General features: G+C 45.8%; 5 protein-coding genes and 4 pseudogenes across 16 annotated transcripts in view; 5 read left to right on the plus strand and 4 right to left on the minus strand.

The window, feature by feature from the left end:
• LOC118663091 (zinc finger protein 253-like) overlaps nucleotides 1–9,246 on the plus strand; it is a 17,778-nt gene extending 8,532 nt beyond the window's left edge. Inside the window, exons 3-6 of the mRNA XM_036322442.1 lie at nucleotides 3,029–3,155; nucleotides 3,536–3,631; nucleotides 6,353–6,426; nucleotides 7,672–9,246. Coding sequence (XP_036178335.1) covers nucleotides 3,029–3,155; nucleotides 3,536–3,631; nucleotides 6,353–6,426; nucleotides 7,672–8,286 — 912 coding nt within the window. The 3' untranslated portion in view covers nucleotides 8,287–9,246. The remainder of the gene's footprint in view (nucleotides 1–3,028; nucleotides 3,156–3,535; nucleotides 3,632–6,352; nucleotides 6,427–7,671) is intronic.
• Nucleotides 9,247–22,508: 13,262 nt separating this feature from the next.
• Nucleotides 22,509–67,600, plus strand: LOC118663085 (zinc finger protein 420-like). 7 transcript variants are annotated; one of them, XM_036322425.1, is made up of 7 exons: nucleotides 22,519–23,484; nucleotides 32,883–33,046; nucleotides 37,528–37,654; nucleotides 39,062–39,151; nucleotides 41,752–41,825; nucleotides 46,079–46,120; nucleotides 47,490–47,695. In XM_036322425.1, the coding sequence occupies exons 2-7, from the start codon at nucleotides 33,032–33,034 to the stop codon at nucleotides 47,625–47,627; spliced, it is 486 nt and encodes a 161-aa protein (XP_036178318.1). In that variant the 5' UTR covers nucleotides 22,519–23,484; nucleotides 32,883–33,031; the 3' UTR covers nucleotides 47,628–47,695. The 7 variants fall into 7 exon arrangements, with proteins under 7 accessions (XP_036178317.1, XP_036178318.1, XP_036178320.1 ...); XM_036322428.1 differs by having other exon boundaries at nucleotides 22,523–23,484; nucleotides 41,766–41,825; nucleotides 47,490–47,582; XM_036322424.1 differs by lacking the exons at nucleotides 46,079–46,120; nucleotides 47,490–47,695 and adding an exon at nucleotides 42,662–45,446 and having other exon boundaries at nucleotides 22,509–23,484.
• Nucleotides 46,801–61,589, minus strand: LOC118663090 (signal-regulatory protein beta-1-like). 4 transcript variants are annotated; one of them, XM_036322439.1, is made up of 5 exons: nucleotides 61,449–61,587; nucleotides 57,754–58,107; nucleotides 54,223–54,543; nucleotides 53,296–53,616; nucleotides 46,801–46,931 (listed from the first exon to the last, which is right to left on the minus strand). In XM_036322439.1, the coding sequence occupies exons 1-5, from the start codon at nucleotides 61,516–61,518 to the stop codon at nucleotides 46,870–46,872; spliced, it is 1,128 nt and encodes a 375-aa protein (XP_036178332.1). In that variant the 5' UTR covers nucleotides 61,519–61,587; the 3' UTR covers nucleotides 46,801–46,869. The 4 variants fall into 4 exon arrangements, with proteins under 4 accessions (XP_036178332.1, XP_036178333.1, XP_036178331.1 ...); XM_036322440.1 differs by lacking the exon at nucleotides 46,801–46,931 and adding an exon at nucleotides 48,598–48,623 and having other exon boundaries at nucleotides 61,449–61,586; XM_036322438.1 differs by lacking the exon at nucleotides 46,801–46,931 and adding an exon at nucleotides 49,949–50,057 and having other exon boundaries at nucleotides 61,449–61,588.
• LOC118663093 lies at nucleotides 58,104–59,391 on the plus strand (annotated as a pseudogene).
• Nucleotides 63,070–93,251, minus strand: LOC118663089 (signal-regulatory protein beta-1-like). 3 transcript variants are annotated; one of them, XM_036322437.1, is made up of 6 exons: nucleotides 93,175–93,251; nucleotides 79,706–80,059; nucleotides 75,912–76,232; nucleotides 75,047–75,370; nucleotides 67,594–67,711; nucleotides 63,070–64,997 (listed from the first exon to the last, which is right to left on the minus strand). In XM_036322437.1, the coding sequence occupies exons 2-6, from the start codon at nucleotides 79,836–79,838 to the stop codon at nucleotides 64,910–64,912; spliced, it is 984 nt and encodes a 327-aa protein (XP_036178330.1). In that variant the 5' UTR covers nucleotides 79,839–80,059; nucleotides 93,175–93,251; the 3' UTR covers nucleotides 63,070–64,909. The 3 variants fall into 3 exon arrangements, with proteins under 3 accessions (XP_036178330.1, XP_036178328.1, XP_036178329.1); XM_036322435.1 differs by lacking the exon at nucleotides 93,175–93,251 and adding an exon at nucleotides 83,474–83,626; XM_036322436.1 differs by lacking the exons at nucleotides 67,594–67,711; nucleotides 93,175–93,251 and adding an exon at nucleotides 83,474–83,626.
• Nucleotides 80,325–81,164, plus strand: LOC118663094 (annotated as a pseudogene).
• On the minus strand, nucleotides 91,848–107,843 carry LOC118663095 (annotated as a pseudogene).
• Nucleotides 99,997–101,335, plus strand: LOC118663172 (annotated as a pseudogene).
• Nucleotides 107,844–110,742: 2,899 nt separating the features above from the next.
• LOC118662442 (tyrosine-protein phosphatase non-receptor type substrate 1-like) lies at nucleotides 110,743–125,003 on the minus strand. Its single transcript, XM_036320951.1, has 7 exons — nucleotides 124,873–125,003; nucleotides 122,580–122,891; nucleotides 121,423–121,743; nucleotides 118,081–118,389; nucleotides 114,154–114,480; nucleotides 112,993–113,102; nucleotides 110,743–112,186 (listed from the first exon to the last, which is right to left on the minus strand). Exons 1-6 carry the CDS (start codon nucleotides 124,934–124,936, stop codon nucleotides 112,996–112,998), a joined length of 1,440 nt encoding a protein of 479 aa, XP_036176844.1. The 5' UTR covers nucleotides 124,937–125,003; the 3' UTR covers nucleotides 110,743–112,186; nucleotides 112,993–112,995.
• Nucleotides 125,004–142,241: the final 17,238 nt, after the last annotated feature.

Genomic DNA, 142,241 nt, shown 5'->3' on the forward strand with positions numbered 1-142,241 from the left:
ATCTCTCATGCAGGATAGTTTCAAACACTGTTTCTGACTAATTAGGTCAGGCAAAGACTCAAAGCCTCCAGAGAATGCCTCTGCCTGCAGACTGATAGGATTCCTCTTGTCTTGTCCTCAGGTGTGGTGAGAGATTTTTTTCAGCAGGGTGGGGCAGTTGCTTCTGCCTGGAGGCTCTTTGTTATTTTTAATATCTTAGGTGGCCCCAAGACAAAGTGTTTTCCAATAGGGTGGGTCAACTGTCTTCCCCCCAGGTAAAGCAAATGTCTGTGTGGGAAAGATGTCCTCCACTGCATGAGGGAATAACTCCACACAGGAAACTCCGGTTTCCTGTCTGCATTCTGAGCTCTAACCTCCAAGTCCCCAATCCTGGCTTCTGCTCACACAGCTCTAGTCCACTCTGTCCTCCCTCTGCCAAAGTACAAGGTGGGTGGCTGCACAGGGAATTTGAGTGTTGGCCCTTTAAGAGGGTGCCTGATTTTCCAGCCATCTCTCCCTGGCAGACAGCAACCCTCCTGCTTTTCACAGCCAGATGTTATTTGGGTAGGTACCCTTCTCAGTTCTGGTGCTCTCTTCTGGGGGGCCCAGCTTGGGGATTAGTTCCCAGAGTCCTCAGTGGCAACCCCCCCATAGCTGAGATATATCTCTTTGGGACTTCAGCTGCTTTCAGTGGGCCCCTCATCAGCCCCTTCACACCTTAGCCCCTCCTACCTATCTATGCAGTCTCCACTTTCCATCCTTGGGGATCAGGTTTCTCTCCTGCTAGTCTTCTGTTAACTATTCAGGGTGTTTTTTTTTTGTGTTTCAGTTGTAATTCCAGTTTGCTCCTGGGAGCATGTCCATGCAGCATCCACTCACTCTGCTGCCATTTTTAACCTCAGTATTCTCCATTTTAGTTGTATTTCCAGTCTTGCCCTGGGACGAGATGCACCACAGGTTTGCCTAATTGGCTGCCATTTTCTTGTAAGCCTTACTCTTTAAATGCACTGTTAGATTTACAGAATGTGGGAGGTATATGTGGACACTAAAGTTATCGATAATCTGTTCTTCTATGTGCTTCAGTCACCTGATGTCACTTCCTTTGAACTTTATTTTCATTTGGTGCAGGTGTTCTCTGCCAGGTTCCTGAACTATAGATTTAATATTTTTTCTTTATCTTTAATAAGGGTCTTGGACAAATTATTTTTAAATATATTTTTATTGATTTTGGAGAGGAAGGGAGAGGGAGGGAGAGATAGAAACATCAATGATGAAAGAGAATCACTGCCTCCTGCACATCCCACACTGGGGATCAAGCCCACAACTCAAGCATATGCCTTGACCTGGAATTGAACCGTGACTTCCTGGTGTATAGATCAACACTCAACCTCTGAGCCATACCAGCGGGCTGGAAAAATTTTTGAGAGTTACACATAAGCAATCACATTTCATCTGGAACCTTTTTCTCTTTTCAGTTTCTCTTTATTTGTAGGTTGCTTTGAGAAATAAAGGCCTTTTTGTTGTTATTGTTCACTGGCAATACTACCTTTGCAAATAGAGGCTTTTATCAGTGAGGCCTCAAACCTGTAAATGTTTATTGTATTCAACAAACATCACAAACATACTCTTCTTTAATGCTACATTGTATTTTTATAAAAGTTTATAAGAATCAAATGGATGTTCAAGAGTATTAAATTTATAAAATACAAATCAGCACAAGAGATAAAAATTATCCAAGAAATAAAAGGTGCCCCGGCCAGTGTACACCAGGGGGTTGGAGTGTCCTGCCATGCACAGGTATGACCCAGGTTTGATTCCCAACCCATGTAAGGGTGTGTGCCGGAAGCAACCAATCAGTGTTTCTCTCTCTCTCTGTCTCTCTCTCTCTCTTCCTCTCTCCCTCCCTTCCACTCTCTCTAAAGTCATTGGAAAATTATCCTCAGGTGAAGATTAAAACAAAAATAGTAATTAAAGAATAGCTCTACCTTATTTTACATCATTGTGTGTTTACCTCTCTTTTGTGTTTATAAAATGCAAAGACTCATCCATGAAGAGATTTGTGAGATTAACACAAGTGGAATTAATCTTGATTTTATTTCAGGCTAATTTTCTTGACATGAAAATGTATCATTTGTGTCACATTTAATATGTATATTATTTCCATTATTATGTCTTGTCTTTTTGCAGAAAATGTTAACATTATTTGAGCTCTTTTTTACCTTCTTGTTTCTATTCTCTAGTAACAACACTGCACGTTATGATGGCTGCATTTGTATATTGTTTTCATCCAAGCTCCACCATTTGCTGGATGGTTTACAAAATATTTTGTTACAAAAAGAAGAATATTTTCATTGTTCTCTGATTTGTCATGAGATTTATTAATTTATATATATAAAATGGTTAGAATAATATCTAGTACATAGTTATCATTAAAGAAGGATTGTGATTGCTAGGCTTACTAATGTATGAGCTCTGTAAATTCAGTAAAATACTTCACTCAAAGTCCTGCATACGCATTTCTTTCCTTGTTTTCTTTCTCTGTGCTGTCTAAAGGTGTGGCACATGCAGCAGACTCATTGGTGTCCATAGTTTTAAGTGAGCTGGAAACTCAGGACCCACCCCGCACTCCTGAATCAGGGTCTGAATTCTGTGGATCTCCAGTCCCTTGTTTTGCAATTTGATATTTTAGAAGTACTTTGGTGTGCTCACTCAGAATGACTTCTCTACCTAAGAACTATATACACTTGATCCTCTATGATTCAAATATAGCACTCAAAAATGGATATGCCTGTGTTGATGCCTTTATGTTTAAAATTTCTCTTCCAGAAAAGTAAAGCCTCTACAGTGGTTTTGTAAATGATATGTCATCCTCCTTTCTCAAAATACACTGGAGAAGGTCAAAATGATCTTATTGGATAATTCAGGGTACTCTTAGGTCAAAACCAGTTCTGTTCACTCTGTGTTCTTATTGGGTCACATTGTGACCCCTGTCCATGTTTACTTGAGTAATGTTTTAATTTTTGTTTTGCTTTGTATCTTTCAATTTCAGGGTCAGTTGACCTTCAGTGATGTGGCCATAGAATTCTCTCAGGAGGAGTGGGCGTGCCTGGACCCAGCTCAGCGGGAACTGTACAGGGACGTGATGTTGCAGAACTACAGGAACCTGGTGTTCCTGGGTGAGGACCACGTCCTTCCAGAATTTCTCCTCCACCCGCAGGGTGTTGTTGTCTTCATTAGTACAGTGTCAGTGGTGAGCTTCTGCTTTGTATGAGAGTTTCAGATCTGTGCTCCCAAGGAAAGCAATTGGGGTTTTGCTGGTGCAGAACAGAAAGGCTTCCTGATGTATATGGAAGTGGAACTCAGGATTTGGAAACTTTAAATGTCTCTGGTATAATAAAGGTGCTGTCAGAAAATAAAATTTTGGGAAATAATTTTCTAAAATATTCTGATATTCTGCAATGTCCTATCTTCTTACTTGAACCCAGGGCTGGATGGGAAATTGGAAAATCTCCATTAAAATCTCACGTTCCTTTTTTTTTTTTTTTTTAATAAACAGGTCTTGTTATGTCTAAGCCAGACCTGGTCACCTTTTTGGAGCACATGATGGAGCCCTGGGAGTTGAAGAGAAAAGAAACAATATCCAGCCAGCCAGGTAGGGGGGAATGAAGGTAGCAGACAACCCAGGTGAGAGGTCAAAAGTCACAGAGGAAGGCAAGCTTTAAAATATGTTTTGGGAAGATTGGCTTCAATGGGAAATGATTTTTGGAGAGGGTCAGGTTTACTTCTATTTCTGTCTTCAAGGGACAGAGCCTCTTCAACATTTACTCTCTGGCATCATGTAAGGGTTCTCCTTGTGCTCCTTTGATCTGCCATCACATTTGCAGTGAGAGCCAAAGACCTGCCCTGGTAGTGTGAGGGTGGCATGACCTGGCTACTCTTGCATTTCTTGCGGACGCTGGGAAACTGCACATTGGTGAGGAATGTTATGTTAAACCAATTCTCTTTTCTGCTTCATGTAAGTAGCTTGTAAAGAAGTGGTTGAGATGCTGGAATTTGGTTCCCACCTCCCAGGAGCGCTGGGGATAGGTGGCCAAGCTCTCCTCTTATTCCTTCTGCTTGACCAAGTCTGTTGCTGATGTTTCTATTGTATATTTAAATTCAGGTACTGAGTACTTCAACTTCCAATATTTGTTTGGTTCTTTCTTACACTTTCTGCCTTTGTATTTTTTTTCATGCATAGTTTTAATGGTAATTTAGTTTTTTGTCATGCATAGTTTTGATGGTAATTTAGTTTTCTGTGTTTTTCCTCTATGATCAGATTGATCCCCTTTAAGATGGTTATTTTGAATTCTTTGTCACGTAATTAACAGATTGCCGTTAAGTTAGGACCAACACATGGAGACTTACTTTGTGCCTCTGGTTGGACTGTTTGTCTGTTTTTTCATAAGCCTTGTGATTTTTTGTTACTATGTAAGCCCATTAGAAGCAGGCGTCATCCCTTTCTTTATGAGCTTCCTTTGTACAAGAGAACACAAATAACAATCAGCTATGGTAGGTTTTTAATGGCCTGTCAAACCTATTCTGGAAAGTGTAATTGGTGTGTGTGTGTGTGTGTGTTTCTATCATTTTTTAATATTTTATTTACACTTGACATCAATATTACATGTGTCTTAGGTGTAAACCCCAGTAATTAAACATTATTTTGGGGCTGGGGCCACTTAGCAAGAGGTACAAGACACACTGAGGCCAGATGCTGATTCTTTGAGACATTGTAGTAAAGACTGAAGCATAAGCTTATTCAGGCCGTTTTCATGGAAAACCACTTGAAACAGATTGGGCGGGCCTGCAAGTTCATGGGGCAGGGTCTGAGGAAATCTTCAGGGTGGGTGAAAAGTCTGAGCCAGGTTGATACTCAGCTATGGAGCCTGTCTGCCCGCTCTGTGCGTGAAGGGTTTTAGAAAAGGAAGAATGACTTCTCCCAAGACTTATGTCTGGGAAAAAGCTCCTTCTCCAGGCCTCGTCCTTAGGCCAGATATTGTTGTTCTTCCCTGTGTGTCCCGGTGCCTTTCAAGCTGCTGCCCAGTTCTGGAGCTCAGAGGGCATGAGTCTGAGTAAGTCAGAGCATGAGCCCATTAAAGGGAACTGCCGCAGTGGTCGGCAAACTGTGGCTCGCGAGCCACATGTGGCTCTTCGGCCCCTTGAGTGTGGCTCTTCCACAAAATACCGACTTTGCACATGGGCCACGAAATTTCAAGTCACACTGTACGTGTGCGCCTGAACGTGGTATTTTGTGATGCACGTGGTATTTTGTGGAAGAGCCACAATTAAGGGGCCAAAGAGCCGCATGTGGCTTGCGAGCCGCAGTTTGCCGACCATGGGCCTGAGACTCCATCAGCTCTCCATCTCACTCAGCACAAGCCTCCCTAGTTTTTACAGCCATAGTAATGGGGACATCTCTTCTTGGGATTGGAACCCTGGGCTGGCGGGCCTTCTGTGGGGCTGGGACCCTTCACTCTTCACTTCTGCAGCTGAAATACTTCTTGTGATTTTCATCCATCATGTGGTCCCAGCCCGTTCTGTGACTTTGCACCTGATACCAGTCTGTCTGAGGCTTCTTCTTTATGTTTTTAGTTGTAGAACTTCATTCAGCTAGGTTTCTGGACATTCTGAACAATGGTTTTCCTGTAGTTTAGTTGTTTTATTTAGTGTGGCTGTGGGACGTTGCCAGTGCTGCAATTACCTACACCACCATCTTGACCAGAAGCCTGCGTGGGTGTGTTTCATGTAACTTCCCAGTTTAAAACATATTTTGCTTTTATTTAGAACACATGATATTCCCAATCCTGATGTCTTTCTTCAGCACAACAGTCTCTTTGGTGCTTGAATAATTACTCTCTTTCTTAGCAGCCACCACAGTGTGTTCATGGTAAATTACCATTTCCTTAGCAATCTGTGTCATTTAAAACAGAAGCAAGTTCCACAGGTAGTTGCAAAAAATCCAGACCATTCTGAATTGGACACACAGTGCACGAAGAAACTGAGGATGGGGAGGTATCCCACAGCCATTGTGTAGTGTACCAGAAAGGGGACCAGGTACTGGGAGCAAATACAAGCAACTTTTCTTCCCTCTTTGACATGACCCTTTTCTGTTTTTTCCCTCTGGGGTGTGCTGTGATCTTTGACCTCTTAAGTACTCTGAAAGGTAATTGGGTCAGTCATTGTTATTAAGTTTCCATCTTCATGGAGAAAAAATGTAGGTGAATCCTCTTCTGCCACCTCACTGAAGTCATTTGACAGGTATTAATTCTGTACATTACATTTGAACAATACTTATCTGCATGTAGTGTGTTGTAATTCATTTGTTATATTTCAGTTATGTCTTCTCAAGTCACCCAGGGCTTGTTACCAAAACCAGGCATCGAAAATTCATATTGGAATATGCTACAGGTAAGGTGTACAATGTGTGGCATTGAGAATTTACACTTAGTCAAAGTTTTGGAATGTCTGGGGCAATATGAAGAGAAAAAAGATGTTATGATGCATATAACCAAACTGGAACAATCACCCATACAATATCCTTGCTGCCAAAAGAGGTTAAGGATATAAAAGATTTTGGAAATTTTTACTTGGAGTTACCTTGGAAGAACAATGTGATTCTGAATGCAAACACCAAAGGAAACCTTTTAAAAATACATATTTTCTGAAATGAAATTGAGAGTATCAGAGAAGTCACCTAGTCCATTGTGTAAATAAGTCTTTGGATGATTTAATGTAGAATTTAAGTTAAATGTTTGTAAAAATAAATAATTTAAAACACAATGATGGAAATTGTGACTGAATTTGTAAATCCCTTAACCAAGTTTGAATTATTCCTTCACAGAAAAATATTCTTTCTTGTTCCAGATGCTATAATTTTCATAAATGTGTTTGGTTTTATATTCAACCATTATGGCTTTATAGGTATCAGAATAGGTGATTGGACACAACTTTACATGTGCAATGATATTAGAACTTGAACTAAAGGCTTTTCTATCTTCATTGATTACTAGAGTGCATATAATGAATAGAGAAGTCAGTGCAGTAAATCTAGGAATTTAAGAAAGGGTTAAATTCTAATAACCATTAGAGAACTTAGTTTTCATAGATAATGTATAAATTTCAGAAAGTCTTTGATGAAAGCTCAAATATTGTTATACCTCAGAAAATTCATGCTGTAGACAAGACAGATAAATGTAGTGAATGTGACACATCTTTCAAACTGTTATTAAATCTTACTGAACATGAAAATACTCATATTGGGGGAGGAGCCTTTAGGTGTAATCAGAGTATGAGAGTCTTTAGTCAATTATCCAATGTCTATATACATAAGAAAATCATTATTAAAGAGAAGCCTTAAAAATGTAAAGAATGTGATAATGGCCCTGGCTGGTTTGGGTCAGTGGTTAGAGCTTCAGCCTGCAGACTGAAGGGTCCTGGGTTTGATTCTGGTCAAGGGCACATGCCTGGGTTGCAAGCCTGATCCCCAGTAAGGGGCTTGCAGGAAGCAGCCAATCAATGATTTTCTCTCATCATTGATATTTCTATCTCTCTCCCTCTCCCTTCCTCTCTGAACTCAATAAAAATATAGTAAAAAAAAAAAAAAAGGAATGTGATAATGTTTCTAAATTGCATTTCCATGTTATTCTACAACAGGCATTTGATACCGAAGAGAAGCCTTATAAATGTGGAGAATGTGGCAAAGCCTATAAATGGTATTCAAGCCTTACCAGTCATCAGAGACTACATTCTGGAGAGAAGCCTTATAAATGTAGGGAATGTGGCAAAGCCTTTAGCAAATCTTCGAGCCTTACCAGTCATCGGAGAATTCATTCTGGAGAGAAGCCTTATAAATGTAAAGAATGTGGCAAAACTTTTACCCAGAGCTCAAATCTTGCTCAACATCAGAAAATTCATTCTGGAGAGAAGCCTTATAAATGTGGAGAATGTGGCAAAGCCTTTATCTCAAGCTCACATCTGACTCGACATCAGATGATTCATTCTGGAGAGAAGCCTTATAAATGTAGAGAATGTGGCTTTGCCTTTAACCGGTGTTCAACCCTTACTCGACATCAGAGGATTCATTCTGGAGAGAAGCCTTATAAGTGTAGAGAATGTGGTAAAGCCTTTATTCGGAGCTCAAATCTTACTCAACACCAGAGAATTCATTCTGGAGAGAAGCCTTATAAATGTAGAGAATGTGGCAAAGCCTTTATCTGGCCCTCACAACTTATGCAACATCAGAGAATTCATACTGGAGAGAAGCCTTAAAATGTAGAGAATGTGACTAAGCCTTTAACAATTCTTCAAGTCTCATGGACCATTAGAAAATTCATACTTGGGAGAAGCCTTATAAATGTAGAGAATGTGGCAAAGCCTTTACCCACCACTCAAATCTTACCAAACATGAGACTGCATACCTGAGAGAAGCTTTACAAATGTGAAGAGTGTGACAAAGCCTTTAACCTCTGCTCTTCAATATTGGGGAATTCATACTGGATAGGAGCAATACAAATATAAAGAATATGGAAAAACCTTTAACCATTGCCCAAACCTCACTAAATATCAAGTAATTCATACCAGAGAGAACCATTACAAGTGTAGAGAATTTGGCAACACCTTTTCCCAGTGTTGGAACCATAGTCAATATCACATGATTCATGCCCGACTGAAATGATACAAATTTAAAGAATTTGGCAAAACTTTTAACTATTTATCAAGCCTCACTGAACTTTAGTGAATTCATACTGAATAGAAACCATGCAAATATAAAGTCAATAACACTTTTCAAATATGCCTTTTAAATCAGAATACTTATTTTAGAGAATCCAGTAAGAAAGTTATATGATTTTCTAGTATGAATGAAAATACCAAGGGCATGGATGTTTGAAAAAATGTAATTTCCTACACTGTATCCTTTTTATTATGACAGTATTTGTGATTTTTTGAAACACAAATAGTAATGTGATTTAAATCTAAATTCATTTGATGCTTCTGTGAATGCTTGTAATGTGTATTTTGACCAGTGGGTCTGTAATGCGAATTGTCTTCTGTGCATTCTATTGAATTTCTTTCTCCCTAATCTGATGACTTTGGGTTTGACAATCTCTCATGGCAATTCCATTGTGTTTACATTCGTGTCTCATGTAAAACCTACCATATGTTTTCCTTGTTCCATAGAATATGTGTGGACTTTATATATTCTCATTCATAAAACGTTTTATTTATTTATTTATTTTTAAAAATATTTTTTATTGACTTCAGAGAAGAAGGGAGAGGAAGAGAATAGATAGAAACATCAGTGATGAGAGAGAATCATTGATCAACTGCCTCCTGCATGCCCACACTGGAGGATTGAGCCTACAATCTGGACATGTGCCCTGACCAGGTATCAAACTATGACTCCTGGTTCATAGGTCAACACTCAACCAACTGGGCAATAAAGTGTTTTAATTTAAATATGTTATCAGTGATGTGTAATGAATAAGGTATTAATATGCGATCAAAGTTAACGTTTCCCACCTCATTCAAGGTTTCAGGTAAAAATGCAATGGAATGACATCATTAGCAATCCTTTACCCAGAGACCTTAAACCTTAAATAAATATGTAAAGAGTTTACCCATAATTTATATATTTCCTTCCTTTTATCATACCTGCTGGGGACATTATGATGGTTACAAAAACATATCTAGGAGTATTTTTGAAAGTTTAAGTAAAAAGTGTATGATGTTTCAGCATTGGCATTTATTTTGTGTAGCTAAAAAGTTTTGTACTGAACTCCCATGAAACCCTAGTGCACACAGACACCAGCTTACAGTGTTCCAAGTGAATGTAAGTTTTTTATATGGCATCTCCAGCAGTCCTTGTGAACAGTAGTCTGTTTGTTTCTTGTTTGTTTGTTTTGCACTGCAGGGTCTTCATTTTGTATGCCCCTTATGTAAGATTTCTGAAGACCTAGCCAAACCTTGCTGATTTTGTTTAAGCTGAACAATCTGGACCTAGCTCGAGAACCCCAAGGCACTCCACTTAGTGATCCTAAATCAGACCTACACTCTGTGTACTGCCACTCTCTTCCTGCATCCTGTATTGTCCTGCCTGTGTTCACCCCTGCAGGTATACTGTGTACTTTGTCCAGCCTCGTCAATTCTATACTTTTTCCCCCCAGATTTACCGGTGGTCTTTGTGTGATTGCTAGGCACTGCCCAGTACCGTGGGCTTTTCTTAACAAATGCCAATTTAACAAAATGCTTGAAAGTCTTATTAGAAGCCCTGTATTTGGAATTCTGCTTCCTGATAACATTTTAATATATATATATACCAGGTGTACCAGTTAATGCGGATTTTTTTCAATAGATGGAGTTACACATAGGTTGATATATATGCGATTTGATATTTATGCTATTTTGTTGTATTGACAACAAGCTTCAAAACTTCATGTCAAATTTGCTGAAGGTGTTAACATCATAGAGATTTTTTACGCTTAAAAATGTCGAATTTTGTGCCAAAAAAAAGAGCATTTGCGGGAAGTTTGAATTCATTATTTTGAAGAAAAGAGCTTCTGGATGTTATTGTATACTTTGGGAAGCTTATGGTGAACATGCTCAATCTCAAGATAGTTGTGAACACTGGTTAATGCTTTAAAAGTGATGATTTCGATGTGAAAGACAAAGAACATTCAGGTCAACCGAAAAAATTTGAAGACCAACAATTACAAGCATTATTGAATGAAGGTGCGTGTCAAACTCAAAAACAACTTGCAGAAAGATTAAACGTTGTTCAGCAAACAATTTGTGATCATTTACAAGCAATGGGAAAGATTTTAAAGGAAGGAAAATGGGTGCCACATCAACTGAACAAAAGACAAATGGAAAACCGAAAAGTCATCAGTAAAATATTGCTTCAACGGCATGAAAGAAAGTCTTTTTTGCATCGAATTGTGACTGGTGATGAAAAGCGGATTTATTTTGAGAATCCCAAATGCACAAAACAATGGGTTGATCCAGATCAACCATCAACATCCACTGCAAGGCCAAATCGCTTTGGAAAGAAGACAATGCTCTGGGTTTGGTGGGATCAGGAAGGTGTGGTGTATTATGAGTTTCTAAAACCAGGTGAAACCATTAATACTGATCACTACTGACAACAAATACTCAATTTGAACCACGCTTTGATCGTGAAATGACCAGAATGTGCCAGAACACATGGCAAAGTAATTTTGCTTCATGATAACGCAACATCACACACTTCAAAACCAGTTAAAGACACGTTAAAAGATCTTGCCTGGGAAGTATTAACCCACCTGCTATATTCACCAGACCTTGCTCCTTCAGATTACCACTTGTTCCAATAGATGGCACATGCACTTTCTGAGCAGCACTTCAAAACATACGAAGTGGAAAATTGGGTCTCTGAATGGTTTGCCTCAAAACAAAAAAAGTTCTATTGGGACAGTATCCACAAATTACCTGAAAGATGGGGGAAATGTGTAGCTAGCGATGGACATTACTTTGAATGAAGCACTTTTGATGCTTCTCTTGAAATTATCATGTTTTCTTTGATTACAGAATCCGCATTATTAACCAGTACACCTGAATATGTATATATTCTTTTTCTGAGCCTACATAACAAAGAGATTTACATAGTTTTGACATGCACTGCATGCAATATGTAAAAATAGTAATATAAAGATGTGATTTAGGCATAAGATGACTATCAAGAGGGAAGTGGGTGTGAATGTGTGTACACATATCTTCAGATGAAAAGGTTAATGGACCAAAATTGGTAATTTGAAAATATTTCTTGATGTACTAACAAAGTCAAACCTTACAGATTTATAGTGTGAATTGTCTTCTGTGCACTCCATTGCATTTCTTCCTTATCTGATGACTCTGGGTTTCACAGTCTCAAGGCAATTCCATTTTGTTTACGTCTCTCTCACGTAAGATCTACCATATGTTTTCCTTGTTCCATAGTTTATAAACTATTGCTTATATGTTGTTCTTGAGATTTCAAGAGTGGCTTTCAATGAATTCTAGGATGTACTGAAATATCCTGAAAATTGAAGTCATTTTACAATGAGCGTATTAGGTTGTAGTTTGTTTAGTACACTTTGTTTCTTCTATTATAGAAAAACTAGTGGCCCAGTGCATGAAATTCATGCACCGGTGGGGTCCCTAGCAGCTGCCAGCTGCCGTCCGGGGCCTTCCTTTGTTCCGCGCTGCCCCATGGTGGTCAGCACAGTGATAGCGAGTGATCGAACTCCCAGTCAGTGGAACTCCAGAGGGGACACTTTGCATATTAGGCTTTTATATATACAGATTATTTACGTCAACGTTTTCTTGGTTATTGTTTTCACTGCTTATTATTGATATCGCCAAAGATCTTCAGTCCTGTCTTCCAATTTGTTTAGGTGGAAACTTGGTGATATAATAAATTATGGTGTTGTTTTGACAGTTATATGAAGTGAAAAAACACACAGGACAGTGCTGGTTGTGTAATAAATACTCCATTATTAGGAGAAAAATATTTCAATAGTTGTGATATTGCAGTCCTAAGTACAAGATGGAATATATCCAGGATGAAAAATGGATATGAACGTAGCATGTGAAAAGAGATGGTACATTTTTAGGCTGTAATATTGATTCTGAAATTAAGATACATTATACTTTTTCATTTCCTACCTATCTCCAGTTCCTTTATTTCTTTTCATTCCCAACTACGTAGCCCTTAAGAAAAGAGGTGAAGAAAATGTGTACTCAACAACATGTAAGTTAACTGACTTGGCCCTCACAACTTTGTAGGTCAATTAGTATTTGTTTTGGGAGGGCCACAGATTAGTGGGATTCAAACCTAGAAAAAAAATTACTGTTTCCCATGGGATGACCCTAAGACCTTGTCTTTTGTGTGAAGACAAGTCTATCCTCTTATAATGGACTATCAGGGAAACTAAAAAACTATCCCATTTAAAATTGTATTAAAAAAAACATACTGAGGAATAAAAGTAAATGAGATAAAAGACCTGTATTCAGAAATTTATAAGATACTAAGAATAAAATTAAAGAAGTACAAATAAATGGAAACATACCATGTTCATAAATAGAAAGAATTAGCATTGTTAAAATGTCCATACTACCCAAAGCATTCTATTGATTCGATGCAATTTCTATCAAATACCAATGGTGTATTTCACAGAAATTGAACAAGTAATCCCAAAGTTATATGGAATTACAAAATATCATGAATAGCCCCAGCAAACTTGAGAAGAACAAAATTGTTGGAACCACGCTACATGCTATCAAACTATACTACAAGGACTTAGTAATAAAATCAGCATGGTATTGGCATAAAAACAGATATGTAGATCAACAGAATAGTATAGAAAGCCCAGAAATAAACCCACACTTATATGACAATATTTAATAAAGGAGGCAAGAACATACAATGGAGTAAAGACAGTGTATTCAACAAATGATGTTGATAAAATAGGACAAATATGTGCAAAAATCTCGACCAGCTCCTTATAGCACATACAAGAATAAACTACAAATGGATTAAATCCTAAAGGGAAACATGGGCAGTAAAATCTCAAACATTTCTGCCCTGGCCACAGTGGCTCAGTTGGTTGGGCATTGTTCCCTGCACCAGGAGATTGCCTGTCTGATTCCAGGTCAAGGGGATATGCCTAAGTTTCAGGCTTGGTCCCCCGTAGGGGGCGTGTGGGAGGCCACTGATCTATGTTGCCACTGTCACATTGATGTTTTTTTTTGTCTCTCCCTTTCCCTTCCTTTCTCTCTAAAAGTCAATAAACTATTCTTTTTTTAAATATTTCAAGAAAATCTATTTTAAATATAATAATGTTACATGCAATAAACATTAATATTTCAAGAATAAACTATTTTAGCAAAAGTCTCACATATATTTCTCAGATCACTTTGATTAGTTTAGCCCAATCACCTAGTATGATGACAAGAAGTCTTTCCACACCCCTTCTGTAAAACTTCAAACTCACAGGATGGTTGTCAGGAAAGGAGATGACGGAGGAAGTGAAATGTGATGTAGAAAATGTTCAGTGATGGCTGTGATTATTGCTGGTTCCCTGCCATAAATAGGGGACAAAGAAGGCCCATGCGGTGACCACTCAGAATCAGCTGGATGCCTGGTCCAGATGGGAAAGCCCAGATGGGATGGAAACCAGGAGGAGGTTAGCAAGAGCAAGGAGAAGGGAGGTGACTGTCATGGAACTCGGTGACTGTTGGGTGAAGTCAAGAGGCAGGACACGGTGAACAGGATGGTCCCCCTCCTTCCCTCTTTCTTTAATGTACATTGTTGTCAAGAGATCTATAAAAGTAGGTACCAAACTCTTACCAGTGTGGGAGTTGGGAGTTGGGAGCACACTTCAAATTGCTAATTTATATCTATAGATTTCCAGATTATTCTATAATAAGCACAAATGACTACTCTTAACATTATAAATGAGACCATTTAAAAAGGGGTTCAGTTGGAGTAGAGGCCTCTCCAGAGGGCTCACCTGTGTTCTGGGGCTCCTGGTGAGCAGAGGCCTTTGGGGGAAGTTGTTTGGTGACTTCTAGTTGCTCATTGTGCTGCTCCAGACAGCCGAGCATCGCATTCTCCCTGTGGACAGATAAATTCACCAGCAGCCAGCTCCTCCAGTGGAAGGTGCCATCCTTGTTCTCTGAGGGTCGAGGCCATTTCTGTATGAGACATGTTTCTGTCCTCTAACTAAGTCAGCAGTAGGAGCTGGAAGTGTAAGTGCTTCACTTGGCAGGTGAGGCTCCCTGTGCTCTCTGACAGAACACAGTGTGTTGGGAACCTCCCAAATGGCAGAACTGTACCAGTGCAGGGCAGAAGATCGCACCTCATGGAAGATACAGACCACAGAAGAGGGCTCTCCCATTACAGCAAGGTGGGAACTGACAGTGCTAGGTATGCCCGAGGAGCTCAGAACTCAGGGTTCTCTTTGCATCTAAATGAAATCACTAAGCACAGTCCCAGCATGCAGGAGGAACATAATAAATGTACCAAGTAAATGAAATCACGAGCACGGATGAGCTTGGCCTATGGTAGCCACTCATTTATTGAGTGAAGATATACAGGAACCTCTTTCCTCACGTTCATAGAGGACCTGCTTTGTACTCCCATTACTCTATGGACATGTTTTGAATTAACTTTTATATATGGTGTCAAGTTTATTCTTTCCATGTAGGCATTCAGTTGTCCCATCTATTCAATATTTTTAAGCATGATATTTAAAAATATAATCAAAATCACACTTTGAGGTGAAATATGGAGAACCAATGGACCATGGAACTAACACAGACATGCTGATTGAGATTTCTAAATTTTGAAATACAGAAATAATACTGTGAGGGATTGTAAGAATCTATATTTTGTCAGGAAAATGTACATGCAATTATTTGAGCAGTGAATTGTATGGAAGACTGGGAACCTACATGCTAATGCCAAAGGTGGGTGAAGAAGCCAAAGATCATGGATATGACTGAGAGAGTTATTGCTTCTGGCTACCTTAAATGTATTGGAACTAATGGGGAGGTTTGCAAAGTCTTTATCTGGTCATGGGGTTCTCCTGAAAATGACATTTCAGCTTCCGTTTGGCCTTTTGAATTCAATGCAAGTTTTTCTCATTGGCAAATTTCAGTGAAAATCATCCAGAATTTAAAAGCAAATATACTGGCCACAGTGGACTAGGATAAGGGGTAATGGGATAAATGATAGAATGATCAAAAGCCTGCTCCCAGCCAGTGTCCACCTATGAACAAGGAGGTCACAATTCAATTCCTGGTCAGGGCACATGCCTGGTTTGTGGACTCCCCAGTGTGGGGTGTGCAGGAGGCAGCTGATTAATGATTCTCTCTCATTATTGATGTTTCTCTCTTTCCCTCTCCATTCCTCTCTGAAATCAATAAAAATATAGTTTTAAAAAGATCAAAAGCATGGGGTGAAATACAGTTCACACACATGGACTAGGGCCTTACAAACAGCACCCATATACTGGGGAATAGAAGTACCCAGGTAAAGACATTAGCTATCTCCTCTTGCTCTGCACAAACAGAAAGTGAAGGTGAAGACAGTGTGGCAGATGGCATGGCTGAATGTTTGATCAACTGTCAGAACTCAGAGCCAATCTGCAAATACTGGGAGAGCAACTTACTTTCTTTTCCTCTTTCCTTTCTGTCTTGGCTCCAGTCACTCAGTGAAATCTCTGTGAAACACAAAATGACTACTAAGCTAATGGAAGAGAGACTACACTGACCACACAATGTAATGAAGACAGTCCTTACAAAATCACTGTGAAAAAGCACTAAACTAAATACAATCCACAACACGTAGCAGCAACAAACCTGAACAAAAGAGGAGATTCTGATTTCTAGATTTCCACATTCCATTATTTAAAGTGTCAGTTCTCAACAAAAGCTAGAAGGAATGAAAAACACAGAAAAGTGTGGCTAAGTCACAAGGAAAAGGAAATTTAGAGACTTTTTTAAAAAACATTTTTTTTATTGATAATCAGAGAGGAAGAGAGAGAGAGAAACATCAATGATGAGAGAGAATCAGTTATTAGCTGCCTCCTGCACACCCTACAATGGGGACCGAGCCCACAACTCAGGCATGTGCCCTTGACTGGAATCGAACCTGAGACTCTTCAGTCCGCAGGCTGATGCTCTGTCCACTGAGCCAAACCAGCTAGGGCAAGAGACTGTTTTGAGGATGCCTGGACACTTAACTTCAGCTGAAATGGAAAAATGTTAGTAACATCTGTATACCAGTATATAAAAGGCTCAGTGACTGTCTGACTGTCCGGTACATATGACATGCACTGACCACCAGGGGGCAGATGCTCAACACAGGAGCTGCTGAGCTGTGGTGACTTGGCAGCGGTGCTTCTTGGGTGATGCACCTCAGAACCAGAGAGGAGGGAGCCTGATTCCTCGTGGGCCACACGATTCCACCTTTGGCTGTGGGTTATGTTGTTGCTGGGGCACGGTCTGCCCGAATCTGGTTTACTGCTGAGCTGCGGTGACTAGAGAGTGATGAAGCCAGTGAACAAAACCCTGTAATAGAAACCATGCAATGAGGAAGAGGAAGGGAGGATGAGGGGTGGAGAGAACTTTCTGACCTTAGTGTCTTCAACAATGCTCAGCTGGTGGAAGAGAGGGTGCCACAATAATTTAAAGTGTTGAATGTTACAAGAATCTGACATTTTATTTATTTTTTAGATATATTTTTATTGATTTCAGAGAGGAAGGGAGTGGGAGAGAGAGATAGAAACATCAATGATGAGAGAGAATCATTGATGGGCTGCCTCCTGCATGCCCCACACTGGGGTTCAAGCCCCACAACCTGGGTATATGCCCTGAACTGGAATCAAACAGTGACCTGCTGGTTCATAGGTCCATGATTAATTGCTGAGCCACATCAGCCGGGCAGAGTCTGACATTTTAATTACATCTCTTATTGTCTAATCAGAGCTATAAAAATTCATGTGTTGTCTGTTGATTTATTTCATTAACCCCAGGGGGAAAATGATTTTTTTTCTTCTAACATAACCTCTGCATTTTCCTTGTTCAACAGAACAGTAACACAGAATCTGACTCTGGTATTTTAAATATATTTTTTATTGATTTCACAGAGAAGGGAGAGGGAGAGATAGAAACATCAATGATGAGAGAGAATCCTTGATTGAGTGCCTCCTGTGCACCCCACACTGGGGATCAACCCTGCAACCCAGGCACGTGCCCTGCCATGACCTCCAGGTTCATAGGTCGACGCTCAACCACTGAACCGCACCTTTGGGCTACACATACATTTTTTTTTCCCACATACATTTTTTGACAGATTTAACCCACCTAAGAGTCATAATGAAGATGCGGGTTCTTCAATACCATTCAAAGTCATATATATCAGAATCCTTGAGCATGTTTATCCTTAATCTAGGATTTGAGTGTGTTTTTTATATTATAATATAATATTTTGGTATTTATTATTTTTTAACTTTTTGGTGTCATAATCGGAAGTGACAACACTGAACTCTACCTGAGCCCTCTCATCCTGACACCCAGCAGCTGTTAAAGAAGTTCCCTCAAGGCTTTGTGTTGGTGAAAATAGAAACGCCCTTTCTTATATTATTACTTAGATAGGATTGTGGGCAACACCATTGCTTACCTGGAACAAAGCCAGGCACAAATCTTACCAATGCCATTTTTTTTTAAAATATATTTTATTGATTTTTTACAGAGAGGAAGGGAGAGAGATAGAGAGTTAGAAACATCGATGAGAGAGAAACATCGATCAGCTGCCTCCTGCACATCTCCTACCGGGGATATGCCCGCAACCCAGGTACATGCCCTTGACCGGAATCGAACCTGGGACCTTTCAGTCCGCAGGCTGACACTCTATCCACTGAGCCAAACCGGTTTCAGCCCAATGCCATTTTTCATCTTATAATTAGCTGAACTGTTTGTCCCCAATGATCAGTTGGAACAAACTGCTGTGACATGACTAAATCACACCTAATCAATCGCCTCTCCATCTCCCCAGATCCCTGAACTGTGGCTCATCCTTGAACAGTATAATTAGGAACAACCCCTCCTTCTAGACCAGGCAAACTCAGGGTAAAAGGTGTTCACAAGGGTGGGTTGGGCTCCCTGCTCATCCACTCCCCCACCCCCTTTCCTTTCTAGCCTTGTCGACCACTCTATAAAAAGAAAAGCCCTTTCTGTCTGGTCTTTGAGACCCTTTTAAATCTCATGGTCAGAGCATTCTCCCTACTGAAATCATCTTTTGTGTAATCTCTCTCTCTCTTGTCTCTCTCTCTCTCTCTCTCTCTCTCTCTCTCTCTCTCTCTCTCTCTTTCTCTCTCTCTCTCTTAAACTGATTTCAGAGAGGAAGGGAGAGGGAGAGAGACGGAACCACCAATGATGAGAGAGAATCATTGATTGGCTGCCTCCTGCATGCCCCCTACTGGGGATTGAGGCCGAAACCCAGGGCATGTGCCCTTGGCTGGAATCGAACTGGGGACCCTTCAGTCTGCAGGCCAACGCTCTAAAGTCTCTCTTTAAATAAACCCAGATTTTTTTTAGTTGACAGTGTTAAATATGTGTTCCACGTGTGCTTAAAAAACATAGTCTCACCGGGCTAGTGTGGTTCAGTGACTGAGAGTTGACCCATGCGCCAGAAGGTCAGCAGTCTGATTCATGGTCAGGGCACATGCCCAGATTTCAATCTCATTCCCCAGCAGAGGGTGTGCAGGAGGCCGATGATTGATGTTGGTGTTTCTCATGGATGTTTCCATTCTCTCTCCCTTCCTTTATCTCATTCACTAAAAAAAATAATTAAAAAATTTATATATATGGTCTGTGACTTTGTGATACAGAGTTTAATTCACAAGGTCAAACTAACTTTTACATTTTTCAGTTTTTTGAAGTCTTCAATCATTTTGAAGTTTTTATTTTTATTTATTTATTTATTTATTTATTTTTTAAAAATATATTTTATTGATTTTTTACAGAGAGGAAGGGAGAGAGATAGAGAGTTAGAAACATCGATGAGAGAGAAACATCCATCAGCTGCCTCCTGCACATCTCCCACTGGGGATGTGCCCGCAACCCAGGTATATGCCCTTGACCGGAATCGAACCTGGGACCTTTCAGTCCGCAAGCGGACGCTCTATCCACTGAGCCAAACCGGTTTCGGCCATTTTGAAGTTTTTAATAACCTAATTATTTGTGTCTCTTTTATAATGATTCTAGAGGCCTGGTGCACGAAGTCCTGCATTGGTGGGGTCCCTTGGCTTGGCTGGAGATCAGGGTCGATCAGGGACATCTGGCCCAGTCCCGATCAGCACCGGACCGATTGGGGCTGGGCCAATGGAGTCCTGCCAGCAGGGGGACAGATGGGAGTAGGGACCACGGGAAGTTGGCGGGTGGGGGGGTGGGACAGTGGGAGGTTGGCCAGCCATGGGACGTTGGCTGTGGGAGCGCACTGAACATCAGGGGCAGCTCCTGCATTGAGCATCTTCCCCCTGGTGGTCAGTGCGTGTCATAGTGACTGGTCAACCTATTGTTCTGGTCTTTCGGTTGTAACTGTCGCTTAGGCTTTTATATATGTAGATTACAGGGAGATATATGTCAAAACTTCTAGTAAATAAGGAAATACTGCTTTTATTCGTGTGCATATGTTCATTTCACTCCCTTGTAAATTTTATAAGCAGCAAAATTCCCTGTGAACAAAATGGATGCTTGACTTTGATCTGTAATTGGGTTTTCCCAAATAGTTCTGAGTTAGATAAAAAGTTCATATCCATTTGCATGTGAAAATGGGAGCCTGTGTTGAAAGCTCTTTTGTGGCAACATGGCTGGTTGGCGATATTACTACATACAGTAAATCTACATAATCTACCTTGTCAAGATTGTCAAATCTAAGTCAAACATTGTATTAAAAACACATATATATTCAGGAAGCCAATGCTTAGAATGTTTTGATAAAAAGATGGGTTAAAGCTTTCAGTTAAACAACAAGAAAGCCCACTGCATGGGAGAACGTATTTGCCAATGTTATCACCGATGAGGGTTTAATATCCAATATTTACAGGGAACTCATATAAGTTAACAAAAGAAAGATAAAGAATCCAATCAAAAAATGGGCAATGGACCTAAATAGAGACTTTTCAATAGAGGATATAAGGAAGGCCAAGAGACATATGAAAACATGCTCAAAGTCACTAATCATCCAAGAGATGCAAATCAAAACAACAATGAGATACCATCGCACACCTGTCAGAATGGCTATCATCAACAAACGACAAGTGCTGGCGAGGATGTGGAGAAAAAGGAATCCTCATGCATTGCTGGTGGGAATGCAGACTGGTGCAGCCACTGTGAACAGTATGGAGTTTCCTCATAAAACTAAAAATGGAACTCCCATTTGACCCAGTCATCCCACTTCTAGGAATATATCCCAAGAAACTAGAAACACCAATCAGAAAGGATATATGCACCCCTATGTTGATAGCACAATTTACCATAGCTAAGATTTGGAAACAGCCTAAGTGCCCATCAGCAGATGAATGGATTAGAAAACTGTGGTACATCTACACAATGGAATACTACACTGTGGTAAACAAGAAGGAATTCTTACCATTTGCAACAGCATGGATGGAACTAAGCGAAATAAGCCAGTCAGAGAAAGATAAATATCACATGATGTCACTCATTTGTGGAATATAATGAACAACATAAACTGATGAACAAAAACAGATCCAGAGACAGAGAAGCATTGATCAGATCATCAATCCTCAGAGGGAAGATAAAGGAGAGAAGGGTAAGTGGGAGAGATCAACCAAAGGACTTGTATGCATGCATATAAGCCTAACCAATGGACACAGACACCAGGGGGGTAAGGGCAGGAGTAAGTATGAGAATCTCCTACTTATGGAAGGTGTCTTAAAATATAAAGCATTGGACAATGTATTTTACCACGAGTCAAACTTTAACAAACTTTAGTAAATATACATGTAAAAGAAATCTTAAAAATACATTGTGTTGCAAAGTTCTTATCCAAATGTCAATAGTTGGGGGATAATCATGATATTGAGTTTATAATGAAATTTTACACATTTTATGAGTAATGATCTTCAAATCTTACAAAATATTAGGTATGTCAAATGTAATGAATGTCAAAAAAGTGTAACAAAGGCATAACCTGGGGAAACATCACATATGAATATGGCAGTGACAACTTATCAATTTATTATATGTTAAAGGACAGTTTATCCAAAATGCCTTTATCTCATTAAAAATTCTTACTGGACAGAAATGTTGCACATGTAGGGATTTGAGAGAAAAATGTAATTCATGATGGATATGATGTCATAGATATTGCTTTAAAGTTTCTTGAAGGCTTGAATGGGGCCTCTGGAAATTGACCAGATTGCTTTACTTTCTTTAAGATTCATCTGAAAGAGGATAGATATCTCTACTGAATGTCTTTAGGAATATTGTAAAAGTTTTCTATAGGTAAAAGCAAATTCTATTGTCTTCTGAAGGGTACATTTATTCTACAGAGTTTATTGTCCACACCCGAGAGAACCTCACAAGTAGAAAACAAGTAAAACAGCTAAAATGTAAAAAAAAAAATAAAAAAAAATTCATAGGTAAAAATATTCTTTCCTGAATAAACATTAAGTAAACATTTGGAATTGAATTGTATAGAGAAGTCAATAACAAATGAATTACCATGTCACAAACATTTATCTCAATAAAGGTGTTTGAATTTATCATTCCCCTCGTAACATATAAACAATACAATTTATATCTATTTTGTAAAAGTTATTGCTGCATATTTTTTAAAAAGCCTGGATGGTGACCTAAATTATGACATGCTTCATCCCTCCAGGTTTTGTCCTTATACAATTCTCTGCAACTGACCCAGGACATCACAGGGTGAGTGGGGAATGGGAATGGAAATGGTGTTCTGATAGATGTTGGTCTGCGATGGCCTGTTTCCCAAAGGTAGAATTTAGAATTTCACATATACAATTTTGAATTTTACATTCAAGTTTGCATCTCCTGCACAGACAACTGCACTCCTTGCTTCATTAAATTACTTATTTGGTTCGTTGCTCGATTCAGTCATTGCTCCACCACAACTGAATGTCCAGGTTCCCAGAACCCAGAGCTGGAGTTCAGCTGGCATCTCTGCCAATACCCACCGGCGAGTCCACCACTTCCCAATAGAAGTTTTGAGCAAATCCGTTCTCAGCCTGTTAAAGACATTGTAGCTTTCAACGTAAGTGGCCCACTGATCTCGAAATTTTATATTAAACTGTTTGAAACATCAACTTAAAATGGGCAGGGAGTAGTCCTGCTTTACAGGGCACAAAAGAAATTGCACAGGTTCAGAATTCAGAAAATACAAACTGTGAGGCACGCGGACAGGAGTCAGGACCCAGTTAGCATCCCCGGCGATGCTGATCCTGGTCATCATCCTGGGGGCTGGGCTCCACCTTCGAACCGGCAACCCGACTGTGGGCCGCAGCCCGACCACCTGTTCCGCCTGCACGCAACGCCTACCCTTAGCCACAGCGCATTCCAGCGCCTCCCCAGTTCCTGGGGCTCAGCGCAAACGAAGCGCCCCAGGTGCAGCCTCCACGCCAAACCCCTTTTGCACGCCCCGCGCTTCGGCCCCGCCCCGCGCTCCCATTGTCCCCGGAGCCCCGGCCGCCCCGAGCCCCGCTAAGCCCCCTTTGCCGCCCCGCGCACGCGCAGTTACTCCCGAACCCGGAAGCGGCTGGTGCGGAGGGAAGGTAACCGTGGCATCTGAGGCCTCTGGTCTTTCTCCTTTAAACCTCCGCATCTCAGCCCACAGCCCTGCACGTGTGAAGTCCGGGCGCCGAGGAGACCTTGAAACCCCGAACCCGCCTCCCATCGGCGGTAAGTCTCGCGTCCCGGTGAGACCTCTGACCCCGAGCGCTTCCCTGCGGGTTTGAGACCCGCTTTACCTTTGGCTGAAACTGTGGAGCCCTCTCTGCCTGCGGTCTGCCTTCCCGGGGCCCCTGCGCCGGCCCGCGCGTGGTTTTCCTGCTAAAACCGTTCACGGGCCAGGCCTCCCCCCTCCCCCTCCCCCAGGCCATTAAAGTGTTGGGAGATGGAGTCAAACCCTCCCTCCCTCCGCAGCCTCGCAGTTCCCGGCCTGTAGAGCCGGATTCCTCCCTGGCCTGGGAGTATAGACACCCCCCTTTCCAGATGCTCCCCTCCCCCCCACGCCCCACTTAGTAGGTAGGAGGCCGGATCAGTGAGGGGGCCCATAAGGAGTCCGCAAAGTTGAGGACGTGGAAGGTCCTTGCAAATCGACTGTAAGTATGAAAGAGGAACTCGGGAAAGTGGTAAATGGAGAACAAATAGAGACCATGGAGGAAAGGGGGAGCTCTAGAGACGTGAAGGGGAGCAAAAGGGTGAGGAGCCCTTGGTTAGCAGAGGTGGGGCCCCGAAGGGCGAGGCACCTGAGATGGAGAGAGTCAGGAGAAAAAGGCGGATGAGGCCAGTGCAGGGGCTGGAAGGGATGACCGAGTCCAGCAAGAGTCAGTACTGTGGCCCTGGCCGGTTTGGCTCAGTGGCTAGAGCGTCGACCTGCAGACTGAAGGGTCCCAGATTCGATTCCGGTCAAGGGCCTGTACCTTGGTTGCGGGCACATCCCCAGTAGTGGGTGTGCAGGAGGCAGCTGATTGATGTATCTCTCTCATCGATGTTTCTTTATTCCTCTCCCTTCCTCTCTGTAAAAAATGAATAAAATATTAAGGGAAAAAAAGAAAAAAAAAAAAGAATCAGCACTGTGCGCTTAGCCAGGCGGTGGTGCCAGGAGTCTGGCAGGAGAGGTGGAACCTGAAAGACAGAGGGGAAGCAGAAGGGACACAGGGATGGGGGAGAAAGGCGAAATGTATGGAGGTGGGGAACAATCGGAGAGATTGGGGAGAAAGGGCTCCTGTAGATGATGGTTCCAGTAATTTCACGGAAGGGGTATAGGGAAGGAATAGAATAAAGGGGAGACAGGAGCGAAGGGGGAACACAGGCAAGGTCAGTGGAGAGAAACAAAGGAAAGAGAGCGACCTAAACGGATTGAGAAACAGAAGTGGAGGAGGAAGGGAACCCCGTTCTGGGTGAGTGGGAAACTGATGGATGTGGGTGATTACGTTGTGATGTGATGACTTGTGGCTTTATGACCTATTTAATTTAATATTTGTATTTCAGTTATACAGATGAAAATGAGAATTGCAAAGGTCCAGTTTATAAGGCTTGCTCATTTTATAAGTTATAAAATGGTTCTTTGTGTCAGCAGATAGCTTTCATTTGCAACCCTTATTCAGCCAGAGGGGAGAATCTTGTCTCAGTCAGTCCTGGGTCTCTTCCCATTTCCTGGGATGGGATTAGCAAAGTGAACTGGGACAAGAATGACCAAGTCTATCCCTACATGATGCTTTTTCAAGGAATATTAAAAGTGTTGGTTTTTTATTTCTTTGAAATGGATTTACTCTTTCCTTTTTACTGTTGTTATATTTATTTAATTGTTTTTAAAAAACATATTTAGTCCTAGCCACTTTTTCTCAGTGGTTAGAGCATTAGCCTGCTGACTGAAGGGGCCTGGGTTCGATTCCAGTCAAGGGCACGTACCTCGGCTGCAGGCTCCTCACAGGCCGGGGCCCTGTTCGGGTCTTGTGCAGGAGGCAACCAGTCAATGTGTTTCTGTTACATTGATATTCCTCTCTGTCTTTCTCTCTCTCTTCCACTCTCTCAAAAATCAATTGAAAAATATCCTTGGGTGAGGACTAAAAAAAAGAATTAAAAAATAAAAAGCATTTGAAATAAATCTTTGTTGAATTTCCCTTTTTTTGTAAACTTTCATTTACTTCCGAAATAAGCATTGGTGACATCTCATAATCAGCTCTTACCATTCTTTTCTAAATACAAGGTAGCTTAGAAAAACAAAATTAACCCTGGAAGACATTATATTTTTAAAAATTAGAATTTTTTCCCTTCTGAATATATTGTGTCTACTTTAGATTATATGCTTTGTATTTTTCTTTCCTGTATAACATGTGGGAACATCCATTGGTGCATATAAATGATATATTAGGCTATTTCAGTGTACACTTGGTAAGGATGGCTATGTTGTTAACAGTCAGAACCTAGTTTTAGTGAGTTAGTTTAATAGTCACAGTTTTTAAAATTCCATTTATATGATTTGTTAAATTAGTGATCTGTAAGCTTCAATGATATTCCTTTAAGTCCCTTTTCTCCATTCTCTGAAAATGTTGAAAGATGGACATGAAACTTTGTTCCAAGAGAGCTCATCTGTTTATGGTGAAGGAATTTGATCAACCTATTTCCATAGCTAACATTTTTTTCAAAGTTTTCAGTGCCAAAATCTGTGTGCATCATTTTATATATTTTAAATAATTCTCGGTGAATTCCTGGAAAAGATGCAGAAAATGATTGTGTTTATTTAATAGACCTGGGGACAGACAATACTCCATGGAAGGAGTATTATCAGTGTCTTTTGGACAGATCAGGAAATTGAGGTAGAAGAGTGAAAGGCTCAGATGCTGGAAGCAAAAGGCTCAAAGTCAAGTCAAATCTATGAATTTTTGCAGATTATTTACCTCAAGGTGCTTTGGGTTCAGCCTCTGAAGTAGGATAATAAAGGCTCCAGCTTTGCAATTACGAGTGTGAATTTGTAGAAAGCCCAGCACAAGACCTGTGTCACTGAGGTGCTGTGTGTGCAAGTGATCACTACAACGTGTTTCTTGTTAGAGCTCCCTGTGCTCATCAAGAACTCACTGGGACTTGCCTACCCACGCTCCCTTCAATCCACCTGCCTCCTGCCCCCACCCCTGTTCCCAGGTTCTGTCTTCCGACACAGGCATCCATGATGCTGCTGCCCAGAGCAGGAAGTCCCAGCACCTTTGCCTGGTGTTTGAGGTCTTGGTTTTCTTGTGGCATTTTTTCAAAGGTTCACCCACACCCAGCGCAGTCTGACCAAAGTTACTGGAACACCCTGAGCATTTTCACTTTGGAGGGCTTTGCATAGCGTTCCCTTCCCTTCCCATACTCTCCTGGCTTATAGACTGTTGGACCCAAATATCTCCCTGGTGGCCTTTCACACTCACAGTTCCCACTGAGCTCACTGTCTTTTCCTCATCTTTCTCATTACCCAGCTTCCCCTTTGTCCACTCAGTCACTGGACAAGACCCAGGGTCCTCTGTACCAACAAGTGCCCCACTCCTGATCTGTATCCCTCTTTCTCCTGGTTTCAGACCCCTGAATTGACCCATTCTCTCCTTTCCATCTCCATGGTTTCAGCTGGTTTAGCTTCTATCTTCTGTCCCTCAGCCTTCTTCGAGCCTCCTCTTTGGTCTCAAGTTTCTACCATCAAGTCTGTTTCTACCAATCTCATGGCCTTAAAGGGGTTTTTATTTAGAGTTGACCTACCCGTTCCCTGCTTACAGCCCTCTCATCCCACCTGTCCTTTCAACAGTGTCCAGAGTCCTCAGTTTAATGAGGAACTCACCAAGACAAGTTAGCGCCCACGAGCCACAGGAGGTAGGCAGCCATAAGGCAGCATTGGGTGCCTGGGTCCCTCTACCTCTTCCTTCACCAGTGCAGGCACCAAGCAGGTACTAGCAGCAGGAGCAGAGGGGCCTGAGGGATTGTAAGAGCTGCATTCCTCCAGACCCTGGTTTTTTTTGGGGGAGGGGGTCGTAGAAAAGAGGAGTCTGAGAGGAGAGAGGTAGGTGGTGATTGAGGAGAAGTGCTAGGACAGGGAAGGAAAGAAAGGCCTGCCTGGTGCTGGTTGTGTAACCTCGGGAGTACTCCTGGCGCTCTGTGGCTTAGGCTCCACATTGGTAAAATGGGCACAGTCATTACCACGTAATGTTGTCACAAGAATTAATGACTCTGCAGAAAGAGCTTAGAACAGTCTGGCCCTTAGGAAGATTGCATTTTATTTTGTAATTGGAAAAATGTGTTTCTATTGCTTTTCTATCAAATTGTTTATTCCTCTTCTTTCTCTAATATTCTGTGAGAGTTACATGGGTGACAAGAACCTTATCTGTCTAATTCATTGCCTGAACCTATTAGAGCTCATTAAATAATCTTATAATAGTTTTAATAAATGAAATATTTCAGTGAATGAATACGTAACAAAACATGCAGTGTATGAAGCTAAGATGGCCCATTGGAGCCCACAGATCGGGTTCCCTTTGCTCCTTCTACACTCCATCTCCTGCTCTCTCCCACTCCCTGCATCAGCTGCAGGCACAGGGGCCTCCTCACTGTTCCTTAAACACATAGGCAGGTTTCTGCCTTAGGGCCTTTGCTGTGGCTGTTCCCTTGTTCCCAACTTTCAGTGAGTTTTCCACGCTGTTTTAACTTGTCTTCATTGGGCTTCTCTGGACTCAGATGCTTTTCTGTGTATTTATTTGTTTGCTTATTTATTATCTGTCTCGTGATTAAGGTGGCTGCCCACATGTGCAAGACCTTGGTCTTGTTCTGGTCTGTGTCTCTAATGCCAGGCACCAAGGAGATGGTTAATCTTGGATGAGTAAATGTATGTACAAGTGATTGACAAAGCTAAAGATGAACGACATAAAGGAATGGGTATGTGGGAACAAATTGAGAAACATATGTTTAGAGTTAGAGTGAGAGTGACAGTCTTTTTAATTCCTCTCTCAGAACCTGACACATCTTTAGACAAATACAACAAGGACAAAAAGACTGAGTAACACCATGATATAAGGTTGGGAGTGTATATACACACCCACTTGACTCTGATCCTACAAAAAAAAAAATCTTTTCCTAAGACCATGTTTAGTTACAAAGGTGATTATATACATAACCTCAAAGAAAGCATCAAAGAAATGAAAAGGTTGGGTATTACAGGCACAGTCTGCCCTCATATTGCATAAAATACTTTCTTGTTGATACTGTAGTGCTGGCCCATCCAATATGGCAGCCAGTCTCTTCCTGTGGCTGTTGAGCTTGTGAACTGTGGCCAGTCTCAGCTGAGATGTGCTTTCAGTGGAGGATACATACTGATTCTTCAGAACACAGTAGGGGAAAAGGATGTGAAATACCTGGCATAAGTTTCTTTAAATATTGACTATTTGTTGAAATAGAACTATTTATGGTAAATATATATTCAGTTAAATAAAAGATTGGGTTAATTCTGCCTTAGGGCCTTTGGCAAAGGCCCTACGGCAAATTTGTGATTTAATAATTAATTGTTTGAAAATTATAAAGTTATCAAAATTGAATCCAACCAGATCAGTATAGAGAACAGATTAGTGGTTGTCCTGGGTTAGGGATAGGAGTTGTTAGAAGGCAGCTCCAATTAAGGATCTGGTTTGTGGTTCTGATTTAAACAAAGCTACATGGTTAATAAAATTTCATAGACACACACACTTAGACACCCACCCCCATAAACTTACCATGTAAGGCTTCAGTTGGGTCTCAATCATATGTTGAAATCTTATCCACTGCCTTGGGATATTACCCAACTTAAAAATTACCTTAAAAATAGGGATATTACCTTATTTAAAGATTACCTTAAAAAGATAATCAACTAGCCCTGGCTGGTTTGGCTCAGTGGATAGAGCATTGGCCTGAGGACTGAAGGGTTCCGGATTCCATTCCGGTCAAGAGTACATCCCCCGGGTGCTTTCTTGATCCCCAGTAGGGGGCATGCAGGAGGCAGCCCCTCTCCCTCTCCTTTCCTCTCTGAAATCAATAAAACAAAATATAATCAACTTAAAATAAGGGCATTAATAGTGGGCCCTCCTCTAATATGCCTGTTTTCCTTCTTAACGGGAAATCTGGACACAGAGTTATGCATAGAGAGATAAGGTAGCAATTTTTTATTCCTGAGAACCATGTTAGTAAAATAATAATGTGGGCCTGTTGACCTGTTTATCTGCTATTAAAAGCATAAATTTCCCCATGAAGATTTACTAGATGTACTGGTTAATAATGCGGATTTTTTTCAATAGATGGGGTTACACATATGTTGTTATATATGCGATTTGATATGTATGCTATTTTGTTGTATTGACAACAAGCTTAAAAACTTCATATGTCAAATTTTCTGAAGGTGTTAACATCATAGATATTTGTACACTTAAAAATGTCAAATTTCGTGCCAAAAAAGCATTTGCGGGAAGTTTTAATTCATTACTTTATTTTGAAGAAAAGTGCTGCTGAATACTTCGGGAAGCTTATGGTGAACATGCTCCATCTCAAGATACTTGTGAACACTGGTTTAAACGCTTTAAAAGTGATGATTTCGATGTGAAAGACAAAGAACGCCCAGGTCAACTGAAAAAGTTTGAAGATGAACAATTACAAGCATTATTGGATGAAGATGCATGTCAAACTCAAAAACAACTTGCAGAAAGATTAAATGTTGCCCAGTAAGAATTTCCGATCATTTACAAGAAATGGGAAAGATTTTAAAGGAAGGAAAATGGGTGCCACATCAACTGAACAAAAGACAAATGGAAAACTGAAAAGTCATCAGTAAAATGTTGCTTCAACAGCATGAAAGAAAGTCTTTTTTGCATCGAATTGTGACTGGTGATGAAAAGTGGATTTATTTTGAGAATCCCAAATGCACAAAATCATGGGTTGATCCAGGTCAACCATCAACATCCACTGCAAGGCCAAATCGCTTTGGAAAGAAGACAATGCTCTGGGTTTGGTGGGATCAGGAAGGTGTGGTGTATTATGAGTTTCTAAAACCAGGTGAAACCATTAATACTGATCGCTATTGACAACAAATAATCAATTTGAACCACTCTTTGATAGTGAAATGACCAGAATGTGCCAGAAGACAGGGCAAAGTAATTTTGCTTCATGATAACGCAACATCACACACTTCAAAACCAGTGAAAGACACGTTAAAAGATCTTGCCTGGGAAGTATTAACCCAATCGCTGTATTCACCAGACTTTGCTCCTTCAGATTACCACTTGTTCCAATAGATGGCACACGCACTTTCTGAGCAGCACTTCAGAACATATGAAGAAGTGGAAAACTGGGTCTCTTAATGGTTTGCCTCAAAACAAGAAAAGTTCTATTGGAACGGTATCCACAAATTACCTGAATGATGGGGCAGTGTGTAGCTAGTGATGGACATTACTTAGAATAAAGCACTTTTGATGTTTCTCTTGAAATCATCGTGTTTTCTTTGATTACAAAATCCGCTATTATTAATAGGTACACTTAGTAGGGCTTGCTCTAAGGTTTTATTATAGTGAATCTGCTATGTTTCAGGAATTTGTTTTCTATTTTTTTCATAATAATTGTTTGTTAAACTCTATCAAAGTTGGGAGTCATTTGTATTAATTTAATCATATTTTCCTCAAATTTCATAATATGACTATTAAGTTTATAGATTTTAAACTTAGGTGTCATAGTAAGTACTTTTAATATATAACCCTATATAAATCCAGCTTCAGAATTCTCACAATGCAGTCACACTCACAGGAACAAAGATTAGAGGAATGATTAACATTGCCAGAGGCAAAGGAGAGTGGAAATGGGAGTTGCTATTCAGGGATACAGATTTTGATTTATCAAAGATAAATAAGTTTCAGAAATCCACGTTATAACATTTTGCCTGCTGTTAACATTATTGTCTTGTGCAATTAAAATTTTATTGATTCTGGTTAGTGTTTCTCAGTGGTCGAGCGTCAACCTATTAGCCAGGATGTCGCTGTGTGATTCATGGTCAGAGCACATGCCCAAGTTGTGGGCTCAATCCCCAGTAGGGGGTGTGCAGGAGGCAGCCGATCAATGATCAATGATTCTCTCTCATCACTAATGTTTCTATCTCTCTCCACTATAAAATCAATAAAAATATATTTTCAAAAATTTTATTGGAAGATCTCATGTTAAGTGTTCTTACTATAATAAAACACTAATAAGAACAATGATTAAAATGTGTTTGGGGTTCAGTTAGAGAAAGTGAACATGAATGTGGTATAAGGAATCTCATATCTTGCTGGTTTGGCTCAGTTGGATAGAGTGTCAGCCTGTGGACTGAAGAGCACATGCCCAGGGTGTGGGCTCAATCCCCAGTAGGGGGTGTGCAGGACGCAGCCGATCGATGATTCTCTCTCATCACTAATGTTTCTATCTCTCTCCACTCTAAAATCAATAAAAATATTTTTTCAAAAATTTTATTGAAAGATCTCATGTTGTGTTCTTACTGTAATAAAACATTAATAAGAACAATGATTAAAATGTGTTTGGGGTTCAGTTAGAGAAAGTGAACATGAATGTGGTATAAGGAATCTCATGTCTTGAGAGGCTTCTAGAGTATGCTCCTTTAGTTCATTTGCAAATGCAGCTGTGATGGATACACTTTTCTGCCCCTTGTCCCTTAGGGATTGAGGCTCCATTCACCTATGGACGGGATGAGGCCTGTTATACCATGTGTCCCATGGGAGGGGTGTGGGCAAAGAACTGGGGACTGAGGGTCATTTTGGAAGAATTCTGAGGACAGGATTTTCACAGAATCCTGTTGCCACCAAGTTTTTTTCTCCTTCCCTGTTTGCATCTGCACAGTAGCTACAGACCTAGCTAAACCCATTCCAGGACAACCCCATTTCCAGGGTTCCAGCCTAGGAGCCTGCCCTCTAGAAGTTCTTACCCCAATCCTTCACACTACTCATAGGTCTCAGATATGTTGGGTCTAGCCCAGGGGTGGGCAAACTTTTTGACTCGAGGGCCACAATGGGTTCATAAACTAGACCAGAGGGCCGGAACAAAAGCATGGATGGAGTGTTTGTATGAACTAATATAAATTCAAAGTAAACATCATTACATAAAAGGGTACGGTCTTTTTTTTTTTTTTAGTTTTATTCATTTCAAACGGCCGGATCCGGCCGTGGGCCGTAGTTTGCCCACGGCTGTATTAGACCATTTGATGAATTGTAAGAAGTAACATTACTGTACCCTCCCCCACAGAGCTCAACAACTGGTCTGGGTTGTTGGTTTAGTGTGGTGCTCCAGGTGATTCAAAAGGGAGGCTAATATTTATCAGAAGCGTTATCTGCCCCTGTGCATTTGTGAGAGTTGAGAGCTGGCTTTGGTCCAGGGGAGGTAACAGGGTTCTTTTTTGAGTTTGGAGGAACAGAAGTACAGCCCACATTCTTATTGCTGGGTTGGAAATTGTGCATGTCTGTGGGATGGGAGAGCACAGGAATATAAGAGAGAAAAACTTACATGTTGGTCTTAATGTAGAATCTCACTTTTTCTTAATCTCTCCTGTGACAAAGGGCAGGGGAGTGTGACATTTTTCAGCATTTCAAGTCCTTCTGCCTGTGAGTGTGGTGGAAGCACGGCATCTTCTCCAGATGCAGGTGTGATTGGTCAACATAAAGTCGCCTGAGAAAACAACCCAGAGCAGGAGGAGGAAGAGGACAATATGGCTGCTTCTCAGGTAAGCGCTCTGTCTTGGCTCAGTTCTGTGTCTGCTTTTCCTTCTCAAGTTCCTGGATGTAGGTGGTGCAGACCTTTGCTTCTCTATTTCTGATGATCCTGCAACAGGAATTTGTTTTCAACTGCTTACTTTTTTTCTTGTGATTATCTAAGTTCCCTCTTTAAACTGTGACTGTCGCTTGGGGTTATGGGTTCCCCAAGATAGAAATCAAGAGGAACCTCTAGAGATAATCTTGGGAAATTTTCTTAGGTTTATGCTCTTTCATAAGGGAGACAACACAGAAGAAAGGAAGGGCCTCTGAGCTGCTGAGGGGCTGGCGCTGCTTGGCGGCCCTAACAAGCTTGGGACACATAGGAGGGTGGTTTGAACAAGGCCTGCTGGTGGAGATTTCCATTTCAGGGTGCAGTTACTTCCTTTTCCATCGGGGTTGTCTGATTGTTAGTGCCTGCGCTGTGGGGGAAAGATGGCAGCGTAGTTCACTAGAGCCACCCCAGGAAGTTCATGTAGCAGTCAAGCCTTCATCAACTGCTCATGTGGGTCAGCAGTTTCAACATCTGCAAGGAAGCAGGCCTTTAGGAGGCAGATAAAGTCAGCTACCCCTGCATTTTTGTCCACAGCTTTCTGTCCACTGTGTCCATCCAGGTCCCCTATACGAAATGAAGAACTCTCACCATAAATTAATGGCCATTGTGTGGGAGGAAGATACTTCCTTTTTTTTTATATATATATATATTTTATTGATTTTTTACAGAGAGGAAGGGAGAGAGATAGAGAGTTAGAAACATCGATGAGAGAGAAACATCGATCAGCTGCCTCCAGCACATCTCCCACTGGGGATGTGCCCGCAACCCAGGTACATGCCCTTGACCGGAATCGAACCTGGGACCTTTCAGTCCGCAGGCCGACGCTCTATCCACTGAGCCAAACCGGTTTTGGCTCTTCTACTTTCAAGGTTCTCTCAGCTGGCCTAATTGGATAGACGTGATATGTATGGGAGCTCCACACACATGACAGTGTTAGAGACCCCACATGCAAGAGAGGCTCAGAGATTGAAAGGGAAAATTGGTATATGAGACATTCTGCACCTGGGATGAGCTACTGCACCTTGGGACTTTAGAATGTCGTTGCCAAGAGATCACATGTTCAGGAAATACTAGTTTGCCTACCACCTAGATCAAGCATGTCAAACTCAAAGGCTAACACGTGCAAAATAAACAAGGTTTAAGTTTATGTGGGCCGGAAAAAACCCCAAAAGCTTCAAATGTCATAGAAATGTAGTTTTATTAAGATAGAGACATGCTGAATACAAAGGGCTGAAATAAATGAGTAATTGTTAATGAGAATTTGTTGTGGGTCACATGTGTCCGGTGACCCGCAAGTTTGACACGGTTGACCTACGTAGTTCAAATGTCATTTTTGGTTTAACACAGATCATGGGCCAAGCTCATCATTTAAATTCTTCTAGGTAGTTCAGGGGGAGAGCAGAAGGTTCTCTAGGTCTTGGTGCCTTCAGTTCAACATAATGCATGTACCGTTGAAGCACATCTTAGGGTGCCTTGTTCTGAACCCCCACCTTCAACTCTTCAGAACATTTTCTTTGTGACAGATCAACATGGGAAGGCATTGATAGCCAAGATCCCTATTGAGATGGTGTTTGCAGAAGGGAAATGTAGGTTTTAGATTTCGTATGGCTGCAGCATCCGCTCTGCAGAACAGGATTGAGACAAAGCACCTTTAACAGGATGGCCTTAGTGGCTGGGATTAGATCAGAATGTGCTGAAAAAGAAAACTCGTTAGCAGAGACTTGCTCTCTACATTGGCATGGAAGCCTTACTCTTTAAATGTACTGTGAGATTTACAGAATGTGGAGGTATATGTGGAATGAATTTTGTATAAAATTGGTGTTAGTGATGATATGTTCTGTGTCCTTCAGTCACCTGATGTCACTTCCTTTGCACCTGATTTTCACTTGGTGTGGGTGTTCTCTGCCCAGTTCCTGAACCATAGAGTTAATTTTAAAAAATCTTTAATAAGGGTTTCAAAAAAAATTTGTGAGATGTGCATAAACGATCACATTTCATTTGGAAACTTCCATTGCTTTTCAGTTTCTCTTTATGTTTAGGTTGCTTTGAGAAATAAAGGCTTCTTGTTGTTGTTCACTGCCGGGGTCCAACCCCAGCAGGTCCAGGGGTCCCCAAAGGTGTGGATGGAGTCGGCGAAGAAGGAATGACACAGAGACAGTGTTCAGTTGATCAGCAGCCTAGCCAGGATCTCCAGCCAGGATCTCCAGCCAAGTTCTGGTCTGGATTTCCAGAGAGGTTCTGCTGTTTATTGTCTTGTTACATCCGTATTTATACCAGTTGATTTTAATCCTGTCAATTTCTATTACAAAGGTTAGGGCGTTTCTTATCTCCATTCCAGGGAGTAAAGATTATGTACCTTAAGCATGATTGTTTGTAGTTAAAGTGATTAACTACCCGCCTGGCACTTAGTTAAGGAGTTTCATCCCCTCCCTAACTTCAGGGAAAAATCCCTACCTGGGGAAACAACCTTTCTCGGAGAGGTGATCTTGGTTAAAACACACAGCGCTAAGGGGAGCAAACATATTAAGAACAGTATGCTATATATGCCAGGTCCCTTGAAACATATGCTGTGCAGATGTTTCTATCCTGCAGCGACTGTGTCAAGCAGCAAGGATGGACCGGCTTCCGGCAGTTCACTGGAGATCCTAGATTTGCAAATGGAGGGTTTTATCAGGCAGGCCTCAGACCTGTACATTTTTGTTGTATTCCACTGACATGTCACAGACACACTCTTCTTTATCACTACTTTGTATTTTCAAAAATGTTTACAAGCATCATAGTAATGGATGTTCAAGTGTGTTAAATTTATAAAATACAGATCAGCACCAAAGATAACACATCAAACAATAGGCTAAGAACCAATAGCGCTAATATTTTATATTATGGTGTGTTTACCTCCCTTTTGTGTTTCTAAAGTACCAAGATGATGATTCACAAAGAGATTTGTGAGATTAACACATTGACATTAATGTTTATTTTATTTCAGGGTAATATTATTGACATGAAAATATTATTTTATGTCGTATTTTTTTGTGTACAGAGTTTCCATTTCTATGTCTGCCTTTTTGCAAAAAAATGTTATTATTTGAGCTTTTTCTTCTTACATTCTTGTTTCTATTCTTTTTTAAAAAAATATATTTTTATTGGTTTCAGAGAGGAAGGGAGAGGGAGAGAGAGATAGAAACACCAATGATGAGAGCGAATCATTGATCGGCTGCCTCCTGCACGCTCCCTACTGGGGATCAAGCCTGCAACTTGGGTGTGTGCCCTTGACCAGAATCGAACCTGAGACCCTTTAGTCCACAGGCTGACACTCTATCCACTGAGCCAAACCAGCAAGGGCATTGTTTCGGTTCTTTACAATTACAACAGCTGTGAACATTCATGAGGGTTGAGTCTATGTATTGGTCTGTATTCTTTTTGACAGATTCCAGATCAAGTTTGGAATAACACCCAGGCTCTACCATTTTCTGGATGTTTTACAAAATATTCTCATAAAAAAGGATGAATAGCCCTGGCTCAGTTGGTTGAGCGTTGACCCATGCACTGAGGGTCACTGATTCAATTCCCAGTTTTGGCACATGCCGTGTTGAGGGCTCAATCCTTGGTAGGAGGCGTGCAGGAGTTAGCTTATTGATGTTTCTCTCTCACCAGCGTTTCTGTCTGTCTCTCTCCTACCCCTTCTCTCTTTCTAAAGTCAACAAATACATTTAAAAAAAGGGAACAATAATGTTATTCTTTGATTACTTTTGAGATTTATCAGTTAATATATAAAAAACTGTTAAAACAGTTGTCGTTGCTAGGCTTACTAATCTGTGAGACCTGTAAATTCCTTAAAACTGTTCAGTCAAAGTCTTGTATATGAATTTTTTTCCTGTGTTTCCTTCTGTGCTGTCTAAGGGTTTGGCACATGTACCGGCACATTGGCATCTATAGTTATAAGTGAGCTGGTTAAACATGTGGAAGCTCAGACCGCATCCAGAACTCATTACCATTTTTAAAAGTGCTACGCTGCTCACTCAGAATGACTTCTCCAGCTAAGAACTATGTACACTTGATCCTGTGTGATTCAAACAAAGCACTAAAAATGGATATGCCTGTGTTGATGTCTTTATTTTTAAAGTTCCTCTTCCAGAAAAGTAAAGCTTCTACAGTGGTTTTGTGGATCATATGCCATCCTTTCTCAAAATACATTAGAGAATAGTAGTGTCAAAGTGATGCCATTGGATAACTCAGGATACTTTCCTGGATCAAAACCAGCTCTATTAAAGAAACACACACACACACACACACACACACCAAACCAATTCCATTAACTCTGTTTTCATTTTGGGTGATCTTATATGACCTCTGCCCATGTTCAATAGAGTAATGCTTTTTTCCCCCTTTTAATTTCAGGGACAGTTGACCTTCAGTGATGTGGCCATAGAATTCTCTCAGGAGGAGTGGGCATGCCTGGACCCAGCTCAGCGGAAACTGTACGTGGATGTGATGTTGCAGAACTACAGGAACCTGGTGTTCCTGGGTGAGGATCACTTTCAAGATTTTGTACTCTACCCATAGGGTTTTGTTTTCTTCATTAGTACAGTGTCTGCTTAGAGCCTCTGCTTTTTATGATAGAATTTCAGACACACCCGTGTTCTTAAGGAATGAAATTGGGGTGCAGAACAGAAAGGCTTTACTGTTTTACTGGTGGAGAACAGAAAGGCTTCCTGATGTATTTGGAAGTGGAACTCAGGATCAAAATATTTTTTTATTTTTTCTTTTTTCTTAATTAAATCTTTATTGTTCAGATTATTACAGTTGTTCCTCTTTTTTCCCCCCATAGCTCCCCTCCACCCGGTTCCAACCCCACCCTCTGCCCTTATCCCCCCCCACTGTCCTCATCCATAGGTGTACGATTTTTGTCCAGTCTCTTCCCGCACTCCCCACACCCCTTCCGTACCCCCCCCCCCGAGAACAGTCAGTCCACTCCCTTTCTATGCCCCTGATTCTATTATAATCACCCAGTTTATTCTGTTCATCACATTATTTATTCACTTGATTTTTAGATTCACTTGTTGATAGATGTGTATTTGTTGTTCATAATTTGTATCTTTACCTTTTTCTTCTTCTTCCTCTTCTTAAAGGATACCTTTCAGCATTTCATATAATGCTGGTTTGGTGGTGATGAACTCCTTTAGCTTTTTCTTATCTGTGAAGCTCTTTATCTGACCTTCAATTCTGAATGATAGCTTTGCTGGATAAAGTAATCTTGGTTGTAGGTTCTTGGTATTCATCACTTTGAATATTTCTTGCCACTCCCTTCTAGCCTGCATAGTTTCTGTTGAGAAATCTGCTGACAGTCGTATGGGTACTCCCTTGTAGGTAACTGAGTTTCTTTCTCTTGCTGCTTTTAAGATTTTCTCTTTGTCTTTTGCTCTTGGCATTTTAATTATGATGTGTCTTGGTGTGGTCCTCTTTGGATTCCTTTTGTTTGGGGTTCACTGTGCTTCCTGGACTTGTAAGTCTATTTCTTTCACCAAGTAGGGGAAGTTTTCTGTCATTATTTCTTCAAATAGGTTTTCAATATCTTGCTCTCTCTCTTCTTCTGGCACCCCTGTAATTCGGATGTTGGTACGCTTGAAGTTGTCCAAGAGGCTCCTTACACTATCTTCATATTCTTGGATTCTTTTTTCTTTTTGTTTTTCCGGTCGGGTGATTTTTGCTTCTTTGTATTTCAAACCTTTGACTTGATTCTTGCGACAGGATCAAAAAATTTAAATGTTGTCTCGAGTTATAGTAAAGGTGCTTTCAGAAAACACTATTTTGGGAAATAATTTTCTAGAATATTCTGATATTCTACAATGTCCTATTTTCTCATGTGAGCACAGTACTAGATTGTAAATTGGAGAATCTCCATTGAACTCATGTTCCCCTTTCTAATAAACAGGTGCGTCTAAGCCAGACCTGGTCACCTTTTTGGAGCACATGAAGGGGCCCTGGGAGTTGAAGAGGAAAAAGACAATATCCAGCCAGCCAGGTAGGTGGGAATCAAGGAAGTGGATGACCCAAGTGAGAGGCCAAGGTTATGGAGGAAGTCAGATATAATATGGTTTGGAAAGATCTGCTGCAATAGAAATGATTTTGGAGAGGGTCAGGTTTATTTCTGTTTCTGTCTCCAAGGGACAGAGCCTCTTCAACACTTACTCTCTGGCATCATGTAAGGGTTCTCCTTGTGCTCCTGTGATCTTCCTTCGCATTTACAGTGAGAGCCAAAGACCTGCCCTAACAGTGTGAGGGTGGCATGCCCTGGCTGCTCTTGCATTTCTTGGTGAACCTGGGGAAGTCTGTGCATGTTGCTGAGGAATTTTACGTTAAACTATGTTTAAAGTTCTGTTTTCTGCCCCATGTAAGTAATTTGGGAGGGAAGTGGTTGAGATACTGGAATTTGGTTCCCACGTCCCAGGAACACTGTGGATCAGTGTCCAAGTTGTCTTATTCTTCCTTTTGCTTGATGAAGCCTGTTTCTGATGTTTCTATTGTATATTTTAATTCAGGTACTAACTATATTCTTCAGCTCCCAATATCTGTTTGGTTGTTTTTTTATACTTTTCGTCTGTTTGTATTTTTATTTTGGTCATGCATAGTTTTGATGGTAATATATTTTTTATTTATTTTTTTGCTATATTTTCCAGTTGAGCCTCTTTAGATGTGTTTGTTTTCACAGCTTTGTTAGGTAATTAACAGATGTTCATTAACTTAGGGCCAATTTATGGAGATTTATGTTGTTCCTCTGGTTGGATTGTTTTTCTGTTTCTTCCTAAACCTTGTGATCTTTTGTTACTATTCCAGGTCATTAGAAACAGCTGCCATCCCATTCTTTATGAACTTGCTTTGTACAGGAGAAAACAAATAACAATCAGCTGTGATAGATTGTTCATTGCCTGTCAAACCTATTCTAGAAAGTGTAATCAGTGTGTGTGTGCGTGTGTGCGTATGTGTGTGTGTATAACTCCTTTTTTACTGTTTCAATTGTAGTTGCCAATATATTATATTCATTTCAGGTGTACACCCCAGTAATTAGACATTCCATAGTTTCCATGCTGGGGCTACTTAGCAAGAGTTATGTGGTACACTGGGGCCAGATCCTGCTTGTTTGAGAAATTGTTGTAAAGACTGAAGCATAAGGCAATTCGGGCTGTTTGTATGGAAAAGCCACTGGAAACAGCTTTGGTGGTCCCAGACGTTGATGGGTGGGTCTCAGGAAATCTTCAGGGTGGGTTGAAAAGTGTGAGCCAGGTTGATGGAGACGTAGCTATGGCTCTTGTTTGCCAGCTCTGTGGGTGAAGGGCTCAGAAAAGGAGCAAAGGCTTGTACCAAGACTTATGCCTGGGAGAAAGCACCTTCTGTAGCTCTTGTCTTTATACCAGAGACTTGAGTTCCAACCTGTATGTCCCTGGTGCCATTCGAGCTGCTACCACAGTGCTGGAGCTCACAGGGCATGAATATGAGTAAGTCAGAGCATGAATCTTTAAAGGAACTGCCTAGGACTCCATCAGCTCTCTGTTTCACTCAGGCACAATCCCTGCTAGTTTTTACAGCCAGAGTAATGGGGACATCTCTTCTTGGCATTGCAACCCTGGGCTGGCAGGCCTTCTGTGGGGCTGGGACCTTTCCCTCCTCAGATGTGACTTCTGCGCTGATATATTGCTGGTGATTTTTATTTTTTAAAAATATATTTTTATTTATTTCAGAGAGGAAGGGAGAAGGAGAGAGATAGAAACATATAGCTGGTGATTTTAATCCAGCACCTGAGCGCAGTCCATTCTGTGACGTTGCACCTCCTACCAGTCTGGATAAGCCTTCTTCTTTATGTCCTTACGTGTAGAACTTCATTCAGCTAGATTTCAGGCAGTTTTGAATGATGGTTTTCCTGTAGTTTAGTTGTATTTTTTGTGTGGTTGTGGGAGGTTGCCAATGCTATAATTACCTATACTACCATCTTGACCAGAAGCCTGTGTGGATTTTGTGTAACTTCCCAGTTTAAAACATATTTTGCTTTTATTTAGAGCTCATGATATCTTCCCACTCCTGATGTCTTTCTTCGGCATTGCAGTATTTCTGGTGCTTGAACAATTACTAACTTTTTTACTTAGTAGTCCACCACAATGTATGCTCATTATATTTCATTTCTATAGAAATCTGTTTTATTCAAAAATGAAAAAAATCCCTCAGGCATTTACAAAAAATCCAGACAAATGGAAACCCAGTACACTCATTTATTTCTCTTCTGGGAGAAACTGAGAATTGGGAGTTATTTCACAGGTATTTTGTAGTGTGTCAGAAAGGGTGAGTAGTTATTGTGGGTAAGTGTAGGTAACTTTCCCCCCTCTTTGTTATAATATTTTTATTTTATGCTTTCTGGTGGATATTGTGGTCTTTGAAGTGGCTTCTGAAGTACTTTAGGAGATAATTGGGTTAGTAATTGTTGGTAAGTTAGCATCTCCATGGAGGAAGAAAGTTTTTGTGCTTCCTGTTCTTCAGTCTCACTGAAGTCTTCTTGCAGGTATTAATTCTGTACATTAAAATTTAAAGAATATTTACCTGAGTGTATTTTATAATTAATTTGTTATATTTCAGCTATGTCTTCTCAGGTTATTCAGGATTTGTTGCCAAAGTCAGGTGTAGAAGTGTCATTCCAGAAAATGCTACAGGTAAGATATCACTGATGTGGCATTGATAATTTACACTGAATGAAAGTTTTGTAATATGCAGGGGAATATGAAGAGAAAAAAGCTTGTTAGTCATGATGGATGTGGCCAAAGTGGGACAGTTACCCTTAATAAAATCCTTGTTGCCTAAAGAGATTAAGGATTTAAACATTTTGAAAATTTCTACTTGATATCAGTTTCATTGGCAGAACAATGTGTTTCTGAACATAAAGATTAAAGAAATGTTTCTAAAAGTACATATCCTCTGCTCTGGCTGCTGTGTCTCAGTTGGTTGCAGTGTCACCCTATATTGTGAAATGTTGTGGGTTCTATTCTGGTCAGGACACATGTAGGTTTAGGGTTCAGTTGCTGGTCTAGGTGCAGGCAGGAGGCAATCGATCAATGTTTCTCTTTCACATCGATTTTTCTTTCTCTCTAAAAATCAATAAACATGTCCTCATATGAGAATTAAAATAAATAGATGAATACATATTCTCTGAAGTAAAATTTGTAATTACAGAGAAGTCACATAGTCCATTATGCAAATAATTTTTGAATGATTTAATGTAGCATTTGATTAAACAGTCAAATATTTCTAAAAATGAGATATTTTAAAAATGAAGATACAAGTTATAAATGAATTTGTAAATCCCTTAAGCAATTTTGTATTATTCTTTCATGGGGAAATATTTATTTTTCCAGAGTCTTTAATTTCCAAAAATGTGCGAGGATATATATATAGCTGTCATAGTATCAGAATAGGTAATTGGAAAAAACTGTACATGTGCAATGATACTAGAGCCCTAACTAAAACTTTTTCACTCTTAAATCATTATCAGAGTACATATAATGAAGAGAGACGTCACCAATGCAATGAATCTCAGAAACACATTAACCAAAGGTTAAATTCTAATAACCGTCAGAGAACTCAGCTTTCACAGAATAATGATAAATGTCCGAAAGTCTTTGACAAAAGCTCAAATATTTTTATACCTCAGAGTATTCATACTGTAGAGAAGACAGAAAGACTTAGTGAATGTGCCAGGTCTTTCAACCAATCATCAAAGCTTACTGAACATAAAAATACTCATATTGAGGAGAAGTCTTTCCAGTGTAATCACTATGTGAAAGTGTTTAGTCAGTCTTCTAAGTTAAATATACATAAGGAAATCCATACTGCAGAGAAGCCTTACAAATGCAAAGAATGTGATAAAGCCTTTAAGTGGCATGCACATATTGTTTTACATCAGAGAATTCATAGTGGAGAGAAGCCTTATAAATGTAGAGAATGTCACAAAGCCTTCAACTCTTATTCAAGCCTTATTCGACATCAGAGAATTCATCATGGAGAGAAACCTTATAAATGTAAAGAATGTGGGAAAGCCTTTAACAAGTGTTCAAGCCTTACAAAACATCAGAGAATTCATTCTGAAGAGACGTCTTATAAATGCAGAGAATGTGGCAAAGCCTTTAGCCAGTGTTCAACTCTTACCCATCATCAGAGAATTCATACTGGAGAGAAGCCTTATGAATGTAGAGATTGTGGGAAAACCTTTAACCAGAGTTCAAATCTTACAAAACATCAGAGAATTCATTCTGGAGAGAAGCCTTATAAATGTAGAGAATGTGGTAAAGCCTTTACCTCGAGCTCAAATCTTACTCAACATAAGAAAATTCATTCTGGAGAGAAGCCTTATAAATGTAGAGAATGTGGCAAAGCCTTTACTCAGGGCTCACATCTTACTCAACATCAGACAGTGCATACTGGAGTGCAGCCTTATAAATGTAGAGAATGTGGGAAAGCCTTTAGGTGGTGTTCAACCCTTACCCATCATCAGAGAATTCATACAGAAATAAAGCCTTATAAATGTAGAGAATGTGGGAAAGCCTTTAAAAGTTATTCAGGCTTTACTAGACATAAAAGAATTTATATTGGAGGGAAGCCTTGTAAATGTAAAGAATGTGGCAAAGCCTTTAAGAAGTGTTCATGCCTTATGAAACATCATACAATTCATACTGGAGAAAAACCTAATCAATGTAGAGAATGTGGCAAAGTCTATAGCCGGTATTCAACACTTACCCATCATCAGCGAATGCATACAGGAGAGAAGCCTTATAAATGTAGAGAATGTGGCAAAGCTTTTATCCAGAGCTCACGTCTTACTCGACATCAGATCATTCATTCTGGAGAGAAGCCTTATAAATGTAGAGACTGTGGCAAAGCTTTTATCGAGAGGTCACATCTTACTCGACATCAGATCATTCATTCTGGAGAGAAGCCTTATAAATGTAGAGAATGTGGCAAAGCTTTTATCCAGAGTGCACATCTTACTCGACATGAGATCATTCATTCTGGGAAGAAGCCTTATAAATGCAAAGAATGTGGCAAAACTTTTATCCAGAGCTCACATCTTACTCGACATCAGATTATTCATTCTGGAGAGAAGCCTTATAAATGTAGAGAATGTGGCAAAGCTTTTAGTCAGTGTTCAAACCTTACCGATCATCAGAAAATTCATACTGGAGAGAAGCCTTATAAATGTAGAGAATGTGGCAAAACCTTTATGCGGAACTCAAATCTTACTCAGCATCAAAGGATTCATTCTGGAGAGAAGCCTTATACATGTAGAGAATGTGGTAAAGCCTTTACCCAGGGCTCACAGCTTACTAAACATCAGAGAATTCATTCTGGAGAGAAGCCCTATAAATGTAGAGAGTGTGGCAAAGGCTTTACCCAGGGGTCACTTCTTACTCAACATCAGAATATTCATTCTGGAGAGAAGCCTTATAAATGTAGAGAATGTGGCAAAGCCTTTAGTTGGTATTCAGCCCTTTCTAAACATCAGAGAATTCATGTAGAACAGAAACCCTGATAAATGTAGAGAATGTGGCAAAGCCTATAAATTATGTTCAAACCTTTCTAGCCATTGGAGGAGTCATACTAGAGAGAAGGCTTACGAACATTAAGAATGTGGCAAGGCCCATATACATTGATTAGACCTTACCAAATATATGAGAATGCATTCCTGAGAGAAGCTTTACAAATGTGAAGAGTGACAAAGCCTAGCAGTGTGGCTTAGTGGTTGAGCATGGACCTACGAACCAAGGAGGTCATGGTTAAATTCCTGGTCAGGGTACATGCCCGGGTTCAGGCTCTATCCCTATTAGGGGGTATGCAGAAGGTAGCCAGTCAGTGATTCTCATCATTGATGTTTCTTTCTCTCCCTTCTCCTCTGTCCCTAACATCAATAGGAACATATTTTTAGATAAAGTGTGACAACGTCTTTAACCTCGGTATAGCGTTACTCAATACTAAGGAATCCACAGTGAATAGAAGCAACATAAATATAAATATGGGAAAACCTCCAACCATTGCACAAACCTCACTAAATATTAAAGGATTTGTACCAAAGAGAAGCCTTAGAAGTGTAGAGCTTGTGATAATGCCTTTACCCAGTGTTGAAACCTTAGTCAATATCACATAATTTATTAAAAGAATAAAAATATAAACAATGTGGCAAAACTTTTGATCATTGCTCAAGCCTCAATGTACTTTAGAGGTTTCCTAGTGCAGAGAAGCCATGCAAATGTAAAAAGTTCAGCAAAGACTGTTTTTACCATTTACATCTTAACTGCCATATGAGTGTTCATACTGGAGAAAAACTTAAAATGTTAAAGAATATGCAAACCCTTTACCTGGACCTAAAGCCTTTCTGAATATCAGACAATGCATACTGGAGAGAAATTCTACCTTTGTGAAAAATGATGAAAAACCTTTCCCCCAAATCGTATTTCAGAAAATCCCACAGAATTTGTATTTGAAAGTGACTTTAATCAAAATTAAATGTAAAATATCAGAGAATTCACAGTAGAAAGTATTAAGTCAATAACAGTTTTCAAATATGACATTAAATCAGAATACTTATTTTAGTGAATCCATTAAGGAAAGCTACATGACTTTCTAGTATGAATCAAAATACCAAGGGGATGAATTTTAGGACAAATCCACTGCATCCTTTTTTATTACAATAGTTATTTGTGACTTTTTGAAAGAAAAGTATTACTGTGGTTTATATATAAATTCATTTCATCATTCTTTGAATGCTTATAATGTGTATTTTGAGCAGTGGCAATACAGTGTGTTTGCAATGCTCTTTTCCCCCCCAGTGCTTTGTTTAGAGTATGTGTGCACTTAATATGTTCATTTATAAAGTTACACACTCAAATACTACTCCATATTCTTTATATTGTTTTAGGTCATATTCTTTTATGTAGCAAAGACTTTGAACTTCTCTACTGTAAGTATTAAGAAAATTTAGATTATATACGTATTTGCATAATAAATGAAATTTATTTCACAGGCATTTTAACATTTTTTTTATTACTGGGGCAAAGTTCATTGTATCTTGGTTGCACTACTGAGCTATGATGTGACTGCCTTAACATAGTGCTCAGGTTCCTGAGAGATGTATGAATGTTGTGAAAATCTAGGATTTACATTTTTGTGATAATTGCAGGGGCATTTTGTATTCCTTATCTGTGCAAACCTGGGCCTGACAGTTGGGAAACAGCCATGATTATTAGAGGTGTTCACTAGTTACCAACTGGGATTATTGAAAACGGCTGAACAAATGTGAAAGACAGAATAGAGGGTGAAAAAGACACAAAGATACACCAGGAAAAGGATGCTTTGGGTAGTTCTGGTGTGAGGAGGCATCTGAGGGAAACATTAGCCTGATGAGTGTGTTGGACCCACTGATTGTGCCTGTACAACATGAAAACCAAGAAGCTTCAGGCCCAGAGTATGGGCCCTAAAAATAAAATATTAGTAAAAGTCATGTTCTTAGTCACTTGCCTTCTCCTTTCTTTTTACTTCTATTTACATTTTTATTAGTTTAATAAGGGACTGTCTTTTTCTTCCTTAAACTAGTTTATATTACAAAGAAGTATAATTGGCTTCACATGTTTTATTAACTTACCCAAATGAATTTTAAAAGATAGTTGGATTTCATTTGTCTGCTTTTTGGACCTGCCTGTGCCTTTAATATCAGTCTGATATGGCTTGGTCTTGTGTCTCTGGAGGTCTGTGAAGAGGCTTGCTGTTATGTCCTGAAAGGTAAAAATAAATAAATAAATAAATTAGGGTTTGATTTTAGTATCAGGGCCAGGTTTCAATTACATTAGGGTTTGTTCCAGCTTCCCCTCATGCTAGCAAGCATATCCCCAACTTTGAAGCAAATGTTGATTTTGCTGTCTTTAAAGAGATTCTTGGATTCAGATGCCAGTCTACAAGTGGGGAACTTTTACTGAGAAAAGTCTGAGAACATGTTCAGGCAGCCAGGCCCCTTGAAGAGCTTTCAATGTAATTACTTCACCGTGATGGAAAACACAGAGGGTGAAAGTTCCTCAATGAGCAAAGGAAGAAAGGGTCTGTATCACATACAGTCTTGTTCCAGACCCTGTGTACGCTTATAAACTGCTCTCTCTAAAGCCCCACAATTCTTTGGGGTAGCATGATTCCCATTTTACAGAGGAGGAAATTGGCTCAGAGAGTGTTAGTGAGTTGCCCAAGGTCCATAGCTGGTATATGTTTTCTGTTATCTGAACCCATGTCTCTCTGTCTACAAGACCTCAGAGGGGAACTTCTCTGCTTTGACTTCTCTACAGAACTTTGAACACATCCCAACTCAGTGTCTGATGGATTACAAGATTGTGTGGTCTTCAATGGGTCCTGTGGTCCAGAGATTCCTACACTTAAGGCATTGTAGGTCAACAACTTTTTTTAAAAAATATATATTTTATTGATTTTTTACAGAGAGGAAGGGAGAGGGATAGAGAGTTAGAAACATCGATGAGAGAGAGAGACATTGATCAGCTGCCTCCTGCCCATTCCCTACTGGGGATGTGCCTGCAACCAAGGTACATGTCCTTGACTGGAATCAAACCTGGGACCCTTGAGTCTGCAGGCTGATGCTCTATCCACTGAGCCAAACCGGTTAGGGCTCAACAACTTTTTAAAAAATAATTGTATACTTTATTTTTCCAAAGAAAAATAATTTCAAATGAATTTCCAGATACTGTAAATGTCATTTTACCCAAGAAATGATATTTTAATTCCAGAAAATACGAAGAAAAGAATTCTTTCATTCATTTAAGATATATTAATTGACTCTCTATGTTGAAAAAGCACTTAAAATCTCTAGAAATAATCCTAAAAGGGAAAACCATGTATTTAAGAAAATCCTATATAATAAAAGGGTAATATGCAAATTGACCCCAATGGTGGAACAACTAGTTGCTATGATGTGCACTGACTACCAGGGAGCAGACGCTCAATTCAGGAGCTGCCCCCTGGTGGTCAGTGCGCTTCCAGAGGGGGAGTGCCACTCAGCCAGAAGCTGGCTCCTGGCTGGCCAGCACAGTGGTGGTGGCAGTGGTGGTGGCGGGAGCCTCTCCCGCCTCCATGGCAGTGCTAAGGATGTCTGAGGTGGCCTAAGCCATTAGTTGGACATCCCCCGAGGAGTCCCAGACTGTGAGAGGGCACAGGCTGGGCTGAAGAACCCCTCCCTGGGCCTCTAGTATAAATAAAAAACTAGGGAAGAAAAATATGAATCTGTGGTGTTTGAATCGAGATCCTCTTGCCTCAGCCCCTTCCAACTCAACAAGATCAACTGCACCTCAGACTCATACAGCCAGAACACAGGGCTGCCTCTTGCCCCAACTCCCAGTGGAAATAATTGAGGAATTCTCAACTTACTTGAAATTGCTGATCCTCAGCTTCATAATATCCTTAAACAGCAACTAAAAAGATTTTTGAAAAGACATATCCATTATCAAGTCAATGCCAAAATCAACATGGCTATCTCACTGCATTAACTTGCACAACTTAGTCATAGTATTGCTTTCTCTTCCTCTGGCTCTTAGGTCGATGGTTATCACTAAAGGTCTGATTGCACTTAATGTCACAGTGCATTCTATACCCTCAATTCCCAGAAGCTCATTTCCTCCTCCTTATCACATTCAAGTCATGTGTATGGGATAACAGAGCAGCTGTAATTTGGGATTCTGTGTGTCTTTTTTTATTTATTATTGATTTCAGAGAGGAAGGGAGAGGGAGAGAGAGAGAGAGAAACATCAATGCTGAGAATAATTGGATCAGCTGCCTCTTGCACCCCCCTACTGGGGATCGAGCCTACAACCTAGGCATGTGCCATTGACCGGAATTGAACCCGGGACCCTTCAGTCCGCAGGCCGATGCTCTATCCACTGAGCCAAACTAGCTAGGGCCCGCTTGTGTTTCTGAGAGGAGCATGTATGAAGACCCAGCTCTGGTGGCATCAAGAACTGTGAGAAGGAACAGCAGGAGGAGCCTGTGGGGAGCAGATCCAGTTTGGGGAGAGGCGTTTGGAGCAGAGTCTGTGAAAGTTTCTAGTCAACTTTTTTCTTAGGCTGAGTCTCTCATAGAAGGAAGGAGACTGCAGAGATTGAGGGTGGCATGTAGCAGGAGAAGAAGGAATGAGCTGTGGGAAGCGTGTTCATGTTTAACTATCTGCTCATCATTCAGGAAATGTTTACTGTATCTCTCCAATGTCCTGGACTGCCCTCCTCTTGACATTCCTGTCATGAGAGAACATGTAGCACCTGGCAGAGGACTCTGCCTCCTCAGCCTTTCTCCCCAGGTCCTGATCCTCCTTCCTCATCCCTTCCACTCTGTCACACAGGATCAGAGCAGCCGATTCAGGAGTTCTCAATAATACACTAAACTGTGGATTCTCTTTGCCACAAGGAGCATCAGCAATCAAATAATCTGGTGATTGTCTCCAAGGGAACTACCCACTTAGCTGTCCCTCAATCAGTTCCCTCTGCCCAGTTCCTCCACAGAAACCCTAAAGCATTGTGGATATCCTTTGAAATCCTTTATACAGTTCACCTCTTACAGGACCCCACATAATTCCTAGGAAGTAGGAATCTCTTAGAGGGATCCTTAAAACTCCCGAGGTTATTGATAGAGGTGTGTCACCTTCTTCTAACTCTTCTTGGACCCTGACCTTGTGGGATGGCCTCTCTTGTTAACCTTGCCCCTTTTGGGACAGACATTAGCCTTCCTTCCCTGCCCAACAACTTACTGTCAGGCTCTCCACTTCCTGTGGACATAGATGGCAGAGACACCAATCACCAGCAGCACCTTGAGGCCTAGGAGGACAGCTACGAGGAATTGAGTAGATAGTACTGGGCCTGCAAATCCAGGGACAGGAGGAACCATTAGAGCAGTGGTCTCAACCTCCCTAATGCTGCAACCCTTTAATACAGTTCCTCATGTGGTGGTGACCCCCAACCATAAAATTATTTTCGTTGCTACTTCATAACTGTAATTTTGCTACTGTTATGAATTGTAATGTAAATATCTGATATGCAGGATGTATTTAGGTGACCTCTGTGAAAGGGTCGTTCGACCCCCAAAGGGGTCGTGACCCATAGGTTGAGAACTGCTGCATTAGAGGAAACCATTCCCAGGGTCCTCCACTTTATGTGATGCTACTTGTGCCCATCAATACTCTGAAATAGCTTTTGAATGCTGATCTGGTCTCAGGCTCAAGGCAGAAATCAGAGTAATGGGCTTCATCCTCAATCAAAGTCTACTTAGCTTGCCAGGGTTGTCTTCCTCGAGGGAAGGGATGGATGGAATATGTATTCCAAAGAACAGGTAAGTGCGGCACCTGATGAACTGACTTGGTCTTCACACCCAATGGGGCAGGTAGTATTATCCTCATTCTGATGAGAAAGCTGAGGCTCAGGGAATTTATGGAGAGTCACAGATTAATGGAATTAAAGCCTAGAAAAAATACATCACTGTTGTCCCATAGGATGACCCTAAGACCTTGTCTTTTGAATGAGGACAAGTCCACCTTCTCAGTGTTACAGGAACAAATGTCAACAGAGCATTTGAGTAGAGTGAGGACAGATTTCAGTGAGAGTTGTGGTGCTGCTCTGCTTGGCAACATGGACAGGTCTGGGTCCACCCCATGTTCTCAGGAATTGAGGGGGAGCTCATGACACCTGCTTTCTGGAAAACACCCTGTGATTCAAGGAAAGGGGTCTTGGGAGGAGCTCAAAAAACATTCAGCCCACCTTGACCCCAGGGTCAATGTCAGCTGAATCTTTCAATTGGACACAGAAAGTTGAACCTGGGAAAGCACACTTTTGTATTTTTTGCAGATTTACAATAAGCAGTATTTGTTTAAATAAAAAATTAAATGATTTACTGTAATTAAAATAATCTTTAAGGTAGGACTGAAGATCTCACCATTTTTCATCATATGATGGAGAATGGCAATTCTCAACTGAGAGGCTTACTGGGACTTCCCCTCAGTTGAAGAGAGCTTAATTGCAAAGTTTGCATCCCTTCCCAGAGGGCACCCTGTATCAAAATACTGGCTGGACTGGGAGCATAGAGACACAGCATAGCCTGGCTGGTGTGGCTCAGTGGTTGAGGGTCAAACTATGAGCCAGCAGGTCATGGTTTGATTCCCAGTTAGGACACATCCTGGGTTGTGGGCTTGATCCCCAGTGTGGGGCATACAGGAGGTAGCCAATCAATGATTCTCTCTCATCATTGATGTTTATATCTCTCCTTCTCCCTCTCTGAAATCAATAAGAATATGTATATATTTGCCCTAACTGGTCTGGCTCAGTGGATAGAGCGTTGGCCTGCGGACTGAAGGGTCCCAGGTTCGATTCCCAGTCAAGGGCATGTACCTTGGTTTAGGGCACATCTCCAGTACGGGGTGAGCAGGAGGCAGCTGATGGATGTTTCTGTCTCATCAATGTTTCTAACTCTCTATCCCTCTCCCTTCCTCTCTGTAAAAAATCAATAAAATATATTTTAAAAGAATATGTATATATTTATAAAATAAAATAAAGACATAGCCTTCTTCCCTCCATTTACACAGTTCTCAGAAACTGTTATCTGTCCAGTTCTCTGTAGAGTGGCCCAGTCTGGTGCTGCCTTGTAGTTCAGCAGCTCCCTCTGCCAGTCCTGCTCCTTCACTGCCTCAGGCATGTGGGTCCTGACAGCTGCCCACAATAAGCTTCCCACACTCTTATAGCCATTTAGAGTTTGCTCCCCAGGGAAATGGGCCTATGGAGTTTGGGAGTTTTCTGGAGAGCAAACTAAAATGCAATTTAGAAATTAGATCACTCATCAGCTAGCTGGTCAAAAGGTCCTAGTACTGGCTGGACTTGGAGTAGAAGTCGGCCCTGCTGGCTGTATTGGAGCAATTGTTTAAATTTTCACTGTTGGTGTACTGGGATGCTGTAACCAAAGGAGGGGATACCTGGGCATCAGGCATTTGAAAATGAGTTGGGAAATGGTAATTATAAGGACTATGGTATTGGATGGTTCCTGCTGGGGCTTCAATCCTTTGGAGGAAGACAATGAAAAGCTAAGACTGATTAATTACAAGCTAACGGTTACGTGTGAGCCACAAGAGATTTTGCTAGCATTGCAGATTTTTTCCCTTCTGGAGTCAGGTGGCTAAAAAAGCTGTGATTTGGACCAAGGACACAATTCTCAGAGCAGCAGAGCTACAGAGGAGGTTGAATTCTCCACATCAATGGGCCTGCTCAGCAAGGGTAGGACCCTGATGTGGAGATAGGGGACCCTGGGACTTATGGGCCAAAGAACTCAACAATCTTCAGTCCCCTTCTGGCTGCCGAGACAATGGTAGCAGGACAGCTACTTGTCTCCAAATATGGCCTTTCAGAACCAAATACAAAATGCAAAGTAAACCCTACACAGAACTGGCTCTCAGTATTACTTGAAGAGAAAATGTGAAAATGTCAACATAACTGTCACTTCAAAATTCTACTTTCTATGGATAGATTTCTAGATTATCCTATATAATAAGAGGCTAATATGAAAATTGTTCCCTTGGGCGGGAGTTCAACCAGGGGGCGGGCCAGCCGGCCAACAGCACTCGGCCCCTCCCCCAGCCAGCCCCACCCCCACTTGGCCCCCCCACCCCGATCAGGGCTGGGGCTGGCCAGCAAACCTCCGGCATTTCACTCCCCCCCACCCCCCGCCAGCCTGCCCAATTGGCCCTGATTGGGGCAGGCTGGCCGGACCTCAACCATGCACAAATTAGTCCACCTAGCCTCTAGTGCAGCCGTGGGCAAACTACGGCCCGCGGGCCAGATCCAGCCCGTTTGAAATGAATAAAACTAAAAAAAAAAAAGACCGTACCCTTTTATGTAATGATGTTTACTTTGAATTTATATTAATTTACACAAACACTCCATCCATGCTTTTGTTCTGGCCCTCCGGTCCAGTTTAAGAACCCATTGTGGCCCTCGAGTCAGAAAGTTTGCCCACCCCTGCTCTAGTGCATGAATTAGTACTTATAATATTAAAATTAAAGATAAAATTTAAATAGAGCTGGATCAGTTAGAGTGGAGGCCTCTCCCTAGATTTTACCTTTGTCCTTGTCCTTCTGGTGAGCAGAGGCCATCAGGGTGAGGTTTGTGGTGAGCGCTGGCTGCCCATCGTGCTCCACCTGGCAGATGAGCATCGCATCCTCCCTGTGGGCAGACAGATCCACGAGGATCCAGCTCCTCCAGCTGAAGGTCCCATCCTGGTTCTCTACGAGGGTCGAGGCCATTTCTGTTCTGGACATGTTTCCGTTCTCCAGCCAGGTCAGCTGTAGGCGCCGGGGGTAGAAGTTCTTCACCAGGCAGGTGATGGCATTCACCTGGGTCTCTGACACAGTGTGTTGGGTAACCTCCAAGGTGGGCGGAACTGAAATAGCAAAGGGAAGAAGATCTGACCTCAAGAAATAGACAGATCACAGAGGGGGCTTCAGAACTTAGCTCCCCCACCGCACAAAGGACGGGCTCAGACACTGAGGGTACTTGCATTTGAATGAAATCACTGAGCACCTCCACCTCCCCATGTGGACCCCCACCCCTTGTCTCTGGGGAGGGGTAGAGACGGTGTCCGGCTTTTTGTCTTGTTTTTGTGGTTTTCATCTTACTGGTAACTGCCATTAGGGTCATATGATTGAAATCAATCACTACAGCCCCAGGCATGCAGTTAGAACATACTAACTTCAGCAAAATAAATGAAATTACCAAGCACATAAAAGCTTGGCTTATAGTAGGCGCTCAGTTAGTGGAGTTGCTATTGGTTAAGCAGATAAAACGATCAAGCACATGGCTTGGCCTGTTGTAGATTTTTCACCTGCCAGCTGCCATTAGACAGGGGTGAGTGATGGGCAAATCCAAGTGAGTGATGATGGGAAGGATTGTCAGGAATTAAATTCCTGGCCCGGAGCAAATTAGGGGGAGGAGCAGGCTGGGAGGACAGGGGCCAGGTGTGGCTTGGGCTGGGTGTGAGGGGCTCTACCTCGGATGGCCTCAGACAAGTTGGCAGTCCCACGAAGAGGAGGGTCCCCCTCTAGGGTGTCATGGGCCACCTGGCAGATGACTTGGGAGTGAACATCCCCCGGGGCCAGCAGCACCCTGGCTGTGCTGGAGACGCTGTAGGAAGGGCTGTCTCCTTCTGGGTGCATGGTGGTCTGGGAGGCTGGGAGCTCATTCCCATCCTTGAACCATTTCAGGGTGATGTCTCTGGGGGAGAAGCCATGGGACTGGCAGGTGAAGCTCACTGTCTGCCCAGGCGGTGACCTGCCCGTGGGGCCCGATACCACAGGGGGAGAGGGTTTGGCTGTAAAAGGAACATAATGAACAATGAACATGATTGTGACTCTCACCACTAACCACAAGCATGTGGCACTGTCAAACCTTCTCATTTACTGTGTTTTATCCTTCTATTAATGGTGGGGGTGTTATTTTCCTCATCTTACATAGGAGGACCTCTTGTCCCCAGAGGTTAACTCTGAGTGAGGGGCAGGGCAGGCTAGCAATTCCACGCCTGCGTTCAAAGTCAACTTTTATCCCTCCAGATGATTTCCCACAGTCTGGGCCCAGGGACAGAGTTCTTGATCAGTCTCATTTTTGTGCACTGGCTGATCATAGCTGGTCCCCAATCCTTACAGACCAGCGAATGGAGCGATGATTATCATCCTCATCAAGTGGGGAAACTGAGGACCTGCGGGAGACAGAGACCTGCCCAGGAGCACACAGCTGTTGGATGACAATGCCATGGCTCAGTGAGGGTCTGTTCTCTCAACAGGCTCACCTGGAAACATTCTGTAAAGGCAGATTGGATTATATCATCAATATTTGATTAATCAGTGATTTTATTAGTATTATGTTGTTCTACACAATTTCTGCCAGTGAGGAGCTGAGGTCCAGCCAAGTTAAGTGGTTCACGACACTGACATAACCCCTTGATTTGGGGGTGCAACTCTGTGCTGGGTGATTCAGACAGAGCACCTCAAATCCTTTCCTCTCTCCTAAAAGGCATTCATGATCATCACCATTTTAGAGATGAGAAAACTAAACTGAGAGTAATGAAGGGACTGTCCCCTTGGCCACTCCTGTCCCCAGAGGTATTTCCTGTGGCCTCCCAGGTATTCACATCCATCAGCAGAGCCAGTGCCCACTTTTAGGAGCCTGACCCTGACCACCACCTGCTCCAGGGAGGAGTGCCCTCCAGTGCCCAGGCCGGGGGCCCTGAAGGAATAAATGGGAGAAAGGGCTCCTGACAGTGAGTCTCTATGAACTCCTGCTCACTGGGGCCGCAGGGCCCTCTAGGAAATGTCCCCTCCTCACCCTCAGTCTGTAGACAAGGATGCTGCCTAAGGTGGTGCTGGGGCTCAGTGACCCCTCTCTGCTCTGTCCAGGCCACTGAGCCAGGCTGCTCCTGCGGCTGCTCAGTGAGGAAAACACCACAAAGCAGGGAAAGGCCTCCTGGATGCCTCCACAGGCAGAGCCATGTCCTGTAGGAATAGTTTCAGGTCATATCATGGGACATTTGAGGGTCAGTCTCCTCTCAGTTGGAAAGCTAGACCTGCCTCCCCTGAGGACCCTTTTTAAATTATTTTTTTCTGAAGAACATAAAAATGCATGAATGTAAGAAAAGGGTTGGAGCTTTCTCCACACTTTGACAAGCATAGTGTAGGACTGGTGAGCAGGGCTGTGAGTTATGCTGTTTGAGGTTTAAATCTTACTTTCTCTTCCTGGTCAGTTCAGGTTTCCTCTCTGAGCATCAGTGTCCTCATAGCTGTTGGAGTAATGACACCATGAAGACATGAACCGTGACCTCTCCCACGGCTGCTTGTTCAGCCAGGCATTACCTGGACTAGTAGCTCAGGGAAGGGGCAGGAGCTCTCTACCAGGTGGCAGCAGATCTGAATGATGATGGAGGCACTTACACCTGTGATGGCCTAGGCAAGGATACACTACTGGGAACTGTTAAAGCCACCCTCCCTACCTGTGTCCAGGAGCTGTGGGGTGACTCCATTGCAACCATGTCTAGGAGGGAATTTGGCAAGACCAACACAAATTAAAATGCACACACCCTGTGCCCTAGCAATGCCTCTTCCTGTGAGCACCTCCCTGTTGAGTAGGGTGACCCATGGACAAGGGTATCCCCAGTGTCACTGTGTGAATAGCCCAAGGCTGGGAACAACTCACATCCATCCACAGAAGACAGTGAATGAACGATGCTGTCTCCACAGGCTGGAGGGAGGCAGCTGTTGAAGGAGGGGCAGCTCTAGGTGCTGATGTGGATGCTCGATTTGGGGCCATGTGGCTGAAGGCAGGGAGAGGTTCCCAATCACCTTGGTCCACAAAGTCTGAGTGTGAGGGGCATGTGAAGCTTTGGGTACCATTGAACATAAGAGGTGCTGGCTCCCTGTTCAATGGTGTGCTGGAATGAGCTTTATTCAGTGCCTGCATTCACCAGGCTTTTGATGGATAGAGTGTCTATCCTTTTTTTTTAGAGTGTCTGTCTTTGAAGCAGGAAAAAGACGCTAAAATCAGAGTTCTGGAACAATTTCCTCACTCACTGGCCATGTGACTTCGGACAGAGTCCCTTCACCTTTTGACCTCAGGTGCCCCTCTGTAAATGGGGAGTCATGCCTGATGGTCTGAAGGTCCCTGCCTGCTCACAGTCCAGGATTCAGTATCCTGGGCCTCTGGTAAAACACCCTCAATGAAAACGGTGTTGCCTCAATGGGACGACCCCTAAGCCACCCACATGGGGAGCCTCTTCCATGGGTGAGGGACATTCTGAGACGACCCAACTCTGCTTGGAGGCTGTGTTACAGTGACTGGGATTCTGGAATAAAAGGGGGTTTCCAGGCAGACCCACAGTGATCGCCCACTTCTGGGCATCTCCTCCCAGCGGGGCTGTCAGAGTGAACAGTGAATCTGAGCCTCTCAGGATTTCCTTCTCCTGTGATGTTTCTGAGGCTGAGATAAAGTAGCACCTGCTCTACTCCCTGCCCTCAGTGAGTTTCTCCCACTGGAGAGAAGAGAACGAAGCTTCGAGGGGAAGAACCGTTGCCTGCTTTGTCCTGCAGCTGCCTCAGCACCCAGCGCAGAGCCTGGCTCACAGCAGGTGCCCAGTGGGTGTCACTGAGGAGGAGCTTCGGCCCCATTGAGGGGACCACTCCCTGGAGGTGGGTGAGGTCTGGCCTTGTGATGGGCAAGTCACTCAGCCTCTCAGTTCCTCATCCCTGGCACCAAGGGTCTGGTCAGGATTGAAAGGCCAGGACTGGGGAGCCAGACAAGCGGGGGTTCCAGACTTTTCCCACCACTGACCAGCCATGGTGGCTCAGCAAATAGCATGACATCTCCAGGCCTCAACTTCCCTGATCTGCAGACGGGGTGAAATCAGACCATGAATCAGAGCAGGACTATAAGCACCCACCTCTTGACCTGACTCTTAGTTGTTGCTTAAAGATGGAAGTCGTTCTCACTCACTTGTTGTGACACATGCGGGACAAAGAATCTTCCCTGTACTCACCACTCACGCTGAGCTGAGTGCCTGCTCCAGACTTGAACTCCGTGTCATCACCACCTCCTCTCCGGAACTTCACACAGTAGTAGGTCCCTGTGTCTGCTGGGGTGATGTTACTGATGCGGATGGAAAAGTCCATGTTGTCTCTCCTCATGGTGTCAGCAACACTTGTTACTCGGGGGAAGTGGCCTCCTTTGTGACTGTAGATTAACTCCCGGCCTGGCCCTGTCCCTCTGAACCACAGTGTGGGCCCCACCGGGGTCAGGGAGGTCACGGTGCAGCTCAGAGTGGCCGTCTCTCCGGCTGGGACGGACACTGTCTTCTGAGGCTGAATCACCTGCAGCTCCTCACCTGCCCCTCCTGGAGGGAAGCACAGAGCAGGCATTTATTCACCATCTGGGAGCCTGTGGGCTCGGTCAGTATTTATCAACAACAGCTTTCATCGACCGAGTGCACACCCTGAGCGGGCCTTGAGCCCAGCACATTGCATGTGTCATACATGTAACCCTCACAACCAACCTGTAATGTGAGAGCCTATAACAAATGAGGAAACTGAGGCACAGAGAGGTAGCAAAGAGTGGGTTTATGTTTTTCCCCCACCATGTGGTTCTACTTGGTGCCAGCATTGGAGGGGGTGCACTGGGCCTTTTCCTGCAAAGGTTGGCTGCCCAACTCAGCTGACTGGCTGCTGGCGGTATCATCAAGCCAGCCCGAGGAGTTCATCTTTGCCAGGGACGCTAATGCAGCAATGGCTGGTCGTCTGTTGATGAGGAAGTTAGCTGCAGAGAAACCAAATATCCCTTGGAATAATATTCATTTGCAAAGCACTGCATAAGGAAAACTATCTCTTGCAAAAGACTCATCAAATCCTTACCTAGTTTCATCCTAAACGTCTCTTATTATAGTGACTGTGCGGTAGTTGCTGCTGAACCTGAGCTACAAGTTGGAATTGAATCAGGTCCTGCTTCAACTTCAGAATGCCTTCTGAGTATGAAAGAAAAGTTTACCAACAAGGAACGGGAAGCAATCAGAAGCTTCAAGGACAAATGGACTCGCCTGCATATGCTCTATGGGCATCGGGCCCTGAAAGAAAGCTTCATAGAAGCCATAGGTGCTGGACTAGGGTTTGAATCATAATGGCTTGAATGTCCTCATTAAATTTGGAAGTGGCCAGGTTTATAAAGAAACATGTTTGTTTCTGGATGGAGAAGACGGAAAAGAATGGGCGTTTGAAGAGAGCCAAGCAGATGAGCACTATTCGTGGCAGTTAGCTCCTAGGAAACCCGATGCATCTAGACATCAGATGCTTCATCTCAAGATGATCCCACACCCCCAGAGGCAGGTCCTGTCCTTCCCTACAGGACTTAGTATCACCTGCGGTTCCTATGAGCCCTCATCATCCTTCATGTTGGGACTGTTTTTCTTCCCAGAAGAAGTTCTGATGGGAAATGCTACAAAGTCATGAAAGGTAAGAAAGGGAAATGAAACTGTAATATTCAGTGCTCACTAAAAAATAAAATGCCTATTACTATCCAATTTCATTTCATAAAACAGCTTGAAAAAGAAAAACACAACTTTCCCTAGTAAGAGAGCATACTCCCAGTTCAAGAAAGCTTAGTAGAATACATGTTTACCTTTCTTCCTCCCCAGAATCACTCTGAATTGTCAGAGAAATGGAACAGGGTGGCAGAGTCTTAGCTGATCCAGGCATTGCTCATTTTATTTCCATTTGCTTTATTGCGCTTCACTTTATTTGCGCTTTCACAGGAGTTGGCGGTTTTACAAATGGAAAACAAGAAGACCCTCCCCCACCAGGGAAAGCAGTGGGTGGAGGGTGGGAGGTCATTGATTCACCAGGGAACCTGTATGCATTGTGCATAACCATGGACACAGGCAATAGAGTGGTGAGGGCCTGGGCTGGGTGGGCATGGGTGAAGGAGATCAATGGGGAAAAACACACATACACACTCACACACACAAAGGGGACATCTGGAATACTTTCAACAATAAAGGTAATTCTTTTAAAAAGACCCTCCACCAGCAAAAAGATTAGGACTCATTTTATCACAGAAGACTGGAACTGAGCCCGCAATATCTCTGAAGCAGGCCTTACATTCTTGTTGTAGAAAAAATCCACAGAAAATGAAAAGATGCCATAAGGAGGCATTAACTTGTTGTCTTTCAGACACAACTACATCAGAGATAACGATTTCTAAAACATTTTCCTTGGAAAATGAATCCTCTTTTTATTAAAATGGGAACATTCTTTTCTCTGAGCTGCACATCCGGTGTTAATGAATAATTTGTGGCATAACTTTCACTGGCTGTAAAGTGCTCTGTTGCGGGGCTAATGTCAGGTAGGATGCTTGGAGCAGAGGTAAGTGTGCAAACAGCTGAGGGAAGTAACCAAGGGCATTAATGGTCTCACCCAGCACCCAGCTCAGAGGTGTCACTGAGGACACGTTCTTGCCTCAGCCTCAGTTTGTTTTGCCTCAGGCCTGTCTCAGGGTCAGGAAGCTGCTGCTGTAACTGTCAGCTTCCCATCTTCACAGAATTGCATCCAAGAGTCAGGACAGGCCATTTCTCCTCTCCCATCTCAGATTTGTCAGGGAGGAGAGCATTTCCCGCAGCCAGGGCCAATCGCTGCCCAGCCCCGGGCAAGAGCCTTTTATTCCTCCTCCGCAACCCCCCACTCCATCTTCCCAGCGCTCTCGGGCCAGTTGGGCAGAGGCTTACCAGGTCCTTTCTCCTGCGGGCGCCCTGGCTGAAAGCCTGCAACCCACGCAGTGCCCTGGTGCTGGGCGCCTGGAGGGCTGGGGAGCCTGCGCTGTCACAGCGGGTCCTGGCGACACACACACACACACGTGTGCACACGCTCTCTGCCTCTGTGCACAGTCATGGGCACTGAGTGTGTTGATCTCACACCCCCGGCCCGCGAGTATTTTTCTGGAGACGGATCTAGAAGCAGTTGGCTTCAGGGGACCCCATGTTAGTAATTTACAGGGAAAAGGAGGAATTTTTCATAGAAATCTCGCTTGCTCTGCCCTTGTTAAAGAGGGGCTGGCAGTGGCCTTTGTCCTCTCGACATGCAGGGCTCTCTTGTCCTATCCGGGCCAAAAAGATCTTTCTGGATGCCCCCTAACCCTCCCTTTTTTCTTTAAAGATGTCGGTTAATACCTTAGAGAGTCAGATGTAAGTGGCTTAAAGGGCAGACAAGAGAATTCTATTCTATAAGTATGCATTTCAAATTAAACATGTGAGGTGCCTTATTTGCAATTCTGTTGAATATTGTATATTTTTATCTGACATGGATGATTTCCAGGGGAGGCGAATTTTGGTTAGTTTACCGACTGATTCTGCCTCCTGACTTGGAAATACATCAAACTCTCCCACTAGTCGTTCAAAGACTATCTTCCCTACTAGGTTCTTGGGTTCAAAGGCATTTTAAGAATTACCTCCTGTTCAGCATTTAAGACTCCAAGTATCATCTGTTTTGTTGCCTCTGGTAACCAGGTGCAGGCGATGGTACCACGCAGAAAACACTCAGATCCCTGACTTCATGTGCTCAGGTAAAGCCCTGTCCTTGGCCTTGTGTGCAGCCCTGGGTGACACACCCATGTTTCCCTGGAGGCCCTGAAACTTCAGGGGCAAAAAGAAGTCCAGGGGCAGGTAGAGAATATTCTACCCCAAGGAGTGCTCACCTGGGAGGCCCAGCAGTAGAGTCAGCAGCAGGCAAGGAGGAGGGCGGGGCCAGGAGGCAGGGACGGGCATCCTGGAGGCCTGAGTGGCCAGCTGTGTCCAAGTGTGTGCCCGGAGGACCCGGACTCTCTGCTCTGTGAGAGGAGTGAGGCCCCAGCTGTGTGATATAAGAGGAAGTGCCTAGGACGGGGTGCAAGTCTGTGACACAGTAGCCAGCCTCTATATTCTAAATAGTTCCTGCCTCTATATTCTAAATAGTTCCTGATTGTGAAATAGTCAGTCAGGGAAGCAACCACAGGGTGAGCAGTTACTCAACTTAGTTTTCAGAGGGACTTGGACAGGCCTCCAGGGAGTAGTGCTCCCCCCACCCCCATTCCTGGGGCCTCTGCTCTCCACTGGCCCCTCAGCTCACCTGAGGTTCATGGTGATGCCCCCCTTGGGGCCCAGGACAAGAAGGGTGTGCGGTGTGGACTGTGTGCCAAACTCCCAAGCCCAGGATCCTACTCAGCTGGAGGATGGAAGAGGGTTCACCAGAGCCTGGTCAGCGTTCGGATGGAACCAGGTCCTAAATGACCACTTACTGATGGAACTGGTAAAACTCTATGCAAAAGCACAGTGTGGTGTGCACCTCAGAACTGGTATGTGCCTCCTTGCAACAAAAGACATAATTTCCTCACATCTTTCCGGAAAGCACATGTATTATATGACCACATTTATACATCCAGGCATGTATCTCAGAGAAATGCAATTTATGTCCACTCCAAACGCTGTGAGCAAAATAAATCCTACTTTAGGATTTTCTATTTTAGCAACTTTCAAATATACAACCCAGTATTGCTAACTGTAGTCAACATGTTGGATATTATATCCTCAAAACGTATTTATCTTATAACTAGAAGCTTGTTCATTTGACCACCTTGACTTATTCCCCCACTGAATGTGCAGCCTCTCACATCCACCAATCTTTTCTCTGTCTGTGAGTTTCCCCCCAACCCCCAGTTTCCACAAATAACTGAAATCATACAGTATTTCTTTCTCTGCCTGATTTATCACATTGCATAATGACCTGAAATTCCATTTATGTTGTTGCAAATGGCAGCATTTCCTTGTTTCTCTGGGTGAATAATATTCCATTACCTATATACATTTTCTTATGCATTCACTCACTGATGGGCACTTACATACTTGCTTGACTTGTATATTGTAAATAATGGTGCAATGAACATGGGGTTGCAGATTCCTCTTCATGGTAGTGATTTCATTTTCTTTGGATGTAGACCTGGGGGTGGAATGGCTGGGTCATATGAAGGTTTTATTAATTTTTTGAGGCTTCTCTATATTGTTTTCCATGGTGGCTGCACCAAACCTCTAATTGAATGAATTTCATGTCTTTTTTTTTTTTTAGTTTCTGGACCCTCTTTTCTGCTTCATCTAATCTGCTGTTGAACCCTTCTATTGAATTCTCCAGTTCAGTGATTGATTTTTGTTTGGTACATTCTCATATATTTTTTAAAAATATATTTTATTATTGATAGCATTACAGATAGCTCCCATTTCCCCTCCTATTCCCCCCACCCACCCCCGCAAGCACTTACCCACCCACCCCAGGTCTTTATTACCCTACTGCCTGTGTCCATGGGCCATGCATGTAACTATATAAGATCTTTATTCTCATATTTTGTATCTCTGTTGAAATTCTCACATTGTGCAGCCTTGTTCTCCTAGAGAGGTGAACAAGGTGAGCATCGTTATGAGCACTTATAAAACTACCAGGTAAACATTAAGGCGTATTTCAGGAGTTTTATTTTATGCTTTGGGGTGGTGTTTGGTTCACATTCCTCCATGTCCTCATGGTCCTTGACTCTCCCTGTTGGTTTCTGTGCGTGAGATAAAAGAGGCGCCTCTTCCCATCTTGGTGGCGAGATCTGTTGCAGAAGACGAGCCTTGTCACTCAACCCTGTTCTAGCACTTGGCTGTCTCTCCAAACTTCGTGATTATCCAAACTGCCTTCTTTGTTCTCTGTTGCTCCCAATAGCTGAGGTGCCATTTCAGTGTCTGGAGGGGAGGAATTCAGTCTGCAAGTCTCATGGGAAGCTGGATCCTCAGGCAGCAGCGGTTAAGTATGAATGTAGACCTCTATCAGGAAAGGCTGGGAGGTGGGAGCTAAGCTCTTGGGAATAGCCAGGGAAGAACTGGCTTTTTGTTTTCTACAATCCCGTGGGCCCCACTAACACAAGCCCCACTGGCCGCCAGAGCCAGGCGATCAAGGGGAGTGTCCCCTGAGCAGCAGCTGCAAGTCAGGGCTCTCACCCTGTGCCCAAGCTGCTCTCAGGGAGGCACCAGCCACCTGGGTGCCGCAGAGGGAGCATGTGCACATGACACCCTCTCAGCTCCCTGGCTCTGGAGAGGATGGTTGGGGCCCCTGACGTGTGTTAGATGAGAAGCTGACCCTCAGCTGCAGCCTTTATGAGAAGCAAATAGGCCTCTTTCAGGGAAAGACTGGGCCCTGGGCATTTGTCTTTGCTGCCTCGTGTTGAGACCTGGGGGGTTAGCGACAGGGAGTCCTCACAGGCCACTGAGAACTGCTGCTTTGCTGTCGTCCTTGGACCTTGTGGACTCAAGTCCTGTAGCTTTCAGACATACTTTATTTGGAGGCTCATCCCTCATGGGGAAGTTTAAAATTTGGGGTGCTCAATGTTGGGTCTGAATCCTACTCCTCAAGGAGAAGCTGGGAGTTGTGTGTCACCCCCAATTATATGTCACTGTGCCAGGTGTGGGGTTTATGGAGAGATTGGGTCAGGTAACAGCCTGAGGTTGTCTCATCTTTTTTATTTGCTTAAGATGTGATTTTGATGTGTGTGTCCAAGGTCTGGGAATTGCTCAGCTGGTTTCTTTCTCAGGGATTGTGCATTTAGTAGCTGCAGTTTCAGTAAGTTTGTGGGCAAAGGTGAGGTCAGGTGTCTCCTAAGTCAATATATAGAACCAGATTGGTTTTGCTTTAAAAAAAAAAAAGGACCTTGTTTTTCTCAGGTCATGATGTAGCAACACAATCAGTGAGTTCGATGCCCAACTCACAGAGAAGCCTCATCTGAGGCAAGATCGTTTCATAGAGAAAAGATGTATTCGTCCAGCTGCCAAACCAGGAGACAGAGACAGGACTCAGATCCGTCTCCTCCCTCGCCCTGGACTACAGACTCCGAGCACATTTAATGAGAGGGAGAAATGTACATATGTGTTCATTATCATCAGGGGTCTTGATTGGACCATGTTGAAACTAAGTCACCTAAGGGAAGGAATGGGAAAGGTGATAGAAGGTATAAAGGCGTTCCTAGAGGGTGGGGTCAGATTGGGTGAGATCTAGGTGCCCAGCCAAGTGAAAACTTCTGAGCCCCCTGCATCTGCGCACAGGTTCTGGCAAAGGGCAAATTTTGGTTTCGGCCATCCATTGGGGTTGGTGGAGTCATTAATTGGCTTTCTGCATCTTTGCATGGCTCTGTGACCAGTCTGACCCGGTGGTCCATAGGCACTGTGGGGGGTCTTGCTGTTCTCTTCTGAAAACAATAAGAACAACAACTGTTAGGTGTGGTTTAGCATTAGGGATTGGTTTTCATTACATTAGGGTTTGTTCCAGTTTCTGCCCATGCTAGCAAGCGTGTGCCCAACTCTGAAGCAAATGTGGATCTTCCTTCTTCCAATAGATTAGTGGATCCAGGTGCCGGGCTACAAGTGGGGTAATTTTCCCCAGAAAAGTCTGAGAACGTGTTCAGGCAGCCTGGCCCCTGGAAAAGCTTTCGATGTGATTACTTCACCGAGCTGGAATACATGGAGGGTGAAAGTTCTTCAATGAGCAAAGGAAGAAAAGGGTCTGTATCACACACAGTCTTGTTCCAGACCCTGTGTGCGCTCATAGACTGCTCACTCCTATCAAGCCCCACAATTCTTTGGGGTAGCATGATTTCCATCTTACAGGGGAGGAAATTGGCTCAGAGAGTGTTAGTGAGTTGCTCAAGCTCACGTAGCTGGTATGTGTTTTCTAGTATCTGAACCCACGCTTCTATGCCTATAAGACCTCAGAGCGGAACTTCTCCCCTGCGATTTGTCTATAGGACTTTGAGCACATCTCACTCAGTGTCTGGTGAGTGATTGTGTGGTCTTAATGGGTTGTCTGGTCCAGAGATTCTACACTTAGTCATTCCAGGTAAAAAAATTTTTATAAAACAATTATATACTATATTTATTAAGAAAAATAATTTTCAGCCCCGGCCAGTATTTCTCAGTGGTTAGAGTGTTGGCCTGAGCACCGAAGGGTCTTGGGTTCTATTTCTGGTCAAATACATGTACCTGGGCTTCAGATTTAATCCCTAGCCCTGAGTGGGGCTTGAGGCAACCAATTGGTGTGTCTCTCTCACCTCTCTCTCTCTCTCTCTCTCTCTCTCTCTCTCTCCCTTCCTCCTTTTTTGTTCTTTCACTCTCTCTAAAAAAAAATCAATGAACAAAATATCCTCTGGTGAGGATTAACAAAAAAAAAAAAAAAAAGAAAAGAAAAAGAAAGAAAAATAATTTTCATATCAGCTACCAGTTAGTGTAAAGGCCATTCCACAGAAGAAAGCGTATTTTAATACCAAGAAAACAGAAAGAAAATACTTAATTTCTTTATTTATTCAAGCTATATTGAGTACCTATTATGAAAAATTACTTAATATCTCTATACATAATACTAAACAGTGGTAAGTTGGAATTGTGTGTGTGTATGTGTGTGTGTGTGTGTGTGTGTGCGTGTGTGTTTTAAGAGGAACTTTTTTTTACAATACATGAAAAAAAACCATACTGAGAAAATCTACTGAGATAGGCATGAAGAGTGAGAGTGTGTGGCATTTGAATGAAGATCCTCTTGCCTCTTCTTCCTTCAGCTCAACAAGAACAACCTCAGACTGGTACAGCCAGGACACAGGGCTGCCCCCTGCCCCAGTTGAAATATTTCAGGAATCCTCAACTTACCTGAAAGCACTGTACCTTAGCTACATAACATCCTTAAAGGGCAACCACAAAGAGTTCTTAAAGGCACACCCATTATTTAACCAATGGCAAAGTTAATGTGAGTAGGAAACTATCCAGTTGCAGAACTTGGCCATAGTATTGCTTTCTCTTCCTCCAGCTTCCAGGTCAGTGGTGACTCCTGAAGGTCTGATTGCACTTGAGGTCACCGTCTCTTCACTGCCTTCAATTCCTAGCATCCCGTCTCCCACTCCTATCCCATCTAAGTCATGTGTATGGGATAACGGAGCTGCGATAATTTGGGTTCTGTCTGTGTGTCTGAGGGGAGCCTGTGTGAAGACCCAGCTCTGGGGCATCAAGGACCACGAGAAGGAGCAGGAGCCTGTGGGCAGCCGTTCTGGGTCGGGGGAGGCATTTGGAGCAGAGTCCATAGAAGCTTCTAGTCAACTTGTTTTCTTGGGCTGGGCCCTTCGTGGAAAAAGGAGGCAGCAGCGCTGAGAGTGGCACATAACAGGGGAGAAAGGAAGGAGCTGTGGGAAATGTGTCCGCCTTTAATTACCTGCTCATCGTTCCAGGAAAGTCCCTGCGTGTCTCCTATGTCCTGGGCTGTCTTCCTCAAGAATGCTGGTCATTAGAGCACACGCGGCCCCTGGCATTGGACTCTGCCCCTGGTCCTCCTCCCAGGTCCTGGTCCTCCTCCCCCATCCCTCCCCTCTGTCACACAGAGCGTCAGACTGAGAATAGCCATCAGAGGAGCTGACCGGGGCTTCTCAACATTACTGTGAATGTGGGTTCCTTCTGCCCAAGGAGCCCCGGCCATCAATTCAACTAGACATGGTCTCCCAGGGAACCGCCCACCCAGCTGGCCTCATTCAGTTTCCTCTGCCCACTTCTTCTGCAGGTGCCCTGAGACTCTGTGAACACCTTTCAAAACCACCGAGTCAGCCTCCTTCTACAGGACGCCACACATTTCCTGGGAGGTAGGAATCTCTTAAAGGCACCTGCAAGTCTCCTGCCAGTATTAATAGAGAGGTGTCACCTTGTCTAAATTCCACCTGGGCCCTCACCGTGTGTACCCTGTGGGCTGACCGCTCCTGTTGACCTGCTCCTCTGGGACAGACGTTAGCCTTCCCTCCCTGTCCTACAACTTACAGTCGGGCTCTCCGCTGCCTGTGGACATAGATGGCAGAGACACCAGCCATCAGCAGCACCTTGCAGCCCAGGAGGCTGAGGAGCACAGCCAAGAAGACCTGAGTAGATAGTCCTGGGCCTGCAAATCAAGGGACAGGGGAAGCCATTAGAGGAGACCATTCCAGAGTCTTCTACTCACTCCATCGGAGGCTACCTGCACCCGCGACCACTCTGAACCCATGGGCTCCCGCTTGAGGCAGCAATCAGGTAAAGAGGTTCTTTATCTTCAGTGACCCCGTGAGTAGGCTGCTGGAGTCGTCCTCCTTGAGGGCGGTGGTGGGCGGAATGTGTACTCAGTGACCCATAGTGTGGCGCCTGATGTACTGACTTGGTCCTCACACCCTATGGGGCAGGTAGTATTATTCTCATTCTGATGAGGAAACTGAGGCTCAGAGAGTTAACAAGGGCTCAGATTAGTGCAGATTCAAAGCTGGAAAAATACATCCTTTTTTTCCATCGAATGACACTGAGCCTTTTTGTTATTGATGAGGACAAGTCCAACCCAGTGGTCGGCAAACTGCAGCTGGCGAGCCTCAGGCGGCTCTGTAGCCCCTTGAGTGTGGCTCTTCCACAAAATACCACGTGCGGGCATGCATGTACAGTGAGACTGAAACTTTGTGGACCATGCGCAGAAGTTGGGTGACCCCAGGTTCTCAGTTTTCTGCCTGCAAGGCTCACCCATTACCCACAAGGCTCACCCACTGCCCTCAAGGCTCACCCACTGCCCCCAAGGCTCACCCACTGTCCCCAAGGCTCACCCACTGCCCCCAAGGCTCACTCACTGCTCACAAGGCTCACCCGTACCTACAAGGCTCACCCGCTGCCCGCTAGACTCTAACCCATGGAGACATAGTAATGAAAGGGAACAGGGAATCTGAGAGGAATAGCGACAGGCTTCTCAGTGAGAGGGTCACAGGGCAGACCTGGATGGCGCCACAGACAAGGCTGGGTGACCCCATGTTCTCAGGAGCTGAGGGAGAACCCAAGTGGCCTGGCCTCATGAGACCAGCTGCCTCAAAAGCTCCTGGTGGGTCAAGGAAATGGGGCCACAAGCTTGGGAGAGACTCCACCGCCACCCTGCCCACCCTGAACCAGTCCCCATGTCAGCTGATATCCTTCTCTTGGACACAGAAATGCAGATCTGCAGGTTTACAACAAGAAGTTTTTGTTTTTAAAATTAAAAAATAGTGTATTACAATTTCTCATAAATAAATAATCCTTGAAATGGCACTGGAGGCTGCGCCATATTTCCTGTGGGGTGTTGGAGAATGGCAATCCTCAACTGAGAGGCTCTCTGGGACACTCCTCAGTGGACGGGAGTTATTGCCATGTTTGCATCCCCTCCTAGCAGGCAGACCGTGGCACAGGACTGGCTGGACTGGGAGCCTACAGGCTCAGCACCCTCCCCTCTATTTGCACAGCTCTCACAGCCTATTCTTCTGGCCAGTTCTCTGTAGAGTGGCCAAGTCTGGTGCCTGCCTCAGAGTTCAGCAGCTCCCTCTGCCAGTCCTGCTCCTTCACACCCTCAGCATGTGGGTCCTCACAGCTGCCCACAATAAGCTTCCCACATTCTCATAGCCCTTTGGGTCTGCTTCCCAGGGAAACTGACCTATGGAGTTTGACTGGGAGTGATCAGAAAAGCAAACTGGAACACTCTCCTATACCACACACAAATATAAACTCAAAGTGTGTAAAATACTCAAATACACTGTACATCATGAAACTCCTAGAGGAAACATTGGAAGCGAGCCCTCTGTCATCAGTCGGAGTATTATCTTTTTGGACACCGCCCCTCAAGCAGGGGAAACAAAAGAAAGAATGGGCCAATGGGACTGCAGCAAACTAAAAGGCTTCTGCAGAGGAAAGGAAGCCTTCAGCAAAACAAAAAGGCAACCTACTGACTTGGACAATATATTCACAAATGACACATCTGATAAGGGTTTAATATCCAAAATATATAAGAAACTCATACAACTCAACAAAAAAAATATTTTAAAAATCCGATCTAAAAATGAGCAGAAGTTGCCCTAACCGGTTTGGCTCAATATATAGAGCGTCGGCCTGTGGATTCACGGGTCCCAGGTTCGATTCCGGTCAAGGGCATGTACCTTGTTCGTGGGCACATACCCAGTAGGGAGTGTGCAGGAGGCAGCTGATTGATGTTTCTCTCTCATCGATGTTTCTAACTCTCTATCCCTCTGCCTTCCTCTCTGCAAAAAAACCAATCAAATATATTAAAAAAATAAAAATGGGCAGAAGCCATGAAAACACATTTATCCAAAGAGGACATACAAATGGCCAATGGACATATGAAAAGATGTTCAACATCACTAGTCATCAGGGAAATACAAATAAAAAGCACAATGAGATACCAACTCACCCGAGTCAGAATGGCTATTATAAAAAATAAACAATAACGTGTGCTGGAGAGGATGTGGGGAAAAGGGGATCCTTGTACTTGTTGTTGGGACTGCAAACTGGTGCTGCCCCCAAATTAAAAACAGATATGCCATATGACCCCGCAATTCCACTTCTGGGTGTTTATCCAATGAAAACAAGAACACTAATTTGAAAACATACATGTACCACTATGTTCATTACAGCATTTTATTTACAATAGCCACAATGTGGCAGGATAAATTAATGTATTAAGAAGATGTGATATATATTCTCTCCCCCTCTCTCTCTCTCTTTCTCTGTATATATACACATACACATATGTGTGTGTGTGTACATATATGAAATCTTGCCATTTTCTACAGCTGAGATGGATCTAGAGCAGCGGTTCTCAACCTGTGGGTCGCGACCCATTGGCGGTCGAATGACCCTTTCACAGGGGTCGCCTAAGACATCCTGCATATCAGATATTTACATTACGATTCATAACAGTAGCAACATTACAGTTATGAAGTAGCAATGAAAATAATTTTATGGTTGGGTCACAACATGAGGAACTGTATTTAAAGGGCCAGAAGGTTGAGAACCACTGATCTAGAGGCTATTATAAGTAAAATAAGTCGCATAAAGAAAGACAAATATCACATAATTTCATTTATATATGTAATCAAAAAACAAAACAGACTCATAGAAACAGAGACCAAAGGGAAGGTTACCAGAAAGGAATGGTTGGGGGGGGGGGGGATGGTTGAAAGAAGTGAAGGGGAATAAATATTGTGATAAGTTTTCACGGTGACAGATAATTACTAGAATTAGTGGAGTGACTACTATGTAAGGTACAAAAATGTTGAATCACTATAATATGCACCTGAAACAAATATAACCAATATAATGCTGTATATCAGTTTTACTTAACTTTTTAAAATATGTTTTTTATAGATTTCAGAGGAGGGGAGAGGGAGAAATGTCAATGATGAGAGAGAATCATTGATTGGCTGCCTCTTGCATGAAAACACATTTATCCAACTTAGGATCAAGCCCGCAACCCAGGCATGTACCCTTGGCCAGAATTGAACCCAGGATCTTTCCGTCCATAGGCCCACCCTCTATCCACTGACCCAAACCAGTTAGGGCTATACTTAACTAAAAAAATCTATTAGGTAAGAGGGGAAAAAAAACTTTTAGAGAAGACTTTGGTAAAATTGGTGAATCCATAAATATTTTTACAAAGATGGTGCTCTTTATAATGTGCAAAATTAAAGTGTGAAAAGAAAATTATTATATTACACCATCAAACAATTTTGTCAGGAAAAAAATGATTTCAGGAAAGATACTGATTATTCCTTATTAATTCTTAGAGAACCCATACCGTTGTGTATACATTGTTGAATATAACATTTTCACAATTTAAAAAACTCTAAAATGCAAACTAGAAAACCGATCACTCATCAGCACTGGTGGGCGGTGGAGCAGGGTCGGCCCCAGGTGGCCCTCATGGTGCCATTGTTAACATTTTCACTGGTGGTGAACTGGGATGGTATAACAGGAGGAAAGGAATACTAGGGCATTAAGAATTTTAAAAGGAGTGAGCAAATGGTCATTATACAACTATAAGATTGGATCGCTGTTGCTGGGACATCAGTAATTTGGAGAAAAACAATGAGAAGCTAAGCGCGATTAATTACAAGGTAAAAGTTAAGTGTGAGCCACCAGAGTTCTTGATGGCATTGCAGATTCTTTTCTTCAAGAGGCAGAGGGCAGAAAAAGCTGAGATGTGGGCCAAGGACATAATTCTAGGCATAGCAGAGCTAGAGAGGAGGTTGGGTTCTCCAGGTCAATGGGCCTGCTCAGCAAGGGTGACGCCTGATGAAGAAAGAAGGGACCCTGAGAGAGGGACCTATGGGCTATTGCGCTCACAATCTTCTGTCCCCTTCTGGCTGCTGAGGACAATGGCAGCAGCACAGCTACTGGTCTCCAAATAGGGCCTCTCCAAACCCAAGGAAAAACACAAAAGGGAAATTAAATTCTACACACAACTGGCTCTCCCTGTTACTAGAAAAGAAAAATGAGAAAACATCAAAATAGCTAAGAGTCAAAACAGAAAAATCACCAAATCCTAGTGCACACTCTGCCAGGAGGCTGCCACCCCACCTCACTCAGCCACGAGGAGAAGGGCAGCTGGCAAAGGCGCCTGAGGGCTATTTGGGAACATCGCCACCACCAGCACTCAACCCACCCTGCATCTGACACATTGAGAAGTGTCCGCAGGTCAGAGCACAGGTCACTGGAAAAGGTTAAAGTGTGCCTGTTTGAAAGTCTGTGAATATGTTACATTTCCTGGAAGAAGGAGCTAGTCATACTGATTAAGTTAAGAATTGAAATGACATTGTCTTGGATTTCCCAAGCAGAGCCATTTTCACTCACAAAGATCTGATTCAGTGAAAGCAGCAGTGAGGAGAGTCAGAGAAGGTGCTGTGATGACAGAAGCGGAGCTCAGAGTGAGGTGGCCCTCAGCCCAGGAGTGTGGGTCACCTCTGGGGGCTGGAAAAGGTGAGGAAATGGATTCTCTGCTAAAGCCAGAGGAACCCAGTCCTGCCAACCCATAGTAGACCTCTGGCCTCTGGAGATGTGAGACAATAAACTTGTGTTGTTTTAAGGCACTAAATGTGTGGTAAAGTATTTCAGTGGTCATAGGAACCTCATCCAAGGAGGCAGGGTCATTTTGTTTTATATATATATATACTAGAGGCCTAGTGCATGAAATTTGTGCACTGGTAGGGTCCCTAGTGGATGCCAGCAGGGTACTCTCTCCCCTCCCCCAACAACCCCACCCCCTGGTCAAACTCCTGGACGTATTCCAGGTTGTGCTGGAACACAGCAGTATTCCAGGTTGTGAGGGGACAATTTGCATGCTATGCTTTTATGATATAGGATTTCAATATATTTTTATCTATTTTAGAGAGGAAGGGAGAGCAAGAGGGAAAGATAGAAACATCTATAATGAGAGAGAATCATTGATTGGCTACCTCCTGTACACCACCTATTGGGGATCGAGCCTGCAAACCGGTCATGTATCCTAACCAGGAATCCAACCATGTCCTCCTGGTTTATAGGTTAAGGCTCAACCACTGAGCCACCGATGCTAGGCAAAGTAGGGACATTTTAAAAGGACAGATGAGATGGAAAGAACAAGCACAATTTAAAATTCATTCCTTCAGTGGGAGAGGGAAAAAAAAGGAGGAAAAGTGCTTTGCAACAATTAAGTGTTAAAAAGGAAAGGAAATGGTGGGGAGGGAATTTAGAGTTCTAAAAGACTAAAAAGAACTGAAAAATCTGAGAACTGAGAATATTTCTCCCTCTATTGAAACCAATCATACAGCATAAATCTGTATTAATATATGTGGATGATGCTATCCTGATGGAAGGGAGGTTCATTTACCTAGAAATGTTGTAAAACACCCCAGTACATTAAAATGACCAAAATGCTGTACATCCTCAAGCCAAGCCCATTGGCCAGGTCTGCAGTGGCCTGAACCACCAGACGCTGGGATAGGCTGTGGCATCCCAATGCAGGGGGTCACATGGGCATGCACTTTGCTCCAGCTCATCAACCTAGACAAGCCAAAAATCCATTTCCAGCCTCAGTGCTTAGCAGGTGTGCTGGGTCAGGCATGCTGAGAGCTGCAGGAAGTACTTAACAGCCATGGTCTGAGCCTCAGAAATGGACAGAAACTAAAATGCAAACCTAAGGTGGTCCAGACAAGATGCCAGAGACTCCCCTCACCTGCTCTTCCTGTTCACGACAACCCTGACCCCTAGAGATAGCAGCAGGGACAAGCATAGGAGGGCTGTGAGAGGTGGAAGGAAAGGCTCTGGCTCAGGACCTGAGGACTGGAGGAGGAACCCTGGCATTAGGCATCATAGGTTGCACTGTCCTAACTCCCAAGGTCAAGGAGGCAACTCAGGTGTGGCATTAGAAGACACAAAATGTTTGAAATCAGTAATCTAACTTTCCACCTCAGGAAACCAGAAAAGGAAGAATGAAACCAACACAAAGCAAATAGAATGAAAACATAGAGAAAGGATAAGTAATATCAATGGAATTGAAGACAGAGAACTAATGGAGAAAATCAATAAAAGAAAAAGTAAGTTCTTTGAAAAGATCAACACAATGCAAAACTTCTAGCAAGCTTGATAAAGAATAAAAAAGACATAACACATTTCCAATATCAGGAATGAAACACGATATCGCTACACATCGTATAGACATCAAAAGGATAATGAGGGAGTGTTATCACCAACTCTACAGTCAGACATTTGACAACTTCCTCAGAAAGCACAACCTACCCCAATTCGCTTAATAGGAAATGAATAATGTATATGTATAGCTCTAAATTATTAAGAAAGTTGAATTACAATGGACAATTCCCCCAAGGAATTTTCAAGGCCTACATAGTTTCACAGGAAGATTTTACCAAGTATTTATATTTGAATTGAAACTAATTTTGGAAAACTACAAACTCCTAACATGGGTGACAGAACAAGGATCTTAAAGGACTGAAATTTGCATGTAGGAATTGTTCAGTGAGCAGTTGTAATGATTGCTGTTTCACTGTCATAAATAGGGAACAACAGAGTCCCATGCTGGGACCATTCAATGCCACCTGGGTGAACGGGGTTAGAAAGAACTGGAGGAGGCAGGGGCTGACATGGCCGGTGAATGAGGTGACTGTCAGGTGAAGAAAGCAAGAGGCAGGACACTGTGACCAGGATGGTCTCCCTCCCTCCCTCTTTCTTTAATGTTTATTGATGTTAAAAGATCTATAAAGTATCTACCAAACTATTACTAGTGGTGACTATGGAGTGTGAGGTTTTGGGAGGGGAGCTCACTTCAAAATGCCACTTTCTATCTAAAGACTTCTAGGTTATTCAAAAATAAACATCAATTACTCCTTATAACAGTAAAAGTAAAGATAAAATTTAGTCAGAGCCGGGTCAGTTAAAGTGGGGGACTCACCAGAGGGTTCATCTGGGTCCTTCTGGTGAGCCGGGGCCTCCATGGTGACGGTTTTGGTGACGGCCGGCTGCCCATCGTGCTCCACCTGGCAGGTGAGCACCGCATCCTCCCTGTGGGCAGACAGATTCACGAGGAGCCAGCTCCTCCCGCTGAAGGTCCCATCCTTGTTCTCTACGAGGGTCGAGGCTGTTTCTGCTCGGGACGTGTTTCCGTTCTCCAGCCAGGTCAGCTGTAGGCGCTGGGGGTAGAAGTTCTTCACCAGGCAGGTGACGTTCTTCTGTTTCTCTGACACCGTGTCCTGGGTGACCTCCAGGGTGGGCGGAACTGAAACAGCACAGGGCACAGCTCTGACCTCATGGGACACAGACCACCCAGGGCGGCTCCAACCTGAGCTCCCCCACCACAGGGAGGGGATCTCAGAGGGCAGGTGCTCAGACACCCATGGTGCTCTTTCATAGGAATGAAATCACTAAGCACAGGAGCCTGCACACAGGTGCTCAGGGACCCAGCTCCTGTGAGAGTAATGTGACTAAAGTAATAAGCACAGCCTGGCGTGCAGTTGAAATATAACTGTAGAAAAATAAATGAAATCGCCAAGCACATAGGAGCTTGACTTATAGTAGGTGCTCAGTTATTGGAGTTGCTATTGGTAAAGTAGATAAAACTACCAAGTACAGTGGTGGGTGTTCACCTGACAGCTGCCATTAAACATGGTGAGGGACAGGCACATCCAGGTGCCTGGTGAAGGGAAGGATTGTCAGGAATTAGATTCCAGGAAAAAAACTCTGGAGCAAAGAGCAGGGGGAGGAGCAGGCTGGGAGGACAGGGGCCAGGAGTGGCTTGGGCTGGGTGTGAGGGGCACTACCTCGGATGGCCTCAGACAAGTTGGCAGTCCCACGAAGAGGAGGGTCCCCCTTTAGGGTGTCGTGGGCCACCTGGCAGATGACCTGGGAGCGAACGTCCCCCGGGGCCAGCAGCACCCTGGCTGTGCTGGAGACGCTGTAGGAAGGGCTGTCTCCGTCTGGGTCCACGGTGGTCTGGGGGGCTGGGAGCTCATTCCCATCCTTGAACCATTTCAGGGTGATGTCTCTGGGGGAGAAGCCGTGGGACTGGCAGGTGAAGCTCACTGTCTGCCCAGGCGGCGACCTGCCCGTGGGGCCCGATACCACAGGGCGAGAGGGTTTGGCTGTAGAAGAAACATAATGAACAATGAACATGACGGTGATTTTCACCCCGAACGACAAGCATGTGGCACTGTAAAACCTCATCATATACTGTGTGTTATCCTTCTATTAATGCTGGGAGGGCGTGTCATCATCCCGGTGTTGCAAAGGAGGACACTCATGCTCCCAGAGGTGAACTCTGAGTGAGGGGCAGGGCAGACAAGCAGTTCCAGGCCTGCGGTCAAAGTCCAACTTTTTTCCCTCCAGATGCTTTCCCACAGTCTGGGCCCAGGGACAGAGTTCCTGGTCAGTCTCATTTTTGTGCACTGGCTGTTCATAGCTGGTCCCCAATAGGGATATGCACTGGCTGTTCATAGCTGGTCCCCAATAGGGATATGCACTGGCTGTTCATAGCTGGTCCCCAATAGGGATATGCACTGGCTGTTCATAGCTGGTCCCCTACAGAGCTGTGAAAGGGGCGATGATTATCATCCTCATCAAGTGGGGAAACTGAGGACCTGGGGGAGACAGAGACCTGCCCAGAGCACACAGCCGTGGGATGACAATGCCGTGGCTCAGTGAGGGTCTGTCCTCTCAACAGGCTCACCTGAAACATTCTATAAAGGCAGATTGGATTATATCATCAGTATTTGATTAATCGGTGATCTTATTAGTATTATGTTATCGTACACAATTTCTCAGGTGAGGAGCTGGGCCCAGCCAAGTTAACTGGGTCATGACTCTGACATAACACCCTGATTTGGGGGTGCAACTCTGTGCTGGGTGATTCAGAAAGAGTACCTCAAATCCTCTCCACTCTCTTAAAAGGAGTCCATGGTCATCGTTGTTTTAGAGATGAGAAAACTAAACTGAGAGAAATGAAGGGACTGTCCCCTTGGCCACTACTGTCCCCATGGGTATTTCCTGGGGCCTCCCAGGTATTCACGTCCATCAGCAGCGCCAGTGCCCACCTTCAGGAGCCTGACCCTGACCGCCACCTGCTCCAGGGAGGAGTGCCCTCCAGTGCCCAGGCCGGGGCCCTGCAGCAATAAATGGGAGAATGGGCTCCTGACAGTGAGTCTAGAATATGAACTCCTGCTCACTGGGGCCGCAGGGCCCTCTAGGAAATGCCCCCTCCTCTCCCTCAGTCTGCAGAGACAGGGATGCTGCCCACGGTGGTGCTGGGGCTCAGCGACCCCTCTCTGCTCTGTCCAGGCCACTGAGGCAGGCGGCTCCTGCGGCTGCACAGTGAGGAAAACACCAGTAAGAAGGGAAAGGCCTCCTGGATGCCTCCATAGGAGAGCCATGTCCTGTAGGAATAGTTTCAGGCCATATCATGGGACTTTTGAGGACCTGTCTCAGCTCAGTCAAAAAGCTAGACTTGCCTCTCCCACAGGACTTTTAAAAAAATGTGTGTGTTTCTTTTCTGAAGAACATAGAAATACATGATTCTAAGAAAAGGATTGGAGCTCGGCCAGTGTCGCTCAGTGGTTGAGCATCAACACATGAACCAGGAGCTCACTGTAGATTCCTGGTCAGGGCACATGCCTGGAATGTGGGCTCCATCTCCAGTAGGGGGCGTGCAGGAGGCACCCAATCAATGATTCTCTGGCATCATTGATGTTTCTGTCTCTATATCCTTGTCCTTTCTTCTCTGAAATCAAGAAAATCAATTTTTTTTTTAAAAAAAAATTAATGAAACAGAACTTAAAAACAAAAGGTTGGAGCTTTCTCTACACTTTGACAAGCACAATGGGGTGTTGCAGAGAGCAGAGGCCTCTGACCTCTCCCACCTGCTGCTTTCTCAGCCAGGGCATCACCTGGGCACGTAGCTCAGGAAGGGGAAGGAGCTCTCTACCAGGAGGCAGCAGATCTGAGTGGTGACGGAGCCACTGACACCTGCGATGGCCTCGGCAAGGGACACACCATTGGGAATTTGTGTAATACCTGAAAATTCGGGATAAAACCACCTTCTTTGCCTGTGTCCAGAGGTTGTGGGGAGACTCCACTACCACCATGTCTAGGAGGGGAATTTGGCAATACCCACACAAATTAAAATGCACACACCCTGTGCCCTAGCAATGCCACTTCCCGTGAGCACCTCCCTCTTGAGTAGGGTGACCTATGGACCAGGGTATCCCGTGTGTCACTGTGTGAATAGCCCAAGACTGGGAACAACTCACATCCATTAACAGAAGACAGTGAATGAACAATGCTGTCTCCACAGGCTGGAGGGAGGCAGTGGTGAAGGAGGGGCAGCTCTAGCTGCTGATGTGGATGCTCGATTTGGGGCAATGTGGCTGAAGGTAGGGAGAGGTTCCCAGTCACCTTGGGGGTCAGTGTCTGAGTGTGAGGGGCATGTGAAGCTTTGGGAACGGGGGAAAATAAGAGTTGCTGGCTCCCTGTTCAATGATGTGCTGCAATGGGATTTATTCAGTGTCTGCATTCACCAGGCTTTTTGGTGAAAGAGCATCTGTCTTTGAAGCAGGAAAAAGCCAGTAAAATCAGATGGGGTTCTGGAACAATGACACTCACTGGCCATGTGACTTTGGACAAAGCCCCTGTCACCTTTTGACCTCAGGCATCCCTCTGTACTTGGGGAGTCAGGCTGGATGGTGTAAAGGTCCCTGTGTGCTCACAGTCCAAGATTCAGGATCCTGGGCCTCTGGTAAAACACCCTCAATGAGAACGGTGTTGCCTCAATGGGACCACCCCTAAGTCTTCCACATGGGGAGCCTCTACCGTGGGTGAGGGACATTCTGAGACGACCCAACTCTGCTTGGAGGCTTCATGACAATGACCGGGATTCTGGAATAAAGGGGGTCCCAGGCAGACCCACAGCGATCACCTACTTCTGGGCATCTCCTCCCAGTGGAGCTGTCAGAGTGAACAGTGAGTCTGAGCCTCTCAGGATTTCCTTCTCCTGTGATGTTTCTGAGGTTGAGATAAAGCAGCACTTTCCCTACTCCCTGCCCTCAGTGAGTTTCTCCCACTGGAGGGAAGAGAATGAGGCTTCGAGGGGAAGAGCTGTTGCCTGCTTTGTTCTGCAGCTGCCTCAGCTCCCAGCGCAGAGCCTGGCTCACAGCAGGTGCCCAGTGGGTGTCACTAAGGAGGAGCTTTGGCCACATTGAGGGGAGCACTCCCTGGAGGTGCGTGAGGTCTGGCCTTGTGATGGGCAAGTCACTCAGCCTCTCAGTTCCCTCATCCCTGCAACCAAGGGGCTGGAAAGGATTGAAAGGCCAGGGCTGGGGAGCCAGACAAGCAGAGGTTCCAAACTTTTCCCACCCCTGACCAGCCGTGGGGGCTGAGCAAATAGCATGATATCTCCCGGCCTCAGCTTCCCTGATCTGCAGACGGGGTGAAGTCAGACCATGAATCAGATCATGACTATAAGCACCCACCTCCGTACCTGACTCTTAGTTGTTGCTCAAAGATGGAAGTTGTTCTTACTGATTTGTTGTCACACATGAGGGACAAAGGATCCCCCTGTACTCACCACTCACGGTGAGCTGAGTGCCTGCCCCAGACTTGAACTCCGTGTCATCACCACCTCCTCTCCGGAACTTCACACAGTAGTAGGTCCCTGTGTCTGCTGGGGTGATGTTACTGATGCGGATGGAAAGATCCATGTTGTCTCTCCTGGTGACGTCTGCAACCCATGTTACCCGGGGGGAGGGGCCTCCTCTGAAACTGTAGATTAACTCCCGGCCTGGCCCTGTCCCTCTGAACCAGCTGATGGGCCCCACAGGGAGCAGGGAGGTCACGGTGCAGCTCAGAGTGGCCGTCTCTCCAGCTGCGACGGACACTGGCTTCTGAGGCTGAATCACCTGCAGCTCCTCACCTGCCCCTCCTGGAGGGAAGCACAGAGCAGGTGTTTATTCACCATCTGGGAGCCTGTGGGCTGGTCAGTATTTATCAACAACAGCTTTCATCGACCGAGTGCACACCCTGAGCGGGCCTTGAGCCCAGCACATTGCACGTGTCATACATGTAACCCTCACAACCAACCTGTAATGTGAGAGCCTATAACAATGAGGAAACTGAGGCACAGAGAGGTAATTTGATGTGGCAAAGAGAGGGTTTTACCCATCCAATGGGTCTGCTTGGTGCCAGCAATGGAGGGGGTGTGCTGGGCCTTTTCCTGCAACACTTGGCTGCCCAGCTGAGTGGTTGGCTCCTGGAGGTACCACCAGCAGCCCTAGGAATTCGTCTCTGCCGGAGACACTAAGCAGCCATGGCTGGTCGTCTGATAATGAGGCAGTTAGTGCAGAGAAACAGGACATCCCTTGGAATAACATTCATTTGCAGGGAACTGCAAAAGGGAAACCAGTTCTTGCAAAAGACTCATCTATTCCTTACCCAGTTTCATCTTTAACGTGTCCCGTTAAAGGGACTGGGTGGCACTTGCTGCTGAACTTGAGCTACAAGTTGGCATTGAGCCAGGTCTTGGTTCAACTTCAGAATGCCTTCTGAATATGAAAGAAAAGTTTATCTACAGGGAACGGGAAGCAATCAGAAGCTTCAGGGATGAATCTACTGAGCTGCATATGTTTTATGGGCACCGGCCCTAAAAGAAAGCTTCATAGAATCCATAGGTGCCTGACTAGGGTTTGAATTGCAATGGCTTGAATGTGATATGTCCCCATTAAACCTGGAGACTGTCCAGGTTTATAAAGAAACACGTTTGTGTCTGGATGGAGAAGGAAGAAGAGAATGGGTGTTTGAGGAGAGCCAAACAGATGAGCACCATCTGTGGCAGTAGCTCCTAGGAAACCCGATGCATCCAGAAATCAGATGCTTCATCTCAGGATGATCCTACGCCCCCAGAGGCAGGTGCTGTCCTTCCCTGCAGGACTTAGTATCACCTGCGGTTCCTGTGAGCCCTGCACAGCCTTCATTTGGGACTGTTTTTCTTCACAGAAGATGTTCTGATGGGAAATGCTACAAAGTCATGATAAGTAAGAAAGGGAAATAAAAACTGTAAGAAATAGCATTGCATAATAAAAACTGTAATAGTAAAAAAACAAATGCCTATTACTATCCAATTTCATTTCATAAAACAACTTGAAAAAGAAAAACACAACTTTCCCTACTGAGAGAGCATATTCCCAGTTCAAGAAAGCTTAGTGAAATATATGTTTACCTTTCTTCCTCCCCGGAATCACACTGAATTGACAGAAAAATGGAACAGGGTGGCGGAATCTTAGCTGACACAGGCATGGCTTATTTTATTTCACTTTGCTTTATTGCGCTTCACTTTATTTGCGCTTTCACAGGTGTTGGTGATTTTACAAATGGAAAGCAAGAAGACCATCCCCCACCAGGGAAGGCTGGGGTGTGGGTTGGGAGGGGAATGATTCACCAGGGAACCTGTATGCATTGTGCATAACCATGGACACAGGCAATAGAGTGGTGGGGCCTGGGAGGGGTGGGCTCCAGGTGAAGGGGGTCAATGGGGAAACACACACACACACACACACACACACACACACACACACACACACGGGACATCTGTAATACTTTCAACAATAAAGATACTTTTTAAAAAAGACCCTCCACCAGCAAAAAGATTAGGACTCATTTTATCACAGAAGTTTGGAACTGAGCCCGCAATATCTCTGAGGTAGGCCTTACATGCTTGTTGTAGAAACAAAGGGAAAATGAAAAGATGCCATAAGGAAGCATTTAAGTTGTCTTTCAGACATAACTACATCAGAGATAACGATTTCTAAAACATTTTCCTTGGAAAATGAATCCACTTTTTTATAACATGGGAACATACTATTCTGTAATTCTTTTCTCTGAGCTGCACAGCCGGTGTTAATAATCTTGTGGCATAACTTTCACTGGCTGTAAAGCGCTCTGTTGCGGGGCTAATGTCAGGTAGGATGCTTGGAGCAGAGGTAAGTGTGCAAACAGCTGAGGGAAGTAACCAAGGGCATTAATGGTCTCACCCAGCACCCAGCTCAGAGGTGTCACTGAGGACATGCTCCTGCCTCAGCCTCAGTTTGTTTTGCCTCAGGCCTGTCTCAGGGTCAGGAAGCTGCTGCTGTAACTGTCAGCTTCCCATCTTCACAGAATTGCATCCAAGAGTCAGGACAGGCCATTTCTCCTCTCCCATCTCAGATTTGTCAGGGAGGAGAGCATTTCCCGCAGCCAGGGCCAATTGCTGCCCAGACCCGGGGAAGAGCCTTTTATTCCTAGGCCCCCCCCCCCCGCCCCCTGCCCTCCCCAGATCTTTCCAGTGCCCTGAAGTTAGTTGCACAGAGGCCCATAGGGTCCTTTCTCCAGTCAGAGGCCTGGCTGGTCGCCTGCAACCCACGCAGTGCCCTGGTGCTGGGCGCCTGGAGGGCTGGGGAGCCCGCGCTGTCACAGCGGGTCGTGGCGACACACACACGCGTGCACACGCTCTCTGTCTCCGCGCACACGCTCTCTGTCTCCGCGCACAGTCACGGGCACTGAGTGTGGTGATCTCATGACCACAGCCCGAGTATTTTTCCGGAGTCCGACCTAGCAGCAGTTGTCTTCAGGGGACTCCATGTTTGGAATTTACAGTGAAAAGGAGGAAATTTTCGTAGAATTCCCTCTTGCTCTGTCCTTGTTAGGGAGGGGCTGGCAGTGGCCTTTGTCCTCTCCTCATGCAGGGCTCTCTTGTCCTATCTGGACCAAACAGATCTTTCTGAATTCTCCCTACCCCTGCGATTTTTCTTTAAAGATGGGAGGTTGGTTAATAGAGAGTCAGATGTAAGTGGCTTGAAGGGTAGACAAGAGAATTCTATTCTATAAGTACGCATTGCAAATTAAACATGTGAGGTGCCTTATTTGCTGTGCTGTTGGATATTGTAGAGACTCGTATATTTCTATCTGACAGGGATGATTTCCAGGGGAGGCGAATTTTGGGTAGTTTACAGACTGACTCTGCCTCCTGACTTTGGCGAAATATATCAAACTCTCCCACTAGTCTTTCCAAGACTGTCTTCTCTGCTAGGTTCTTGGGTTCAAAGGCATTTTGTGAATTACCTCCTGTTCAGCACCTAAGACTCAAAGCATCATCTGTTTTGTTGCTTCTGGTAACAGGTGCAGAGGATGGACCCACAGAGAAAACACTCAGATCCCTGACTTCATGTGTCAGGTAAAGCCCTGTCCTTGGCCTTCTGTGCAGCCCTGGGTGACACACCCATGCTTCCCTGGAGGCCCTGAAATTTCAGGGGCAAAAAGAAATCCAGGGGCAGGAAGAGAATGTTCTACCCTAAGGAGTGCTCACCTGGGAGGCCCAGCAGTAGAGTCAGCAGCAGGCAAGGAGGAGGGCGGGGCCAGGAGGCAGGGAAGGGCATCCTGGAGTCCTGAGGGGCCTGCTGTGTCCAAGTGTGTGCCCGGAGCACCCGGACTCTCTGCTCTGTGAGAGGAGTGAGGCCCCAGTTGTGTGATATAAGAGGAAGAGCCTAGGAAGGGGTGCAAGGCTGTGACACAGTAGCTAGCCTCTATATTCTAAATAGTTCCTGCCTTATATTCTAAATAGTTCCTGATTGTGAAATAGTCAGTCAGGGAAGCAACCACAGGGTGAGCAGTTACTCATCTTAGTTTTCAGAGGGACTTGGACAGGCCTCCAGGAGTAGTGCTCCCCCACATCCCCTCTGCCTGGGGCCTCTGCTCTCCATTGGCCCCTCAGCTCACCTGGGGTCTTAATGGTGATGCCCCCCTTGGGGGCCCAGGACAAGAAGGGTGTGCGGTGTGGGCTGTGTGCCAAACTCCCAGCCCAGGACCCTAGGATGTTGCCGGCTTATGACTACTCACTGGAGGAAGGGGGAGGGTTCACCAGAACCGGGTCAGCGTTGGGATGGAACCAGGTCCTTTTCTGAAAGACCTTCTATTCCAACCATTTACTGATGGGACTGGAAAAACTCCACCCAAATGCACAGTGTGGGGTGGACCTCAGAACTGGTATGTGTCTACTTGCAACAAAAGTCATAATATCTTCACATCTCTCTGGAAAGCACATATATTATATGACCACATTTATACACCCAGGGGATTATCTCAGAGAAATGCAACTTTTGTCCATACCAAACACTGTGAGCAAAATAAATCCTTCTTTAAGGATTTTCTCATTTAGCAAGTTTTAAATATACAACCCAGTATTGCTAACTGTAGTCACCATGTTGGATATTATATCCTCAAAACGATCACGGGGTTGGGGAGCTCCCCCCTGTCACACACAGAGTAGGGCTGATAAGGGAGTTGGGTCACCGCCCCCTGTCACACACAGAGCAGGACTGATCAGGGGTTGGGGCACTGTTGAGCAGCCTTAGCATAATATTAGCATATTACGCTTTGATTGGTTGAACAGATGACTGCACGACCAGACACTTAGCATATGAGGCTTTTATTATATAGGATTAGAGATATCTCCCATTTCCTTTCCTTTACCCCCCTTCTCCCAACACCGTCCCCCCTTCTGACCAGGTCTTCACTACTCTATTGCCGGTTCCATGGATCAGGTATATCCTCCTATCTAATAATAGACAAACATGGTAATTAACCGTACCTCTGACACGCTTTCCATTGGCTAATCAGGGCGATTTGCAAATTAACTGCCAACTAAGATGGTGGCCGGCAGCCAGGCAGTTGAAACGAACAGGAGGCTTGCTTGCTCCAGTGAAGGAGGAAGCCAAGATTCCCCACCTGACGCTGCTGGGCTCTGAGCTTGCACTCTAAGCAACTATGTTGCAATTATAGAAGCTAAACAAAACTCATGCTTTCAGCCAGCTGGCTGGAGTTGCAACAGTGTTTCAATTATGGATGCTAAACAAAGCCCAGATTCCTAATTTCAGCAGCCGAGGTCTCAGAGCTGGAGCCGAGTCTCAGAGCTGGAGCCGAGCCTCAGAGCTAAAGCCGGCTCTCAGTTCCAGTGACAGCCATAGAAGGTAAATAAATCCCAGAATAAAAAAAATAAAAAGGAGAGGTTGGGAGCTTCAGTCACCCGCCAGCCTGAAAACGGCCCTCAGCCCCTCACCCAGACTGGCCAGGCACCCCAGTGGGGACCCCCACCCTGAAGGGTGTGTGACCAGCTGCAAACAGCCATCATCCCCTCATTCAGGCTGGCCAGGCACCCAAGCGGGACCCCCCTCCCCCCACCCTGATCCAGAACACTCTTCAGGGCAAACCAGCCGGCCCCCACCCGTGCACCAGGCCTCTATCCTATATAGTAAAAGGTTAATATGTCTCCCAGCACTGGGATCAGCGGAGCAGCGAGGCCTCTGGGCACCGGAATCAGCGGAGCCGCAAGGCCTCCTGACCCCTGGAGCAGCGTGACAGGGGGCAGCGCCCAAACCCCCTGATCGCCCTGCAGCTTTGTGTGTGACAGGGGGCGGGGCCACAACCTCCCTATCCGCCCTGCTCTGTTCGTGACAGGGGAAGGCACCCCAACCCCCTGATTGGCCCTGCTCTGTGCCTGATAGGGGGGAGTTCCCCAACCCCCTGATAGGCCCTGCGACGGGGTGGAGCCGCAACCTCCCCATCGGCCCTGCCCTGAGTGTGACAGAGGGGAGTTCCCCAACCCCCTGATCAGCCCTGCTCTGTGTGTGACAGGGGGCGGTGACCCAACTCCCTTATCGGCCCTGCTCTGTGTGTGACGGGGGGATCTTCCCAACCCCCTGATCGGCCCTGCTCTGTCTGTGACAGGGTACGGAGCCCCAACCCCCCTGATGGGCGCTGCTCTGTGCATGACAGGGGGCAGCACCCCAACCCCCTGATGGGCCCTGCTCTGTGCGTGACAGGGGGTGGCGCCGCAACCTCCCCATCAACCCTGCCTTGAGTGTGACAGGGTGTGGCGCCCCAATCCCCCAATCAGCTCTACCCTGAGCGTGACTGGGGGTGGCATTGCAACCTCCCGATCCACCCTACTCTGTGCATGACAGGTGGTGGTGCCCCAACTCCCCAATCGGCCCTGCTCTGAGCCTGACCAGGGGCTGCACCTAGGGATTCGGCCTGCCCTCTGCCACCTGGGAGCGGGCCTAAGCCAGCAGGTTGTTATCTCCTGCGGGGTCCCAGACTGTGAGAGGGCACAAGTGGGGCTGAGGGACAACCCCCCCACCCCCGCCAGTGCACAAATTTTTGTACACCGGGCCTCTAGTCCTATCTAAGAATAGACAAACATGGTAATTAACTGTACCTTCGACATGCTTCCCATTGGCTAATCAGGGTGATATGCAAATTAACTGCCAACCAAGATGGCAGTTAACCGCCAACAAAGATGGCGGCTAATTTGCATACTACAGGCAGGGCTGGACAGTGCCATCCCACCTGCCCCGCTGCCATCCGGGCCTGCTATCTGCGGCCCGGGTGGCAGGCAGTCAGATGGGACCCGATCCTGCGCTGGCTGGAGGGACCACAGTGATCTGCCACCAGACATGCCCACAAATGGCCCTCCAGCAGGGATACCTGGCTGGCGGGTGCTAATGCACCAATCAACAACTGGCCACTCCCACAAACGGCCCGCCGGGGGATCCTGGGTTGGCAGGTGCTAATGCACCGATCTGCCAATGGCCGCGCCCACAAAGGGCCTTCCTGTGGGGATCCATGGCTGGCAGGTGCTAATGCACTGATCAGCCACTGGCTGCACCTACAAATGGCCTTCCCTTGGGGATCCCGGGTTGGCGGTGCTAATGCACCGATCTGTCAACACGCACACCTGGGCCGCCTTTTCCCTGCGCATACTGTGCAGCTGGGTGAAGGGAGTGGGGCCACTGGGAGCAGGGTGGGAACTGCCCAGGGTTTGTGTCAGGCAGCCAAGAGCACAGTGCAAACTATGCAAATTAACTGCCAACCAAGATGGTTTAGGCCAGACATCCCTCTCACAATCTGGACCACTGGCTCCTAACCACTTGCCTGCCAGCCTGATCGCCCCTAACTGCTACCTTGCTGGTTTGATTGCCCCTAATCATCTCTGCATTGGCCCAGCACCCAGCACCCAGGATTCCCTCCTCCAGCTGGCTGCAGGCACCCAGGACCAGGGATTCCCTCCCTCTGGCTGGCCACAGGCACCCAGGATCCAGGACAGCATCTCTTGGGCCAGATGCAGCCACAGGGGACGGTGGGCAGGTGCCTTCACCCCGGCTACAGACGCAGGTGCCCAGGCCTGTGGGGCAGGTGGCTTCTCTGGCTGGCTACAGCCCAGGACCACAGGGTGGGTGGCTTCTCTGTCTCCCAGGCTGCAGCCAGCCGCAGGCACTGGCACCCTGGACCTCGGGGCGGGCGGCTTCTCTGTTTCCGGGCTGTAGCCAGCCTCGGGCACTGGCTCTTGTCTCCTCTGGGGATGTGGTGTGGGCGGCTACTCTGATTGGCTGCAGCCTGGGACCTCCGGGCAGGGGGCTTCTTCATCTCCCAGGCCATAGCCAGCTGCAGGCGCTGGCGCCCGGGACCATGCCACAGGCAGCTTCTCAGGCTGACTGCGACCCAGGACCACAGGGCAGGTGGCTTCTTGGTCTCCTGGGCCACAGCCAGCCTCAGGCGCTGGTGCCCGGACCTCAGGCGGGCGGCTTCTCCTTCTCCCCCAGGACCATGGGGTGGGTAGCTTCTCCAGCTGGCTGTGGCCCGGGACTGTGGGGTGGGCGGCTTCTCCATCTCCTGGGCTGCAGCCAGCAAAAGGCATTGGTACCAGGGGCTGCTGGAGGGCAGCTTCACCCTGCTGGCTTTGTCAGGAAGGATGTCCAGATGGTCTTCTGGAATACCCCCGGTCTAATTAGCATGTTACTCTTTTATTAGTATAGATGATACTTCATTGTATATCTGTACCACATCTTTTTAATCCATTCACTTATTGATGGAAAGTTTTACTCATTTTACCAAGAGAGAAGCTTGCTTATCTTAAGAGTTTGGTGGAGGGTATGGGGTGAGTTTGGAGAAGTAGAAAGGAGGGAGGGTGTCTGAAGAAAGAGAGAACTAAACATCTGTACATGTGCATTTCCTGTGAACTGAAAAGGATTGAAGAGAAAAAGGGAAAGGATTTTCTAAAATTTTGTGTCTCTGTGTGGGGAGTGTGTCTGTGTGTGTATGCAGTCCTTCACATGGACTACATGCACACACCCCACACACATAGAAACACGCATCACAAGTATATATAGAAATGTGGCCTCGCATGACAGGACACAGATTGTTTTGAAGATTGATGAAATTAGACACATATTAAAAGCTCAGTAAAATATTTGGCACATTAGAAACATGCAACATATAATTATCAAACGTTTGCAAATACAAATAGTGGAAATTGAACTCAGTGTCTCTGAGTGTCTCAATAGTAGATGACTATTTTTCAGTTTACTTCTGTGGGTTTTTTGATTTTTCTGCTAACAGGCTCTGCTGCCAAGCCAAGCAGCATACTATGGTTAAAAGAATGAACTCTGGGCCCTCGCTGGTTTGGTTTAGTGGATAGAGTGTCCACCTGCAGACTGAAAGGTTTTGTGTTTGATTTTGGTCAAGGGCACGTGCCCCGGTTGTGGGCTTGATCCCCAGTAGGGGGGTATACAGGAGGCAGAAGATCAATGATTATCATTATTGATGTTTCTATCTCTCTCTCCCTCTCCCTTTCTTTCTGAAATCAATAAAAATATATTTAAAAATACGAAAGAAAGAGCTCTGGAAGCGGGTGGCCCAGACTTGAACCTTGGCTGCTCTACTGAATTAGATGATGATACAGGCAAGTTACTCTCTCTGTCTTGGATCCCCATCTGCACGTCCAGGATAATACTCACAGCTCTCACAGAGGGACGTCTGAGTGTGACATGAGTCAATACACACAAAGTTGTCACTATTGCAGTTTGAAGCATCATCTTGTTAAAAAATATATATATTTTTATTGATTTCAGAGAGACAGGGAGAGATGGAAACATCAATGATGAGAGAGAATCATTGATCAGCTGCCTTCTGCACACCCCACACTGGGGATCGAGGCCGCAACCCGGCATGTGCCCTGACTGGGAATTGAACTATGACCTCCTGGTTCATAGATCGATGCTCACCCACTGAGAAATGCTGGCCAGGCGAGCGTCATCTGCTTTGTTGCCTCAGGTAACCAGCTTCAGGCGATGGGCCCACAGAGAAACCACTCAGATCCCTGACTTCAAGGGCTCAGGTAAAGCCCTGTCCTTGGCCTTGTGTGCAGCCCTGATGTGACACACCCATGCTTCCCTGGAGGCCCTGAAATTTCAGGGGCAAAAGAAGTCCAGGGGCAGGGAGAGAATGTTCTACCCCAAGGAGTGCTCACCTGGGAGGCCCAGCAGTAGAGTCAGCAGCAGGCAAGGAGGAGGGCGGGGCCAGGAGGCAGGGACGGGCATCCTGGAGGCCTGAGGGGCCTGCTGTGTCCAAGTGTGTGCCCGGAGGACCTGGACTCTCTGCTCTGTGAGAGGAGTGAGGCCCCAGCTGTGTGATATAAGAGGAAGCAGCTAGGAAGGGGTGACAAGGCTGAGGCCCCAGCTGTGTGATATAAGAGGAAGCAGCTAGGGCCGAAACCGGTTTGGCTCAGTGGATAGAGCGTCGGCCTGCGGACTGAAAGGTCCCAGGTTCGATTCCGGTCAAGGGCATGTACCTGGGTTGCGGGCATATCCCCAGTAGGAGATGTGCAGGAGGCAGCTGATCGATGTTTCTCTCTCATCGATGTTTCTAACTCTCTATCTCTCTCCCTTCCTCTCTGTAAAAAATCAATAAAATATATTAAAAAAAAAAAAAGAGGAAGCACCTAGGAAGGGGTGACAAGGCTGTCACACAGTAGCCAGTTTCTACCTTCTGAACAGTTCCTGCTTCTAGATTGTGAAATAGTCACAGTCAGGAAAGCAAGCTCAGGGTGAGCAGTTACTCATCTTAGTTTTCAGAGGGACTTGGACAGGCTTCCAGGGAGTAGTGCTCAGGGCCTCTGCTCTCTACGGGCCCCTCAGCTCATCTGGGGTCTTCATGGTCATGCCCCCTTGGGGGCCCAGGACAAGAAGGGTGTGCGGTGTGGGCTGTGTGCCAAACTCCCAGCCCAGGACCCTAGGATGTTGCGGCTTATGGCCTCATCTCCTTCAGCCTCAGGAAGAGCTACTCACTGGAGGGAGGGGGAGGGCTCACCAGAACCGGGTCAGCGTTGGGATGGAACCAGGTCCTCCTCTGAACGACTTTCTAGTCCAACCATTTCCTGATGGAACTGGAAAAATTCCACCCAAACGCACAGTGTGGTGTGGACCGCAGAACTGGTATGTGCCTCTCTGCAACAAAGGACGTAATTTCCTCACAACTTTCCGGAAAGCATGTGTATTATATGACCACATCTATACACCCAGGCATTTATCTCAGAGAAATGCAACTTATGTCCACACCAAACACTGTGAGCAAAATAAATCCTAAGAGTCAGAAATCAAGAAGAGCCGCAGGAGTATTTATGTGAGTTCTGGCAGTAAAATCTAAAATAATCTGTTAGCAGAGCTGAAAATGGTTGCCTCTGGAGGAGGAAAATAGTGAGCGGTGAGGTTGACCCCAGTTTTCATCTGTCGAACTTGTAGAACTATTTTCCTCTGAAAACACCTGTATATGTAACCCTGAAGAAGGCAAGATCTAATTCTAGATCATTAATGTTGTCCATGTTGCAAATAAGAAGACTGCCCACACTGTCAGCAGCAGTCAGTGTTTCACAGGCCTGGGGGATAGGAGTGCTGATCACAGTCAATCACTAGGCTACACAGTGGCCACAGACCCCTGGAAACAGTCATGGTAACTTTTAACGATTTCATGAATGAGGAAATGTTAAAGATAGCGCTAATTAGAGATGCATAAACAATTATGGGGAAAAGCGTGTCGAATTGTGAATTTAAAGTTAAAAAAGTAGACCTAAATAAAGGCATATCATGTCCATGAATGGGGAAACTCAATATTAAAAAATATCACTTTGCCTGAATTAATATATATATTCAATGCAATAAAATAATAATTCCAACATGGTTTTTCGTGAAACATGACAAAGTCATTTTATAATGCATTTGGGCCCTGAATCGCACACCATTTTGAACAACAAAAAGTGTTGGGAAGATTTGCCCACAAGACGTATAAACACTGATGATAAAGCTGTCCTGACCAAGACAGGCTAGTTCTGACAGAGACAGGCAAGTAGCTCAAAGCAACGGAGAGCTCATGAATAGAACCAGGTATTTATGGAAGGTGGACATATGTCAAAGGTGGCAGTGCAATCACTGAGTGCTGGGTAATTTATCCTTGTGGAGGAAAAAGTCCTCACCACCTACAACACACACACACACACACACACACACATGCACGGGCAATATACCCAGTTCAAAGGCAAACATGGAAAGAGCAAAACTGGATTAAAAGTGGGAAACAGCTTGTGGTAGAACACAAGCTTCCAGAGGAAACCAGCGCTGCTGATTGTGGACCACAGAGAGGAAAAAAGGGGGGCTCTGGTATGTTTCAAGGAAGTAAATGCTGTATAGGAATGTTTGTGGCAAAGTTGCACCAGCTAAACATGAGATAGAGCTTTACTACCATCTTGAGAAGAATCTGTAAATTGCAGCATATCTCACAATAGAAAACTGTAGAGTATGGAAAATTAATAAAATGGAATTACATATTTCAACATTATTAAACCACACAGAACCGTGTTAAGCATACAAATAAAGTTCCAGAATGTTTTATACAGAAAAATAGCATTTCAATAATATTGAAAAGGGACAAAGTAATACTAAATAGTGCTTAGGGATTTACACACATGTTGTAAAAATGTAAAAACCATGAATCAAAACACTGAATTTCAAAGTTTTTTCAAAAGAAACAGAAAACATAATAGCAATATCTTAATGTTTTGCAAAGGAACATGGTAAGTCCATGGATACCATTAATATTCTTTATAAATTTCAAAATAGTAAAATGTTTATTCAACTTAGTGATTTCAAATATCTATGTGTTAAAATAAAAGTATACTGGCAGACGCTCTGGGTAAAAGTGAAATCTGCTCCGAATATTAAGAGTTGTTTATGGTCAGGGGAGGTGAAATCTGTTCTCTTCATGTTCCCGGTTCTGGTTTGGGTGGAGGCAGGGCCAGTGTGACGCTCGATGCATCAAGGTCCAGAAATCCCTGAGTTTCCATGACTGAAGGTCATCCTGGCCTCAGCTTTATTACCAGAGAGAAGCAACATCAGGAGTGTGTGGGAAGGAGTATGTTGGTGATGGAGTTGGGTTTGACAGAGTGAAGGGCAGGGGCCTTGGATAATCTGCAGGCTTGTGCAGCTTCTTCTCCCGTCTTAAGCCCCTCAGAGAGGGCAGGAGGCAATATATTCAATGGCAGGGAAGAGCTGTAGGGAAAGTCATTCATTCATTCATTCATTCATTCATTCATTCATTCATTCATGGAAGCAAAAGGATCATTCATTCATTCCTGCATTAATTCCACAAATATTTTCTGAGCACATGCCAAGTGGCAGGCACTCTGTTTGGCCTGGGTTCATGCACAGATAAGAAAGGAAGCCCCTACTCACCACACCCCCACACCTCCTTCTGGAGTCTGAACTCTCTTCCATTCCCACATTCATCTTCACCACTAGCCTCTGAGGGGGGTTCTAGTAGCTGCCTTTGGCAATACTTTCTTATTCATTCTAAAGATGTCTCATATGAAAACTATATAACAGTTTATGGGGGACTCTTTGCAGTTTTGATCTTGAAGCTTTGACCTTCATCCCACCTTGGACCACCATCCTCAGGGTCCCACATAATTTAATTTGAAAACCTTCAAACTCCAGGCACCACACTTGTAAGGTAACAGTGTGTAAGTGTTGGAAGCTTCTGAGAAAAAAAGAGCATTCGGAACCTTCTCTTGAGTCTAAGTCAGGCTGTGGTGACCACGTGACCATGTGGGCACACTCCGGACTCCTCTTCTCAGCCCAGGAGGTTGGCCCTGACATTCCTCCCTAAAAACTGCCTCCAACTCACCTGCTACAGGTCCCGCCACCTTTGGATGTACATGACTGTGAAACTCATCACCAGCAGCACCTTGAAGCCCAGGAGAAAAGCCACAAAAATAACAGCAGATGTCCCTGGACCTAAATGGGCATTAGGAGACATCAACTGGGGCACTGTGAGTTTAAATACCTTTGTCCACTCAGGAGCAGAGGCAACCCACCTGCTTCCAGGAGCGGATGGAGGCAACTTGCATGCACCCCCAATGACCTTGTATATGGCGGGGGCTGCTGGGAACAGGATGAGGTTGGCCAGATGTGAGGATGTGCTTCATGCTGCACCAAACAGGCGAGCAGCTGCTCAGACCCCTGCACTGACACATTCACCAACTGCAAGCTCTCCAGGCTCATGGCTCCACTCCCTGAATCATGGCAGTGCTCCAGCCAGGTGGATGCACACTCTATGGCTAGAATCTCTGCACATGGCAGGCAATGGCCGCCAAGTCCAAGGATGGTGAAGACTGAGACACTGTCACTGCAGTGAGAACTGACACCACCCAGAGAAATCAGACAGTTATTGTGGAAATTCGACTGTGGTAGCCTGGAGACTCTTTGAGGATGCCTCATCTTCCCATGGACAATCACAGAGGAGGATTTTCAGTGGTTCTCAACCTTCTGGCCCTTTAAATACAGTTCCTCATGTTGTGACCCAACCATAAAATTATTTTCGTTGCTACCTCATAACTGTAATGTTGCTACTGTTATGAATCGTATTGTAAATATCTGATATGCAGGATGGTCTTAGGTGACCCCTGTGAAGAGGTCATTCGACTGTCAAAGGGGTCGAGACCCACAGGTTGAGAACCACTGACTTAGGTAATGGTTAACAGATTCCTGCATAGGTAAATGCATGATGAATGAGAGTGTGAATGCATGTTTTGATGGACAGATGGATGGATGCATGGATGGAAGAATGAATGGGAGCAAAGTCATTGTACTCTGTAATATCTTTTCCAATTTTGAATTCTGTTCACAGGCTGTGACATGAATCAAACTTGAGGACATTGTACTAAATGACATAGGTTAGTCACAAAATGACAAATAGTGTGTGATATGTATATGAGGTATCAGAGGAGTCATACTCAGAGAGTCTTCCCCTGGAGACTCTGAAAGGGTGAGGGTTATGCCCTCCATCTTACTCCGGATCCTCCATATTTAGGCAGCAGCCATCAGCCATGTGCTCAGCAAGGAGCTTCTTCCCAGAAGCCCAAGCCTCTGCTCTTTAAACTAACCAATGACAATCAAGGGATGTGCGTGCCATAGACACAACCACATCCTATGTAACAAGACCCCGACTTGCACCTGGCCAATCGGCAGGGCCCACAGTCATCTCTCCTCACCTTACTCCAACCCCCCTATTAAACCCTTCTTCCCACCGGGCTAGTTCTTGTCTCGCCACTGCATTGGTAAAGAGGCTGGGAGCCAAACCCAGGTTTGAATAAAGAATCTTTGCTTTTGCATTGGAATTTGCGCTCCCTGGTGGACCTTTGGGGGATCTTGAAATCTGGGCATAACATTTGGGGGCTCACCGGGATCCCCAAGACCCTTGAGGGACCCCCGATCCAGAGAGTCTGACTGGCCACGGTAGGTTTCTGTGTGTTGCGTATTCTGTTCTGTGTATTGTATGTTCTGTCCTGTGTGAGCTCACTTCTGAAATTCTGTAGTTCCCGAAGCGGTCTAAGTGGACGCACTGCTGAAGGACCATGGGCGGGGATAGTCGGAAGATGTTCTGCTCTTCAGGAGGGATGAGTATTCCCCTCACGAGGGATGTGTATTACCCTCGAGGATCTGAGATGAGGCGTGTCGCTCCCACTGGGTTGGCGTAAGGCCATCGTCTAGCTTTTGGTTTGGCTTCCATGGAGTTGGAAGACTGTATTTTCAGGCCCTTTTTGTTGTCTGTGTTTGTATGTTTTTTCTGTGGACTTACTGGACGGACATTATGGGACAGACTCAAACTACTCCTTTAAGCATTATGGTGTTTTAAAGTCAAGGGCTGGGCCAAACCTGCTTGCCAGCCTCAGGTGTGGTTTTCCAGGGCCGCTGTGGTGAGCCTTGAAGCCTAGGGTGCGAGCCCGGGTGGAGCCGCCGCAAGTGCAGATCTTGGTGGTAGTAACAAATAATTTAAGGTCCTTCTTGTAATTGAAAAAATTTAAAAATGCCTCTGGGATTTCTGTGCACGTGTAAAGAGAAAAGTGGCTTGAAACTAATGCGCACATTGTCCGATTTTGGATTAGATAGAGTTTTGAGCTGGAATCTCTTTACAAATGTACAAAATAAGACCCCAAGACTGATTATTTCCTGGGAAAGATGGCAAATTTTACCCAAAGGAAAAAAGATGCTGGCTAGATTTTAGCAGCAGGATTGGCATTTCCATAATAAAGAACAGTTTTTAAATGCTAATAAAGATTGTTAAAATGTTGACTTCAAGGCTGAAAAGGAAATTTAGTAAAATTGTCTCTGTTACGGGAATTTGCTGAAGAATGTGCCTTAAAATAATAATTTGGATTTGAATCTCAAGAAAAATCTAAGTAGCCCAGGTAAAAGATGGCTACGCCCTTTAATTAAGGCTGGCTTCCCAAGGCAATTTCTAATGGAGGAAGGGCTAGCCTCCCTTCCCCCAACAGAACAAGCAGGTAGGCAAAAATTTCCCGCCAGTGGCTACTTCTAAAGACAGGTTTGCGTCCCAGTTTCTCATCCTTGGGAGAAAGAATGTAACTACTTTGCATTTTAATGGTTACCTGTTTCCAGTCAATGGCAGCCCAAGGCTTTGGGAGTTTGCTAAATTGAACAAATGCTAAAATGTCTTGCATTTTGGAAGTTTATTCTTAAAAATGTTACTGATTAAGAAATGCTGAATATTTGACTTGCCAGCTAAAAGTTTAAGGTTTGGATTGAATTGGGAAAAATTGTGTGTTGTGATAGCTAAATGCCTTTGCTGAATGAATGTCTGGTGAAAGTATGTTAGTGTGGAGGGAGGGGGCCTGCCCTCTCTTCTCCTTTGTGTGGCTCCACGACTTCGGTCAGGTGGGCATCTGAGTGAGGATCTGTGAAAACAGGTCTCCCCCTCCCTTGTCTGTTGATAGATGTGTATTTGTTGTTCATAATTTGTATCTGTACCTTTTTCTTCTTCTTCCTCTTCTTAAAGGATACCTTTCAGCATTTCATATAATACTGGTTTGGTGGTGATGAACTCCTTTAGCTTTTTCTTATCTGTGAAGCACTTTCTCTGACCTTCAATTCTGAACGATAGCTTTGCTGGATAAAGTAATATTCGTTGTAGGTTCTTGGCATTCATCACTTTGAATGTTTCTTGTCACTCCCTCTGGCCTGCAAAGTTTCTATTGAGAAATCAGCTGACAGTCGGATGGGTATTCCTTTGTAAGTAACTGATTTTCTTTCTCTTGCTGCTTTTAAGAGTCTCTCTTTGTCTTTTGCTCTTGGCATTTTAATTATGATGTGTCTTGGTGTGGTCCTCTTTGGATTCCTTTTGTTTGGGGTTCTCTGTGCTTCCTGGACTTGGAAGTCTATTTCTTTCACCAGGTAGGGGAAGTTTTCTGTCATTATTTCTTCAAATAGGTTTTCAATATGTTGCTCTCTCTCTTTTTCTGGCACCCCTATAATTAGGATGTTGGTACGCTTGAAGCTGTCCCAGAGGCTCCTTACACTATCTTTGTATTTTCGGATTCTTTTTTCATTTTGCTTTTCCAGTTGGGTGTTTTTTGCTTCTTCGTATTTCAAATCTTTGACTTGATTCTTGCGATCCTCTGGTCTGCTGTTGGGAATCTGTATAATATTCTTTATTTCAGTCAGTGTATGCTTAATTTCTAGTTGGTCCTTTATCACAACATCGAGGGTCTCCCTAGATTTCTTGAGGCTCTCACTACATTTATCGGTGGTCTCACCAGTCTTTTCGAGGGTCTTACTAAATTTGTCAGTGGCTTCTAGACAGTTCTTGAAACACCATGAAAGTGTGGTTTTGAACTCTATATCCAGCAGTTTGCTTTTCTCCATTTCTGTCATTTGTGTCCTGTTTCTTTGTCTCCGCATTTTTTATGCTTCCCTGTGTTGATAAAGTGGTTTTCTGTGCTAAGTGTCCTCTAGGGCCCAGTGGCTCAGCCTCCCCAATTACTTGAGGAGGACACTCTTGGTGCTCCCCCTTGTGGTCTTTGTGCACAGTCTTGTTGTAGGTAAGCCTTGATTGTTGTAAGTAACACTGGGAGGGGTTGACCTCCAGGCCAATTGGCTGTGAGAATCAGCTGTGTCTGCAGTGGGAGAACTTCTGTCCTGGAGCTCTAGGGAGGTGCTAATCTAGCCTCTGCCTGAGGCTATCCAGCAAATGCCTCCATGCAAGGCTTGGGCAGGACGGGTCCCAGGGGATCAACAGGGCAGGCGGAGCAAGCAGTTATGGCTGCTCTCAGTCATCCCTTCAGAGGACCCGCTTCTCAGTGTCCCAGCAATCGCTGCAAGTACCTCCGAGAGAAAGATGCCCTCGAGTTCCGACCGATGCCAGACAGTCCCGCTTCTGCTGTATGAGTCTAGGTCCACAGACACTCACCAAGAACTGGAGCTCAGAGCTTGAGACTCCCTCCCGATTGAAAAAGACAACCACCCCTCAGCCGCCAGCCCATTCCATGTGCGCCTCTGTACCTTAGTATTTTACTTCTGCACCGCAGCTCCTCTGAGTCTTGGTATGCTTTTCTCTTTCCTTCTAGTTGTAGAATTTCCACTCAGCCAGCCTTCCTGTGGTTCTGGGTGATGTCTGTTCCATCTTTTAGTTGTACTTTTGAAGTGGTTGTGCGAGGCAGCAATCACCAGTGTTTACCTCTGCCGCCATCTTGGTTTTTCACAGTAAAGTGTTCTGAAAGGTTCTTTCTTATGAATGAAATCACTGAGCACCGTAACCTAGATCTAGGAGGCACTCAAGGACTGGTAGCTGCTATTAGGGTCATATGATTGAAATCAACCACCACAGCCCCTGGCATGCAGTTAAAACATAATATCTTCAGCAAAATAAATGAACTCGCCAAGCACATAGGAGCTTGGCTTATAGTAGGTGCTCAGTTATTGGCGTTGCTATTGGTAAAGTAGATAAAACTACCAAGTACGGTGGGGGTGTTCACCTGACAGCTGCCATTAAACAGTGGTGAGGGATGGGCACATCTAGGTGCCTGGTGAAGGGAAGGATTGCCAGCAATTAGATTCCAGGCAATTCCAGGCCGGGAGCAAAGAGGGGGGGGGGGAGCAGGCTGGGAGGACAGGGGCCAGGTGTGGCTTGGGCTGGGTGTGAGGGGCATCTACCTCAGATGGCCTCAGACATGTTGGCAGTCCCACGAAGAGGAGGGTCCCCCTTTAGGGTGTTGTGGGCCACCTGGCAGATGACCTGGGAGCGGACATCCCCTGGGGCCAGCAGCACCCTGGCTGTGCTGGAGATGCTGTAGGGAGGGCTGTCTACCTCTGGGTCCACGGTGGTCTGGGAGTCTGGGAGCTCATTCCCATCCTTGAACCATTTCAGGATGATGTCTCTGGGGGAGAAGCCATGGGATTGGCAGGTGAAGCTCACTGTCTGCCCAGGCGGCGACCTGCCCGTGGGGCCTGATACCACAGGGCGAGAGGGTTTGGATGTAAAAGGAACATACTGAATAATGAACATAACTGCAGAGTCAACAATGAGTCTGTGCCTCTTAGGAATTCTCACACGGTGCTTCTGAGGATGAAATAAAGAAACCAGGTCTCCCCCTCTTTGCTCTGGAAAGATTTCTCCCACTGGAGGGAGAGAACAAAGCTTCGTGGGGGCAAAGACGTTGCCTGCTTTGTTCTGCAGCTGCCTCAGCACCCAGTGCAGAGCCTGGCTCAGAGCAGGTGCCCAGTGGGTGTCACTAAGGAGGAGCCTCGGCCCCATTGAGGGGAGCACTCCCTGGAGGTGGTGAGGTCTGGCCTTGTGATGGGCAAGTCACTTAGCCCTTCAGTTCCCTCATCCCTGGCACCAAGGGGATGACAGGATTGAAAGGCCAGGGCTGGGGAGCCAGACAAGCTGGGTTCCAGACTTTTCTCACCATTGACCAGCCATGGGGCCTGAGCAAATAGCATGACATCTCCAGGCCTCAGCTTCCCTGATCCACAGACGGGGTAAAATCAGACCATGAATCAGAGCAGGACTATAAACACCCACCTCTACACCTGACTCTTAGTTGTTGCTCAAAGATGGAAGTTGTTCTTACTGACTTGTTGTCACACATGAGGGACAAAGGATCCTCCTGTACTCACCACTCACGGTGAGCTGAGTGCCTGCCCCAGACTTGAACTCCGTGTCATCACCAACTCCTCTCCGGAACTTCACACAGTAGTAGGTCCCTGTGTCTGATGCGGTTACTGATGCGGATGGAAAAGTCCATGTTGTCTCTCCTCGTGAAGTCTGTAACACTTGTTACTCGGGGGGAGTGGCTTCCTCTGAAACTGTAGATTAAGTCCCGGCCTGGCCCTGTCCCTCTGAACCACAGGATGGGCCCCACGGGGAGCAGGGAGGTCACGGTGCAGCTCAGAGTGGCCGTCTCTCCGGCTGCGACGGACACTGACTTCTGAGGCTGAATCACCTGCAGCTCCTCACCTGCCCCTCCTGGAGGGAAGCACAGAGCAGGTGTTTATTCACCATCTGGGAGCCTGTGGGCTCGGTCAGTATTTATCAACAACAGCTTTCATCGACCGAGTGCACACCCTGAGCGGGCCTTGAGCCCAGCACTTTGCATGTGTCATACATGTAACCCTCACAAACAACCTTTAATGTGAGAGCCTATAACAAATGAGGAAACTGAGGGAAACAAAGAGTGGGTTTAAGTTTTCCCCCATCAAGAGATTCTGCTTGGTGCCAGCAATGGAAGGGCTGTGCTGGGCTTTTTGCTGCAATACGTGCCTGCTCAGCTGAGGGAAGGGCTCTTGGAGGTACCGTCCATCCAACCTGAGGAGAAGTGAGCATCAGCCGGTTCCTCTCTGCCACGGACGCTAAGGCAGCCATGGCTGGTTGTCTGATGATGAGGAAGTTAGTGCAGAGAAATACAACATGCCTTGGAATAACATTCATTTGCAGGGAACTGCAAAAGGGAAACCAGTTCTTGCAAAAGACTCATTGAATATTTACCCAGTTTCATCTTTAACATCTCCTGTTAAAGGGTCTGGGTGGTACTTGCTGCTGAAGTTGAGCTACAAGTTGAAATTGAACCAGGTCATGGTTCAACTTCAGAATGCCTTCTGAGTATGAAAGAAAAGTTTACCAACAAAGAATAGGAATCAATCAAAAGCTTTAAGGATGAATGTACTCGGCTACAAATGTTCTGTGGTGTGCCAGCTCAGCCAAGCGTTCGGTGAGCCTAAGGGAGGGTGTGGCAAAGGATGTAGAAAAGACAGACAAAGAGAATAAGCTGGGTGTAGGTGGATGTCCTATGCCTGGCTGAGGCCACAGAGAGACACAGACAGCAAGCTGAGCCTTTATTTTATAGCCAGAGGTAAACAAGGTAGTGGTCACCATAGTTACAATGTTCTTGTGAGTTTCACTTGTTTTGGCAGCACTTGCTGCATTTCCCACAGCCCATTAGCTACCCAGATAAGATCTAGGGAGCATCATAAGGTCAAGCCTAATTATGCTAAGAGGGCTGTGCCCTCTAAGCTGGGACTTGTTTTTGGCTTTGCAAACAGGTCAGTCCAAGGCTTAACCCTATTGCCACTCTCTACATGTTCTATGGGCATCGGGCACTGAAAGAAAGCTTCATAGAAGCCATAGGTGCTGGACTAGGGTTTGAATCACAATGGCTTGAATGTGATATGTCTCCATTGAACCTGGAGTCTGGCCAGGTTAATAAAGAAACACATTTTTTTCTGGATGGAGAAGGAGGAAGAGAATGGGGGTTTGAGGAGAGCCAAACAGATGAGCACCATCTGTGGCAGTAGCTCCTAGGAAACCCGATGCATCTAGACATCAGATGCTTCATCTCAAGATGATCCTACGCCCCCAGAGGCAGGTCCTGTCCTTCCCTGCAGGACTTAGTATCACCTGCTGTTCCTGTGAGCCCTCATCATCCTTCATGTTGGGACTGTTTTTCTTCACAGAAAAAGTTCTGATGGGAAATGCTACAAAGTCACGATAAATAAGAAAGGGAAATGAGAACTGTTTGTAATATTCTCTATTCACTAAAAAAACAAACAAAAAACAAATGCTTGATACTTGTTATTGTTTAATATCGAGTAGTGAAACAATTTCATTGTTTCCATTATAAAAATGGAAAGGTGAGTGTAAATTGTAAAAAATTAGATACTCTACTTAGTAAAAAAGTTTGGAATGTCTTATAATCTTTTGTTTTATTAATCATGCCCAAATATCCAAGCATAGTAAGTAACATGTTTTATTTTATTTTATTTATTTATTGTCTTAAGAGAGAGAGAAAGAGAGAACAAGAGAGAGACAGACAGAGAGAGAGTAAGGGAGAGAGAGAGAATATTGTTGTTCCACTTATTTATGCATTAACTAGAGGCCCGATGCATGAAGATTCATGCAAGAATGGGCCTTCCTTCCCCAGGCTGCCGGGACTGCCTTCGCTCCAGAGGGAGCCGTCTTTCTGCCTACCCACGTTGCCCAGAGGCCCAGAGCTGTTGGGCTGGTGTGGAATGCCTGAGTTGTTGGCATGGCGAAAATTCAAGTGCCCTGCCCTGCCCCCGGCCGCTTGGGGCCTGTGTATGCAAATTAACCTGCCATCTTTGTTGGGTTAATTTGCATACTCACGCCTGATTGTCTGGTGGGTGTCACTAAGGTATGGTCAATTTGCATCTTTCTCTTTTATTAGTGTAGATTGGTTGATTCTTATATGTGCAATAACCAGAGATTGAACTCGCAACCTTGGTGTATTGGGAAGATGCTTTAACCAAACGAGCAAGCCAGCCAGGGTGTAAATAATGTGTTTTTAAAGGATCAAGTAGCATTCATAATAGAGGAAGCATTGTTATCTATAGCATGAATGTAATGGTGAACTGAAAAAATGTCATCTGTATTGTCATTATAATAATAATGATTCACATTGAATTTTTTTTTTAAAGGGTGTGTTTAAGTGCCATGTCATCTCTGGAAGTGTCACTCTTCCCCAGATATTTCTGCTTTCCACTCTCTGGACTCATGGAGTGTCGTACTTCTACACCAGTGGTTGGCAAACTGCTGCTCGCGAGTCACATGCGGCTCTTTGGCCCCTTGAGTGTGGCTCTTCCACAAAATACTGACTTCTGTGCATGGGCCATGAAGTTTCAATCGCACTGTATGTGCACACCCCCATGTGGTATTTTGTGGAAGAGCCACACTCAAGGGGCCAAAGAGCCGCATGTGGCTCGCGAGCCGCAGTTTGCCAACCACTGTTCTAGACAGGTGGGATCAGGAGACTTCCTTAGGCCACTGAGTTGTGAGCAGAGATAATGGTTGTGTTTTGTGGGATTTGCATTTGACGGCAAGAACCACTATGGATCAACTTCCATTTCCCTGGAGACCCACATGTCATGATGGGGTCAACTTCATCAGCCTGGGTACTTGAGTGGCAGTGATGTGCAGAGCTCCCAACATACCATGAACGTGTCATTTAAATTAAAAGTAAAACAACGTTTTAAGTTCCTGAGGTTTTTTTCACATAGCAAATCATGTTATACTAGAGGCCTGGTGCACAGCATTCGTCCACTACTTGGGGCGGGGGGAGATCCCTCAGCCCAGCCTGCACCCTTTAGCTGTCCGGGAGCCCTCAGGGTATGTCCGACTGGTGGACATTTTAAGTGCTGCCACAGAGGTGGGAGAGGCTCCTAACACTGCCACTGCACTTGCCAGCCTTTAGCCTGGCTTGTGGCTGAGCAGCACTCCCTCTGTGGGATTACACTGACCACCAGGGGGCAGCTCCTGCATTGAGCATCTGCCCCCTGGTGGTCAGTGTGCATCATAGCGACCAGTCCTTCAGCTGTTCCATCAATTTGCATATTACCCTTTTATTATATAGGATTAGTTTCCTAAGGCTGATTTAAGAAAATAATTTAAACAACAGAAATCTGGTATTTTATAGTTCTGGAGGTCAGAATCCAAAGTTGGTGCTACTGGACTAAATTCAAGATGTCACTGAGCTACGTTCCTTCTGGAGGCTCTGTTCTCTGCCTTTCCTCATGGTCCCCATCTGCCTACCACTCCAACCTCTTGCTTCCATTGTCACTTGCTCTTCTCTAATTTTGATTTTTTACAACCTTTTTGTAAGAACTTTTGAGATTCTATTGTGTGTACCTGATAATCTAGGACAATATTTCTATATCAAGAGTCTTAATTTAATCACTTCTCCCAAATCATTTTTACCATATAAAGTAAAATATTTGAAGGCTCTGGGTATTAAGGAATAAACTTCTTTTGTGGGGTGGGGTACATTGCTCTGTTTACCACACACATCTCTTCTGACTGTTTTAGAAACCAGTTGCTATAAATAAAAACACCTGTGCATGCAGCATTGTCACGGAGTATGGATGACAAGGCCATGACTGGAATCTACATAAGAACTATTCAAGCAGTGGACTGGGGAAGCAGTTTTCAAAATCCAACTAGAAATCAATCACAGAAGGAAAATAAAATACCCACAAATAAAAAGAAATCAAGCAGCACACCCAAAAAGCCAATGGCTCGAAGAAGAAATCACAAGAGGAATTAGAGTAGTGGTTCTCAACCTTCTGGCCCTTTAAATACAGTTCCTCATGTTGTGACTCAACCATAAAATTATTTTCGTTGCTACTTCATAACTGTAATGTTGCTACTGTTATGAATCGTAATGTAAATATCTGATCTGCAGGATGGTCTTAGGCGACCCCTGTGAAAGGGTCGTTCGACCGCCAAAGGGGTCGCGACCCACAAGTTGAGAACCGCTGGCTTAGAGAATACCTTGAGGGAAGTGAGAGTGAAAACACCACACACCAAAACATGTGATGCAGACAAAGCAATGTGAGAGGGAAATTTATAGCTGGTAAATTATAGCTGATGAGGAAGCTGAACAGCTGAGACAATAATAGGAAAAGTAGGAATGAATCTTGGAGGGAGCAGAGGAGGGACTAGAGGAGGGAAGAGAAAAGAGGGGTCAGCATGGAGAGGAGCGGGGAATGGCAGCAACTCCGCCGTCTGCGCATCCATAATTCTCATATTTGCTTCTGTGACCATGGCCTTTCCCCTGAACTCTGGACTCGTGTGTCCAACTCTCCACTCACATCTTTCTTTGGATGGGAACAAACATGTCACAGCTAACATGTCTAAACTGGACTCCTGAGTTCCCCGCAGCTCTCTGTACCTCACCCGAGGCACCGTCATTCCTCTGGATGCTCAGGTACCAAACAACAGGAGTCTTTCCCTTCCGCCCCCGTCCTAAGCACCAGAACTGTGGTGCTCCCCTTCAGCATGCACCCACTGTCTACAGCTTTCCGCTGTCTCCACTGGCTACGGTCCTGGTACAAGTCACTTCTTCCAGTTTGCATGAATGCTCTGTTGCTTTGCTTCTCTCTGTGTGCAGTTATAGCCTACACTCAACAAAATGTTATGATCCCTTAAAACTTATGTCAGGTTATGTCACTTCTTTCTTCAAAACTTGGCAGTGACAACCTTTTCACTCGGAGCAAATACTTAAGTACCTGAACACAGCAGGAGGGCTCTACTCTCGGGGCCTTTGCCCATGCTGCTCCCTGACAGGAGGCTCTTCCCCCTATAACCGCATGGCTCACTCCCAACCTTCTGTTAATCTTGGCTTAGAATTTCCCTTCTCAGTGATGCCCACCCAGATTACACTGGTTAAAACACATCCCACCATACAGATCCCCCAATTCTCCTGTTCAGCAGAACTTTAATTTTCACCCTAACACTTATCACTTTCTAATATTCTGTATTATTTACTTATTTATTGTTTACTGTCATTTCTCCACTGGGATACAAGGTGCACGAGGACAGCTACTATATCTTTTCCATTCACCACTGCACCCCACGTTCCTATAATGGCTCCTGGTGCACAGTCAGTATCCAATAAATATGTGTATCATATGTGTGAACTGCCCAGTCAGACTCCTCTCTGAAACTCTAAAGCCTATTTTAAGTGGGCAAGTCTGTGGAACTTATGTCAGAAACGGAGTTTCTCAACTAGATGGTAAAACACACACACACACACACACACACACACACACACACACACACACACACAGAGAAGCATTCTGTGTGTATGCAAGAAGCAGAAGAACCTAGAAAGAGGAAACCACAAACTCTCTCCCCTACCCATCCTTCTTCCCTACACCCATTGTCACAGGTGGCAGAAATCTCATGGAAAGGACCTGGGGTAAAGATGAAACCCATGAGCTCTAGAATCAGACTGTTTGAGTTCAAATAATAGCTCTACCATTTACCACCGGGTGGCCTTGAAACTCTCTGTGCCTCTGCTTTCTTTCCTGTAGGCCTTGGATAGAGTGCTCACATGAGAAAACAGACACTACAATGTCCAACAGTATCAGCATATGGTGGGTGTTCAAGAAATTGAAAATTTATTGCTGATTATACTTCCTGGGACCTTGATGCTTCAACTGACATTAGAGGGTATAGATATGGACACAGGCATGTGTAGATACAGATAAAGATGTAGACACAGATGCAGATGTAGATGTAGATGTAGGTGTAGGTGTAGATGTAGAAAGAGAGCTATGGATATAGATGTTGATATAGATAGAGTTACAGATATAGACAGGAGTCTCTGTGTCTTTTATCCCCTTTTTTCCTCCTCACCCCCCTCCATCATGGGAGAGGGACGCCATGTTAATAATGCACAAAATTCTACTTATTTCACCAAGAGAGGAACTTGCTTGTCTTAACAGTTTGGGGAGGGTCAGTATAAGTTTAGAGAAGTAGAAAGAAGGAAGGGTGTCTGAGAGACAGAGGGAACTAAACATCTGTTCATATGCATTTCATGAAGAGGATTTGAAGAGAACAAAAATAAAAGGCTTTTCAAAAATATCGTGTGTGTGTGTGCACTCCCTTACACCAACACACACACACACACACACACACACACACACACACACACACAGATGTATCACAAATATATATAGGAGGATAGCCTCGCAAGCTAGTACACAGGTTTTTGTGAGGATTAAATAAAATTATAATCCATAGTAAATGCTCAGCAACATACTTGGCACATAGGAACCACGCAACGTATTAACAGAAGTTCCTGAGTAAACAGCAGCATCTGAACTCGGTCTCTGAGCGGCCTGATGGGTGATGGCTGTTCTTGGGTTTACTTCTCTGTGTTTCTGATTTTTCTCAATCAGCCTCCACTGCGAAGCCCTAAACATGGTTAAAGGAGTGAGCTCTGGAGCTGCTCGGCCTGGGCTGAAATCCAGGCTGAACCACTGCCTTACTCAGGTGACACTGGGCATGTTTCTCTGCCTCAGTTTCCTCATGTGCACATCGGGGATAAGAGTAATGGTTCTCACACAGGGATGTTGTGATGACCAGAGGGTTTCATGCACACAGAGTTGTTGGTATTGCGGTTTTTTAAAAAATATATATTTTATTGATTTTTTACAGAGAGGAAATGAGAGGGATAGAGAGTTAGAAACGTCAAACAGCTGCCTCCTGCACACCCCCTACTGGGCATGTGCCCACAACCAAGGTACATGCCCCCGACCGGAATTGAACCTGGGACCCTTCAGTCCGCAGGCCGACGCTCTATCCACTGAGCCAAGCCAGCTAGGGCCGCAATTGCGGTTTTAAGCATCATCTGTCTTGATGCCTCTGGTAACCAGGTGCAAGCAATGGACCCACAGAGAAAATGCTTGGATCCCTGACTTCATATGCTCAGATACTGCCCTGTTGGCAGCACTGGGTGATGCACCCTGTTTTCCTGGAGACTCCAATTCCAGGGGAAGGAAGAAGTCCAGGGGCAGGGAGAGAATGTTCTACCCCAAGGAGTGCTCACCTGGGAGGCCCAGCAGTAGAGTCAGCAGCAGGCAAGGAGGAGGGCGGGGCCAGGAGGCAGGGTCGGGCATCCTGGAGGCCTGAGGGGCCTGCTGTGTCCGTGTGTGCCCGGAGGACCCGGATTCTCTGCTCTGTGAGAGGAGTGAGGCCCCAGCTGTGTGATATAAGAGGAAGCGCCTAGGAAGGGGTGCAAGGCTGTGACACAGTAGCCAGCCTCTATATTCTAAATAGTTCCTGATTGTGAAATAGTCAGTCAGGGAAGCAACCTCAGGGTGAGCAGTTACTCATCTAGTTCTCAGAGGGACTAGGACAGGCCTCCAGGCAGTAGTGCTCAGGGCGTCTGCTCTCCACTGGCCCCTCAGCCCGTATGAGGTCTTCATGGGATGTGGCCGGCTTATGGCCGCATCTCCTTCAGCCTCAGCAAGAGCTACTCACTGGAGGAAGGAGAGGGTTCACCAGAGCCTGGTCAGGTTGGGATGGAACCGGTCTGCTCCTGAATGACTCCGTATCTTAACCCTTTATTGAGGTAACTGGTAAAACTTAGCCCAAATGCAAGTGTGAGGTGGACCTCAGAACTGGTATGTGCTACAAAAGAAATAGTATCCTGACTTCTCTGGGGAAAGGAAGTAGGTCCTATGACCCAGCAATTACACTCCCAGGCATTTATCTCAGACACATGAAATCTTATGTCCACACAAAAATCTGTGCATGATGTCATAGCAGTTTTCTTTGCAATAACAAAAAAAATAAACTTGAAACAATGAAAATGTCCAATAATAAGTGAATGGTTAAACAAACGGTGGTGCATCCATACACGGAAGTCCTACTCAGCAATGAAAAGGAATGAATTATTTACATGTGCAACAATTTGTAAGTTTCTCAAAGGCATTATGTTGGGTGAACAGAATCAATCCCAAAATGTCACAGACTGCATGATTCCACTTATATCACATCCTGGAAATGACAGAGTGGAGAGCAGATCCACATTCAAGAGGTTTGGTACAGTGAGGGTGGGGTCACTATAAAGGGCTCTCACTGGGAGACCAATGTGGTCTGCCTCCTGGTGGTGGGCACACACACATACATGAGGGTTCAACATAGCAAAGAAGGGACTGTTTCAAGATTCAGCTGTAAATGCCAGTCTCATGGTCATTATGATGTAGATACTATTCAGTTACCCAAAATGATGATGTAATGATAGTAGGGTGATGGGGAATGGAGTGTGTGTGTGTGTGTGTGTGTGTGTGTGTGTGTGTGTGTGATGAGGTCAGGAGTAACAGAACCTGTGTCCGCATCTTCCTCAGTGGGAAGTCCATAAATAATGCCTGAGAGAGAAAAATCAAGAAGTGAAATAGAAGCACACTATATGAGGTATGGCTGCAAAAGCTAAAGTAATTAGTTAAAAGAGCTAAAAAAGGCTGCCTCTGAGAGGCAGAAAATCGTGGGAGGTTAGGGAGGCTCCAGTTTTTACATGTAGAACTTTGCAGAACCATGTGCATATGTGACTGTGATAAAGGTAGAAACCAACTCTAGATAACTAGATTAATGTTGTAAGAGGTAAACAAAGCTCAGCCACTGTGACTCAGTGGTAGAGTGTCGACCCATGAATCAGGAGGTAACAGTTTGATTCCCTGTCAGGGCACATGCCTGGATTGTGGGCTCCATCCCTGATTATGCAGGAGGCAGCTGATCAATGATTCTCTCTCATCATTGATGTTTCTATCTCTCCCTCCCTCTCCCTTCCTCTCTGAAATCAATAAAAAATATTTTTTTAAAAAAGAGTTAAACATAAAAGAATGCCCATCTATACAATAAAAGGGCAATACGCTAATTAGACCAGGCCTTCTTCCAGATGTCCTCTGTACAAAGTCCACAGTGGCGGGGGCCAAGGCAGAGGTGGTTAGGGGCGATCAGGCTGTCAGGGGAGAGCAGTTATGGGCAATCAGGCCAGCAGGAGAGAGCAGTTAGGGGCTTAGGGGGTGATCAGGTTGGCAGGGGAGGGCAGTTAGGGGCTTAGGGGGCAATCAGGCTGGTCAGGGAGCAGTTAAGGGGCAATCACGCCAGCAGGCAGAGGCAGTTAGGGGCAATCAGGCAGGCAGGCAGGTGAGCAGTTAGGAGCCAGTGGTCCCGGATTGCAAGAGGGACATCCCCTGAGGGGTCCCGGGTTGGAGAGGGTGCAGGCCGGGCTGAGGCTCCCCCTCCTGTGCACAAATTTCATGCACCGGGCCTCTAGTACTATTTTAATTAGTAAGACTTTTATAAGTGTTGGGTGTAAAAATGATGATCAAAATCAATTACCATCCTAAAGAGTAGTCTAAAACCACTAAAAACAGTAATTATGCTTTTAAAAGATTCTATAAACTAGAAAGTGTTAGAGATAGCTCTAATTAGAGATGCATAAGAACATTATTGGCGGCGGGGGGGGGGGGGGTGTGTGTGTGGGACACATGAAATTGTAAAAGTCTTTTAAAAACCTAAATAAATAGAGGTATATTATATCCATGGATGGGAAAACTCAATATTGAAGACATATCAGTTTGCCTGAATTAATATTATATAAATTCAATGCAATTATATAATGTTTCTAAGAGGACTTTTTGATGAAACTTGACAAAGTCATTCTAAAATGCATTTGGGTCAAGAATAGCCTGACAAGAAAAGATAGGAAGACTTTCCCCCAAAGAGCTCCAACATTATTATAAAGCTTCCCTAATTAAGACAGGGCTATTCTGACAGAGAGACAGGCAAGCAGCTCAAAGCAACAGAAACCTCACAAAGAAAACCACATCTTTATGGAAACATGATATATGGCAAAGGTGGCAGCACCAATCATTGAGCGCTGGGTAAATAATCTTTGTGGAAGAAAAAGAACAAACTGATGGCTGCCAAATGGGACAGGGTCAGGGGACTGAGTGAAAAGGGTGAAGGGATTAATAAGTATAAATTGGTAGTTACAAAATAGTCACGGGGATGTAAGGTATAGTTTAAGAAATAGAATCCTATATAATAAAGAGCTAATATGCAAATGGTCATCATGCCCTCGCGTTCTCGTGCCCTCGTGCCCTCGCGCCCTTGCGCCCTCATGCCCTTGCACCAGGGCTGGGGGTCCTGAGGCTGTGCTCCCCCGCCCTGTGGGGCTTGACAGGGATGGGGCTGGCCAGGTCTGGGTCTCGCATGATTTTGAGGTGCGTGTGGGTGGACAGGGACTTGACTCTGGGTCCCGCGGAACACCCCAGACTCTGACAGGAGGGAGATTTTCCTATACATTTTACTACTTTTCTCTCATCTCTGACACTTCTATTATAGAGAAAGGGAAAACTGCAATATTAAGATATTTCCTCTAATTAGTTCCCTTTTAATGTGCACAAATTTCATGCACCGGGCCACTAGTATAGTCAATGACATTGTAATAGCTATGAATGGTGCCAGGTATGTACTGAATTATTAGAGGGATCACTTTGTAAATTACATAAATGTCTAACTACTATAATGTAACACCTGAAACCAATAATGTTTAACATCAAATGTAATTGAGAAAAAGACTTAACCACTTCTAAGACACACAGACACACACACCAGAAAAAACATGGCTAGGTCAAAGGCGTACGTGCAAAGAGCAAAACTCGATAAAAAACTGAAAACTTTTCTTTATAAAACAAAAGCTCCCAAATGATAACAACACTGCTGCTCATGGCCCAAACAAGAGGAACCAGAAGGGCTCTGCATATGTGCCAGGGAAGCAAAGATATAGTGTTGGTTGCAAAGTTGCACTAGCAAAACTTTAGATAGAGCTTTACTACCATCTTGAGAAGAATCTGTAAATTGCAGCATATCTTACAATAGAAAACTGTAGAGCATGGAAAATTAATACAATGGAGTTACTGATACATATATCAACATTATTAAAACACACAGAACTGTGTGAAGCATACAAATAAAGTTCCAGAATGTTGTATACAGTATAATAGCAGTTACCTAAAATTTAAAACATGCAAAGCAATACTAAATATTGCTTAAGGATTTACATATGCTGGAAACCAAGACCAACAGTAATTAATATAAATGCGAGAAGTCCACTAGAAGGCTGAGTTTGGGCTTTGATATTCACAGGGTAAATTTGCATTTTATTACCTACTGCTGACTCAATGGCCTAAAGCAAACCCCCCCAAACCCTGATAATCTTACTGTTTACTAAACATTACCATTGATATGTCTGTTTGCATTCCTAAAAGGCAATTGTGTATTCTAGTAAATAAAAGCAGACAGGAACAGACTCAGTGGAAGTTGACTTCTCCAGTTGAGTTTTCCCCTGGCTTCCCCCCATAATTTCAAAATTAATTTTTCTTGTCTTGTGTGTCAATTTGTGCGTCAGCTCTTTCTCCAAGCCTTTGAACCCGAAAGCCACGCTGGCCTCGGCCTTTCACATACATATATGTTGTAAAAGTATAAAATCATGCTAGAAAATGATTAACACACAATTTAGGACAGTGTTTTCAAAAGGAACAGAGAACATAATAGAAATATGTGAATGTTTTGCAAAGAGAGATGGTAGGTCCATGGATACCATTAATATTCTTTATATATTTCAAAATAGTAAAATGCTTATTCAACTTAGTGATTTCAAATATCTGTTTGTTAAAATAAAAGTATACTGGCAGAGCTCTGGATAAAAGTAAAATCTGCTCGGAATATTAAGGGTTGTTTATGATGAGGGGAGGTGAAACTTGTTCTCTTCATGTTTCTGGTTCTGTTTTGGGTGGAGGCAGGGCCAGTGTGAAGCTCAATGCATCAAGGTCCAGACATCCCTGAGTCTCTGTGACCAAAGCCCATCCTTGACTCAGCTTTATTATCAGAGAGAAGCAACATCAGGAGGGTGTGTGGAGGGAGCTCCTGTGCAGGTGGGGCTGGCAGAATGAGGAGCAGGGGTCTCAGGTAAGGGGCAGGTCCTTGCAGCTTCTTCCCTCCAATTGAGGCCTTTGGTGAAGGCAGGGGGGGGCTGTAGGGAAAATCATTCATTCATTCATTTCATAAACATTTATTGAGCATCTGCTAAGTGACAGGCATTCTTTTTGGCCTGAGTTCATGATGTAGATCGGAAATGAAGCCCATAAACACTACACCCCAACACTTCTTTCTGAGATCTGAACTCTCTTCCATTCCTTGCCACTAGTCCGCTCCTGCAAAGTTCTATATATTAGTTCATCGGTTCTCAACCTGTGGGTCGCGACCTCTTTGGGGGTCGAATGACCCTTTCACAGGGGTCGCCTAAGACACATATAAAACACATATATAATTACATATTGTTTTTGTGATTAATCAGTATGCTTTAATTATGTTCAATTTGTAACAATGAAATTGGGGGTCACCACAACATGAGGAACTGTATTAAAGGGTTGCGGCATTAGGAAGGTTGAGAACCACTGTATTAGTTGATGTTGCCAATACTTTCTTATTCATTCCGAAGAAATATATAAACCAAAATATATAATAGTTTATGGGGGGACTCTTTGAGACCCAAACTGGGTCTCAAAGCTTTGGCCTTCATCCCACTTGGACACTATGAGGTCCCAAGGAACTGAATTTGAAAACTTTCAAACACCAGGGCACTACAAATGCATGAGAGCTAAAAGCTCTTACAATTCCAAGAGCCGTTTGGAGAAAATAAGTGTTCACAAACTTCTTAAAGCTGGATCACCTTGTAGAAACCATGTGACTTTGTGGGTAAGCCCTGGACTCCTCTTGCCAGCCCCTGACAATGGCCCTGACCTCCTCCCTCACGACTAAGGCCTCCCCCCAATTTACCTGTTACAGGTTCCACCACCTGTGGATGTAGGTGACTGTGAAACTCGTCACCAGCAGCAGCTTGAGGCCCAGGAGGAAAGCCACAAATATAAGGGCAGGTGTCTCTGGACCTAAATACCACATGGGCAGAAGGAGACATCAACTGGGGCTCTGTGAGTTTAAATACATCCTCTGATGTCATGTTGCCAGGAAGTTTCCGAACCACTAATTGCACCCAATTCTGTCTGGGTTCAAGCCCATGCTCTTTTCTCTACACTCAGCTTCCGCTTGGAAATAAGTGATGATCTTGATCTTTTAGCCTCACCTTGAATTGAAGTAAACAAATATTGATTTTGAACATCTATCACACGGCCAGCTAATGTGTCAATGTCCAGAGGTAAAAACCTCTGGAAGTATAAAGCTGCGTGTCCTCCAGGCCTGTGGTCATTCAAATTAAACTTTTATACAAACTTAGGAGGTTAGTATCATTAACACCATTTATAGATGAATCATCTGGGGCTCTGAGAGGATAATTGACTCAGTTCCCTGAGTTTACAAAGCTATAATTACTGTAAACTAACCTTTAAAATAATTTTGTTGGAATTCAAGTAGTAATAGTAGCTGACATTTATTGTAGACACATATGTAGAGTTTACATATATTAATTCACTTAATCCTCATAAGGACTCTATTAGTTAGGAGCCTTCATGTGACCCATCTACACTACATTAGACTCATCTACAGATGAGTATAGGGAAGCACAGAGAGGTTAAGTACCTGGACAAGAATATAGTGAAAAAGCCTGCTCTGTCATCAGGGCAGACATCATGGGGTTCACAGGGTAAGGTTGGTGGACAAGTCTCTTCATGTAACCCAAAGACACTATTTAACAAGAGATCATTGCTAAAGACCATCTCAGAATAACTAGTGAGCATCCTAAGCTAGTGGGAATTTTCAAGGAGGTTGAGGTGGGAGACTGTTCTCTCCTCAGAAATGAAAGAATCTTTCGTGATGGCCACATCTAAAGGAAGAGGCAGGCCAGAAGCCAGTCTGGTTAGCAAGGAATCACAGACTCTTAAGTTGGGCAAGACTTTAACCATTACGCCCCCTCCCTATGCCTTTCGGAACCCACTCAAGAGAGGGAGGTGACCCAGCTGCTCATAGGAGAAGAAGTGAGCTTACCTGGGTTTTCAATGGGCTTGTATGTCCCGTGGGCTGCTGGGGACAGTATGAGGTTGGCCCAGATGGGAGGCTGTGCCTCATGCTGTACCTTACAGGTGAATACCCTCTCAGACCCATGCCCTGATGCATTCACCCATTGCAAGCTTTCCAGGGTGTAGGTCCCATCAACATTCTTCTTGGGTGTGGCTGGCTCAGCTCCCTTGAATGTATCGCAGTTCTCCAGCCAGGTGAGTTGCACACTTTGTGGATAGAATCTCTGCACGTGGCAAGTAATTGCTACCAAGTCCAAGGACATTGAAGCCTGAGACATTGTCACTGCAGGGGAAACTGACACAGTCAGAGAAAACAGACAATTACTCTAGGAAGTTTACAATGGGAGCCTGAGAACTCCTTGAGGATGGGGTCATCTTCCCAGAGCCTGTCGAAGAAGAGGATTTAGATATGGGTTAACAGATGCATGCATAAGGAAATGCATGATGAATGAATAAGAGTGTGAATGTATGAGGGAATGCATGCTTGGATAGATGAATGGATGGATGCATGGATGGATGCATGGAAGAATGAATGGGAAAAATGAAAGCCATCCTAATCGTTACTCTCTTTTCCATTTTGGTCATTAAAGATGATACAATGAAGTTTGAATTCCATTTAAGAACCTATGAACCAGTTGACTAATGTATGACTTGGTAATGCTAAGATTTAAAGAGTCATACACTCTAAATCTTTATGACTCAAGATACTAAGGTTTTACATAGGCGGGAACATGGGTGTGGAGAGGTTATGTGACATGCCTGCCACAACTTGCACAAGGTCACGAGTAGCTGGGACTGTCAGAGACAGTATGTTTTACTAGTCTGTTATTCTGACACCCAGACTCTAAGGCTGTAGAATTTAAGATTCTTTGCTTCTGAAATTTTGATCTAATGACTTCTAGACTTTTTTCAACCAGATTTTCAGCTGTGCAATAGGACGTATTCATAATGAGAAAAAATTTTAAATACTATAAAACATGAAATACTTCAGGACACTTCATATGAACACACAACATAGTGTAGTTCTAACACTACACCAAAGGATGGGAGCTCCAGATTCTGGTCCCTACTGACACCATAGCCAGTGGCCAGACCTTATGTAAGTCACTTCCCCTCTGTTTCAAGAATCTTAAATTATAAGTTGTCTAAGGTGGATCAGCTCTCACAGGGCCAGTGAAGACAAACCTCAGTTCTCGGTCTAGAGTCTAGACTCTAGAGTCAAGAAATTGTGTTGTGCAATTTGAAGGAACTAAGGGCATCTGAGCCCAAAATATCCTTTCTTCATACTCAACCCGCCCAGACCTATTAAATTCTATCAATGAGTAGAACAGCCACAGTAAGACATCATCCCCGTATGTCATGATCTATAATCCGTCTTTCCCCTTCAGCACAAGAGCAGGAATTCATACCAAGCAAAGAGCAGGATGCTGAGAAGGAGAAACCCAGGATGCTGAAGGGCTGGTAACTAGGGTGCTACCTACGGAGGACAGTCCAGGCTAAGGTACCACCAAGCAAGTGTCATGGCTCTAGGTGGTGGCAAGGACCAATAAAAGGATGGAGGTGCTCAGATGGCCCGTTCCAGCCACCAGCAAGTTCCCCTGGCTCTCCAGTGTCCATGGAAGTACGGGGAGGATAGAGACCCAGGCACAGAGGCAGTGTGCATGTGGTATCTCATTTAATCCTCACAAAACAAAATGAGATCAACACAGAAAGCTGCTTGGTATCAGAAAACAGAACGAAAAGCCGCTCAGAAGGAACCTATGCAAAATCAGGGCCTACTTTCATAGAAACTGCCACAAAGGAATTGGTTGAAACTACATCTTGAAAAATATTTCAATAATAAAAACAATTTTGTTAGCTTATGTTTTAAATTAAGTATGGAATATTATCAAAACCCTGCACCAACTCTTAGAAGGAACAACTCTTGGGAGTGTAAGGAAGTTGGCATAATTTTTTCCCAGAATCATATACTACAGTCTCAACAAATCCATCATTTTAAATTTCACACTTACAGCACAATCATTAACAGGAAATTTTGAAAAATTATTCGAGTGTTCTATCAATTTTCACAGTGGCCTCTTTTTAATCAAAGTGTCCTCTTTTGAAGTGTCCATAGAATTGTTAGAACCACAGATTTTCTTCCCCATCTTTAACCACTCAGAGGCTTTGCCCATGATCTCAGAAGCTCCCCATCATTTGCGTCAATGTTCTGAAATAACTTTTGCCAGATCTCTGATTTCACTTTGCAATGGATGTGATTCTGTGTGCACAGTATGGTCTGATGTTTGCCACACTTCAATCAAGGCAAGACCCGCCTCCTGGAGCAGAGGGTTTCTGGGCTCCCATAGGTCTCCGCCAACCTGTCTCAGTGCTTGGCAGTGGGGCTGGGTGGTGCCACTTCCCATCTCAAACGCCTCCTTGATTCTCTGCCTCAGGATTCCTGCATATCCATGAAATGCCACCCAGCTCATGCAGGCCCATCTCAGCCTCCCCTCCTTTGTGGGGACAACCCTCAGCCACACTCTCCATAGTTCCTTAGAGTCCCCAGTGGCACTGAACTTCAGTCATCCACAGGGACACCCAGTTCAACATCTCCCCTTTTCTTGTGTATCTCTCTCTCCCCATCCCTTATTCTACCTGTACCCAACTCCTGGCTGCAGGTTCTGCTTTCAGGGGAACCCAGATAAAGACACCCACAAAGACACTTCTGTGACAGGAAACCCAACCGGTGATGCAAGCCATGTTGAGCAAGAAGGGCTCTTGAGTGGGGCCTGGTTTTGTTAGTAATCAATTCATTTGTGAAAACTGCATTTTCTATCATTTTTGCTTCTCTATACAATTGTCCTAACTGCAGAGAACTATATAATAAATACTCCGATAAGGAGGACCCCCCAAATTATCAGTTCCCTACGTTACAGGAAAGGTTCTGAGGCTGGGAGAATGCAGGTAACTAGCAGGAGATCCCGCAGCTACTGAGCAGCAGAGTCAAGCCAGAGTTCACGTTCAAGGCCCCTCACTCGCCAGCCCTACAAACCCAGGGAGGCTTCACAGCTTTGAACCCCTGTTTCCTTCCGTAAACTATGAAGGGGATGAACAGTACCAGGTGGCTGTATACGTTAAATAAGTCACCCACATGGCTGTGCTCATCTGAGACGTCAGTATCAATAGTCTGATGCAAAATGATGTGTTTACTTCCATGATGAAAGCACACAAAATAAAGAGGAAAATATATTGTACACCTTAAAGTCTTACAGACATGTGAGGAATTAATCACTGCTGTCTCCCTTGGGCCACTCACTGGCCTTCTCTAAGGCTTTAGAGTTGTCATTAAGGATGGGCGACCACTAAGACTCCCTCCAGGCATGATATAGTATGACCTCACGGAATTTACACACCGGTCAAGAATTGATTCAGGACAGGAAAATCGGCCAAAAATATCTGATGAGAAATTAGGCCAAATGAAGAAACCCCTGGGAGCCCCAGCAGTGAGGAGAAGGCTGCCTGCCACCCACAGTTCACAGCCACACCCGTGTCACACGACCCTGCCTAACGCACCAAGTGCCCCTTCAATTTAGAAGTTTCAAAGCCCTTCGCATCCTCTTCATAGAAATAATAATAAAATTAAATTTATGATTTATTCCTGGAAGGATTTTGACTCCATTTTACAGATGAGAAAACTGAGTTCTGAGAGCTGATGTGAATGGTAACACTAAGAAAAAGCAACAATGGCCATTTCTGCAAGAGTCATATGAGCGAGGCATGTGCTCAGCAGGGATCGTTGGGTTGAATCTTTGCCACAAGCAAGGGAGGGATGAGCCACTTTTCAGATGAGGAAACGGGGCTCAGAGGCATCCACAACCCAACCAGCCCGGCTGGACAGAAACGAGCTCCTTACCACGGAGGTACTGGTCCAGGGCGATGGTTTTCTGGAAAGCCAATTTCGACTTGTGCATGACGAGGCAGAAGACTTGGGAGCGCACGTCCCCAGCCTGCAGGGGGACGCGCACGCTGCTGCTCACGTTGTAGGTGTCTCTGCTGAGGTGGACGCTGGTCTGGGGGTTCGGCAGCGTGTGGTTGTTCTTAAGCCAGGCCACCGTGACGTGCTGCGTGTGGAATCCGGACGACGTGTACTTCAGTAGGATGCTTGTGCCCGGCTCTGATCGCTGAGGGGGGCCTTGCAAGGTGTAAGAGTAGCTGCTCCCGCCTGCAAGGAGACACCCCCACTGTGAGAGGGCGCGGAGGGGCCCAAATGCCAGTGAGAACAAATCCTCAGCGTCTCTACCCAGAAGTCTCGTTGGCTCCTTGTCCAAAGGGTTAAAGGTTACATTCTAAAAAGAGCTAATTTCTGAAGCTGATACCAGAAGCCAGATGATGAAGTCCCAGGGAGCCCCAGCAGGGTGTATGAAGGCTGCCTGCCACCCACATCTCACAGCCACACCCATGTCACACGACCCTGCTGATGGCTCTGCCTACCTCACCAAGTTCTCCCCCAAACCATAGGAGGTGGGAGTTAGGACTCTCCCATGTCACATATGAGGAAGGCTAGGTAACTTGCCCAGGGCCCACAGCTAGGCACGGGCAGAGCTGAGGTTCTTAGCCAAGCAGTCTGCCTGCAGGGTCTGTACCCATGACTACGGCTCGGCTCTGCCCCCAGTCCCTCAGAAGATAGGAGCGCCTCACTGCTCAAGAGCAGGGCATGTGAAAGCAAGTGGCACAGAGAGGGGCTAGGAGCACGGGCTTTCACGTCATGTTCAAGTTTGCATTCCCAGGCCCTCCACTAGGTGAGCCTGAGCAACTCGACTCTCTAAGCCTCAGTTTCCTCATCTGCAACAAGGATGGTTCTTATTTTTGAGAATTAACGAATAAATTAAGTAACTAGTATAGACTATGTGGCACATATTAACCGCTCTCTAAGTGGTCTAGCATCATATACTTACTGTAAGTTTAACATTTTTCGTTTAGCCCTGCTCTGGACGGGGCACCTTGAAGATTGCAAAACAGGCATCATAGAGCACCTACTGTGTGCCCCATGGTCAATCAGGGGTCAGGGAACAAATCTTCAGCAGGCACAACAGTTGTCATTACAAAGATGAGGAGACTGAACCCTGGCCACTGTGCTCAGTAGGTAGAACGTCGGCCTGTGCACCGAAGGGTCGCAGGTTCCATTTCTGGTCAAGGGCACATACCTGACTTGCAGGTTCCATCCCCAGCCCCAGTCAGAGTGAATGTGGGAGGCAACCAATTGATGTCTCTTCATTTCTCTCTCTCTCTCTCTCCCCCTCCCTCCCTTCCACTCTTTCTAAAAATCAATAAAATATCCTCAGGGGAGGATTAACAAAAAACAAAGATGAGGAGACTGAGCTGAGTAGGGGCAGTGCCTTGCCTGAGGCAGATGGCCAGTGGCAGCCCTGTGACGTGATACTGATCCATTGGACTCCCACCAAACTCCACACATAGGAGCCAGTGTTAGCTTCAAGGGCTGAAATCCTCGCCATGGAGGAGAGGTGGAAACAGGCAGCCCCCATCATGGGTTTACAGGAGGCCCCAAAGTTTAAGAGGCAATTGTGAATGTGGGCAGATGTGACCATTCAAGAAATAAATACCAGAAACAGAGTATTTAAGGTTGATTTGAGAAGAGGCGTGAGGTAGCGAGGATGTGTGTTCTCAGGCAGGATGGGAGAGAAAACTACAGGCAAAGCACGTTGAGTTTGTGAAGAGACAGCCCTGCCTTCTGATGAAGGCTCTGAGATCGGACACTTGGTCGTCCGCTGCCTTTCCCAGCTGCCTTATGTCACAGGCGTGCGAGGACACCTGGTGCACACTGAGTGCTCTGCGTGTGCCAGCGTGAACAGGCACAGCTGGCAGTGCAGGAGGGTGAGTGCCGAGGTAGGGTTTTCTGGGCCAGGTTGGGGAGGTGTCGCTGCAAAGGTGTGGCACCCAGTGCCAGGAGAGGAGGTTGCCCTTCTCTCCCGCGACCACAGGGCGCTTCCAACAGCTGAATCAAAGGGGTGCTCTCAGGGGCTTCACCTGGCAGCAGTGGGCAGACACACTGCGTGCAGGCAAAGGAGAACAACAGACAGAGGAAGGGACTCAGAGTGAGTCCATAGAGAAGCGAGTCAATAGAGAAGTAATGTAACCTGCTTCTGATGGGAAAGGACCAGCTTGGAGTTTTTCATTCAAATCTGCATGTCCCTCTGGGTGACCGTTTTTCTTATTTCTGTTGGACAAGAAACATTGGGGCGTGTAGAAAAGGGATGATGGAGGGACCGCCCCCCCCCCCGCCCCCCGAGAATCCTTCCAGCAGGCAGATAGGGGCAAATTCTGTCAGGGAGGGATGGCGCGTGGGCCCGAGTCCCTGCTGGAAGATGCGCAGTGTCGCCGCTGCACCTGGACCACGCTTTCTCGGCAGTGACTGGGCTCGAATACGTGCACAGGCGCAGACCCCACACTTCCTGGAGAGACCTGTCTGTCCTTCCCCACCCGCTGTGGTTCTGGAGAGCGGTCAGTCCACACTCAGGTTCAGCCAGGGCTGGCCCAGGCCTGGCCAATCATAATACCCCCTTCTCTCCATTCCCACCTCGTGGCTCAGTCCCTCCGCCCATCTATCATCTGATCCCGGAAAGCAACGCCCTTCTCTGTCTGAATTGCTGGCCGGCAGCGCCCCCTTGTGGTCAAAGTCATCTGCGCCACCAAGGATGAGATCAATAAGGCGGAGAAAGGGTTAGGATGGGAGGGGGAAGGGAGAGCAGGAGGGGGAATGGGAGGCGGAGAAAATGAGAAGGGGAAGGGGGAAAAGGGGCAAATGATAAGGGGAGCGGGAGAGGCAGAGAAAGGAGAAAGAAAAGGCGCACCGAGCAGTAGAGAGAATGAGAATCTCGCACCTGCGGCCACCCTGTCTAATCTCATTAAAATTGACTTCCAGAAACTTCCAGCGGAGCCCGTCGTGATTAAAAGCCCCCCTAGGAGGGACGTTGGCGCCCACAGTCAAACCTCTGCGGTGTCCGCAGTCCAGTGTTAGAGCGGAGAACTTTCAGCCTGCAGAGGCCGCGGGGCTGGGAGGGGGAGCCCCACTCCTTCCTCCCATGACGAGGTGTGGGGGAGGGAGGGAGGGAGGAGTGGACGTCAGGGGGGAGTGCCTGAGAGGTTTATCTCCAGCGCAGGGCGTCCTTCCTTCCTTCACGGTCCACCCTGACCCCGCGGCCATGCTGCCCAGGGCGCCGGGCGGCGCTGCACCCACCTTTCCTCAGCCGGGACGCCTGAGCCCGCAGGGTGATGTTGGCCTGGACCGGGGGCTGCTCATCCTGGACCACCCAGCAGGCAAACTCGCTCCCGTTGGGCTTGGCCGCTGCCTGCCACGTGTGCGCCAGAGAGTAGGTCCCATCTGCGTTTCTGGTGACCTGGGGGGCCGGCACGGTGTGGACGGTGTGCCTGTTCTCCATCCAGGTGAGGTGCAGGTGGGAGGGATAGAAGTGGCTGGCGTGGCAAGTGAGATTCACTCTCTGATGATGGGGGGTGTTCGCCTCGGAGGGCTGGGCGGTGATCTTCAGGGTGGGAACCACTGGCCGAGGAACAGAGAGAAACGTCCGTTGAAATCACACCTGACCCCCTGGCCGGCTTGTGAAGGAACCAGCCACAGATTCTCTCACTCTTTCATCAGTGACTTTTTTTTTTTTTTTTTTAAAGAAATGGTTTTCGCCTGTATGCTCAGTGCAAGGCAAATGGAGCCAAATCTTAATAGTCATTAAATATGGGTTAAGGGTACATGGGTGTCTTGGATCTTACATTCTGTGTTTCAAATGTTTCAAATCATGAAATTTAATTGTCAGATGTACTCAAACGCAATGCCCATGAGGAGAGGGACTTAATTTTATTCATTGCTCTATGCTCAGCACCTGGAACAGTGCCTGGCCCATAGTCGATGTTCCTTTGTCGAATGAATAATATTTAAGATTAATAACAGCAATGATATTATAGAATAAATATGTTTGGAATGGAAAGTTGAGCCAAATAATAATAATAGACATGCACAAACAACCTACTGTGTGCCGGGCACTATTTAGAAGGCACTATTTTAGGTGCTTTATGAGGAATCAGTCATTTGATCCTCACATGAAACCTATGAGGTGGGTCTTCATTTTATTTCCATTCTAGGAGGAAATCAAGGCCCAAGGAGGTTAAGGAGCTTCCACAACATCTCACAAGCTGTGAAGTGTGCAGAGGGTTGATCCCAGATGGTCAGCCTCTGGGACCGGTGCCTTTAATGGCTACACTGCCTGGTCAGCCGTGGCCCTGAGGAGCTTCTGTTTCCCATGAGTGAACTGGGGCTTCAGGTGGAAGACTGTGGCCGCCAACATGCCAGGGAAAACGATGCCCCCCGCCCTACTGCCCACTCACCTCGGAGCACTTGGGAGAGGTTCATGGTCCTGTGCAGGGGCGCTGCCAGGTCCCTGTGGGTGACTTCGCAGGTGATCTCTGACGAGACATCTTGGCGCACCAGCGTCAGCCACACCTTGCTGGTGATGGAGTAATTGCCTTTGTCATCAGTCACCAGGCGCTGAGCGGAGGCTGGATGCTCATCCCAGTCCTTCATCCAGGTGACACTGATGTCCTGGGAGCTGAAGGGGCCGGCGGTGCAGTTGAAAGGCACCGAGTTTCCAGGGGCTGCCCTCTCTGCCGGGCCCGTCAGGGTGATGAACGGCTGCCCAGCTACGAAAAAGAGCACTTGTCTGCACACTGAGGGCGGGACACCGCCAGCACTCAACAGCCTGTCAGAGGCGCCTGTGCTCTCAGGCCCTGTGGACCTACTATGCACCGTGTGTGTTCCTGCCTCAATGGATCATACACACAGATGATAACAAGGGAACAAGCAAATATATAATTGCAACTGGGGCTCAATGATCTAAGGGAAACCCAGAGAGTACAGAGATGGGAAATGCTGGGGGGAGTTATTCTAGAAGTTAGAAAAGGATTCCCAGGGAGGGGACATTTTGAGCTGAAACTGAGGAACGGATAGGAGCCAGCCCTGGGGCAGGGAAATCACATTCTAGAAAGTGGGGAAGCAGGTGAGAATAGCTCGGGCAGGAAGAGCTTGGTGGGCTTGAGAAACTGAGAGGCCTGGGGTCTGCAGCATGTGGGCAAAGCGGTGCAACGAGAAGATCCTATTCTGATGGGAAGCCGGGGGAGATTGTAAGCAGAGGGGCAGGCGGCCTCACTGACATGCTTTAGGAGATAACGGCGGTTTCTGTGTGGAGAATGGGCAGGAGGGTGGCATTGGGAGCAGGGAGGCCAGCGAGGAGGCTGCTGCTGACATCGGGTGAGGTGGTGGTTCCCCGGGCTGGGGTTCTGAGAAACGGAGGTACATCTGGAAGGTAGAGCCCACAGGACTTGGTCATGGACTGGGTGGGAGAGGAGACACAATGAATTATGGGGAAGTGATTCTCGGGGTTCTCTCCTGAGCATCTGGGTGGGTGGTGGTTCTAGGTTTTGAGGAGAAAACTGGACGAGTTGGAATGGGAGAGGGGTGGTGAGGAATCAAGGTTTCCATTTGGGACATAAGTGTGAAGCCAGGGATCCCCACAGGCAAGGATGGCAGGCCCACTCCCCCTCCAGGATCTCCTGGGCAAACAGTGGAGCTGCCTCAGTGGCGCCCACCCTCTGCTCGCTCGCCCCCGGGGATGGGTGGCTCTCTCCACCGGAGGCAGCTTCCTCCCCCTCACAGAGCAGGACTGTGACAAAGCACTTCTGCTTCTGACCGAGGATCTGACTCCTGGGGTCATCCCAGGACAACTGAGGGCCAGACTCGTCCGCCCCCGTGGCATGGTCTGCAGAGATCTGCGGGCCAGACCTCTCCAAGCCTTCGCTGCATTCCCCGAGCCCCTGCTCTGAGCCAGGATGTCAGCTGGAGACACAGGAGCCCCTGGCCAGGTGTGTGTGCGGAAGGGCACAAGTAAACCAGCAACGACAACAGGGAGTGACAGGTGATGGAAGGCGGCTGTGGGGGTCAGAGAGCATGTCCTCTCAGCAGTGAGCTCTGGTACCTTCTGCATAGCGCTCTCTCTCCCCTGAGTGAGGCCTCAGGATAATTATCACCCATCTGGCAGCACCCTGTGGTTTATGAAACACTTTCGGGTGGGTGTGCTCATCGTCATCCACATCCCAACTGAGAAATGCTAGTGTTTCACTTCCGAGAAGAAACAGGCTCAGAGAGGTTTAGTGACAGCTCAAGATCACACAGCCTGTCAGTGGTGAAGCAGGGAGGTTACGCAGGTGCGTCTGACCGTGGGTCCAGCACTCTTCCCGCAATGCCAGAGGCTCCATCACTCAGGGGTTCCTCTCTCCCTCTGTCTTTCCCAACCTCACACCCTCTCTGACCTGGACCAGGTGGCCACCCAAACCAGAGCTGGCATCAAAGAAACTGGGTGGGAGGTGGGCTCCTCCTTCACTCTCAGCCCCTCACCCGCCGGTCACATCTTGCTCTTCCTGACCCCAAAGCTCCCATCATCGGTTCCCCACAGGCCCACACTGAGGAAAGCAAGCAAACAGCACCTGGGAGGCAGGTCCGCAGGTCAGCTAGGTCCTCTGGCCTCAGCCCCTCTGCCCACCCTCACACGCAAGGTGGCTGGATTCGGTACCCCCAGGTGTTCCCTCCCAGACCTGAGGATTCCTGTGGACAGCTCTCAGAACTCACCTGCGAGTCCCAGCAGAAGGGTAGGCAGGAGGGAGCCCAGGGCCTGCCCCAGCGTGGCAGTCATGGCGGGAAGCTCACAGCTTCCCTGGTCCGTGCAGGCGCCAACCCCCAGATGAAGCACTACATGAGCCTGGGAGCCACTGCCTGGTCTCCCGACAACCTGGGCGGGCCCCCAACCCCCAGACACCCACCCACCTCCAGCCTGGAGCAGCTGGGTGAGCCACAGCGAGAGAAGTGGTCACCGTGGCCCAGGCTTCCTTCCAAACCCCAAACCCTCAGATCTGAGGTCTCCAGCTGGGAAGTGCCTGCTGCCCGAGCCTGGGGGCTGCCTGTCTTGTGCGGCCAGCAGAGCAGGCAGGCATGGCTCCCACAGCTTCTGCTGCAGAGCCCCCTCGGGGTGGGGAGCCTCCTCCCGCCGGAGACGCCATGGGGCCTGCGCTGGCCCGGCCCAGGGATGTCTCTTGAGACACAGAATGGATGGGAAGTGGCCTGGGCAGGACTGGTGAAGTGAGCCTGGACACATTCAACCAAATAGACAAGCATCCAGACTAGACTGTGAAAGCCAGCCCTGCCCCTCACCGCCCTGTGCCCGCACAGTGTCAGCAGGACTTGCCCCTGGCCCTGGATTGTCCGCTAGGCCACAAGTTCGGAAAGGCGAACGTTAAGCACAACCACTCCCCCGGCTTCACCCCTTGGTTGCTTCTGACCCCCCTCCCCCGTACCCTTCTACTCTCTCTGGCTCCCCAGTGGCTAGCTCGGACATACATACTGTTGGTTTTTATCTGCTTTCCCATGAGAAATGATTGGGTATGAGGACTGCTGTCTTTCAAACACTCCAGTAATCAGCACCCAGCACTCAGCACTGTGCTGGACACACAGTGGGTTCTCAATCATAAGGAATGAACCTTTGGGACCAGGTATGGGCTCGGGACTGATTAAGAAGCAGCAAAGTCCAACCTGCATACTGCCCCCCCACTCCTTCCCAGCCATCCCATCTCCCCATGCTCTGTCCACTCGGCTCATGGCGGGGGGGCGGGGGGGGGGGCGGAGGGGGAAGGGAAGCAGTGGCCAGCCTGGAGGAGACAGCTCTAGAATCTCTCCCCTCCCCTCTCCCCTCACAGCAAAGCACCTGCATCCCAAGGAGAAACCTCTAGAGAGGTTTCTCTTAATTGGATTGACATCTGGTGATTGTGGGGGCTACATAAGCAAGGTAGGGGAGCTGCAGGAAGAGGAGGCCGGCTTCCCCTCCACGCGTCTCCCGAGGCAGACAGTGGACTTGCTGCCGTGAGCATGAGAAACGGGAACTGGAAAGGAAAGGCAGGGCAGAGGGGGTGGGTGGTGGCAGGGGAGCAACCTGAAATTCCCCCACCCCCATGCAGCATTGCAGGAGGGGGTTTCTCGGAGAGCCCCGTGGAGGAGTGTGGCATCCTGTGGGCAGCCACTCCAGAGTTCCCTAAAGCATAGACTCTGCATGGACTGCAGGGCCCAGCTGTGGAGCTGGATTAAATCATGCATGAGAGCTGCACCCAGGGCACCCCTACACACATGCACACGCACACGCACACAGGGACCCAACTTGAGATAAGAGGAGAAACAAAAGGCCCCTTATCTCCACCCCTGCCAGACCCCTCAGCAGGGACTTGGGGGCGCACTGGCTGTGGGTGAAGGAGAGTGTGATGTTGGCCCTACATGGGAATGTGGACATTAGCAAACAGCCAGTTCAGGCTGGGCTTTAAGCAGAGCCTAACACAGAATAGTTTTTTCATGAAAGTTTGGCAAAATGATTCACCTGTGTCGCCCATTTGGCAACAGTTGTCGAGCACCTTCCCAAAGTGTCCAGACAGGCAGGCCCTGCCTTCGGAGACAGGGAGGGGCAGGCAGGCGAGCCGTGGGGGACCTGAGCCGAGGGCGTGCTCCCAGAGGAACAGCACCCGTTCCGGTGGCGCCCTGCTCCGTGCAGACAGTTGGATGTTTGGGTAAACAAGCAAGAAGGATTATGGGGAAGGAAATGGGGGAAGCACTACCAATGAGAAAGCCTTCCCTGTGGCAGTGGCTTGACTTGTGCAACTCCGGTCACACCACTTACATAGACGGGGAGACAGTGACAGTGCGGGTGGGGCTACAGGGGGAGGTGTCGCACAAAGAGAAGTGGGGAAACTGGGATCCTCTGGGTGGTGGTCTGAATGCCAAGGGACCCACAGGGCTCACCCAAGCTGGGCCACATGCCCACTGGGTGAGGCTTGTTTTTCTCTGAGTGGGGCCAAGCCCATCTTCTTCCTGATTCCAGCGCCAGCAGGAGGCAGATCTCCCCGAGTCTGTAAGCTCAGCCTCATCTGTGCTGGAGGCCTAAGAGCCCTCGTCATGAGTACGGGCCCCAGCCCTGACCTAATGGCCGAGAGGGACAGAGGTCCAGGCTCTTCAGGAAACGGACATCGATGTAAAAGCAGCTCAGGCTGACAACCCTGCAAGTGCAGACAGTTCAATGACACGGTGGCACCAGCCACAGGCCCTTGGTCAGACCTGGGCCTCTGTTTCCTTATCTGCAGCAGGAGGCGAGTGGCATCCACCTGTGACTCTCTGAGTCTTCTGCATATAAGGTCTTAAGTCCGAAGCATAGAATTGAAGCTAAATAAATGTGAGTTTCTATCCTAAGAAGTGCAGCTCTCCACTTCATTCTTCTTCCACCTGTTAACTCCTCCAGCATGGCTTCTTAGGAAGCGGGGCGGGGGGAAGCTGTCAAGACCCCTAAATAGCAAATTGCCATGTAAAATCCAACCCCTTGCTACAAGAACCCATTATCAGTCACCCTCACCCCATCTTCTCAGATGGGGCTCACATGCAGCTTGGACAAGCCACCCCTGTCACCCTGCTGCTCCCCAAAAGCTCTGTCTCTCCCTGAGACAGTGACCCAGCTCCTTGTGGGTAAGGACTCCTGCTTGTTCACCTCCTTCATGTCTAAGTCCTCAGTGCCTAACACAGTACCTGACACAGAAAAGCCTCTGGACACATTTGCTGAGTGAATTCATTTCATTATCAACTTATTCATTAACAGAGAACACCTAAATGTACAGGCACGCTTCAAGTCACTGAGCCACTGAGCAATGAGCAAGACAGGTTCTCACCCTCAATGAAGCGACGTGAGCTACTTTCAAGGGAGGCCAGGAAACAAAGAAACATGCACTGAGTGGCCAGATTATTATGACCACCCCATCAGTACTTTGTTGGGCCACCTTTTGCCTTCAATACTGCGGCGATTCTTCTTGGCATTGACTCCACGAGATGTTGAAAGGTGATGCGAGGAATCTGACACCATGCCTGATGAATAGCACTGTCCAGCTCTGTGAGATTTGATGGTTGTGGAACCAGCTGCCTGATGGCTCTTTTAACTTTGTCCCACAAATGCTCAATTGGATTGAGATCTGGTGATTGTGGGGGCCACCTAAGCAAGGTAAAGTCTCCCTCATGTTCTTGAGACCACTCCTGCACAATACGAGCACCGTGGCATGGCGCATTGTCTTGTTGGAAGAAGCCATCTCCATTGGGGTACGCCAGTGGTCGGCAAACTCATTAGTCAACAGAGCCAAATAGCAACAGTACAACGATTGAAATTTCTTTTGAGAGCCAAATTTTTTAAACTTAAACTATACAGGTAGGTACATTGTTATTAACTTAATTAGGGTATGCCTAAGCTGGCCTTTGCTAAAAATGTCCTCAATCTGATTGAGGTACGTTCGCTGAGGTCGACCCCTTCCAACTCTCCCATCCACACCTGTCTTGTATGCTTGTTTCAGATAGACGAGTGTGGATGGGAGAGTTGGAAGGGGTTGACCTCAGCGAACGTACCTCAAAACAATGTCCCTCCCCCTCGCTGCGTATCCCATGGCCCACGGCCCACCTGCGCCGCGTCTCCCGTCACCCAACTGACTGACCGACCAACACCCCCCACTTCTTCTAACGCCACTTCTTCAGAATAGACTTGCCCAGGCCGAAAACCGACTTCTTCGCATGGGCCAGGAAGTTTCAATCGCACTGTACGTGTGCGCCCGCACGTGGTATTTTGTGGAAGAGCCACACTCAAGGGGCCAAAGAGCCACATGTGGCTCGCGAGCCACGGTTTGCCGACCACTGGGATACGCCATCAGCATGATAGGATGGACGTGATCAGCAACGATACTTAGGTATGTTGTGCTATTCAGACGTTGTTCCACATGAATTAAAGGGCCCAAATCATGCCAGGAAAACATGCCCCAAACCATAACATTGCCCCCACCAGCTTGAAGGGTTATACTCATGCATGTGGGGTGCATGCTTTCATGCTGTTTCCGCCAAATTCTCACTCTGCCATCTGCATGATGCAACTGGAAGCGTGATTCATCAGACCACATGACTTTTTTCCAATGCTCGACTGTCCAGTTCTTGTGTTCCTGTGCTTGGGTAACTGTCGTGGTAAACAACCTGCTTCCCTATTTATAATGGTCTGGCCCTCTAGCAACTTCAGTGCGAAATTATAGCTAATTTGCCTACAAATGTCATAATAATCTGGCCACTCAGTGTTTATGCAATGTAATTTTTGGGAGGGTTACCTGAGGCAGAGGGGAGAGCGTGATGGAGGTGTCTGGCACAAGGGGTCCAGGAGGACCTGTGGGGAAGGGGCATGTGATCGGAGCCCTGAATGGAAGGGGAGGAATGGGAGATCTGGGGAAGAGTGCTCCAGAGAAGGGATGCAGCAGGCAGGGGAGCTGAGCTCTGGGTGGGCTGAGCAGCAGCAAGGTCACTGTGGGTCATTATAGGGAGAGGGGGCAGCAGCAGGTCATAGGGCCTGATCTTACAAGCCCTGGGGGAAGAGGTCAGGTTGCAATTTGTGTGCAATGCATCAGTAGCCTGAGAACAGCGGTGTGCAGGATCCAATTTGCAAATTAAAAACATTCTGGTGGCTGGGGATGACGTTGGAGGAAGAACAGGGAGGAGGCAGGGGGAGGAGAGGAAGCGAGAGGCCACTGGAGCTGTAGGCAGCTGGACACGGGAGCCTGGAGGCTGGGGGAGAGATGGGGATGGTGGGGAGAGAGACAGACATTTGCAAGTTGTCGGCATGTGAAAGGGTTTGAAAGATTCTGCAAAAGATGAGCCCAGTTCAGGAAAGAATGGAGAGAAAAGAGAGGGAGGGTCCCAGGCCTGGGATGTGATCTGACTCGGACATCAGTTTGCAGGATGACATGGGGACACCTTTCTGGGCCTCAGATTCTATAACTGAACCGACAACTTTATCTCTAAAGACTCTCTTTCTTGAATATTCATGGGCCTGGGTTCACGTCCTACACTTGGGGCCCCAGCCTGGGCCGAGGCCTCGCTCACACAACCTCTGCTGAGCCCGCTTCCTGCAGCGTGCTGAGGTGGGCACCACGGGCGTATGATCCCTGCAGTTGCAAAGACTGTCACTCAGAGGGACTCATGCTTGATTTACTGCTCTGCTGTCACTGTCTGGAAACACTTAATGGTTTTGAACAAGGGGCCGTGCATTCTCAGTTTGCACCGGGCACTGCTAATTCTGTGCCGCCACCTGTCCTTGGCCTCCAGGGGTGAGGGAGGCAAACTCCCGCAGAGGCAGCAGGCATGACTGGGCAGCCTGGCGGGGAGGGTGGGCAGGAGGCCCCTCAGGTGGCTGCATGCGAGGGTGGAGGACCCTTGATGGACCCCTCTGTGGCATCTGGGTCCCTGATATCACTAGCACCAGCCTCCCCCCACCCCTCCAGACTCTGATACCTGCCCAGTCCCAACAAACTTCCCTGTTTCAGGAGGTGAAGACTTCAGCCACTGTGTGGGTGGACTGGCTCCTGGGACCCTCACCCCCATGAAAGCAAACAAACGCAACAATGGGAGGTGATGGGTGAAGATCCAGGCCCAGAGGGTGGCTCTCTGCACCCAGGTGGGCACGTGTACGGGAGCAGGGGAAGAAAGTGAAACAGTGAAGTGAAGGGAGCTTGCTAACGTGCACCTAGAGAGACCAGCAAGCCAGAGGGGCCGATGGGGAAGTCACCAGGAGGGTTGTTTCGCTTAAGAGAAAGAAGGACTTTCTAACAATTAGTGCCGTCCAGTAATGAAACCTCTTATCTTCTGTGGGCGGAGCTTTCCCTCCCGAGAGAAGTGTGTTTTTCAAACCATAGGACACAACACAATCATGAGTCATGAAATCAATTTAATAAACTTACCCAGCATTTTTTTTAATGGAAAAGATAGGAGAGGAGAAAGGGAAGAGATCTAGGTTTAGGCCACACAGTGAGGGAAAATGCCACTCTTAAGTTTTCAGTGTGTGTGTGTGTGTGTGTGTGTGTGTGTGTGTGTACATGCACACTGCATGGGAATATAAAGTGTATCGCTAACTGGGTGGTTGTCAAAAAGATTGAAAGCCTTGGGAAGTTGATATCTAAGATCCTTTCAACTTTGCGGTTATGTGAGGCAACGCTCTTAGATTTTATGTATGGAATTATGAGACTCGGAGTCTAAGCCTCCTTTCTTTATTTTTTATTATTTTACTTCACATTTATTTAATTCCTGTTCTAAGCCGTACTGGGAGCTAGAGGCAAAGAGATAGATCAGAATCAGTCCCTGCCCTCCAGCCAAGTGATGGAGACAGACATTTAAACAGGTGATTATAATGCAGTGTGGTAAGTGCTCCGGAAGGCACTTGGCTAAGGTTGGTGCATATTTCATCCAACGCCCTGAGGGAGGTACTTCCTTAGCACCATTTAGCAGATGAGAGAAGAATCATGGCTAAAATGGTGACAATAAGGGTTCATCAAGGTCCCCCAGCAGATTTGTGATTGGACCCAAGCCCTCCTGAGGGCAGGGATGGGGCGGAGTCACAGGAAGGAAGAGAAGAAGGAAGGGACTGACAGCAGCTGCTGGGGTAGGGAGAGAGAAAAGCATCACAGCAGAAGGAACCCTTGAGCTATGTCTTGAAGGAAGAGTAGGGACAATGGCTTGACAGGGGGGTTAAAGTGTTCCTTTCCTCAATGGACAGCCCAGAAGTGATGCTGAAGATAAGAGAGAGTGTGGAATTTAGAGCAAGCAGACCTGATTTGAACTTTAGCTTCAGCTTTACTAGCTGTGTGACCCTGGAAAAGTCTCCTAACCTGTATGGGCCTCCATTTCTCCACATTAAATGGGAATTATCATGAGATTAGAGAGCTCGTGTATGTAATGTGTCTAGCATTAGCACAACACCTGGCCAATAGGATGAGCTTCATGCTGATTACAACCCATCAGCGAGGTTCCCTAAGCTCTGACACTTAGCATCTGGGTAACCTTGGCAAGTGACTAACCTCTCTCTGCCTCAGTTTCCTCATCTGTAAAATGGGACTAATAATAGTACCTACCACATAAAGTTATGAAAATACAATTAATTAATACAGTGCTTAGAAGAGTTTAGAAGAGTTATCAGGCACAAATTAGGTGCATGACAGAGATTGGCCACTGTTAATACTTCTATGTGCTCCATGCTCTGATAAGAGCTTTGTAATTTTATTCACTAATTAGATTAACAGATGATTGTTGAAGGTTTGCCATATTCTAGGGCAGTGGTCGGCAAACTCATTAGTCAACAGAGCCAAATATCAACAGTACAACAAATGAAATTTCTTTGGAGAGCCAAATTTTTTAAACTTAAACTATACAGGTAGGTACATTGTTATTAACTTAATTAGGGTACTCCTAAGGCTTAGGAAGAGCCACACTCAAGGGGCCAAAGAGCCGCGTGTGGCTCATGAGCCTCAGTTTGCCGACCACGGTTCTAGGGAATGTCCAAGGTGCATCAGGGACTCTCAATTAGCTTAATACTTAGCTGGAACCTTGAGTGTGATGTCAAGTTTGTTTTCTAGGGAGGAGAAGAAAGGGGGTAGGATTTTGTGGGAGGTGAGCTAAATGGTGAAAAGTGAGGTAGGAGAGGTGGAACAGGACAGATAATGAAAAATATTTAATGTCATGTCGGCCTGGAAGAAGTGGAGAGTCCATGGAGATTTTCAATCTAGGGAATTTTTATTCTTAGAATTTATGATTTCTCAGCTGCAAACCTGAGTTTATGTGCTGCAGTCTTTATGATTCCAAGATTATATATAGTCCAATGACTTTGTGAACCTTAATATTTCTTACTTGCTGTGGTGGGTTGATATAAAAATGGTCACAATAGGGACTTCTGGTTTCAACTCCCCATATGTAAAGAGCTTAAAAGCCATTACCCCAGTTTTTAGAACAAGAAAAAGTTGGACAAGCTGAAAATCAATGACTTCCCTTGAATCCATCAGAGAACTGAGGTTGCAAGGCAAACTGCCACCCCAAAATCGGGGAGTCAGGTGCATCCAACGATACCAAGATTGGCCTCCCTGCTGCGATGTCATAAACCGGTGGGAACAAGTAGGTGGTAATTCTGCTGAATTGCTAAAGGCTGAGTGGGGACCAGCATAAGAGTCAGGAGCTCCTGGGGTCCCCAGTCATGGGGGAGTGGGGAAAGACCTCAAAATTTTGCAGATTCTTCCTCCAGGAACCTCACTGGGTTCCGATGTGGAGGATCTGACAGGGCGACCATGTAACTCAGACAGAGAGAAGGCAAAGCATAGCCATGGTGAAGCCCGCCCATTCCCTTCCCCAATCTCCAGTGGGTAGGACGTTGCCAGAAGGCAATTCAGAGGCTTTATTGCACTTATGGCAAAAGGAACTGGAAACTCTCCAGACTTCCTGTTTCACCCAAAGGAGGGCATGTGTGTGGGACGGGGTGGGTACAGAAGCCATAGACAAGAGAGGAAATAGGCTGGGATGTTGTAGCTGGGGAAGGGACCAGAGAGGGGGTAGGGCATAGCTCCACCCCTGGAGGAGGAACAGAAACTCTTGCAAAAGGCCACACTCCTGAGACCAGAGGCAAGCCCACTACAAGCCTGAATCTCCCCCACTGGACCAGCATAGCAATAAAGCTCCCAGCATAAAACAGCGATTGCAGCTTAAAGAGGTGCAGGACACAGACTCAGGACCAGGACAAAGGGAGCCTCCAGAGCCAAAGAGGGAGGAGAAGACAAGGGTACAAAGGAATGTGAAGCCGGGGCGCCTAGAGCTACAACAAGCATTACATGCAGCCCAACTCCTGGCAAGATTAACATCAATCCTCACGTTAAAGGCCTGTTTCCCTCCGTACTTATTTCCTATTACAAAATGCCCAGCTTTCCAGAAAACTTTAGAAGGCAGGCTGTATTAGTTTCCCGAGGCTGTTGTAACAAGTCACCGCAAAGTTTGGTGGCTTAAAACAACAGAAATTTATTATCTTATGTTCTGGAGATCAGAGATCCAAAATCAGTCAGTATCACGGGGCTAAACCCGAAGTGTCTGCAGGGCTGCGCTCCTCTGAAGGCTCGGGGGCGAATCCCATCCTGGCCTCTTCCGGTCGCGGCCGGCATTCCTTGGCTTCTGGTTGAATTACTCCAATCACTCTCTCTCTCCATGGTCAGATCACCTTCTCCTCTGTGTGTCAAAGCTCCCTTTGCCTCCTCTTATAAAGACACATGTGGCCGAAACCGGTCTGGCTCAGTGGATAGAGCGTCGGCCTGCGGACTGAAAGGTCCCAGGTTTGATTCCGGTCAAGGGCATGTACCTGGGTTGCGGGCACATCCCCAGTAGGAGATGTGCAGGAGGCAGCTGATCGATGTTTCTCTCTCATCGATGTTTCTAACTCTCTATCTCTCTCCCTTCCTCTCTCTGTAAAAAATCAATTATATATATATATATATATATATATATATATATAGACACATGTGGTTGCATTCAGAGTCCACCTGGATAATCCAGGATAATCTTCCCCCTCTTGATCTGTTATCCAGTCTTCCACACATGCCAAAGGGCATAGAACAAATATGGGCTCAAGAGAAAAAACAATCATCAGAAGCAGACTCAGATACTTATAAGTGTCAGAAAGCAAGGAAGTGATGAGGATGTAACAAAGAGACACAGCAGCCAACATTTGCCCCAATAGTCAAAATTGGAACCATTTGGGCAACAAAAGAAATAACATAGTATATAGATGGTGCAAAATATAAAGCAAATATCCACGAGTCCACGTTGATATAATAAACATAAAACAGAAGAATTCCAAAGAACATATGTTGCTAGTGCCCCCTCAATGAGGCGGAGGTGGAGAGTTGTTCTCTACCTCTTCAGTGGGCCCTGCACAGCGACTCCCTTTTACAGAGAACAGGATGGAAAAAGGGGGGGAGGGGAGAGTAGCATTCCACTGGAGAAACCGGGCAAACAGCACCTTAGCTAGGTGATTACGGTTAACATCATCATGATAAGTGATGTGGATGGCATGTTCTCTCGATATAACGCATTGACAAGACACTTTACCTCTGAGGTCCTCCTCAAAACCCATAACTCCAGACTGATCACGAGAACAACAGTGGACAAACTCAAATTGACGGGCCTTGTACAGAAAACCTGATTATTTGAGGAGTGCTGGTCATCTGTCAAGGTTGTCAAAAAAAACAAAACACCAAGGAAATTAAGAAACTGTCACAGCCACGAGGAGCCTAAGGAGCTGGGGTGATTAAATGCAATACCTTGTATTCTGGATGGGATCCGGATGACTACATGCAATGCAGTATTCTGGACAGGGTCCTGGAACAGAGCAAAGACACTGAGGAAAAATGAATGAATAAAGTATGGAGTTTAGCTAACAGTACTATATCACTGTTGGTTCTTTAGTTGTGACAAATGGATCACAGTAATATAAAATATTAACAGTGAGGGAAACTGGACACTGGGGTAAATAGGACCTCTATACAGTCTGTGGAACTTTTTCTGTAAATCTATTATCAAGTGAAAGCATTGTTTAAATGTATTTTTTAACGGCCACAATAGTTCATGTCCTTTTGGTCGTGCCTTTGCAATATGACTTTGCCACTTCTCCCTTGCAGAGGGGTTTTTCCATTTCCCCAGCTCTGAATCCGGGCTAGGGCCTTCCTCAATTGGACTAACAGAATGGGATGAAATATGATGCCAGTCATGGAATTTCAGGAGGCCTTGATGTTTCGGGATGATGAAAGACATGGCCCGGGCACCCTTCTTGCCCCAGCCAATAGCCAGCCAACTCCCAGACATGTGATCGACCCATTCTCCCTTGACAAGCAAACTCCCAGCTACCCTGCCCTCTGACCCAGAACAAGGAGGCAGGGCAGAGTGAGCCCAGCCTGGCCCAGACCAGCAGGGCCACCGGTGATTCATATGAGCAATAACGAAGCTTTTTTGTTTAAAGCCTTTTGTTCATTATACAACAACAGCTAAGTGAATCACTCCTACCTGGGTCTAACAGTGTATGCACTAGTACAAGGTTATTTGTTGTAAGGTTATGATTACAAAAGCTTGGGAACTGCCTAAAAGCTCATCAATAGGAGACCGATCAAATAATTATGAAGTTCATACAATAGAATATTATGCAGCTGTCCAAAAGAATGAGGCAGCTCCATGTGAATCAATATGGAACATATTCCATGATACATGTTTAGGTAAAGCGGAAAGATGCGCAGGAGGATCTGGAGGGAACGACTGATCCTGTAAAACCTTTTTATTCACATAGACTTTCTGCTGGAGGATATACAAGAAGCATATGACAATGGCTGCCTCCCTCCAGGAAGGGGCCTGGGTAGCTGGGAACAAGAGTGGAAGGGAGACTTCCTTTTCACTCCACCATCTTTTTAATCTTTTGAATCATGTAAATGTGTTATCTATTCAGAAATAAATAAAAGCAGAATGAAAAAACTGCTGTGCCTTTCAAATTCAGTCTATTATTCTCGATTCCCATGATTCCCAAGATCCACCTGCACCGCGAATAGCAGGATGGGGGTGGGAGGGGATGAGCTGTAGTTTCTCCCTCCCTCTCCCTGGCAGCCCCCACCACGTGCCCAGCGAAGCTCCCTTCCCTGATCCCCTTGTTTTTCAGCTTCTCCGGCGGCACCGCCTCGCCGGCCACTGGAGGGCAGCGTGGGGCTGCCTTCCCAGCAAGGAGCTGCGCAGAGATTATGGTCTGCCCTAAACAGCCGGCTGGTTCCTGCAGAAAGGGTCCGGCCTTCTGTATTAAAAATAATAAAAATTAAGATAAAAAAATAATAATGGGTTTCAGCTTGGGAGAAAAACTTATCCCACAGCCCCATTCCAGGCCCCGGAGCAACCAGCCATTACCCTTCCAGTGCCCAGGAGAACCTGTGGGGTGGGGGGACATGGGGGGAGAGGAGAGAGATGACTACTAGCTCTTTGCCCCTCACCCCTACCGGGCTCTACGAACTCACCCTTTGGGCTGCTGAAGGCTAGCACTCCTTATACTCCGGAGACCGGGACGGTTTGCCTTTGACCCTCTGCGCGACCTTGAAATAGCCCCTCTTACCTTGAGCCAGTTGCACATCTGCACACTGGGAGAGGTGGCTGCAAGGATAAATTAAGCACTGGATTGGTGACACCGATGAAGCTAAGCACCTTATGGCTATTTGATTCCCGTTTGGCAGATGTGGCAGCTGAGGCATCGAGAGGCAGTCACTTGCTCATGGCTACACAGCCCGCGAGGGGCGGAGTAAGGATTCGAATTCAGGTTTCCCCGAATCTTGAACCCCTGCTCTGACCACTTAGCTCATCCTGCCTCCAGTGACTGCCGGGAGGGATGTGGCTAAGGAAAAGCGCTGGAAAGGGGGGTCCGAGCCCACATTCTCTGAGCCCCTTCTGGGTCCCGGGCTCGCACCCCTCCGGGAAGCTGCTTTCCGGGGGAGACAGGCCTGGTGACACCCATGCGCCCCCCTCGGACAGGTGCGGGGATCGAGGTCCTGGGCTGCGGAGGAGAGGGCTGGGACCTGAGACCCGCAGCCGCCACTGCCCCGCTTTCCGCTGCCCCGTGCGAGGGGCCGGTGTCCCGAGCCCGGTGTCCCCGTCTCCGTAAATAATGCGATGAGTCGGCAGAAGCGCGCACCCAGACGGCTGTTTCCGCCAGCCCGGGAGCGGGCGGTGTGGGGGGCCGCTCGGTGGCCCGGTCCCCCCACCCGCCTCCTTCCCCGTCCCAGGAGGGGCACACAGCTGTGGGGCGCTGAAGCGCGCGATGCACCCCACAACGGGTCCTTCCTGCAAAGGGAGTTCCTGTTTTCATGCAAATGCCTTTGTTCGCCCACGGGGGGCCGAGAGGCCGGGGCCGCAGCTGCCTCGGGTCGCGGGCCGCTTTGCCCCGCGTGGCCTCTGCCCGGGCCTTGAAAGGCAAACGCGCAGGAACCAAAACGCCGGGGAGGCCCACACTGAGCGCGAGTCCGGCCCGCGGGTGAGAGGCGGTGGCGAGGCGCCCTGCACGTGGCCGGACGGTTCCTGCAGGCCCTGCTCCCGCCGCTCCGCCTCTGCCTCAGTGTCGCCATCTGCACCGGGATATTATGTATACAAGGGCTCAGCCCCCTGCCAGCTCCTTGTTGGAATTCGTTTGGGGCACCGTGGGAGGCGGCGGGGGGGGGGGGGGGGGCGGGCAGACAAAGGGGCTGCTGTGAGGAGTTTGCCTTTCAGAGAGAAAGGGCACAGCAAACAAGTAAAGAAATAAGCAGACAAGATAATTTCAAATAACAAGTGTTCATATAATGGCAAACAGATGTACCGCCTGTGCCAGGCTCTGCTCTAAATGCTGTAACTATGGGCGTTGGTTCTTTTAATCTCACAATAAACCTAAGAGATGGAGTAATTATCACCCCCTTTCTCAGATGGGAACGTGGAGGTTGAATCATCTGTTCAAGGGAAATGAGGAGTTGAATCATACACAGCCGGTCCCCACTTACATTATGATGGGTTGACTTAGGAAGGTTTGAATGTGATATGCAGTCATTAGAAACCATACCTAGAATTTTGAATTGTGATTCCCTCTCCCCCTCTTCCCCCCCAGGCCAACTCTAATACTCTCTGCTCTCAGTTAGCCACCGGATCGTGAAGGTAAATAACCATCTACCATGTTGCCAGGGTTTTTTGTATATTGTGTTTTGTTTCCACATTCCATCATGTCTACAAAATGCCTGTGCCGAGCCAGCTCAGTCAAGGGTTCTGCAAGCCTGAGTGAGGGCGGTGAAGGATGAAGAAATGACAGACAAAGAGAATAAGCTGGGTCTAGGTCCGTGGTCGGCAAACTGCGGCTCCCGAGCCACATGCGGCTCTTTGGCCCCTTGAGTGTGGCTCTGCCTAAGCCTTAGGAGCACCCTAATGAAGTTAATAACAATGTACCTACCTGTATAGTTTAAGTTTAAAAAATTTGGCTCTCAAAAGAAATTTCAGTCGTTTTACTGTTGATATTTGGCTCTGTTGACTAATGAGTTTGCCACCACTGGTCTAGATGGCTCTTCCTGTGCATGGCTGAGGCCACAGAGGGAGATCCAGAGGCAAGCTGAGCCTTTATTTTATAGCCGGAGGTAAAGGAGGTAGTGGTCACCATAGCTACGATGTTCTTGCGAGTTTCACTTGTTTTGGCAGCACTTGCTGCATCTCCCTCAGCCCATTAGCCACCCAGATAAGATTTAGGGAGTGTCATAAGGTCAAGCCTAATTATGCTAAGAGGACTGTGCCCTCTAAGCTGGGACTTGTTTGTGGCTTTGCCAACAGGTCAGTCTGAGGCTTAACCCTATAGCCGCACCCTACAAAGGCCCATCTGTGTCTCCTGCTTCTGGTGAGAAGAAGAAGGCACTTAGATGAAGCCCAACATAATTGCCCAACTGTGGGCTAACGTACGTGTTCTGAGCACGTTTCAGGTAGGCTGGGCTAAGCTACGAGGTTCCCTAGGTTAGGCACGTTAAATGCATTTTCGACTTCGATACTTTCAACTAGCGCTGGGTTTATCAGGGTGCAACCCCATTGTTACCCCAGGAGCATCTGTGTTCTTGGGAAAACGGGTTGAACAATTTACAAAAGTGTCCAGTGGATGGAGGAGACCAAATTCGGGTGCAGATCGTTGGGCTGCGAGTGAGGTTCCTTAACCTCTCCACTCTACTACCTCTGGCTCTGCAAGAAGGACGTACGATGGTGACATTCAGAGTGCTGGGCCTGGAAGAGAGCTGTTCCCAAGAGGGTGTCTGTGACCCTCTCTATGTCCTGGGGCCATTTAAGCTGAGGCTTGAATGAGGAGAGGATCCAGGCCTGCAAGGAGTGGGGTGCCCAGGCAGAGGGAACAGCAAGAGCAAGGCCTGAGGTGGGCGGCACGCATGGACTCCGTGTGTTTCATACACACAGGAGGGTCAAGGGGCCTGGGGCTCAGTGAGCAAGGGCTGGAGTGAGGGGCGAGGAGAGTGGCGTTGACCAGAGGCCCACAGGCTTGGCGATGAGCGTTTGTTGCAGGTGTGATGGGGAGGCCTGCTGCTATGACTGCTGGAGGGAAGTGTGGGTGAATGGGCTGGACTAGATGGCGGAGGCCCTTTCAAGTGCCAGCCCTTGGTCTCCAACAGACTTGGAGATGTCAGATCAGCTCAGCCCGCATCTTACAGACTGGAGTGAGACTGAGGTCCAGACTGAAGGAGTGAGTCCCTTCTGTTCAGCTGCATATGTCCACACAAGGCCAGGGGGACATACCCACCCAAGCCGTTGCCCCCTGTCTAGATGTACTTTGGGGTCCCAGGACCTCTGTGCTTCCTGCCCAAAGGTCCCAAGCCTGCTTCTAGGGCCTGTGCTCTGGAGGCAAAACACTAGGCCCAGGATGTAGCCAAAGGGCAGCATGGAGCCGGGGGTGGCGGGAAATCGGACAGGCAGCCTGAGGTGTCTACACACCTACATGTGGGATCTGCACAGTGTGGGCAGAGCTGAGGGTAAGAAGGGAAGGGAGCAGGCTGGGACGGGAGGGATGAGGCCAGCTCTCCTCTCCCCCACTCTACATTTCAGCAAAGCTTTAGGAGGGGTCTGAGGTTTCAAATTGAACCTGGCCTTCCAGGGTGTTCTGAAGTTATATTCATGGAGGAGAAAGAGAGGACATTTTAAAACAATGTATTAGCTTGATTTATAGTTTTTAAATACTTAGATCTGGGGGGTGAGTGGCCCCGGGGTCCCATCAATACCAGGAGTGGGTCTGGCCAAGCACATAAGAGATATTTATCTTTTAGATGAATTAATCTCATTTAATTTATTCCTCATGCAGACTCTACAAGGGAAATAGCACCGTCTGTGTTTTATTGATGAGGAAACCAAGGCGTGGAGAGATTTAGCGACTGACTCAATTTGTCACATTAGAAAGTAACAGAGATGAGCCTTGAGCCCTAATGCATCTGACTCCAATCCTTTACAATTGTCTCATGACAAGTTCACAGTCATTATGAGCACATTAAATATATTATAACAGCCTGATCATGTCATTCAGTCTCTTTGGACACAAGGACTCTTTATATTACACTAGAGGCCCGGTGCATGAAATTTGTGCATGGGGCAGGGGTGGGGGTCTCCTCAGCTTAGCCTGCACCCTCTCCAATCAGGGACCTCTCAGGGGATGTCTGAATGCTGGTTTAGGCCTAAACCGGCAGTCGGACATCCCTCTCACAATCCGGGACAGCTGGCTCCTAACTGCTTACCTGCCTGCCTGCCCAATTGCTCCTAACTGCCCCCCACCCCCACCCCTGCTGGCCTGGTCAACCCAACTGCCCCCCTCTGCCAGCCTGGTCGCCCCCAACTGCCCCACACCACCACCCCATCCCCCGCTGGCCTTGTTGCCCCACACAGCCTGTGTTTGGTCGTCTATCTGGTTGTTTCTGTCGTGACGGCCCCTGGCTTTTTATATATGAGGATAAGAAAGGCCTTGATTCTTATTCTGTCCTCTCGGGCACTTTGGGAGGTAATAGGGCAGAAGCTAATGCTCCATTTAACAGTTGTGGGAAACTGAGGCCCTGAGCTGTAGCCCCAGGGATCAGCCAGGCTCAAACAAATAGGGCCTACTTTTCTCATGTAACAAAAAATCTGGGCCTGCCAGATCAGAGCTGGTGTCATTGTGGCAACATCCTCAGCAAGCAGCTTCTACTTCATGGTCGGTTCTGGTCATTTATTGCTATATAACAAACTACCCCCAAACAACAACCATTTTTATTATTTTCTACAATTTTGTGGATCAGAAATTTGGACAGGTCTAAGCTGGGGATCTTTTGATTGATCTACAGGCATTAGTCACTTGGTTGTATGCAGGTTGGGCTCACCTGAGGCTGGAGATGGCTGTCCTGGAATGCCTGGTGCTTTGTGGGGATGACTGCGATGCTGAGCTCGAATAGGTTCCTCTCCTTCGCGAGGCAGTCGTTGGGCCTCTCCAGGTGGTCTCTTCCGCAGAGTGGCTCGACCTTTTCTGTGGCAGCGCATGGATCCAAGAGGCCTTG

Source organism: Myotis myotis, unplaced genomic scaffold (assembly GCF_014108235.1).
Source record: "Myotis myotis isolate mMyoMyo1 unplaced genomic scaffold, mMyoMyo1.p scaffold_m19_p_9, whole genome shotgun sequence".
NCBI classification, from domain to species: Eukaryota; Metazoa; Chordata; class Mammalia; order Chiroptera; family Vespertilionidae; genus Myotis; species Myotis myotis.

Excerpts from the sequence above, each read along its gene's own strand:
- LOC118663090 (XM_036322438.1), bottom strand. The coding sequence starts at position 61,518 with ATGCCCGTCCCTGCCTCCTGGCCCCGCCCTCCTCCTTGCCTGCTGCTG. Across the intron at positions 53,617-54,222 it reads CTTGTCTGAGGCCATCCGAG|TTCCGCCCACCTTGGAGGTT; the intron begins GTAGAGCCCCTC and ends TTGCTATTTCAG. Across the intron at positions 50,058-53,295 it reads CCAGAAGGACAAGGACAAAG|GCCCAGTACTATCTACTCAA; the intron begins GTAAAATCTAGG and ends CTGGATTTGCAG.
- LOC118663085 (XM_036322424.1), top strand. Across the intron at positions 37,655-39,061 it reads CAGGAACCTGGTGTTCCTGG|GTGCGTCTAAGCCAGACCTG; the intron begins GTGAGGATCACT and ends TCTAATAAACAG. Across the intron at positions 39,152-41,751 it reads GACAATATCCAGCCAGCCAG|CTATGTCTTCTCAGGTTATT; the intron begins GTAGGTGGGAAT and ends GTTATATTTCAG.
- LOC118663089 (XM_036322435.1), bottom strand. The coding sequence starts at position 83,543 with ATGCCCTTCCCTGCCTCCTGGCCCCGCCCTCCTCCTTGCCTGCTGCTG. Across the intron at positions 80,060-83,473 it reads TCTACTGCTGGGCCTCCCAG|GAGGGGCAGGTGAGGAGCTG; the intron begins GTGAGCACTCCT and ends GCTTCCCTCCAG. Across the intron at positions 64,998-67,593 it reads AGGCAGCGGAGAGCCCGACT|AAGAGAACAGCAAGACCCCC; the intron begins GTAAGTTGTAGG and ends TATTGTTTTCAG.
- LOC118662442 (XM_036320951.1), bottom strand. The coding sequence starts at position 124,936 with ATGACTGCCACGCTGGGGCAGGCCCTGGGCTCCCTCCTGCCTACCCTT. Across the intron at positions 122,892-124,872 it reads CCTTCTGCTGGGACTCGCAG|CTGGGCAGCCGTTCATCACC; the intron begins GTGAGTTCTGAG and ends TCTTTTTCGTAG. Across the intron at positions 113,103-114,153 it reads CAAGCCCATTGAAAACCCAG|GTCCAGAGACACCTGCCCTT; the intron begins GTAAGCTCACTT and ends TGTGGTATTTAG.